At 34.5% G+C, this 144,179-nt stretch overlaps 2 protein-coding genes across 2 annotated transcripts; both read right to left on the minus strand.

The window, feature by feature from the left end:
* Window positions 1–3,592: 3,592 nt before the first annotated feature.
* LOC129227611 (protein Wnt-11b-2-like) lies at window positions 3,593–85,017 on the minus strand. The gene is made up of 5 exons (XM_054862199.1): window positions 84,914–85,017; window positions 31,047–31,285; window positions 24,313–24,590; window positions 13,208–13,500; window positions 3,593–4,494 (listed from the first exon to the last, which is right to left on the minus strand). Exons 1-5 carry the CDS (start codon window positions 84,982–84,984, stop codon window positions 4,320–4,322), a joined length of 1,056 nt encoding a protein of 351 aa, XP_054718174.1. The 5' UTR covers window positions 84,985–85,017; the 3' UTR covers window positions 3,593–4,319.
* Window positions 85,018–130,489: 45,472 nt separating this feature from the next.
* Window positions 130,490–143,445, minus strand: LOC129228431 (transmembrane protease serine 9-like). Its single transcript, XM_054863111.1, has 4 exons — window positions 143,442–143,445; window positions 139,108–139,223; window positions 132,336–132,660; window positions 130,490–130,827 (listed from the first exon to the last, which is right to left on the minus strand). Exons 1-4 carry the CDS (start codon window positions 143,443–143,445, stop codon window positions 130,490–130,492), a joined length of 783 nt encoding a protein of 260 aa, XP_054719086.1.
* Between the last annotated feature and the right edge of the window lie 734 nt (window positions 143,446–144,179).

Consider the following 144,179-nt stretch of genomic DNA (forward strand, 5'->3'; position numbering starts at 1 on the left):
CATTCTGAAGACGTCATGGCAATGTCACTGTGGACTGAGATTCGTAAGTTGCTGTAACCTGTTGATGATTTTGCAGTGACATTCCGGGACAATGAATTATTCGACAAAGACCCTTATATGCCTGTCACAGGACTTTCACTCAATGATTCCATTTTAGTGCTATTAGGGTAGTAGTTTATGGTGACCTGTAAAGGATATAATCACAAGTGACAAATCGTTAAAATTTTAATAATTTAGAAGAGCAATTTCCAGACTTTAACTGTTCAACAGTAAGAAAAATACCTTTGTGCTGAACAGTAAAGTAATGTAAAGTAACAACATCTAAAAGGCACAAATTTGCATATAACTGCAACTGTTCAACAGTAGTTCAAAATGCAGCATAACATTGTAAATGTTTTTGTGCGGAATGAGTTACCATACTTTTAACAGATTTGGGGGGGGGGGGCAGGGGCGGCAAATAGGGGGTGCGAGAGGGGGGCGGTTGCACCCCCAAATTTTTCACTAAGAATAATATAAAATGGTAAAATTCAATTTAGATAACTTAGAAAATCATTCGCCTGAATTTTCAGAACAGAAAAAACTGATGGAGGATAAGTGTTTGCCTTAACTAAAGAAGTAATCGCTTCATATGGGTTAAATATTTCAAAATTGAGTAATCTATGTTATGATGGAGCATCTTGTATGAGATACCCGTACAGTGTAGAGTCTGTGCAATTTTTACGCGTAAATTCCATGTCATTTTACATAAATTTTTATGCTCATATTATAACTTAATGTTCAGCTAGTAAGTGTTCATTGACGCCATGTACTAGAAACACATTTTAGCAACTCGGTGTATCATATGCTTTCATGGGAACTTTTTGTAAAGATATGTTATTTTTGAAAAACATCTCACATCAAAAAATACTTTCACGTCAACAAATGTATCTTGAGGCTCTTTACTTGACAATCTCCGAGTGACACAAGATGGTCTTCAAGAGTTATAAAAGCCCCCTGGAAGAATTACTGGAAAGCGACCTTTTCATTGATAAAAAATTTGATGTCATTTTAATATGTATGCCTTTGTCTGAATTTTTTGTTTACTTTATTTATACTGTGGAGCGCTTTTTTGATAAATGCTACACTCCACCATAAAAATTTTAATTCACTAATCTTAATTCTTGGATTGACAATTAAAACTCTTAGTAATTTTCGCATTAATGCATACTTGAACCAGGTGTGGAACTTTGTGACAGAACTTTTCGTAACAGTTTTTAATGTATGCCAATGTGGAAGAGGTGACAAAACCCAGATGAAGTTTTAGTCAAAATATTAAATCAATATTTTGAATAAACTGATCAATTCAGTTTCTCAAGAAATTGAGACAGGATTTAATGAGATATATTTATTATTGGTCTTAACTTCAATATTATGTAGGTCGGTTATAGAAAGCGAAAAAGAAAATATTACACTTATAAGTAATGGCATGAGGGAAGAGGAATTGTTTTGTGAATTGTGATTATACTTTTTAATGACACAAAATAAATACTAGCCTATTTAAAAAGCTTTCTTGGTTATTTTAAAGAGAGGAATCTAAAGGAAATGTGCTTTTTTGAAATAACTTTCTTGCTTCCATTGTTTTTTGACTGTTTCAATCAGGTCAGTCATTTGAAAGATGACTTCTGTGATTAAATTGAAAAACCGATGTAAATAAAGCACAAATTTACACGAAAATACAGCATATAGCTAAGCTATTTCAAGGCTACAAAAATGGAGCCTCTTCATCGGTGTAAAAAAACTACGCACACAACCAGAAAGTTGTAGGAGAACTGAACGTCAACCAATTTTGACTTGCGTCAATCTTTCCGTAGTTTTAATTAATTATGGACACAACAACTGATTTAAGAGTAAATCAGTTAAAAGTATAGTGTGGCCAGGCCCGGATCTGCGTATCCGCAGTGCAGGGGGGGAGGGGTACTTAAAGGGCTCAATGACTTAAGAAATTGGTAGAAAAAGCTATCACTAAGGCTTTTTAATGCTGCAAATATGCACTGTTAGCCTCTGGGAGAGGCCCTACAGATTTTGTTGTAGGGAGGGCTCAAAGTTTATAGATCCGAGCATGAGTGTGGCTCTGATAAGTTGAGCCATGACCTTGACAATGTTTACCTCTTTCTGGGTCAATAAGGATTAGTGGAGGATAAGAGGCCCTCAATTGAGTTTAATTACTTTCAAAGCAGTTTTTAAAAAGTATTCCAAATTGATTTTGCTCCAGTGTAGCTTGACCACAGAGAGATGTTGGATGAACTGGAAGGGGAAAAGGACTAAATCATTTTGTAATATGTAGGATCAAGGAGAATGGGTGAGTAGTAAAAACTTTACTGCTTGTGTGCCATCTCTCTGTGGTCAAGCTATAACATGTTCTCTCTTCACAGAACTTCCTAAACAGAAGTAAATACTGTCAAGATTGCTCAACCTACTAGAGTTGTATAGTGCAGCTCTGGTTAGTTGAGCTGTGATCTTGACTATGTTTATCTGTTTTAGGGGAATTTAGTAAAAAATAGCTGTGTTGGCTGAGATTTTAGTTGGAATATTTTTGAAAAACTACTAAGAAAGTTTCTCATCTCAACATAGGGCCAATTACCCCTCCCTATGTACCAAAACAGAGGCCAACATTGTCAGAGTCGGAGCTTAACTTCTCAGAGCCTCACAATACTATATTATAGCTTAAAACCTTGTTTTACATCAATACTGTTTTTTCCAGATATGCCACTTTTGTCACCGCTGATGTGTAATAGCTTCTTAGACTTTACAATTAAAAGTTCTTTAGTATGCATTAGCTGTGAAAATGAGCTAATTGTACTAAATTAATAGTTTCCACGAAACTTAAGTTACTGAATTGATTTGATATAATCATAAATCTTCCATGTCAGAGAAAACATGGTTAAGTCACAAATTCAAAGAGATCAATGTTGACTTTTTTTCACATGATTTATGAAGAAGACAAAATATGCAGACACAAAAATAATTACAAATTGTTTTTGTTTCAATTGCATATTTTTTTCTCTTGATGAACATTTGTGGGAAATTTTTTTGACTTATTTGAAGGTTGTAAAAATTTGAGCTTCCAACGTAACTTCTGTTGCCTGATCTAGAAGAAATATGAGAAATAAAAATGACTAAACAGCGTTATTTATACACCAAATTATGATAAAATAGTACAAAGTCACACCTGAAGTAAATTTTGAAAATATCTATATTGAACAAGATACGAAACATCATTCTCATAAACCAATGTAATTGATGATTTTATGTCAAATCAATTTTAATGAAGCCGAGTATTTGTGACTATAAACTAATCATATTTATACCAGTTCAAAATTCATGAAATACGTTTAGGATAGTTTTACAATTTCACGCTTAGCAGAATAATAAAAACATTTTACTTTCTATATCATTGAGCATAAGTAGTTTTCTCAATGCAATCCTAATTACAGAGCTGTGCAAGTGAAAAAGTTTCCGTAGAAAGCAGTATTTATTCATAATTCGTATGCTTGTTCTTTTACATTTACGTTTCAAATGTAACTAGATTAACTAGAAGCCACTCAGTCTCGACTGCACGCTATTGCTTGGATGGCTATTCTTCATGTAGAAGCATGATGTTCAAATAACGTAGACTTGAACAGAACTGGTGCTTCCAAGTTCGCAGTCTGATTAGATGCTGTGGAAGCATATTAGTATCCCAAAGTATACACCTGATGATAAAATCGTTTCTAGTTTTTCTACGTATTGTTTTGTATTTGGACAACCAAAATAGCTTTCACACATTGTCATAGTTATTGAAACTCGATTCTCTTGTATGATTATCCAATTGCACGAAATGGCACTGTCACTGAATCAACTGATGAAAATGTTCGCGCGTTTTATATGGATCGGGGATCGCATGATGAGAGCAAATGTTAAAGATATTACTTACATTTTCGAAAGAAGAAAAATGGTATTTGCTTTCCTAGATCTGAATTATTTCTGCGCTATAGCGCATCTAGGCTATAATTTACTCAAATGACAAAACGTCTACATTGTTTTAGATATATCGTCGATCTCTAATCAACGATGTTACGACAAGAATATGAACTTCAGAGATGCTGAACGTAGAATAATCCCAGTTTCCGTCTTGAATTCCAGAAGAAAGGAACATCGGGGAATTCAAGTGAGTTTTTTACTCTTTGTCCTCGTGAATAATTCGCTTAGGAAACATCACCAATCTTTGAGGTTTGGGCACATCTTTGTTAAATGGTTCCTGCTGTCCTGTCGCCATGCAGTTCTGATGACGACATTCCATCCTAGTTGCATTCATGTGCATTCACCCAGGTCCGACACGTCTTGCACTTAACATAACAGCACCAGTAATATTTGCACTGACATCGATCTAATTTTTCCATCGTAAATGTCCTGTACCCTCGGCCGCAACACATGGAGTCGCAGCTGTCGGTTCCTTGCGAAGTGACATTGCACAATCTGAAAGAATAAATAAATCAATAAATAAAGATAGTTATTTAGCGACTTTATCAACTTACATTCTGAAATAAAATATCCTGACTTTTCTAGGCTTTCCAGAAAGAATTCCATGAAATTTGATTTTTGAATTTGTGGCTTTCTTTATGAATTGAAAAATTATGATTTCGTTTGAAGCAATCTAAGAAACAAGTTTATTAACTTAGTTTCAATATTCATTATTTAATGCTTCTTTCCACTGATACGGTAACTCTTTGGGTAAGTAGTAGCTTCCCAAGCATGGGCGCATCCAGAGGGAGGCAAGGAAAGGCAACATCTCCCTTTCCAAAGTAGAATTTTTTTTTTAAAGGTAACAAATAAAACAGTTTAAATAAGCTTAGTGAAAAAGTTTAAATTTAGGAAGTTCTAAAGATTTCAGAGTTTCTTTTCTGCCTTACATTCCCCCCCCCCCCCCACCAGGCCTGTCATTTCAGAATTTTCAGGAGGGGAGGAGGTCAAAGAGCAATGCGTTTTGTAGGGAAAAAAACAAAATGTTTATGCTCTTGCGTGATTGCATTATTTCCAAAATAGGGGGGAGGGGAGTTCCTTCATCTCGTAAATGACGCATCTGCCGCCCCCCCCCTTTCCATTTTGAGGTTGATAGCTTTCGTTCACAAGCGAATACGTATGCTCATTCTGATTTCGTCACATTGGCTAAAGAACATAAAAACCTACTTATCGCATTAGTTTATGATGCAAAAAACAAATTTTACAAGGCTGTAGCCAGCGGGGGGTGGGGGATCAGAACCCCTCCCCCCTAAATTTGTCAAAGTTTCACATACTATAAAAAAAATCGCCAAAAATTTCGTTTTTTAGACTTCAACTCTGAAAAAAATCAAGTTGCCCCCGAACCCCCCCCCCTCCAATATTACCAAAGATCGTCCTAACTTTTGCTTTTAGAGCTTCAATTCCAAAAAGATTTCCGGGGGAGAGCGCCCGAAAATTACCGAAGAGTGGCACCCGAACCCCTCTTCCCACTAACATTACCGAAGATCTTCTAAAACTTGTGTTTTAAAAGCTAACTTCAGCAGAGGCTTAAGAACTTTGTAGAAGTAGGGGGAGCTGGGACACAGTATAAGAAGTGTCTGGAATCTAAGGTGCAGAAGATAGTGGCGCAACCAGATATTTTTTGTGTGTGGGGGGGGGAGGGGGCACTCAAATTTTCCCCCCAATAAAAAATTAGCTTCGAAGCTTCCATCTCTTATTTAATATTGTATATATACAATTGTTTATAGAGAGAATGAGGTGATTAAACTTCTGGTTTTAAAAGGGGGTCAGTTAGTACTCGAAGATGAGCACGTAGAAATAGAGGAATTTCGGGAATTTTCAAAATTCTTGTTCTAAAAACGAATTTTTAGGTGATCTTTGGTAATGTTAAGGGGAGAAAAGTTTTGAATACCCTCCCTGAAAATTTTTCGAAATTAATGTCTTTAAAACGCGATTATATACCATATTTGTTGCCTTTAGTGAAAATATGACTCGACGGATTGTCCTCGATCGATTTTTCGAATCGATTTACATCTCCGTCCCAATATTTCGAATTCGAAGTCCTAAAAACGTAAGTGTAGACAATCTTCAATGATGTCAGGGTAAAAGGCTGTACTAGGTAGGGCTCTTGGAAATGTTTCAAAATTGAAGTCCGTCTTGGGAGCGTTTTTCAATGATGTAATCAGAAAAGGTTCAGACGTTTCTTCTTAATTTTTTCGAAATTTTAGTCGCGTCAAAACGCGATTGTTAGTGGTCCAGCAATTTTTTGAAATTGAAGTCCCGAAAACGGAACATTACATAATCCCCCATGTTGTTGAAGATTGAAGGGCAAGGCATTCAGGGACTCTTTTCCGGATATTTTCAGGGAATTGAGCCTTGAAAACAAAATTTGAGGCACTCTGTAATAATTTTGGAGGAAAGGAGAGAAGACTGAAATTTAGAAGACTTTCTTATTTTCTGAGAACTAGAAAAAGGGGAATAGATGAAACAGGAGGCCGGAGAAACAGAACGTTGGAAATGTGTTAAAATGAATTGTTCATTATATGTTATATTGTTCAGATAAAAAGTCTTCGGTAGAAACTATAAAATATTGTTGGCTTTTTTTTCTCCAATAACAGATGAAAGGTAACGATTTTGGCGTGAAAATATATCTGTGAGTGATGAAAAAATTGTAATTTTGAAAAAGCAAAAAAAAAAAAAAAAAAAAAAAAAAAAAAAAAAAACAAGAATAACTGTAACTTCGTAAAGTATAATCTGAGGGGTCAGATAACTTAAAATGAGATAAGTTTCTGGAAAGTTGAAATGATTTGAACAAGTGTAACATTTTTTGAACAAGTGCGAACTACCTTAGTAACCTTTTTTCAGTGATGTCTGGAGCACCTTACATGTTATTCATATTTAAATGCCAAACTGGCTCATTATTATCTCTTTTAGTGATCATGGGACAAAAAAAAAAAAAAAAAAAAAAAAAAAAAACGGCATGCAAAACTAATAAGAATATGAAGAACTGCGATGCCGCTCTCGAAAGCCGAAACACGAGCTCAAGGTGGGGAGCAAACCCATATTGGTACTGGTATTGATTTTAGCAGGCCGCGGGATCGAGCCCACTTTTCCGCATTTCTGGAATCAAAAGATGTTTTAACAGTGAAAAAAGGGTGAAGGTGAATTCAATTGCACTGACCACTCCGTCTGCCCCCTGCTTTTGTTGCTTATTGGATGGAAATTCCGAGATTCCTAGAAAAGGCAGATCACATTTTTGAAATCAGGTTTGAGGAAATCAATGTACGGCAATAGCAGCAGTGCAAGAATTTTCCGAGGGAGCTGAGCCGGTCTGAAATATTCCAGGGGGAGCTCAAGCTCCCCCGGTTCCTACGCCTATGAACTTCAGGAAGTTTAAAGGGGGATGCCTACCTGCCCCCCCCCCCCCTTCTTGCCAACATCATTAAAGATTGTCTTAAATTCAGTTTTCAGGGCTTGAAATTTCGAAAAGTTTCTGAAGGAGAGCTTCCGAAAACGCATCTCCCATACATAATTGAAAGTCAACCAAATCAAGTCAATTGGGAAAGATTGCTGGTACGCTTAACGTTTTAGCAAAAATGGTCTACAATCGTGTTTTGAGGATTTCAATTTCAATAATTTCCGGGGATTAGCCCCGAATCTCTTTTCCCTAACATTTCTAAAAATCGTCTGAAACTGCATTTTTGCAACTATAATTTCGAAAAATTTCGGGGGAGTGCCCCCAAATCCCCCTTTTCATAGCATAACAGGTGATAATCGACAATTGTATTTTAAAAGATTCAATTTCGTAAAGGGATCAGGGGAATGCCCCCACTCCCTTACATTAACAAAAATTTTCTAAAATGCATTTTTAAAACTAGAATTTAAGAAAATTTCTGGGGTTAGGTCTTTGAATCTCTCCTTCCCATCACAAAAAATCTTCTAAAACTGCGTTTTTAGAGCTACAATAAAAAAAAAAATGATTGGTGAGCTCCGAAACCGTCCTTCTATTAACATAGTTAGAGAATATAGCAATTGCGGTTTTTTTTACAATTGCAATTTCGAAAAATGGGCAGGGGAAGGGGGGCTCAAACCTGTTCTTCCTCAACATTACCAAAGATCGTCAAAAATGCATTTTTAAAACCACAAATCCTTAAACATTCTGGGGGAGAAGCGTATTTAAGACACATGTGATGGGGGGAAAAAACGAAGCCTTCAATCTCATACACCTCCTTACTTTTTTGACCTCGGAATGCCCCTGTGCGGTAAAAACACCGCTGATCCCAAAGAAGGTTTTACCCCTTTGACAAGACCAAAGAGAGTCCAAAATTGCGTTTTTGAGCCCTTAATTTTGGAAAACTTTCGGGTCAGAGTCCCCGATCCCTTCCATCTTCTTAATGTATTATATGACCAAAAGTATTGGGACACTTTAAAAAATTCATTTTTGCAGATTTCTCGAGAAATAAAAGACCAATTATTGCTTAATTTTTTTCACATATAACGTCATTCTCCTTTTATGGGAATGACTCCATATAAAGGATATCTCTCCAGCATATCTCTCTTATAATCTTCCAGCTGTAAAATGTAAAAAGTCATCAGCAATCTAATGTTCCGAATTTTAATAATTCTTGGGTAGTTCGCAAATAATCCGTTTTTATCATGAATCACTCTGCAACGATAAGAGGAAAGTGTTGCTAGTTTGTGAACGACCCCTTATCATTCGTCGCTTATCTATGAATCATAGAAATTCGACTCAGTAGATCGCTGATAACTTTTTAAATTTTGAAGATATCGAGGGGGATTTTTTTTATGAGTTGTAGAATCTATCTGGGCTTTCGATTGAGAAATTTATAAATTGCTGTCTTTCGCACATGCGCAGTGAAAAATTGATTGCTTTTAACGTTCCTATTTCATTAAATTTTCAATGTTTTAATTTCAAGTTTTATTGTTATGTTTCTCTAATGTGCTGCCAAATATTCTGGAAGTTTAGTAAAGTTTGACGGAAAACTCTGCGTGATATGAGCCGAAAACATTCAAAATAATTTTGTATTTTTGAAATAAATGCTTATATCTCCGTGGGTATAAGAGATACTTTCACGAAAATATAAAAAAAAAAATTCTAAATAGTTTTTAAACTTATTTCTGAAATTTAAAGCTTATTCCCAGCTATTTGCAATGAAAAATGATCAAAAACCTTTTTTCGTTTCTTCAAATTGTTGCTGGTCCCCTAAATGAATAGTAGACTTCATTTTTATTGAAAAATGACAGCTGGAATATATCTTTTATGTGAAAAAAATTACACAGCAATTGATCTTTTATTTCTCGAGATATCAGTAAAAATGTGAATTTTTGAAAGTGTCCAAATGCTTTTAGTCATATAGTGTATCACTAAAGGTCCACTGGTAATAGTTACAGCAACATAAGATTATATTTAACTTAAAATTACATTTTCAGAATTTTGATTTCAAAAATTTACGGGAGGACAGCTACCGTTTACCCGCCCCTTATGCAGTCGTACCAAACACAATCGAAAATTATATTGCTTGGACTTCGATTGCAAACAATTTTCCCTATGGTACCTCTTTCCCTTGTCTAACGTTGCCGAAGAGAACTTTAGAATGTGTTTTAAGAAGGGAAAGCTTCTAAATTTCCATATCCTTCCCGTAAACTACCCCAAAGAATTTTTTTAATGGCCTTTTATAAAGTCTTACTGTCAAAAATTTGCGATCCCCCGAACCTCTTCTCCCCCAGCGTCCTCAATCGTAGACCTTATAACTGCAAAAAAATTCCGAGTTAGGGCAACCACCTTCTCTTCTAACATATCCGCTTGTATCCCAAAAATTCCTTTTTTAACACTTCAATAACAAAATTTACTGGGGTCACCCCCAATTGCGTTTTTAAGGCTTCAAAAATTTCTAGGAGAGCGTCCACAAACCAAACCATTTTCCTTGTGTTACTACCAAATAAAGCCTGAAATTGCGTTTCAAAAAAATTGTCATTTGAAATTGCGTCTAAAATGAGATACCGAACCCAGTGTCAGTTTGTCATATATTTCAAAATATTAAAAATACTCCTATATATAGTTCTGCTTCTCCTTTGCAATCATTCGAGCGTTCCTGATCCTAAGAGCTCATGAAAAGTGATTGGTGATACATATTACTATTTTATGTCCACCTTGATGGCCAATTAAAGGTCTTCATGTCTTTGGTATCTTTGGCATTTGCGACGTTTCCGACACCACACATCGTTTTCTGAACCAACAAAACTTGTACATTATTGAATTTCGATTAAATGATATTATAAAAATAAATTACAATTTTCTGAGAAAACATTTGCTCACATTTTGATGAAGTAACTTGAACTCTTGGTAATTCAGTAAAATTACTGTTCAAAAGAAACAAAATAAAACAAACAATAGTATCGCATGACGCCCCCCCCCCGTCTTCTTTCTATTTTTTTTCCTTTTTCTGTGTTGTCGCCCCCCCCCCCTAAATTTCCATATGTCCTCCAATATGCAATATACTTCAAAAATCATATCAATAGGTGACTTTTTGTCGAAAATGTAGGACCCCCCCCCCCCCTCCTCGAAACAAAATCCTGGCTACGGCCTTGAATTTTTTCTTGTTCACTTTCGCAATTTTCCAGGCTTTAGACAAATTTGATGATTTTATTTGACTTTTCGATAAAAATAAAATTCCCTGCCAATTCCAGGTTTACAGGTTTTTCCTGCCCCGTAGGAATTCTGATTCGCACAAGAAAGAGTTCTTGGAAATTATGGTTTTACGTTTCACGGTTAAGACAACACTTGTGTTATATTATTCCAGTGGCTAATGCAGAGGAGGAAGCATGGGGCTGCAGAACTTGATCCCCTTCCCCCAACGTTCTTAAAGAGTTCTTGAAAATTCGGTTTAAGGACTTCAATTTCGATAACTTTCCGAGAGCCAGCGACTTCATTTTTCATTTCTCCCTAGCATCATCTAAAATTTCGTTTTTGGAACTTCAATTTCGAAAACTTTCTGGGAAAGAGCTTCTGTAACCCAATTCTTCCCATAACATCATCAAAGATGGCCTACTATTGCATTTTTAGAACATAATTTTGAAAATGTTCCTGGGAAGGGTCTCGAAGGGTCATCTTGTCTCCTAACTTCATTAAAAGTAGCCTAAAATTGCTTTTTTATTACTTCATTTTCGAAAATTAGAGAAAGCCCCTCCCCCCTCATTAAACATCTTGTAAAACTTCATTTTTAGGACTTGAGTTTCGAAAATTTTCCAAGGAAGAGTCTCCGAGCTTGAAGTCTTTATAAAGTCCCCTCCTCCTATTTTGATTAGAGTTCGTCTAAAATGTATTTTTAGAGTCGCAAACAAGCCCTCTAGTTCATGAATATTTATCCGGTAGTTTGATGACACTTTTTGTTTTATTATCTTTCTGTAAAATATGCAATTCAACAGACCTTGCAATTTTGCTTATTATTTGTCGAAGTAATTTTTTCAAAATGTTTCCCCATTATAGCAAAAAAAAAAAAAAAAAAAAATCTTGGTGAGTTTTCCCTTCTTGTAATAACCTGAAAAAAGTAAACTGGCCCCTTATTGTTTTCGTTGCAACGTTTCATCTCTTCAAGGGTGCCTATATGCAAAATTCCTAAGGGTTAGGGGGGCTCAGATACTTTCTTATGGTTTAGCAGGATATTTTCCCCAATGAAAACTGATTTCAGTGAAAATTAGAGTTATTAAAATTTAACATTTTTAATAACTTATTCGTCAATGACTGGAAAAGAAACGTTTTTACGTTTTTGCAAAGAAAACAGTACTAAAAGCAAGGAAGTTCTAATTTCTAAGTTGGGCTTGAGCCCCCACTTGCCCCCCCCCCCCCGCCCCCCATATGAGCGCCCTTGCATCTCTTTAGTATCTTTGATAATAAAAAAAAGTTTGAAATCAAATGAAACCACTTTTAATTCTTTGTTAAATGCGTCATGTAAATGAGAACATAATTAATCCTGAAGAAGAATAGAGATGGCATCCTCGGAATGTCCTGCGAACAAGGATAATTGCATTTGGAGTCCATTGCCCACCAGAACTCTCCCTTCTCGATTGTTCTTCGAAAAGACCCGCCATTCTTTTGGAGAAAAATATCACTTAACACTACAAAGATATTTAAAAAGACCACAGAGGTTAAAGGGGTAACTTTTAATACGGATATTGTGACGTTCTTTTAATGATTTCTTCCTTGGAGGCATGTCTTATTTTTTATCTTTTGGAATGACTTGTCGTGAGAATATCTTTGCGCTATTGTTCGTAAGGTTGCTTTCTAAAGTTCCTTCGGAAGGTAACTGATATTTGCAAATTTCTGATCAAGTCTCTCGTTGTTCCCTGAAAATGGATTTTATTGTTCAGTTCAAGAATTTTTGAATCCTGGAGCAAAGTAATAGTTTATACTTAAAATATTCTGATTTATTTAGAGTATTTCGTTATTTTAATTATGTCATACTTATTTTTTATGAGTGTCCTGAGATCGCTAGCACAACCAAAATTTGCCTTCTGAGGAGGGTTTAGGTGGGGGTACAACAATCCGAAGATGTATTTAAACTACCGTATCAGAATTAGCAGCATGTGCTAAAACCAAGGGCTACTTCCAACTCCTCCTTCCTCGCTGCGCTGCTGTCTGACGTTCTACAACGTTCGTGTACTGGAAGCGAAAATGGACCATTTCATTTTGTAATTGGTAGAATCAGCAAGAACGCGCAAGCAGAAAGTCGCTCGTTCTGGCTGATCCTTCTTATTACAAAATGAAGTGGTTTGTTTCTGCTTCGTTTTCACTCGCCATATCTGAGATTTATTTGTAGTGGCGGAGAATCGATGTACTAGTAGCTCTTTTTAACGCGATTTCGAATCATAAGAATATTTAATCTTTAGGTAAGACTAAAGTTTTACCATGGAATGATGGCAGATGACTTTGAAGCAGAAACATGATTTGATTCATTTGTAATAAATTGTTTGTTATTATTTGACCATAGATAGGATCACCGAGAACGTGCCTCTTACTACTCGGTGCTTTCTGGCTGATTCTACCTATTAAAAATGATATTCCTTCGCTTCAAGGTCATCCGTCGTTCTGCGTGGTCAGTCTTTACGCATAAACGCCAGTTTCACAAATGGACAACAAAAGGCGTGTCCAATAAGAAAACATTGCTCTCACCTGCCATGTGTTCCAGCAGAACCGACTCTGTCGTCCCGCAGACAGTAATCTGGGGATTTGGCAACGAAGATGAGATCATTTTTCTGGTACATGGAAAGTTTGCCATTGGCGGGCATCAGTTTCTTTCTTGATCCGATGTGCGTCTGGACAACCTCTGTTGCAATCGAGTACTTCCTCTTTAGACGTTCGCCGATGTCGCGCAATCTAGGCAAGGCTCGCCAGCAAGTCTTGATATTGCAGGATCCAGAAACGCCATGACACTTGCAGTCTGTCTGCAGGCTGCTCCGAACTGCCTGTAATATGAGTAAAATTTGATCGAAGAACTTTAACTCTTTGTTTGACAGATAAAACGTTTCAGAATCAAGAATCTCTTCCTGGAGAAAAACAAAAAAATCCTCCATCAATACATTTAGGACAGTTGAAATTTGATGTAGTTGACCAAATTCTGTACCAGTGACGATAACACAAGAACAGTTTCAAGGTGGTAGAACTTAAACTATCAAAAGACTGAGGAGAACTTGAAAACTTCTCCTATCGGTATTATTAATCCTATGACATACAACAACATCTGAAGAGATTGTTAAAGAGTCTGTAGTTAGCACACTGAATGTGACTAGGAAGCGTCAAATCTAGTCTACGATAGTACTTGAAAGAAATGACGTCTCCCAAATATTATTGTATGTCAAGGGACTAAAAATATTGTAACAGAAAGTGATTTTATTTTTATGTTAAGTGATTAAAACAAGCCAAAAGCGTCTTTCTCGGTACAGTGTAGAATTGTTTAAAGAGTTAAAAGCACTTAAATCAAGTCTCCCATTGTGTAGAAACTTTACAATTAGTTCTATTTGCAATTGATCAAGGGGTTAAGCAAGTAAAACTCTTCGCTTTATGCAGAGAAGAGACTTTACAGTTGGTTCCATTTTTGATTGTTCAAGCGATTCAAACAAGTAAAACGCGCTCTCTCTCTCTCTCTGTAGAAAATAATTATACCATTGGTAAATCGAGTGAAAAGGTTATGTCTGTATAGAAGAGAACCAATATCAAATGGTTTCATTTACAGCTGTTCAAGGGATTAAAAATTAAGTAAAACGGGTCTTTCTTTGTAGAAAAGTTTGACAATTCGTTTCGTTTGTGTCTTTTTAAGGCATTAAATCAAGCAAACGGTTTTCTTTCTCTGTAAACTTGAGTTCCATTCGCAGCTATGCGAGAGATTAAAGTAAGTAAAGCAGTTCTCTCTATATAGAAGAGAAACTTTAGAATCGGTTCCATAAGAGTTTCAAGAAAGTAAAACGGTTCTCCCTTTCTCGAAGAGAAACTTCAGAATTTGTTTCATCCGTAGATGACGACGTGGTGTATCAGTATGATCTCTAAGAATAATTTCTCCAGCAAGTAGTCACGTCACGTGTCGTCGAGAGGAAAAAAGGGAAAAATGCTACATACATTTTATTCTACTATATTTCATTTGAATTCTATGCATTTGGCATATTTCGTACACAAATTAGAAAGCCTCCTCAGACTGTAAGTTCAGGATCAATTACCACAAAGTTTCTTTCAGTCACATGTACCAAGAATGAGGCATGAGGGGTTCAATGCCTTTTTTTTCAGTGTTACGAAATCATCTGAAAAATAGATCATTCTACCTGTTTTTTTTAAGGAGAGTAAAAAAAAAATCAGCAGAACATTAGAGCATTTACCTCAGCTGATTGAAAACAGTTTGCTTTACTTGAGTGCTTAAACTACGCATTTTATTGAAGAGTTACGTTCTTCAAAAAATCAGTAATCCAACGTCAGAAAGCACAAATATTGCAAAATATTGCAGACACGTGTTTCGGTGTTACAAGGAACACCTTTTTCAATGCTGGCTGGCAAGTTTGGCGGTAAAATTTTTGAACATACATTTTTTGTCAAAGCAATGTATATTTCATTATTTCATTTTAGGATTGCTCGAAAATCTTAAATATTGAGTAATTTGGGGTGGGAAATATAGGGTTTAATTAAATTTTACTAACAATTCTGAAACGAAAATTTCTACATCTTTGGCTTTAAATATCCACCCCTTTTTTTCATTTTAAATCAAACGCCTCCCAGAATTTCAATGTCTTTTTTAATTCAATTGTCTCTTGTATTAATATCTGTAAGCTCCCCCTCCCCTCCTTTTTTTCCATTCAGAATTCTAAAGTATGGTTAAAATAAGCACTTACCTTAAACTAAGATATGGGTCTCCAAACATTTTTACTCAAAGGTCACACAAGAAAATCCGCACATTTTCAAAATCTAAATTTCTAAAAGGGGGAAAGAAAGAACTTTACCCTGTTTTGGTGTCCCTTAAATTGAACCTGCAGGCTGCAGGACCGTGGGTTAATCAGACCCTGGCTATGATTAGAATCTGCACAAATTTTACAATGCTTCCAGATTGGTTTTACCCCAGCCATTAATGCTTCCAGGATCTAGGATAGGTTTACCCCAGCCATTAATACTTCCCTTCCAGGATCTAGGTTAGGTTTACCCCAACCATAGTTAGCGTATACACTCTCCCTTCCAAACACCCACGATATATATATATATATATATATATATATATTTACGAATCACTTGGTGAGTTTTCTTCAAAAAGACCTGAAAGAAAATATATTATCAAATAAAAAATGTCCTATTTTCAATACGTAAACATCCTGTTAACCAGATAAAATCTGTTCGCAGGCCGTAGGTAGGAGTGGAGACCCCTGAGCTAGAGCGTACACAGTCATCAAAATCACGGCTGTTACACAGAATTCAATTGCACAAAACTGGCGCAACTTCACGTTTTTCTAGCAGCCCGGTAAAGCCTTTTTTCTACTCCTTATCACAGCAGGAAACGTTCTCGCCATAACCGATCATAACCATTTTTTGCAGCCCCTGGCGAAGAAGGTGTCTGAGGGTGGGAAGCCGCGACGAGACCCCCTATTCTCTCTCTCACGTGCCATTGCCACCCATGGAGGCCCGAGTCCATAAATCAGCCCGCGGCTCGCAGGCCAGGGCAGATTAAATTATTGAGATTCACTAATTATAGAGCAAGTTCCTCCGGGAGTCTAATGAAGCTGACCCTACCGCCTGGACCACACGCGCTATCGCTCGAAAATTACAGAGGACGGCCGCTTCTAGTGAAGGTTGTGTCGCGATTGAGTTGTGCTTTCTCGCGCTGTGCAATCCCCCCCCCCCCCCCCTTCTGGTTCTTCTCTCTTTTGCCGCTTTCTTCAATCAGAGAACCACCTGCGAGAGGCATTCTTGACGTCGATCATCTTCGACGCTCTTTTGTGGTTGGGCAGCGTTTAATACGGCAGTCCCAATTAGTGAAAGACGTTTCCTTCCATCAGATTACGGATTAAAAATTTCGGATGATGACTTCATTTAGAAGTGTCTTGTCTTCCTTTGATTTCTGGATGCCTTGGAGATAATGGTTTTTTCTTCTATCAAAGGAATTGATTGTCGAGATCTGTTATTACTCTTACCTCTGAGGCATTGAGGTTTTTCTTTAAACCACGAACATTAACCTTCTGGGCGGCTGAACAAGCGGAATGGCTCGTTTACGAAAAATGTCATTTACGGTGTTAAACAAAAGTAATTTGATCTAATGTTTTTTTAAGTCGAATATGTCCGTTAACTTTTTTAAGTTTCGTCTTAAAGCGTGTGGAAATAGTATCTTGTCTAAATATCTTCATTAAGCTGTTTTTCTTTGAACCAATTTTAAACATTTTTGTCTACTAAGTGCCGTCTACGGTGGAAAGTGTCACTATCTGTCAATGATTTTTTTAAAAATATTTTTATAGCAAACATTGCCCATTAAAGTAATCTTTCAAATTCTCTTGTCTTAATAAAAAAAGAAACTTTTTTCAAGCGAAACAAAGATAATAAATATTGTATATAATAGCATGCAGTTTTTACTGTAAGTGTTAATCTGAATTAACAAAATACTTTTTTTTTTAAATTAATAGATGAAAAACTATGCTGTTATCTGCCATTTCTTTAAGAATTTTTATTCTCACATTTAGAAGTATGAAAAACTGGTGCAATTTGGTTTATTTCTTAAGTTATAAAAGTAGGAGCATATAAATAACGTTTCAATTTGGCTGCTTGTTCTTTACACGAATGAAAAATTGGTGTCGTTTGAGTGTTTCACTGTCTAATGTCTAATATTGAGTTTGGTTGTGTCGATTAAGTCAACAAATAATTTTACCTATTTCTCTCATAAACTTGTCTCGTTTATAGAAAAAAAGACGACATCACTTCTCTGATGTCGCTGCTTCAAACCATCTAATTTTACCAAAATAGGACAACATCTTGTATTATCGTTTTTCTCGTGTTTAAACAAAAAGCAAGAAATTAATATCCTGTGTAATCTTGTTCTTTGAATCGACTTCATTTCGTCTAATTTTGTCTTTTTAAATAATTTATAATCAGCTGCGAGATTTCATTCTCTTCTTTTATTGTCTTCATTGGTTGTTCTGATTAGATTGGAAAAAAGTAAAGTAAAAAGTAGACCGTATTGCATTTCCGTTAGTTCATATATCATTCTCATTTGGTGGTCTCAGAAACATTTCGTCAAATCTTCTTGCTCTCATTTTAGATTAAACATTTTAATCCATAGTTCTCGAGATAAAAATCTTAGGAATCACTGCTTTGTTCAATTTAGCAATCATGCTTTGTGCTTTTTTAACAGTTCAGAGCAAAATATGACTCTAGGTTAGGAGAAGGGACAAGGGCGGATTCAGGGGAGGGTCAAAGGGTCAGCTGAACCCTGTGAGAAGAATTTCATTATGATTATTATTAAACTTCAATTCTTTACATCCGAAAAAATAGTACATGGAATCAATGTCAACATTTTTTTTTTTTTGCTCGGTTCTGTAAGGTAGTTCTTTTTAGTGCGTCACAGTTCAAAGAATTGACTGGATTTGTTTACTGAGGTATTGCTATTTTGATTTCTTTGTTCATTTTCAAAAGCACAAATTTCTCTAATGAGCTTAACTTTTTTCCCAGTTCTCCCCCCCCCTCAAATCACATGTTGTGCGTGTCATGTGTGCATTTTCCTACTATTTATAGATGTAATCTCATATAACCAAAGCTTACGGTAACAAGACCAGCATATCTGCCGAAAGAAATGTGATTTTTGAAGAAAATTTGAGGGAATATGATCCATGGTTCAGGCCAGGCTGCGGCATTGAACATTTAGGGGGAGGGGAGGGGAGGTAATTTGAATGGGTTTTGACTGGGGGGGGGGGGAGGAGTACTCCGTAGCATATGAGGCGGTACGCTCTCCTGCATGGAATGATGGGCAACCCTGCTTAACTGCTACTTTTTTACGTAGGAATAATAACGATATCCATTGAAACTTGACCCCCCTTACAAAAATTTCTGGATCCGCCCCTGAGAAGGGAAATATTCCCTTTTTTCCATGAACAGAAGAAAACTGAAAAACACTTTTTCCAGGAAGTGCTTTTTGTTGTCAGAAATTTAAAGCAAAACTTCTGTTTTCACTTTTAACCGCTATGGAATATGGAACAATTAACGATTGTCGGTTAGTGTTGTCGCAACTGATTGTCTATGGATTATATAGAGGTGGGCAATGTCGTTCCTTTCAATGATCCGTTCATCAGAGGATCGTTCATTTTTTTGATCCGTTCATTCAACTCGTTCATTTAAAAAAGTTGTAGTTCGCAGGTCATCTCTCTACATGACATACTCACGTACATTCGAAATATTTCATTCGATCAGTAATATTCTTTGAAGGAAAAATAACTAAAATCATTTAAAAGTAAGAAAATATACCTATGAAAAATAAATCAACAATTTTTTTTTCAGGTTTTGATGTATAAAGCAGTTATATTAGTTCATTTTGTAAGATATTTCTCAGTTGCCGAACGGTAAGATATGTTTTTCATTCAAAAAATCGCAGTTTCTATTTTAGCATGTAACAAAATTAAATTATTACATTTTACTATGTATAAAAAATGCTCGCACAGATTAGAATTAAATAACGATAGAAACTCTTACTTTCTCTGCATCAGATAAAATTTGTTCCAATGTTCCAAGGTGATTAAAACGCGAATCATAATTGATTTAAACTAATTTCTGTCTAAAATATAGGTGAGCCTTCAACTGAAAATTCATTGTTGATAACAATCATTGTTGAACCTTGCTTTTATTTTTCAAGCTTTTCAATCTTATTTTGCTAGTTCAATTTCAACATTACATGTCTCTTCCAAAAGTAGTTCTACATGACAGCGATGAAAAGCCAATTCTAGGAAACCACTCTCGCAGGAAGCTTGACATAAGCCAATGGCGCAGTTTGGGTGGGACGGAAAAGTTATTATTACTATAATTCCTTTTTTCAGACTAATGTAAAGCCGCCCCTAATTGTTGCTCGCAGGAGATCTCTTCATTTTCCATCTCGCAGGGGAGGGGGGGGGGGGGGTCCGGCCATTCCCAGAATCTGCACTTGACGATGTTTTCTGTGCGAGAGAAGAAAGAGAACAGGTTTATGTCAGAAAAGTATTTTTAATTTTATCGTTTGCGCAAACCATGCATCATTTTTCCCTTTTGTGTCAGTTGAAGAAAAAAAGTGTTCTCACAATTAGCTTTTTTTTACTATCGCTTTATGTCCTGCAGAAAAACTTGAAAAACATCTCTTCTACCAAGCATGCTTGTCAATGTGCCAATTACGTTTAATTTTCCAGGAAATGAGAAAATGTTTGCCGTTTATTTAAAAATTGTTTTTTGAATTTTAATTTTTTAGAAGCCTGGAGGTTGATCATTATCTGAAAAAACAATTAGCCTTCTCTTCATTTTCAAATAATTGATAAATATAATACGTGTACAGAAAATAGATTTAAAAACTAATCTTCCGTACTGCTCAGTAGGCTGGAGCGAAAAAACTTTTTTTTTTTTTGGAATTCCATATCATCCAGGGTGAGAAGTTGTCCACTAGGACTAAACAATAAAATGTAAAATTTTAAATTGGTCAGATAAAATTTTCAGGCTCCGCACGGCAGACAACATTTGAGAAGTAATCCCAAAATAGCCTTTTTTTTCTTCACGAATACAATAATTTTTAATACCTTTTCAAATTGGCCAGGGTAAAAAACGGTACACAATGAAGTAAAATACTATGATGTAAAACTATATAACAGTCCGATAAAATCTTCATGCTCCGTCGAAGTTCGCATATTGAGCACAAAAGTTGGTGTTTTTTCATTCAGAATAAAAAAATTATCTCTACCTTTGAAATTGACTACAGTGCTGGTAAAAAAAAAAAAGAAAAAATTGCATCACCGTCGCATTTTCACAACAATCTGATTATGTGAGAAGTTTTGGTCGACCGATTAACGATGAATGTATGTGAAATTCTGCAAAACTTATGCAATAAACATATATGCAGGAATCCGATAATTGTTTACGTAGATCGGGGTTGTTTCCCGGCCAAGGCAAACTGCTGACCCCATGCTCCTTTTTCCATTTCTGAACCTACGTGTGAGTTTAGAGAAAAAAAAAATTACTTAACCCCATGTCAATTTAAGTCTAATGGCAGGATAAAGGTTTTTAAATTGTTACTTACCAGTTTTGCCCTATGGCACGGAGCAGAATCATCCTGGAAAATAATGTTTCGAACTGAAGTAAAGTAATCTCGGATAGTAGGAAGCAATTTCTCCTCCAAAATGCCAATATACACCTTATCGTTTACCGTTCCTGTACAAAGTGAAGCCCACCAACTCCTTGATCAGAAATACATCCCCAAATCATCTGGGATACGGGATGCTTGACTGTGTGTTGAATGCAGTCGGGATAATATTCCTCTTTTTTGCGGCGCGGGTGACGCATTTTTTTTTTTTTGCCATCACTGTACGGTACGGGTAGAAAAGTTATCTCACACGATTTAAACAATTCATACTACACAGAACGCAATGGATGACGTGACTCGCTATTTACCAATCTCACTTTCATTAGAATGAGATATGCTAAACCACAGCAAAAGTGAAATAAGTAGACAATCTTAATAGTAAATACTCAATAAACAAAATAGAATAAAGAAGGAAATAAAGCACGGAAGACTTGAAAACAAAAATGGAAATCTTAGATGAAACAAAACGCTCCTATTACTGCCTGTATTTGTATAAGTATAAATTACCATCCACCACTCTTTCTTTTTATTGGAATAATTTCTCGACAAATAAATTGCTTAAACTATAAACTATTTAGCATATAAACAAATTAATTCACATCAAGCATAAAGAAACAGCGAAAGGTATGTGGAACTCTTTGCTAAAAGTGTATGATGAACAAAAGCATTTGAATATAAAGATTTTTTTGCAAGGAAAATTGTGTTTTGAAACATGAAGTATCTATTAACGTGAAAGTATCTATTAACGTGTAGAATATGTAAAAGGCAAGTTGTTTGCCTCAATAAACAAACAAGCAAACAAAAAAAAGACATATTTTTTATCACGAAGGCATTAATTTTTGTAACTTTTTAAATCGTCCACGAGCATAAATGTAGTCGAAAAATACGTTCTTTAAACTAAAGCAAAAATAATAAAATATACCTAATATTATATTCAGATATGCTATTTTTCTCATAATAGCGAAAAGAAAGAATTTTTGTTACGGAGAAATGAATTGATATAAACTTACAATTTTCAGTGTTTTAAAGAGATATCGAAGGTTCTGCAGAAGTGAAATTTAAAGGAAGTTCTGTTTATTCATAATCTAATAAATTTTAACCAATAGTCACTTTTTAAATGAAATAAAGGAACTTTTTTTTAAATATAAAAACAGCTGTTTAGGAAAAATAGTGTGTCTTAAAGCAAAAATTTTACTTCAGTGAAATTATGAACACATAAATAAAATGTGGGACAATTTCAAAGTATTATGTTTATAGTTTTACAGAAAAAGGAACATGAGTTTTTAAAATTAACGTTTTGAGCAAAGCAGGTTTGAAAGAAAAATGGGGGCATTTCCTTCAATCAAAAGTTCTACTTTTAGTCACTGAAATTGTTAGAATAAGCAAAAAAACTTTTAGCCGGAAAATATTTTTGTTTCCCAACATTTAATTTTTCAAAATTTTAGAATTTTAAAACAAAATGTTTCATTTTGTGACGTCACAAGAGAAGACAGCTATCTTGAATCGGAGCGCGTGGTTATCTTTTCTGGTAATTTACCGCCTTTTGGTGATTTTTCACTGCAAGCAATTATAGCGGAATGTGAATTTTTAATTAGATAAAATATTTATTTGGCAAAGTTTGGAAATGTCCTGAAACTTTTTTCTGGTAACCATAGCGACGTGTTCACTAGTGACGTCAGCAACGAAAATTAAAACAGCGACTAAACGTTTAAGAGATAAAATAAGGCAAAATAAAGAAGAAAAAAAGTAAGTTACCTCATATTTTCGACCATGCCCTTTCAGAAAAAAATGTTTTAAAGCTGATGTGTGCATCACATGACTTCCTTTTACACCAATTTCATGTTATTTTCCCATTATTGGCTATTTTAATGTGATTCAATGGAAAACTCTCTAAATACAGTCGAACCTCCATATATCGAACTTCCACATATCGAAATTTTTTATGTATCGAAATCCCAGCAAATTTCTATGTGCACATAGAAAAATTGTTTCTATATATCGAAAAAAATCTCTATACATCGAAATTTTTTTCGAGACATTCGTAGATTTTTTTTCCACTTCAGACTGTTTGTCTCATGAAAAATGAAGGTTAGGGGAGAATATTATGTTCATTAAATGTTGCTACGAAACTCAGAAGGAATCTGGGGCTGAAGTGTCACACCCCTAGATAGGTCGTTGTTTCTTTCTGGAGTTCTTAAATTCCCTCAAGTTTATTTCAAATCTAAGTTGTAATAACACTGTAAAATCAGTTTCAAGTTATCTCTTTTATCTGTTGATTGTCATTCCTAGTCTTTTTAGCTTCAGTAAAAATCATTCAAGTTTTCAAGTTGAGTAGATTGATTTTTTACTTTTCTCTCGATTACATTGTCAAAACGAAACTCCCCTAATGTTGCGGATCAAGTTAATTGCCGAAGAATGAAGATGTATGACGGCGCAAAAATGTAATTTCTGTTAATTTTTAATTATAAACTTTCATTTAATCCGATGCTCGTATTAATTAGAAATTGGGTTTCATACACGAAAATTAGCTTTAATTTTAGTATTTTAGTAGATTTGTACGATAAAATACGATTGTTTCTATACATAAAAATTCCTATACATCAAATTTTTTTCCAGCAATTTGCTACTTCGATATATGGAGGTCCGACTGTATCACCAACAGTGGCCAAATTGAAACCAGATTTAAAAAAAAAAAAAAAAAAACAAATTTGTCGCCAAGATGGTGACAAAGCTTGGCGACTGAAAGACTGGCGATATATCGCCAAGCTCCCGCCAGATTATAACACCACTTGAGTTTGCATCGAAATTAACAATGATTTCCCCCCAAAATGGTGCATAAGACCCCTTTAGAAACACCCGAATGCAACCAAAAGAAGAGGTGCACAACTAGACCTCTCTAGGAGTCTACGCACCAAATTTCAACTTTCTAGGACGTACCATTCTTGAGTTATGCGACATACATACGCACATACGTACATACGGACGTCACGAGAAAACTCGCTGTAAGTAACTCGTGGATTGTCAAAATGGATATTTCGGGTGTCTCTACGTTCTTAGGCACTTATCCACGTGTGGTCGAGTCGAAAAAAAAAACTCAACATTCATTCGGGGGTGAGGAAAATGGAGATTAGGGCCGATTTTGTAGAGAAAATTTTTTCGCGATTACAATACTTCCTTTTTTGTAAAAGTAAGTAAAAATTGGAAACAACCTAATTGTACGAACACTTTTAATGCATTTCTGCCCCATTAGTAGTTAAATGCAGTTACTTTTAATCTACATAGAAATATAAATTAGGCGTCATTTGAAAACTCCTCCTAGAAAGAAATCTACGTTTTTCATATTCATGGTTTTTTATGGCTAAAGGCGAATAAAGTTAAAAAAAAAAAATTCCTTCCAAAATAAAATTCAGTCCAGAAATGGTTATAAGAAAAAAAAAAAATCATTGTCACTCACCCTTCTTCCAGCCTGGTTGTTGTGTCTGTTGACGGTGGCTTCTACCCTTTTTCTGACGGATTTTTGCCGCCAGGGAGCGTCCGCAAAATTTCTTGCGAACTTGAGACCGTGGCGGACATTGTGCCCGCAACCACCCCACTTGAAATCTCCGTGTGGGGGCTCGTGAGGCGCGCCACCACAACCACACGAGTCCAGTGAGCCATCACTACACGCACGTGCTATAGTGTGCGCTGCTGAGGCTGATGCTAGGGCGTACACGTATGCTTGTTCACGAGTACCTAAAAAAAATAGGAAAATGCATTTATCGACAAATATTTAACTAAAAAAAAAAAAAAACGGAACAAACGATGTCGAAATGTCCTTCGTATAACACGGTTAATTCGTACCGTGCTATATCAAAACTGTGTTATACAGGATTTTTTCATTTAAATTATTTTTTTATTCAATTTTATGCATTTATATGCATAAAAGAGGGCAATACGTGCGTGTGTATTGAACCCATGTTGTAGGGGAGACTGGGGAAGTTTGACCCCCCCCCCTATCATTTTCATATTTAAACACATTTTTAATTGATGGGCACCGAAGGGCAGCATGATATTAAGTCCAATCAAAAGCGTTTTCTATTTTTTTAGCCGAGTACAATTAAGAAGAAATCACGTGTGATAGCTTTTTCAACTCAAAAAAGAAAATTTTCGTTGCAAGTTCATCTCCTCTATGCGATTTGCCATTCACTTTTTCAGAAGTAAGTTGCATTATTTATATACTCTTATTAATGTGCTAAAAGTCTGTGTACTTTTAAAATTCACAATTTATTTTAATAGGTTTTTATTATATTTTATAAAATGGCTATTAATGGAGGTTTGACCCGAGTCAAACTTCCCCATTTTATTTCATTTGATGGTGTAACATTTTTAAAACGATGAATTTTATTTTATTTGTTTTAAGCAAGATTGTGTTTAGTCCAAATGAAATAAATGTTTCTCTTATCTTGTAATTAAAGTCACTTTACATAGTACAGATAATAATCATTTGAAACACTTCCTGTTTGTGAATAATTCTGATCAAACTAAACACAACTAAAATTTGCTCTCTTTTCTATTTTGTTTAATGTACTTATTAAGACATTCAACCCATACAGGCCCTTATTAATCCAATTCACAACTCGTAATAACTAAACAGCTGCGCCTATTTGCAAAAAAAGGCTTAGAAAAGTCAAAGGAAGTAGAAAACGGATCACATCTAGAATTTTTAAAACACCCCTGTCAAAACTGAGACAGAACAAATGCATAGTATGAAAAAGAGTAAGAAAATGTCTAAAAATATTTTTAAAAAGCAAACAGTAAAACGAAGATTACACTTGTGCTCAGACAGTGAGTAGAAACGTAAAATGATCTCAAGTCACTAAAAAAATTTATGGATTTTCTTTTGATATAATTGTTGCTTGTACCATATAATAGTAGTAAATAAGACATATGAACATTTCAGTATAGCTTTTAAAACTTTTAACCTCTGTTGGTCAAACCTCCCTTATGGTGGGTCAAACCTCCCTCAAGTGGGGAGGTTTGACCCAGTTTGGACACTCTTGAAAAATCGCTAAAATAATAATAATAATAATAATAATAATTTAAATAAAAAACAACAATGTAAAAAGTTGCTCAGATATATTTCCTCTCGAAAAATGTCAACTAAGAATTTTTCTTATGGAAACTTAAAAAAAAAAAGAACTTTGTAAAAAGTGGGTCAAACCTCCCTAGTTTCCCCTATCGAAGCAGCGTTATACGAAGCTTTGAAGTAATGTAAACAAGGCATTGTTTACCATGTTACATCGAAGTCAAGTCTTAAGGTGTAAACTTGGATAAAAGCTGAAATTTCCTTCCAATAAAACATAAAACATAGCACGCTAAATTTTTTTTAAAAAATGAGACAAAAAAGACAAAAACTCAGTATTAACTTCATTTACAAAGAACATAAAAGAAACAGAATTATTCTATTGCTACAGTTATTTCATTTATCGTTTGCCAAATTTAGTTTAATGTTATTTTTTATGTTTACCACCAGTAATAACCACCAAACCTCAAATATACTATTTTGGTTGATAATTACTAGCGAAGAAAACATTGTAGTATAAATCTAAATGATGTAATTTGAAAAATATTTATCGGTAATTTGTTGTTTTCATATCCCAAGTAAATCAAAATTCTACCACCGACGACGATTGGAAAAATTTACTTTAGCTTTTCTTCAAATAATCATTGATTGATTGAAAGACATGGATAATTGTCTTCAAATGACTCAATAATCGATCATCTTCAGTTGTTTTGCACTTGAACTGTAATGTCTCACTGAATCAATGTTTTCGAATTTTATCACAGCCATGAGGAGAAAACGTTTTCCCTGCGGAAACAGTTACCATGAGGTTAAATGTATTTTATAGTCATGGTTTAAGATGCATGGAGTTATCTAAACAGTATGGTATCATAACTTTCTTAAAGATTGTGTTTTGAGTTTAAGCAAGGTAGGGCTTAGACATTTTTCTAGTGTAAACGAGCAAATATTTTGCACCCTTTCTGATTATATAAAATATTACAGCGGATATAGATTTTATTCATACGTTGGTTTAAATATCAACAACATTCGCATTCCTATACTCATTACCTTATTTTTAAAAACCATTAAAGACAATAATTATAATTAGAAGAAAATGGGCCCAAAACAGGACCAAAGCGTCTTCAAAAAAATATAGACCAAATTTACCTTACTAGAGATTGAACATAATAAAACGGATAAAATATTAGATTTTTTTTTTGCTGTAAGTACAATTTAGTTTTTAATGAATGATAAATTAAAAAAAAAAAGAAAGGAATATGGAGGAAAGTGTAAGATTATTTACTTAAATACTTAAGATAACTTGCATTTTTTATGCTGAATAAATTAAAAACTATTTTGCAAAGGACAGTATTTAAAGGAAGAACAATATATTTCATAATATGACTAGTATTGAAATTGACATCCAAGTTTAAATTTTAGACAAAAATTTGTATCTTCAGATAAAAGTGATAGATAAAATGCTTCTCTAATAAAATATTTTCGATTTGGTTATTAAAAATATTATTCTTTAAGTGAATAAATAAATGTTTTAATTAATGAATAAATAAATAAAGTACTAAATGGAGGAATAAATAGGAAAATATTTATTAGCTATTAAATTAATTAGTGAATGAATAAGAAAATTAGTGAATAAATAAATGAATGTTAATGATAATATTAACTGCTGAATAAAAGAATAAAGTAAATTATTTCACTTTGTCCCGCATGACCTTCATTAATTGCATTAAACATTTAGAATCAAAGCTTGTCTTTTTATTAACTAAATAAATACTGCACTGAACATCAGTAGATCTCAATCAATATTTTCAACATTACTAACGACAACTTTCCCATTTTGTAACAACAAAAAATATTTTTGATACGCTACAAAATATTACAAAGTAAGTAACAAATTTAAAAAAGAAATTCCGCCCAGAACTAAACTAGCCTACTTTCCCGTATACCAGTATCGACTTTCTTGCATCTAATCAATATTCTCTAATTAGCTAAGACTGAAAATTATGTAAAACATACCTTTTTAACATTTTAAGACAATTTCTAGAAAAAACATATGCCTCGCTCATCTGAAGAAATAGATACGTAAAAAATAATGAAACGAACAAATGAAGTAGTAACACCTTTTAAATAAAGCAGCTAATTTTTTTTTTTTTTTTTTCAATAAAAAATGTTTGATCGTTTTCAAAAATAATGAAAAGCAACAAGCCTACTCAAAAAAAATTATTTAGCTTTATTTTTCGGGTAAAACTGTAGCGCCTTGGTTTTTATTTTCCCCCCGTTGCAAAAAATAATAAAAAAGAAAAATAAATAATTATTAAAAAAATAATTTTCATCATAAAAAAAACCTGCCTGCGCAGCTCTCTATGTTAAAACATAAAGAACTCTGAAATTCGCTTTATTTTATTTGCCCTTACCAAAAACAGAATACAAACGTGAAAAGTTTAAATAGAAAATAATAAAAAATCATATCAACAATAATTATTCCACAATAAAAACCAGGGCTGCGGAGTCGGAGTCGGAGTCCATCTGATTTTGGGGGAAAAAAGTCAGAGTTGAGATTAGAAGGTTTTAAATTCAAAAATAGAGCTCGGAGTCAGTGATTTGCCCTCAAAGTCCGCAACCTCTTCCGATGCTTTCATAGTCGGAGTCGAACTTATTTTGGGATAAAGGAGTCGGTGTCGTGAGTTGAAGACTTAAAAATTCCAAGAGTCGGGCTCAACCATTTTCCCTTTGACTTTACTTTCTGCCAAAGCTGCGAGTCAAAGTCGGAGTCAGGAAATCGGAGTTCGACTAATTTTGGGGTACAGGAAGTGGTGTTGACGGCCCTAAAATTCTAGGAGTCGGAGTTGGGAGTTTGTTCATTATTTTCCTACCTATTCCACAGTCATGGTAAAAACATTTGCTCTTTGAATTCATTTCATTTTGATTTAGTCACTTTTATCTCTCACTCGGGTCAATGTTAAGCTATGGAATATTGTATTTTAATTTTTATTAGTAGCTTTTTGTTTATTTCTTGAAACCAAAAATTGAGAATATATTCAGAATCAACATAATTTTCTGTTTTTTTTTTTTTTTGGTAACCAAAAAATAATTTTTCACACTTTCGTTAGTGTTAAAACTTTTTGAACTGTTCAAAAAAATCCTTAAAACATAAATAAAAAAAATCTGCTCTCTACATGTTCCTCATCAAGAGTTTTTTCCAGCGTAGTTTGTTTGAAGAAAATCCGTTTTTGACGAGATCTATATTTGCCTTAAATTTCCCCGTAGAAGCTAATGTTAAGATTTTTTGAACTAGTCAAAATTGGACCAAAATTTGTTCGAATCAAAAAGTGAAATATGGGAATGAGGTGTAAAAAAAAGTTTGCTCGAATTGGGATATTCACTCAAAAGTTATTAGAGGGTGGGGGGGGGGGGGGGGGGTACAGACAGATGGACAGACTGACCAACAGACAGACAGACAGACCAACCGACAGACACACATTTTCCCCATCTCAAAGCCCTACTTTCTCTAACTTTTAGCTTTTCGATATTCATTTCATTATTTTATTTATTCTGGCCTTTTTTCTTTTGCGGTATTTTAAAGATGCATTAAGCCTTTCAGGCTTTTTTCTTCTTTCTTTTACTTTTACATGAAAGTAGGCTAAAACTGGCATGTAAGAGGCAACTATTTTTTGGCTGGAACCAATCGCATGCTTAACAACATAGTCGAAATAATACTTTCAGATAGATGGTGCTTCAAACAGAGTAAAATATTTAACCATTTCCCTTTGGTCCTAATCCCCCTCTTACGTTTTAATGATCAAGCGACATATTATTAACTGCTATAGCCAAGAAAATGAGCAAACATGTTCTGTTGTTTTACTACTGAATAAAAAATGTATGGTTTCTTCAGCTCTCTTAAGCTATAATTCTGTCGTAGAACTCCATAAGTTAATCGAACGACTAACGATCAGACGTGCGTGGGACTCCTGACTGTAAAATACGTTTAACCACATGGGAACTGTTTCCGCAGAGAAAACAATTTCTCCTCGTGGCTGCGAAAAACTTCGAAAGCTCTGATTCAGTAAGACATTAAAGTTACAGTGGTAAATAATTGAAGATTACATATCATTCACCAAAATTTTAAGATAATTATTGTCCAATAATCATGCGACAAGTTTTGAATAGCTATACCAGGAAAATGAGCACATATTTAATGCTATATAATGAAAACTAGATTATATCTTCTCGCGTTCTGCACCCAAGAAACACCATTTAAAAAAGTGATGAGGTTATTTCAAGTCTATTAATCCAGCCATAAAACCCTTGTCCTAGGATTTTGATAAAACTTGGTGTCCTTAAGTCTATATTGGAAAGTAATCATGTGCATTTTTTCTTTCCTGTTTGGTTGGGTTTGTATTTTACAGCCCCTCAAATATTTTGATATTTTGAAAAAAAGTATCATTTTTTGTCATTCACTAAGCCTGATCTGTTTGCAGTTGTACATCTTAAATAAATTATGTCTGACTCAGAAATACTTCAACCTTTCCGAAATTTCACATAATTGCTGACCGAGGCTTTAATAAAAAAAGTTTGAAACCTATATAATTCAATATTATTTGAATAGAAAATAAATAAAACATGACAATTTTTAAAGGTGGCAAGAAATAGCTTTTTACTTTTAGATCAAAAAAAAAAAAAAAAAAAAAAACGAAACTTTTATATTGAATTTCGATTGGTGTTTGAACCATCCTCAACCACATCTTCCTACAGCTTTGTTTGAGACATATGTATCCCAATTGTAGTTAATAGTGGGACACACTGCTTCACTCGTAGTAAGAGACTTCATTAATGAATTTTTAACCCCATCTATGGTTGAGGCAAATCCAACCTGGAAACATCGTAATGCTGTGATTAAGATCTGCGTGCCCTTCAGAATGCTGTCAGGTTAGGTTTCCCTCAATTATAGGTAAAAGAGAATAAAGCACAGTTTGGTTTCACGATTGAGACATATATGTTCTGTTAGTACGCAGAAAGTTGTCAAAGAAATTATTATAATTTCTGTTAGCACTCAAAATCTGCCGAAGAACTTTTGAATAACTTAATATAGCAACGAATTCTAGATTACTTCTGAAGGAAGATTTTGTTACCTTTGACAAGATCTGGAGTGAGGTTGGGCGCGGATTTGATGCTGGAACAGTTCCACCTCCTATCTGTGAAGGCAGCGAGGCACACATTAGTGGTGTCCCTCGATGCTGCAACCAGGTGGGGCATCACTTCCAGGTGCTTTAGACACAGGGATACTTGCCGACCTTTCAAAAGATGCTGTTTCTTAGCTAGCAGGCACTGCGACGTCTTGTTCCAGCCCTGTCGCCACTTCGAAAGGGCTCTGCAATGAAAGGGAATAAAAGACAAAAATAAGCTATTCTGCTCAATATCTCCTTTTTTTAAACGTGTTTAGAAATAATATTTAATATTTTCTCTGAAATTTTGATCATACTCCTGGAAAATTATTTTACTACAGAGTGGTTCCGTTGCAAGATAAATTATTACCATTGGTGATTGTATAACCATTTGCTTTTTACAGAGTGACAACTGTGGACCAGAAATGTAAAACGACCCAAGTCCAAAAAAGAAAATTTTTCCAGGAGAGCCGAAAATGGAAAACACTCAAATCTGGTAATCATTCCGTTTTTCATTTTACTCTTCCGTGTATGTAGTCAAAAACATCTTACATATTAACCTAATTTCCTTCCTTTTAGCTTCTCTTAATATCCCTGTTATTTTATCGTAAAAAAATAACTACTTTACTTATTTATTTTTTACCAATTTCTTAAATGCTTGAAAATGTCTCATTAATATTATTATAGAGCAATAATGGCACTTAGGGAGCTTTTCACTTCACTTGGCATGACGCATGCAACCAGAGCGATCTTACTACAAACGTTATCATTCTCTACATTGTTCATTCTGTTCTGTAGAACATTTTTCAGCAAAAAAGATTTTTCGATTTTTTTTGGGTACTTAGTCCGTTTTCTATTTTTAGTTTTCAATCAATGAGCTAGTTGAAAAAAAAAAATGTTTTAACAACTTTTCATCTATAAACGACATTGTAATGAAACTTGGCGATTGAAGTTAGTCAACCTGGGATTTTTTAAAAAACGAACATGGGTACTATTAAATACACCGCCAGCTCGGTCAATTCCAGCCGAGGACTGCAGTTTCGTGCTTATTAGCACTCATCAGCCCGGCATAGGACTAACCGAGCTGGAGGTGAAAAACCTCTTAAGTAAGCCAAGAGTGCCAAACAAACTGGTAGCTAACATAGAATTAGCACTGACCAGACGAGTGACCGAAACAATGGTTCGGTTCAACCCGAATATTGCTGCAAGGCAGGTATATTCAGCCTGCCTTATCCCTGGCTATAGGGCGGTAACTTACTGAATGGGTACTATTGTTCACTTTTCGATGAAAATGCTAAAAAAAAAAAAAAAAAAAAGTATTTTGAGCGTATATAGATTTAGCAAGATTAGATATTCGGACCATCACAGCTTAATAAATTAAATATAACTTATTCTATCTGTAAGATTCTTTGAAACAAGATAATCTGAGGATTTTTTATTTCTGCGAAATGGATCAAACATTAATTCAATATAGCACGAAATATTTTTCAGAACTATTTTAGATATTATATTACCTAGTACTATCGCAAAACAAGAATTAACTTAATAAAGACATAATTTAGGGCCATTCCACGGAAAACGGTCATTTTGTCCCGCACGTGACGCCTCATATATTTTATTAAATATAATACTTCAAAATATTAATGAACAATTTTTTTCTGCTTAACAAATAACAAACTCATGTATGATTTGTTATGTAAAAAATTTCGTCATTACCCTTTAAAATTATTACCTTTTAATGAAATATCTGAACTGTCACGTACGGGACAAAAGGTTGATTTTTTTCTTCGTGGAATGACCCTTTACATTATTAGTCTCATCACATTACCTTTGTTTGATTAACGTTTTTACTTTGAATCAAGGTCTAATGATATGAACGAAAGTAGCATGTAAACAATTGTTACGGTACAAATGAAGTTAGCAGTGGGCTTAAGATCATTTTGTGCCAAATATTTCTCTACAGTGAGCGGGAAAGCTAATCCAAAGGTTATTTGGTAGTATTATTTATTTTTGACTGCATTTTTACCAAGGAGAGACAACGGATGAACTAGATGCAGATCCCTTCATTTTGCAATAGGTAGAATCAGTGAGAACGCGCCAACAATAGAAACACTTTACTGCTTGTGCGTTATCGCTGATCCTCCTTACTGCAAAACGCAATGTTCTGTTTCCGCTTCCAGTTCAACAGCCATCTCTTCGTGGCACAACTATACTTTATTCATAACTTCCAAATTCAAGTAGAAATATCACTGCTATATCATATCGTTCACGACGATTAAGCGAAGTTTCTAGAGGAAGTTCTATTCCTGTTTTTAGTATAAAATAAAATTGTGTGCTACAGACGTTTGCTCAAATCGTCATGCACAAAACATCATATTTCAGCATCTGTAGTGTATTTTACATCACTTTATTAAAGATCTTGACTATTATTATGTTAAGTTGCGACTATCCTCTAGAAATTTTGAAGACAATGCCAAAGTTTAAAGTGTCCTCTCATTATGTCTACGAGAATCATATTATTTTGTATAACCAAAAAACTCACAAAATTTAAGATCTGAATTTGGTCTCAAAGTTGAAAATATGTTAATCCATTGCAATAATTCTTTGCTAACGGCTGAAATATTCAAATAAAAATAATAGTAATAAAGTGCATAACTTGCTTTTAGTTTGTTTTTGTTTATAGTTTGAAAATTAACAACTTACATTTCGAGTTCATGTACTTGGTAACACAGAACTCGTTTATGAACTGACGTTCATAAAGTACAAAAGATAAATAAGTTAAAAAATAAACAAATGAAACACAAATCTTATAGTTGCTACGCTGCTAGTAACCTTTACCTATACATAGTAACCTTTATTGTTGTTGTTATGTTCAGCACAACAACAACAACAACAAAGATTACTATGTATTTTAAAAAGTAATAAAAAAAAATCCCGTGGCGTTTTACGTTATAAATACAGTAAGGTTTTTTACAGTTAAGATGAAGATAAAAAACCTGGGAATTAATGCTGACAGCAGACTTTCTTCTTTGGCTATTATTTGGCTGAAGTAGGCAATGACGAGTCGCTCAAAGAGAATTCTAATGACTTTTATAGCTCAGTGTGATTTTCTATTCCTTCCGCGCAAAATACCTACTAAACTTTCGGTAACTGTCTTTTAGGTGAAACTCGTTATCTTGAGAGGACTATCAATAGACTACTGAAGCTAAGTAAGTGGTTCACTGGTGTTAAAAATGTTTATGGTGATATTTGTTCTTACTTAACAGCTTAAAAAGTTTTCCATTGAAGCATAAATTTACGATTTTGCTTCCAAATATTATTACATGACAGTGGCGCAGTGAGAAATTTTTCTTGAAGGGAGGATGGGGGTTGTCATACGAAATTTTTCGAAATTGAAGGTCGAAAAGCGCATTTTTAGCAGGACTGTGGAGTCAGAGTCGGACTGATTTTGAGGGTAAAAGAGTTGGAGTCGGAGTCGTTAGAAAACATGCCGACTCCGACTTCTTTTTTTCTTTATTTTTTACTGATTCTCCATACATTTTTGGAAAAACTGACTATTAATTAGTTCGATTACATGTATAATGGGCTACTACTAATGAGAAACTAACTACCATTGGCAACCAACTGGCTTGAGTGTTTATCGAACGTTCTGTAGTCGCACCCTAGTTTGCTTGTTTTTTTTTTAACTTTCTTTAACAAAAAAGCAATTGCCAGCAAACGGTTTTGTTGCATAACATCTTCAAGTAATCACTTCCAGATGTTTCACGTCTTTCCTTCGATCTCTGTGTTATAAAATAGTAAATTGCAGTTAATCTTAAAATCTTCATATTAAGGTTAAATCTAAAACAGCTAATAAAATTAAAATCAAAAATTGAGCGAAGCAAAAATATAGGTATAGTAAAAGCTATTCGTACAAAGCTGCATATTACCGCATTTTGTGTAAAATTTGCTCCAGACGTACATGTACCCGGCCTCTCCTTGTAATATAGTGCCCTATTTCCGTTGACATTTTATTGATGAAATGATGATTGATGAAATTTTATTGATAAAATATAATTTAAGATTTATTGAGAATTTTATTCAAAATTAAAGCATTTATATTGTTTTCAAACTCTGAAATTAACTTGGGGTGTCGTCCACTAGATGGGTATCACCAAGGAGGGACCGTCACCTCTCAAGAAAGATTTTTGATTTTTTTTCTCTCAAGTTACAGTTTTTAAAAATTGGGAACACTCGATTTAATCAACATCTACAGTTGGCTCTCTGTTTAACGACTTTCAAGGGACCACAAAAATCGTCTTTAAGTAGAAATCGTCCTTAAATAGAATACTTTTAACACTATAGTGGACCATCTGAGACCGTGAAAAGCCGTCGTTGAATAGAGAAAGTCGTTAAACAGAGAGCCAACTGTATATGTTAAACATTAAAGAAGAGCGAATAAATCCTTTTAAATTTTTAGAAAAATGGGATTTTTGATTAATCTCACTTTTAAAATCGTAACTATTGAAAAATTTGATTTTCAAATTGAATTTCAAACGTATGCATCTAGGTTTACAATAAAAAACAAAGTACGAAATTTTCAAAAATAGAAATTAATATTTAAATCTCTGTTTTGAAGTTTTCCCCTTCCAATGAAAAGGTGGGGGAAGGGGAATTGGAAAAAAATAAAGAAATAAAAAGCCGGAGTCAGAGTTGGGAGTCGGACGTTACAAAATCCAGGAGTCGGAGTTGGAGTCGGCCATTTTCTTCCGACTCCGCAGCATTGATTTTTTTTGGCCCTTGCATGGCGTGTGTTCTTATAATTGTTTTATTTCATATATGTGGGGGGGGGGGGTAGAACCCCTTTCCCCCGTTTGGCTACGCCACTTTGTAACAAATCCAATAGTGATTTTTCAATAACATTTTGCATTATAACTTTGGGAGTTTGACACAAAATAAAAGTTTTTGGTGCTCACATTTTTTTTTCAAATGCCAGTGAGTCTTTAGGTAGTTAGACCATTAGAATAACTGTATGTTAATTTCGGTGAAACGAAAGCCTAATTTTAGAGCTTATACAAAATTTTAAGGGGGGGGGGGGATCTTTATCGATGTCATACAATATCTGATGATTTCACGAAAAAACCAGACACTCCCCCCCCCCCTTTTTTTGAAGTACAAATTTAGTAACAAAAGAAATAGTCTTTAGAATTGAGGCATGCTAATATTTAATGAATATTTTTGTGCTCTGTATTTTTTAGAATGGAAAGGGGCGAAAACTGAGCAAAGCTTTTCAGAATCTCCCCTTTATCGATCCGAGATTAAAGAGACCGCGACCTTTGAATAGGGTCGTCCTGAATACTTTAATAATATGGGATCAGCAATTTCTATTCAAGAGCTATTGACGGGACTGACACGCTTTCAGCAGATGGAACATATATTGCATATGGAAGGGTAATCCTTTTTTTTAACGGAGCCAATCCCCTCTCTTTCTTTTTTTGTAATTTAATAATATTTCTTTTTTTTTTTTTTAATGAAAAGTATAGTTGTAGTGCATCGTGGTCTGCTGCCCCTAGACACAGAAGAGGCCTGTTCTGTTTCACATGATACTATAAGCAGTTCCGATTGGAGCAGTAAAGTCAATATTTATAGCAATTAAAATCGAAAATATTAAATAGGGCGAAAACGTTTTATATGGATTCAAATGAACTTTTATAAAATGAAAATTTAAACTAATCTAGAAGGTCTTTATCGGTAAATATTTTTTGTTTGCGAATAAAGCCACAAGCCCCGATACATAACTCTATGAGCCAGAATGTGAATCCCAGCAATTGACATAAAAGAGGCTCACCTTGATTTTTGAGACCTTTCATGCATGCGTTTGTCTTTAAATGAGTTATTATTGTGTGCTATTAAATGTACTTATAAAAGGAAGCTCAAGCCTCAGTGGTTAAGGGGTCAGAGCGTTGACTTCACACACTAAAGCGATGAGTTCGACCCCCCTCTCCTCTCTGTGGATGTTCTTTTCCTTCTTTGTATTGTAAATTCTTTCATAAATATGTGATGTGTGTCAATAAACTGATGAAAACCAAACGTAAGGAAGGCGAGAAGCATAGTTCGTACAGTCTGCACCACAACCTGAGCGGCAGCTTCAAATGTAATGTAATGCAAATAAGAAGCTTCTAATATATTATTGGTCTTATTACTATCCGTAAACTGCCAAGAAATGTAATTCCTCATACATAAAATAGCCGATGATCAAGTAACGCGCCTGTCTTCAACAATGAAACTCGCGCCACGCAAGATAATTTGATAATGTGTGGTTGGTAATGTTTAACATGCAGGGAAAGGTTTTATTGTGACAAGGCTGAACTCGATCCGGTACCTTAACTGTTTTTACTGGTAAGACTGTGTCATTTTCAGGGGAATGAAGAAACAAAAACAGGACCTCCGTGGCTCTGTGGTAGAAGCTTTGTCTTCTAAGTCGGAAGGTCGTGGGTTCGATTCCCGCCGGTGCCCTGGGTGTAATTTCCCTGTTGTAAATCTTTCCTGTGTGTGTCCAGAGGCTTGGCAACGCAGTCCTCTATGTGTCTGAAACTGTTTTAGTTTCTAAATAAACAATTAAAAAAAAAAAACGAAAAAAACGGTCAACAATGAACGCTATCTACTGGAGTTTAGGGTTAATCCACTGGAGTTAGGGTTGCAATTTCAAGTATCAAAATATTACCAAACAGGCAATGGCTTCGTTAAAATGTAGAAGAAGAGAAGCAATTTTTCCCCGTAATACCTTGACGGGCGACTTTCTAGTATTAATTCGTTTTCGCACTGATTTAAATCCATCGTTTACGCAATAATAATAATGATTAAAATGTAAAAAAGATAATAATACTGAATAAAAACATATTTTGCAACAAATGAATCAATCAAAATGAAAATGAATAAATAATAATAAATAAATAAAATATAAGAATTTAAAAAAAAAACAAAAGAGCTTAAAATACTGAATGAAACTTTTGAAATAATCACTTCTCAAATAATTATTCTAGACCTCATCCGGATTCATTAGCTAAGTAAGTAGCAACTTGCAATTCCACGTTTCTATGATCGAGTTAAGTGCATTAATTACATCGTAAATTCCTGTACATGAATGCATCCAGATCTTGTTTTATTCTAGGACACTATAATACGTGCCTAAGAGAGAAGAAATAGGAACTGTACCGCGCAAAACTATTTGAACGTGCTCCTTTGAACAAAAAGCAAACTGTGATGACATTTGGGGGGAGGGACGGGGGTGGCAATTTGGATAGATAAGTATTAGAAAATTTGTGGAGGCTGGAGAACGGTATAGTAAGGCCTTAACTGAATTAGTACTACTTCCGTTATGGCACTTCTATATTAAAAAAAAAAAAAAAAAAAGCGAAACGGAAAAAAAAATAGTGCACAACGGTCATTAAACTAGTTTAGAGTCGCATTCCATTTAAAAAGAATGTTTGTTTTAGAAACTTCAACCCTAATGACGGTCATAGAACGCCCCTGTACACTGTTAAAAATTTTCCGGAAAATTTACGGTAATTGTTACTGGCATCCATGTTGCCAGTAACTATTACCGTAAAAATCAAATGTTACTGTAAAATTTTACGGTTTCCTTGAAAGGCCGCAGCAACCAATTGGCGCTGGGATCGCTTATTTCTCCGGTAAAAATTACCGTAAAAATCAGCGATGCGTTAGCCCGCCATTTTACAGTAACAATTACCAGAAAATCTTCCTGAATTTTTAATAGTTCGTCGAAGAACTTTTGATTGCTCTTTTAAATACCCCTATTTGAAATGGGAAACGCGATGCATCAGCGCAATGTGTTTGTTCACTGTCGCTTGGTTTAGATCGGAGTCCTCCTACGGCCTACGGGCCAAATTCAGTCCTCGAGCATATTTTTCTCTGCCCGCGGAAAGCTTGCAAACTGAAAACATTTTTTAAAAAAATTGATAACCTATTTCTTTTTAAGCATTTTAAAAGAAAACTAAGCCAAAAAAATCTCAAAAATCACTACTAAGCATGATCATAGCCAGGGATTGGGGGGCAGGAAAAGGCAACTGTCTTTTGCTAGAAGAGAGTTTTAACTTTCAATTTCTTCCTTAAAGTCGCCAAAGATCATTGGCGTCGTCAGCTGATATTTATTGGGGGGGGGGGGGACTATTCTGATTCTGTCATTTTCAAGTTGCATTAAGGAAAATTCGTGTGTATATATATATATATATATATATATATATATATATATATATATATATATATATATATATATATATACATATATACGAATATCCGTGCTATTTTTTTGTGATCAATTTTGTCCAAGATGTTTTCGTGAACGTAGCATAAAGCAACATGATTCAACTGCTTTTGTGTCATAGTCGACCTTAGATACAATTTCAGCTTTCTCAGCGCACTGAAGCTTCTTTCAGCTTTACACGACGAAGGGCGGCACACCAAGAGTAGCCGCACCAAATTTTCAACATATTGAAACAGTGCACAATTGAATTAACCGTTCTTAATGAATGAAATCATCAAAAACGAAATCCAGCTTTATTGAATCAGCCGCTTTATGGAATCAAAGCTTTTTAGAAAAAATGTGACTCATATAAGCCGCGACAACTGTATAATTAAATTTTTAGATTACATAGTGATAAACCCTGCAGCTCTAAGTTCTTGGCACAAGTTGGAATCGAAAAAGTTTAATTTGATGTTTTTTAATTAAAAAATTAAAGTATATAATTCACCGTTATGACATTCACGAACCTACGAAAAACACAACTTACAAAAAAAAAAAAAAAAGACACAAATAATTAAGCTCTCATAATATCATATTTTAATAATGCTAACTTTTAAAATATTTTCTTAATTTTTTCAGGTTTTTTGTAACAAATGCACCAAAATTTTGCTTTTTTGTTTAATCCTCCATACACTTAATGCATATGAAACCAAAAAACAGCAAAAACCATGCCCATGTAAATACATTAATTTCTGATTTCTCAAAGTCAACAGGGAAAGTGCCCCTCCTGATCCTCTTTAAGTGACAGGCCTGCCTTGAGAAGCACACCTCACAGATTGAAAAGTACTGGCCTACACAGAGAACAAACAGCATTTGGTGTATAATTGAATTCTGATCAACGGACTATGGGAAAGAGATAGAGAAATGAACTGCTTTTTTCTGACACGTGACAAAAAGTTTTAAAATGGTTATTTCAATAAAATTTGTTCAGTAAAGCAGGATTATTAATGGATAATTTTCTGTTAAGCTTTAATAACTAAAAGGAGTATTATTTATTCCATTAAAATTGATAAAAGTTGAAACATTTAAAAAAAAAAAAAGAGAAAGTTGAACGCATTAGCTCCGACAGGACTCATTATGTCAAATTGTCGATAAGAGGTCACTGTGCACTTTCATAAACTTTCTTTTCCCCGAAAATTTTGTCTGACGAGTCTTCAAATTTCGAGTAGTTTTTTGCGAAATATTGCATTAAAAAGATATTCTCATTAGATGTAGTGATGTGGGTAATTAGGAATTTCATTCGGAAAATCGAGAAGTAACCCCATCTGAATAGTATAAAATCGGGGAGCCTCTGCATGTATTACACTAAACAGAATGGTACTTACCTATCACGGTCTTTTGATTTTTTGAAGATGATTCCGTGGATGTTGATGATGATTCAGTTGCTAAAAATTGCTCAGGTTCATTTGATGTAGAAGGTTTGCTACATTTTCCCGTTTCAAGCCACCTCTCTATAGCCGTAATCGAATATGTAAAAAAAAGTATTTTTTACCAAAATAGGAGCGCTTTCAGGTCACCTACTCTCAAGGAGACCAAAAGACCACATGAAATTATCTTTATTTTGTCGGAACGTCCTTTTATTTCTGTCTTTTTTTTTTTTTTCTGGTCATCTTGCGCTTCTTTTTTCGTTATTCTATCGGAAGTGACATCACAGTATCCATCGTTATGCTGGCTTACGATTTGCTTTTGAAATTGCACGTTAATTTTTAGACTCTTCCTCTTTTTTTTCTGTAATGTAACGCTTTTTTGAACAAATTTGAGATTCCGCAAACACATTTGAGAAACCGCGCTTTGCTAAGGTACTTTGACGCCACGTGTTGAATAATGACAACGTGACACGTCCTTTCCCTTTCTACCCCAAACTTAACTTTTGACCAGCTAAGTGATCTTCTAAATTTTTGTGCATCCTTTGGCCAGGGTGTTGTTGCCAGCTGCAAAAAACCGCCAAAGAGGTCTGGTGTCTCATTTTGTTTGGGTAACATCGGGGGTCGCTATAAATTGAATCGAATCGGCGAAACAAACACTGCAAAACTTGAAACAGAAACTTGGAAGCGCCGAGAAACGAGATAAGAAAGAAAGGGGCAGAAACTCAGATCCCCGTCTGACCTTTGTTGACTTATTAGCACGAGAGTCGTAAAAAAGGGGGGGGGGGGGTCCATATACGCTGGAGACTCGACTATGGATGGTTGACATTGCACTCGGGAGAAGGTGTCCCCTTTCTATAGTGTGCGCAGTGAGAAGAGCAATGGTTTGTCATTGTAGTTCACTTCCCGACTTTCCGTTCACTATACGCATTACCTATTTTGTTTTTTTTTTAGTTTATTTTTTTTCGATGTTCATTTCGTTTTATTTGATATGAATTAAACATGGTAAATTATGTATTGTGCAACTGTTTAAAGTCTTCAAAGCAAAAATAATTTCCCCAAAATAATGAATTTCATCTTGACAATTATCGAGGGGGTCCGATTTTCAAATATTGAGGGGGTCCGATCCTCAAATATTTGGGGGGGGGGCTCCGGACCCCTTGAACCCCCCCTCCCCCCGGCCGCGACGCCCATGCCAAAGATATTTTAAAATTCCTTTTGGAGACTTCCATTTTAAAAAAAAAATCTGGAGAATAGTCGTTATGTTCTTGATTTGGTCAAAAATATCCTTCAATGCTGTTTTGGTGATTTTAATTTCAAGCGGTTTCCGGAGAGCGATTCTGAGAGGCCCTTTCCAAACGTCTCAACATGTATAGCTTAAAATTGCGTTTTTTAAACTTCAATATCAAAAAAATTCTTGAACAGGTCCTGAATTCTAACCATTCCTTTAATATCATCAAAGAGATCCTGAAGTGTGTTTCTGTGATTTCATTTTCAAGAAGTTTTGAAGAGAGGATCTGAACCTTCCTTATTTCCTTAGCATCACAAATCACCAAAGATAATATAAAATTACGTTTTCAAAACTAATTTGAAAGGAGGAAAAACCTTTGACTTTACCAAAGAATACATAAAATTGACTTCATTTTTGAAAAATAATTTAGGGGAGATAATTGCAACCCCTCTTTCCCTTAATTTGACTACAATTGCATGAAAATGCGAATTTCGACATGAATTTAAAAAAATTCTCTTGAGGTAGACGCTGAAACTTGTCCTTTGACCATTTCCGGGGGATATGGTTCGATTTCCTCATCTCTGTCTTTCATCTTATTCAAAGAAAGCATAAAACGTTTTATGTTTTATAACTTCAGGTATGTAACCATTCTTCAAAGCAAATACATTTTATAACTTTACTCATTTTTTTTTTCATAAAATGAATTTTAGTGTAGGAAATGGAACCAAGATGGGTGAGGGTGGCAGCATCAAGTTGCCTGGCCTCGAAATCTGGCAGTGGGCGAAGGGGATGCTAAAAACACCTAGTTGTACCATGGGCATGGCTTGCCGGTTCATAACGAGAATCCTTGCTACACTCATGCCACTAAACTGTTATTACCCCCCCCCCCCCCGAAAAAAAAAACCGTGGGTGATGGAGGTGAGAGGAGAGGAGCTAGCTTTAACTAAATCATCTGATTTGAAATATTGTTGGATTGTTGGTTGGCTTACCTTGCCGATAAAAATTTGCAATGTGGCCCTTAAGCAAAAAAGGTTGGAGACCCCTGGTTTATATGTATAGATAGTATGAAACAGCTGTAAATCACATGTATCGCGTCATTATAATTTTGTATCCATTCAAATTGATTTTTGGTTGAGGTGGAGCATAAGTTCCTATTTGGGGGCATTCAGAGAAAACGATGACATTCTAGAAGAAAAGAGAAAGGATGTTGCCAATATCGTTGCCTGAAACTTCGTTATAGGTGGAATGAGTTTCCAGTTTTGAAAATAGTTTTTCAAATTGATTTGCATTTATATCAGCATGGAACAACATAAATAATTGAGGCAGTGAAAAACAAAGGGATTTAAATGCCAAAATTAAAAATTTGGTGACAACCAGTATAAATTGTAGAGGTAAGCCTCGACTATGTTTTGGGACAAGAGTTAGTACAGTTAAACCCATTTATTAGAATATCGGTTAAAAGAATATCCCGCTTAATGTATTATATTTTTAATGTACCAAACCGTTGTTGTCGATTATTTTAATCCCGTTTAATGGAATGTCCCGCTTATTAGACTATTTTTTCGTGGAAAATTGGCTATTCCATCAAGCTGATTTGACAGTACTAGTATCCCTGGTAGGGGCCGCCATACAGTATGATTTAGAAAAACTCTTCATTGAAAGCTTACCTAGGACCGGAACTTTAAACGCGTTTTACTCAAAACTTGAAAATGTCCATTTACATCCCTTTGCTTCTCACTGCCTCAATTGAAGAACATAACAGAATCAAGAAAAAAAATAAAGTATTTACGTATCTATTTTTTCTGTATTATTTTGCGATAAATTCCTCCCGAGATTTCATTGAAAACAAGAAAAACGTTTTGGTACGATATTGTTCAGCACCAGGAACCAATGCCAAGTATGCAGCTAAATGTGAAAACAGCTCGCGGGATTGAATCCATCGGAAATCGGGTCCTCCACCAAAACGGGCCCCTCGCACGTTTAACAATTACGTCGCCTGTTGGCCTGATGGACCTCGCACACGATATTGAATCATTAACCCGCTTTAATAGACGGGGGGCTCAATTAGCGGGACCTATTTGCGCTATGGGTCGCCCCAAGGGTGGGGCACCGCAGGGCCCGGGACTTCCTGCTTCGTAATCTGGGTGGGAGTAAGGAAGGATTTGGTAATAAATGATGGCGGTGGTGGAGGTGAGAATCTCGGCTTTGTGGTGCTTTCGTGAAATCTCCCACTTTACGTGGGCAATTTCTATAAATCAAACGACTTGGTTAGCTGCCATAAGCGAGTGCTGCAATTTGGTGATCTATCGAATTCCCAAGACAACAGAGAAAGCTGGTCGGTTCTTGTAGTTTCGAGACGATGGCATTGGGCAATTTATTTTTAATGGTTGCGTGGTTTTTTTTCCTTGGATGATTTCTTTGATCTGCAAACACATAAAGGTGAATATATGCCCGGCGTGGCATTTTGTGCTATAACGTTAACGATCATGATGTCTTCAGTAGTTTCAGTATTTATCGATCCTATGAAGCTGAAGTCATGGCCGCCTATAGGGGGGGGGGACTCAAGCCGCCCCCGTTAGAAATTAGAACTTTTTGCTTTTAGTACTTTTTTCTTCACAAAAATGTAAAAACATTTCTTTACCAGCCATTGACGAATAAGTTACTAAAAATGCCTCATTTTAATTACTCTAATCTGTACTGAAATCAGTTTCCATTGGGGAAACGATTCTGCTAAACCATGGGGAAAATATCTTAAAATTTTGCATACGGACGCCTATGGTTGAAGATACTAATAAGCATTAAAAACCAGTGACGGAGGAACGTGACCCGCGGGAGATCATGCAAAGAAGAGGTTTCCACATTCATTGCCCAAACAATTATGGCTTTCTGTTTGTAAAACTTGTGTCGCGATAAATGACTCATCATAAATTCCTGAAGTTTATTCTACAAACGACCAGCACCTAGATAAATCTACGATTAAATAGATGTGCGGATAGAATTTAATGCATATTGAAAGTTAGCAATTGGTAAAAGTCACCTTGCTTTGGAACCGGAAATACCTCGAAAATAAAGGTTGCCTCGAAAATAAAAGTTGTGTCAAGTGACGCATGCTCAACAATCAGGATTAAATAAAAGAAAACAGAAATCAAAATTTCCCGCCAACATGTTGAAAAGAGCAATTTTATGACTCAAAATTTAAAGTTAGACCTCTTTTGGATTTTTTTAATCTCCGAAAATTCAGTCATGCGGTTATTAATGGGCTTAAACATAATTTTTCTGAGCATCAAAGGACGCTGTGCCAAATTCAGCAAAGATCCGACTATGACTGTGGCATAGGTGGCTCGTACGGAAGAGGAAAATGGGCAACAGCTTCCTCACTTCCAGCAGTAGAGGGGCTTTGCGCCTCCTCTCTTTTAAGCTCCACTCAAAATTAACACTCGTTCGAAAAATGATAAAAATAATCAATTAAGGTGCTTAAAATAAGACGAACTGACTTAATAATTGAGAGGTTTAAATTTTTCTCATGTTATTATTTCACAAAAATTAAAATGGAGCTTTGAATTTGAAGGTAGGAGTCTAATGTGGTCATTTGTCCCGATTTTTCAGGCCGTGCCCCGTAGGGAAGGCCATTTAATCAATAATGACGTTAAAATTCAATTACCCATTATTTTAAAAGCAGCTTTTGGGGCAAGACCCTCCTAACCTGCCCCCCCCCCCTTCCCACACTATATTTGACCCCACCCCCACTTTTTTGTTGCACCTGCCGCCAGTTATCTATGATTTGTATAATGGCCCCCCTCACTCCTCTGTGAGTTTTTGAGCATCAAATTACCTCTGTGCCGAATTTGGCAAAGATCCAAAGTAAACTGTAGATTTGCTCACACACACACACACACACAGCCATTTTTAGCCTACTTTCCTGTAAAATTCAAAGAGATAAAAAAGAAGCATGAAGAAAGGTTTAATGCACTCCCCCCCCCCAAAAAAAAAAAAATGTTAATTAAACATTGAAAAACTTAAGTTTGGAAAGTAGAGTTTTGAGATGGAGTAAATGTATGTCTGTCTGTCACCCCCAATAACTTTTGAGTGAATAGTCCGAGTAGAGCAAACTTTTTTTCCGTTTGAAAGAACTTATCCCTCACTCTTATATTTTATTTTTTGATTTGAACAATTTTTCGTTCAATTTTGAACAGTTCACAATAACTTATTAGAGCCTACGAGAACATTTAAGGCGAATATAGATCTCGCACCTTAAACGACGGATTTGCTTCGAACTTTGCTGGAGCATAGTTTTTGATGAAGATTTTTTTTTCGTTACCTATTTTTATGGTATTTTTTGAACAATTCAAAACATTTTAACATTAACGCCAACGAAAGAGTTTCAGGGTTTTATCTAAGAAAGCAACAACAATAAAAAGCTATTTTCTAATGCCAAAAAATTCTGAGAATTTTCTCAGTTTTTGGTTTCATGAAATAGGAAAAAGGTTATTAATGAAAATCAAAATATCATTTCTCGTGAACTTTACATTAACTCATGTCAAATAATAAAGGAACGAAATGAAATGAATTCAAAGCCCAAATGCTTTTACTGGGGCTGTAAAGTTGGATGGAATATGACCAACTCCCAACTCCGACTCCTAGAATTTTAGGGCCTTCGACTTCGACTCCTGTGCCGCAAAATAAGTAAGTCTCCAAATTTGATGTTGCAGCTATGGCAGAAATGCAGACTAGGGGGTTAGGGGGGGGGGGGAGGGGATCAATTCCAACTCCGACTCCAGGGATTTCAAAGCCTTCGACTCTCTACTCCGACTCTCATACCCCATAGAGTCCAACTCCGACTCCACAGCCCTAGTTTTTACTGTGAAAAAAACTATTGTTGAGATGATTTGCTTTTATTTCCATTCTAAAGTTTTAATTTATTTTTCAATTTTTGGCATCAGGAAATAAGCCCTCTTTTTTTAACAAAAATAAACAGATGTGTAGACGACTTTACTTTTGAGGAAAATTATTTATTTAAATGAAACTTTTATTACTATTTTTTCCTGAAGTATATTTGAAGCCCAGTGGCTCAGTGATAGCGCTCCCACGCTACGGGCCAGGGTTCTACTCCCGGGTTGGGCACGGTTGACTCAACCGTTCATTCCTTCAGTGTGTCGATAAAATGAGTGCCAAACGTACTTGGGAACCAAACACTGGGGGTTCCGCGTTCGGTCGATCACCTAACCAGAACATCTGCCTTGCACCCCACCCCACAGCCGCCTGGTAAAGTAAACTGAGTTGGGCACAGTAGGCCTTGGCCCTCATGGACTGTCGTGCCACAGGGTTTGGTTTTTGAAGTATAATTATTTATTTTTTAATTTTTGGCAACGAGGAAAAATAAAATACAAAGTGCTTTATGTTTACCCTACGATTTTTTTTTTGTTGATAAATGTACTTATTTTGATGTGCTTTCTCTTTATTATTTTTTTTTTCTATTTGAAAGCGATTAAAGAACTTCTTTGGAAGAAATATATTAGCTGCATTGTTTAAAAGTTGCCAGAAGAAAAATTCTCACAATTCTATAGATGTATTTAGAATTTGATCGGATTGACAATTGAGTTGGAAAAATAAATATTGGGTGATCTACCTGGAAGGGTAGCGCAATCAAGCTCATCTTACTTTTAAAGTTTCAGTTCATTTACAGCTGTTACACTAATTTTTCTTGGTGGTTCTTGGTCATTTTATCTCAGTCTCAAAATATATTCCTTGTTAAAAAGGAACAGAGCATTCATTACTTGCAAGAAAGTTTTTGACTTAAAAAGAAATTAATTAATTAAAAGGGTCATTTTGTTAAATGGATTTAAGTATGTTTCACTAGAAAGGATTAAAATCAAATTAATGTATAGAGCATATGAAATAAATTAAAGGCTTGCAGACTGTTCAGTTACGTTGCAGTAGTACAGAAAATCAAATGCAAGTGAAGGAGTTTCTTTCTTTGCTAAGTTAAAGTTACGATTACATATGCGATATGAATTATTTATGCGGTTTAAAACTTGCAATAAGATGAAGCTCAAGTTCAATTAGAAAAATGAAAACATGAAAGTGGTGGTAACCCCCAAGCCTCTAAAGCAACCTGCTAAACAACCTAATTATCCGCTCAATTGCTTTTTAATTTCTTCCTCATGTAGTAGTAAGCCTGGAAGCTAAGAAGCAAAATAGTAAAAAAAAAAGAAAAAAGAAAAACTTCTCCCGAGCGTGCTCGCTTATGTCCACTAACTTTCTTTGGGCAATTTGAATAATTGAAAGTTCTTACCACCGTGACAGTTACAGTGAAATCGCGTAAGTCGAGCAATCAAATCTACTTATTTCAATCATCTTCTTGGGAGGTAAATTTAAGAAGTATTTTTGTTTAAATATATTAGGAAATTTTTTTTTGTTGTAACCTGATATACAGACACAAACACATCAAGCTTTTTACTGTCAGTAAGAGAATCTAACAGTTGGAAAAGTTCCACAAATTAAGTTCGAGCAGTTAATTCAAAGAAAAAGTTTCGTTCTAAAACGGAGACAAAGTATGCTAATATATCTACCGTTAAAGAAAGGTAAAATGATTCAAAATTCAACTTTTTATTGGAAAAATTGATGATCCTCCCCTAATCACCATCTTTCATTCCTATGTTGCTTTAACTGCTTGAAACTCTTTGAGTGCCATTTCGGTTTAATTTTGAGTTTATTAGGATGAATTCAATTTAAATTAGTCCACCAACATTTGAAAGATTTCTTCTTGTTCATTGGATCAAATCAGGCACATTCGCTTTCTTTTTAAAAGCAATGTTGTTCATAGCCTGACTCTGATAAGTTGACTTCCGATTAGCTATCTGCCAATTTAAAATTTCCTTTCTATCACCCCAAACAGACTCATCCAATTGTTGAACATGAGACGTCCACCGTTGAGCTTAAAGGAAAAGGAAAACTTGACCACGGAGAATGGCGGGTGAACTGGAAGCGAAAACGAACCACTTAAATTGGTAATAGGTAGAGTCAGCGAGAATGAGAAGAAGTAAAGTCGCGCGTTTTCATTAATCCTACCAAACACACAATGAAGTGGTCCTTTCCGCTTGAAGTTCACCTGCCATCTCTCCGTGGTCAAGCTTTAGTTCTCTGTATTGAGATCTCATTCATAAAATCAAGACGTCAATATCACAAACATTTCATTCAGCTAAAGACGCTAGAAACCCAGGAGTGTAGTAACGAGGAGAGAGGGGATGGAGAGGCTGCCAATCCTCCATAGCCTTTGAGTTTAGTACTAATACTAATCCTAACATTGTGTAGTTTGCATAAGGTAACGTTTTTTATGACGCCCCCGCTACCGAAGATAAAATTTGGCTGTGCCAGTGTTAACCAGAGCTAGACCCCCTCTTTTTGTTGAAAGGTGCATGAGATTTCATGCAACCATGGTCAAGTTTACATTGGTGCCACAAAGAGAAGTATTAATATTAGAGAAAAAAAAAAAGAGCATGTGAGAGACCTGAATCATTATCAAAAGTTCCACCATTGCTGAGCATTCTGTGCATATTGGTCACCAGCCTCATTTTAAAGAGACGCAAGTAATGGGGTCATTTCCAAAATTCTAAAAGTATTTTTTTCTGAAAGAGCATGCTTAAAAACATAGGATCTGACCATTTTTTAAATAATTTGTTTAAGTTTAATATCGTTAAAAAATTGCTTAAATCGGTGCGCTTTCATTGTTTACGCTTCTGTCTGTCGTGTGACATCACAAATGATGAAATGCCATTCAGTGTTGCCATTCACAGCTTAAAATATTTAATTCGCACCTTTAGTCACGTGTATTGGCAACGATATGGTTGATAGCAAGCGTAGAGCGTAACTTTAATTCGCTTCTTGATTGTCATAACGTGGAAACGCAGTGAAAAATGGGCCAAAGGACATCATTTGTGAGGTCATAAAGACCACGCCTTGTTTTCAAAATCGGACATTTAAAAAAATTAATTAAAAAACAACTGTTGGAAAAATGAAAGTATTTTCTGGGTCCATGTTATTCTTTTTACTCATTCTATAAATTTCAGTGATTAAAAGTAGTACTTTTGACTGAAGGGAACAACCCCATTTCTTCAAATCTTCATTAGTTTGCCCGTCTTCACCGGGAAGCAGTTGAAACGCTTGAATAACATCAACAGAAAATTGTAAAGGTTAACCAACTGTGGGTTTCAGTGCTTCAAAATGCACCCTATCTCGGAAATCCCTTTTTTTTTTCCAAAAAAAAAAAAAAAGTCTAATTACTCGGAAGTCTTCTTAAGACCAAAGAGTAATAATAGCTGTAAACAACAATTTTCATACGTTTACTGAATCAATTTCGGTACGTTAATAATTACAAAGAGTATTCAATAACTTAAAATGAAATAAATACGCATAAAACATCGCCATCTATAGCAAACTAATGCTATTAACATTCTCGCAATGCTTAGTATATTAATAAACGAAGTTTCAATTTAAGTCAAAAAAGAGACGAAAATAATCAATAGCTTGAACTTTTTAGTATTATTTCTCTTAATGCAATTTTCCCCTCAAGTGTCATCATCCTTTAACGATTGGATTTCTATTAGTAGGGGAATGTGGGGCAGAGCGAAATAGCGGGGCAAAGTGAAATGGTGAAATATTTACTCTGCTTTTAGCGCCATCTATCTGGTAATATTTTAACTGCATAGCAGCACATGTAACCTACTCCAGTAAGAAACAACCACCAAAGATTAAAGCATATGATAATACAGGCAATTTTCAAAAATGGATACTCATATTGTATATTTTGTTGCAAGTTAAAAATTATTTTTGTTATTATAAATTGACAAAGGTCTTATTATTAACATTTTAAATATCAATTGAGACTTCCTAATACTCTGTGAAATATTTATTTCGTTAATATTAAGCTAATTTGTATTTTAAATATTTTTTACAATCAGTCAAATACATGCGGGGCAAAGTGGATGGGACAAAGTGAAATGTAATTTATTTTGTTTACTCGCTCAACCATTTCCTAAATCACTCACGTATTCATTTATTAATTCATTCATTTACAGTCCGCCATTCACTTATTTATTCATTAATTTACTCTTTTGCTTGTTCATTTATTTTTCTTCATACATTAATTAATTACCTAACTAATTTGATTTTTAGTTTATTGTTTCAGTATCTTTTCATTTATTCATTAAACCTTTCATTTACTCATTCATTTGATCAAAAATATTTTCTATAATTGAATAGAATATATTTTATTTTTCACTTTGCCCCATGGCAAAAAAAAGTATTGTACATTTTCCACTTTTTTTAAAGGCGGAAATTTAATGCTAAAAATAAAAAATACTGTTACAATGCAAGTTTTATTATAAAATAGAATGTTCTTTCTTTATGTACTGTAGTTTTCAAAATAAATTTTCAATTTGAACAGTTTGGAAAAGCTCTGTCATTCACTTCAACTTTTTCACTTCACCCCACATTCCCCTACTTTTGAAAATTAACTGGAAGACTAAGTTTCTTTGGGTATTTAAGGATAAGGTAGGGGAACCGTGTACGTAGGATAGACCGACCAGTGAATAAACAGCTCGTTTATTTATTTATTTATTTTTGAAAATTAGGGTTTTAAAACATGTTTCTTACTTAGATGAACTGGCAGTAGTATTTTAATTATGCATTTTCAAAAAGAAAACGACTTGATATTTTGTTCGTCCTACAAAATATCAAGTCGTTTTTGACTTGACTAACAAAAGTCAAAAACGACTTTTTGTTTTTGACAAAATAGTTTTTGTTACTATTTAGACACTTTGAGGGTGTTCATTCACTGGGTCGGAGCACTTTTTTTTTCAACCCCTCAAAAAACTCGACGCTGAGTCATGAACGTTTTCTCAATATTTTAAAAGTAAATTAAAAGCAAGGAAGTTCTCATTTCTAAGGGGGGAGGGGCTTCAGTCCCCCTTGCCCCCTATATGGGCGCCCTTGCTCTTCAATGTTCAGTCACTGGTTGGTCAACCTTATAAATATATTTTCACGAGGACGACTTTATGCACGAATCAAGTTTTTAGAGTCCTTTTATATTTTCTTATAACTTCCTCGTACATTCTTATTTTTACAACTTCTACATAAAAAATGCTAATAGACGTGTTTACTAGCACACAGCGTAAGCCAATAGCTTTAAAAATGCTTTAGAAGTTCTGTAGTATTTAGAGACCCTTAAATAATGGTCAAGTTTTATCTTCAATTTTGTTTCTACAAGGTTTCATTATGTGTATTCAATGCTTTGGGATTTAGGGAAAATGTTTTCTCATTTCAGCTTTTTTGAATCGAAAAACTAACTGTCACTAGTACCTAGTTCAAGTATTTGAAATGTTCCTGAATTATTTTTTAATTAAACGCATTTACAGTTTGTGAAATGTACCTTTTTACATATATACGTTCTGACTTCATTTAAATCTAAATACCTGGACGACCGAGCCTCGCTCGGCTTTAAAAGAATTATTTTTTGTCAAATTGTGTTTTTTTAAGGTTCAATACTTTTCCAAATATACTTGAAAAGCTTCACGTTAACGAAATATTATGTACTCGACCTTCTTATAACACTAAAGTTCCAAACAAAGAAGATTCTGAATGTAATTAAATCAACATTTTGCTTTAAACTATCTGTTACGTTTGTTTCCACTATACAATTTTCTTGTCAGTAATTAAAATATTTTGACCTTAGTTTTCCTATGGTAAAATCGGTTTTTAACCGAATACTTCCTTTCATACTATGATGCGTTTCACGATTTTATCCCAATCGAGATTTTCTTTTTGAATAAGTACTTTTAGTTTTTACGCCAAAAAATGCTACATACAGCATGATATCCATCAAAACTGATGATCCACAAACCATTCTAACAACTGATAACAATTGTCTTAACAAAACATAAACAATCTCAAGACATACACTTCTTCGAAATAAAATTTAGATGCGTGATTTAAAAAACATGTTAAACTATTGAAGTGTAAAAAGAAAATAAATAAATAAAATAAAATAAAATAGGATGGCCAAGCAATAGTTTCACTTAAAAAAGAAAAAAAGCCTTACATCGATTTACATAATGCTTTTGAATTTGTTTTCAGCCAAGTGTGTTTGAAATTAGCCAAAGTGGCCAATATCAGCCAAGCTTGGCAACTTTAAGCAAGTATAAAATTTTAATGCGAGAAGAGATAGATTTTCATTGTGTTATGGTTGCAAATCGTCTGCCTGATGCGTCAATTCACAGTTTACTTCAAGGCTTAACTTAATTAGACTTTATATTAAAAAACTGTTTTTTGTAAAAAATCGCATTTTTGCAGAAAAAACACTGATGTAGATGAACTTAGAATGCAAAACTACAATTAAATCCAAAATTTCATCCAAATCGTTAGAGCCGTTTCCGAGATAAGAAATATATATATTAGGGTGTCCCAAGATATAATGGCGAAAAAAAAAAATTGTGAAATCGAATACGCATACCCTCCAAATTTTTTCCATTTCACTTCAGAAACATGAGAAAAAAGTTTCATTGCAATAAAATAACGGGAACCCGTGCCGACTTGAGGTCAAAGTTGGACCTGAAATCCAGTACGGCGACTACAATGGAAAGATTGCTAACTGTATTATTCCTTACTACACGCGACATCACTTTATTTAAAGCAGATATTTACAACAATATTAGACTACAAGAAACATTACTGCACATATTTTTAATTCAATGTTTGCTTTTTGCAGTTAGGATACAGCTTCCGCTGCTCTTGAACGCAACGTAACATAGATTGTTTTTGTTCCTCATTAGCTGTTAGCAAACCATGAAAGTCCTGCATCATTTTTACCGCTCTTTCAGCTGCATCGTTTACTGCTCTAAGGCACTGAGACAGTCTTTTTCACATCAAGGAATGAAATATTATTGACCATACCATAAAAGCTGGATGAATTTTTGTAGAGCAGCTTTTGAGATAATTGGGTCCACATTTTCGTACACTTTTATCAAAAAGCACAAATCTTTGTTGGGTGCTCTCTGCTTGGACTGCCAAAATGCATTGAAGCCATGGTTTCACGTATATTGTCACTATAAACAAGCAGATATCAAACACTGCATCATTTCCCTTCGTATCTAGTTTTAGTTGTTAACTAAATAGTAATAGTTTTAAGAAGTAAATCGCTCAAGCCATCCATCGAGCTTTGTGCATGGCTCCCAGTGGTCTTATTTTAAATTCATTTTCTGTATCTCCACCTAAAAGTATGATAGGCAGTTCTATCAACTCTTGATAGTCATCCCTGACCGTAATATTAGTAAGTTCAGCACGGTAAAAGTCAAGTAAATTTTCCAAGTTAGGGTACAGTTCGGAACATCTCCGCAGCCCCTCCATAGCACTGTATTTTAGTGGGATAGATCAGTTCATATATATGATGGCGGCAAGCAAAGGAAAGCATTTCTCTATCAAAATTTTGCTCAAGAATAGCGCAAAAACCACTTAAAGGAGCTGTAGTATCACAACAGAGAGTTTTAACTTTGTCTTCGAGATTCCAATCTAAAACTGCCTTTCAAATAGCCTTTGTTTGTTCTTTTCCTGTGGAATTATCCAGTTTAGACTCAGCAATGAATTGTTCGTCCCATCCATATAAAATAACTATAGATAAGCGATCTTCGTTTGATTTTTAAGCACTCAAAGCAAGCAACAGTTTCATATCCCAAGGTAAATTCACTAGATATGGTACCTCGTTCTGAAAACCAATTTTTATTCTTTCCTCGTGCTCCTTCCGCTTTTCGGTTCAAATTCTTTGAATTGAAGATTTACCTATGGGAAATTCATCAATTTTGTACCCAAGTGCATCAATAGTAGCTTCAAGAAGAAACACATGATCTCGGATACTTGGACACTTGTCCAATGCAGCGACTGACTTTGGAGTAATAAAATCGCTCCTCATTATATATTTACTTGTTCCAGATTCTGATAATACTTGTTCCAGGTTGTGGAATACTTGTTCCAGGTTCTGATATACTTGTTCCAGGTTCTGATAAACTTGTTCCAGGTACTGATTTATATGTTTCAGAGAAATTTTCTGAATTAATATTTTCACTAAAGCTCGAAGAGGAATCTTCTTGTACAGGTTCATACAATTCCGAGGATGTTGAAGCGGAATGGTATTTAATGCGCCTGTTTTCTTCTTTGACAGCTCAAAGTCGAGCCTTTTCCTCTTTGTCGGCCAGTTTTTTATCCACTCCACCTAAAGTGACCACGTCGGCCGGGCTCTCTTTGGAGTTGCAAGAAAATCCCATCTTCCTCTATTTGATTAACCGAAGTGCATCAGCATGTGCAATATTGAATAAATTGTTTAAATTACAATCAAATTCTTGTTGGCGCTGCCTGAATACTTCTTGCAGTTTCTTTACATTTTTTTGTAAGTCTCTCCAAATTTGATTCAGGTTTTTAAGTTTATTCACACAATTTGGCAACGATTTGGTGGGAATGCTTGCCTTTTTCCCAAAAGATGATGCATTCCTGAATAGCGAGATTAGCACTTTCACTGATGGTTAAATTTACTTCTCGAATGTTATTAAAAAAAAAAAAAAAAGCAGACAGAACTTGTCCGTTTGAGGGAAGTTTCAAGCCCGTAGTTTGCTGTTTTACGACTCCTATTAAAAATATCTCTTTTTTCAAACTTTGCAATTCCACTGCCATGTTTCGTTCCCTATGGAAGGACTATACTGCGCTCGCTGACTGGAATGTATTCATACTGACATATTTGACGGTTTGCAAATTGCCGCGGATAAGCCCCCCCCCCCCCCCCACTATTTTCTGGGCACTATTTACAGCTGTTTTGAGCTTCGCAAAGTATCGCGTCGCCAGTGTTCGCTTGCTTATGAATACACGTGCTATTTACACGTTTAGGCCTTTATGCGCAAGTCGGCACGGGTTACCGTGCTTTAAATTGCATGAAACTTTTTTTACAACGGTTTTGATATAAAAGGAAAAAAATTAGAGGGTATGCGTTTAAAAAAAACGACTTTCATTTTTTTGGGACACCCTAATATATATACCCACAAGAATTGCTCGTTTAAAGATATAAGATATGATAATCATGGCTGTATTTAAGTAATGGGTATTTTGAGTTCAAACCCCCTACGATTTTTTTTCAAAAATTACTTTTTATCATATATATATAGGCATATATATTTTTTTGCTGAAACAATTATTATTAACGTTTGATTTACTATGGTTTTTATTTATTATTATTATTCTTTTCAATTTAATTTGAAAAATGAAATTGTTATTGAAATTTTTCTTTTTAAACTCAGTGTTGTATCTGCATTATTTATTTTTACTGCTGTTATGCGAACACCAGTTCTTACGTCATCTTTTATAGTAAAACTTCGATAAGTCGAACTTCGATGAGCCGAAAATTTTATAAACCGAAGTGAATCCTTGCTTCCGTATAACTGAATAAAAAATTAGTGTTATTTATTTTCGATTAGCCGAATTTCGTTAAGTCGAAGTATCCGATACGTAGAATTTCATTTCACGAACGTTGTTAAATTTTCCTTGTTAACGTAACTCCATAAGTCGAAGTCATTTTCCCCTCCAATAGTATGAACAAAAAGAAAGGCTAAATTTACAAATTGAGTAGAGGTTTTTTTAGAAAGGAAATTTAACATTCAATCAAACACAGATGTCATAGATTTTGTTGCAGTTGATGACATAATTTAAGTCAAAGAGTACTGAACTGGTGAAGATATTTTTTCATGCGCAAGTTAAAATGGAGAAAACGTTTCTGATGTTGAAGAGAAGTAAGAACTTGGGACAATATATAATAAAATTACCTTCCATTCAAAATATTAGAAGAGCAGCAGAATGCGCAATTTCATGGAATCCCGTCCGAATGTTCCCAGCTCCTCGTTTGCCGATTTTTTAAAAATAAAATGTCTTTTTTTTATTTAATAAGTCAAAACTTATACTTAAGCATTAAAATTTAATTTGTTTTCCAACCTTTACAAACTCTTGAACTCATATAGTAATTATATCACATGTTAACTATGTCAAGTAGATATATTATCTCTTTGATACATTATTCTATCAATTTTTGTTCATATTATAAATTTAATGAGTTTCAATGGTAGGATTTTATTTTATTCTATAGTTTTGTTTTCGTTTTCGATGAGCCAAATTTTTGATAACACGAATTATTTTTGCTTTTCATGCTACTTCGACTTATCGAAATTTCACAGTGTTTGCTTTAAATTACCTGTTGTAACTAAGACCCGACTAACTAAAAGTGAGGTCCTAGGCCCACAATAATTTGGAGGCCTCCTGAAGATTCTATAGCGGAATGCAATGGTTGATTTAAGGTTTGGGGCCCATCGAAATGCATTTTTGGGGGCCTCATTGTCTATCACAGAAACTTATGTAAATCATTTATCATGTGCATTTATGAATCCTCTTCGGCGGACCCCCTCATAATTGTGCCATGATAAATTCACACCTTTCAGAATGAATAAAAATTCTCCTTTAAGGAAGTTTTTTTCCAATTAACAAGTCATTATTTTTTTTATTATTAATTTAAAAATACATGTATTTTTCGAAAAAATAATACAGCCAAGGACGTAGCCAAAGGGTGGGTCCATGGGGTCTGGATCCCCCCCCCCCCTTCCCAAAAGACCACTGTCTGCTTTTTGTCAGTTGTTGTTCCTCACGTCAACAAAAATATTTCAAAAGAGAAAAATTTTATGAAAACCGGTATTTTTCCCTTAAATATTCCCATTAATCGGTAATTTTCCCGCATCCGAGTCAATTCAGAACACGAGAACCTCGTGAAACTGCAATTCCCTCTTGCCGCCTTTCTTTTGCTGTGTCGCGTACGCCATCCGAAAATGACAAATTTTCGTTTCTGCTTTCAACTCAGCTGGGTTGTGACCTTGAAATTCGGCCCCTTTCCCTTGATCCACCAGATTGCCATCGGCAAAGTAATTGAAAACAAACATTTATTGTCACTTTCGCCGTATCCCCCAGTGTCATTGGCGTGGTTTTCTTTCTTTTTTATTTTGACTCTTTTCCCGTTTGGACTTGGATTTCCTAGACACATGCACGAAGGACAGCCAGAGTGGGGTGCATCTGTGGTGAATCAGTAATTGAAATTCCTATTATTTTCTGTTTTAACACACAGTATTTTTCGACTACACACTTATAGGAAACATATCTAGAACAAATTTGTAATCAGAAGAAAATTAAGTTTACACAAACTAGGTAAGTTGTAGTTCCTTTTTAAAGGTTTCTTAACAATACGAGCAGTTTTATGTGCTAATGTGTTTTCTCATTTAAAAATTAAATTCAGACAGAAACGAAAAAGAAATTCTGCACATTTCGTGCATTTGAGGATGAGAAAAATGAACATTAATTATAAATTAATTTATTTTTGCTGCTTATATTTTTGGGATGATTCATTTCAGATTCATTTTATATTTTGATTAATAATCTTATTTAAACTTTTAGTTTATTTTTAACAATAATAGATTACTTGTGTCCCCAGAAGCTTACAACTTTTAAACTGTAATCCTGAAAAAAAGTTCGTTTTTTTTTTGAACATTTGTGTTTTATTTTTAGCTCAAGATAACAAACATTGAGAAACTTCTCTCTCCTTTCTAAGAAACAAACTAGATTTTTTACGGATGTTTTTCCACCCAATATTTAAACATGACCATTAAACATATTAAATGCCCAAAAAGAATTTGTGTTTGAAGGTAAAGTAAGTGAATAAATAAAATTTGAAGTTGACGCAACGAAATTACTTTTCGCTGTATCAAAATTTTATAAAGCGAAGAATGAAATTGAAAATTACTCGAATATTTTACTCTGATCAGTTTATGAAATTGCAAGTTCGGTCATATTAACACATGTAATTTAAATGTAATTATTTGAAATTCGTACTTTTAAATCTTACTGAATTGTGAGTCTAGGTCTCAAGAGAAGAGCCGTTAATCCTTTTTAACTGAAGAAAAAAAATCTTTCTTCGATGTTGTTCCGTTTTTCAAGTAAAGCATATTTATATTTGCTTCATAGGAATAAATTTTCTGATTGTTATTTACCGCCTTTGTACTTAGGAATTATTTAGTAAGCATCTATGCATCCATCATTAGCAAATTGCAAAGATAGCATTAAACGTAACAAAAACGGACATATGAATTTAACTATAAATTATCAGGTGAGCATTTCTGCTATTTACTGCATTACAAGCAAATAATTTTAAAAAAAGGTGAATGCGAGGTAAATTTTCTTGTGTTTTTCCACTTCTATATTAGTTTTTTTTTTTTAACTTTTAATTTCTTCAAATTAAAATTACTTGCTATTTCTTACACTAGAATATATTTTACTAACATCACATTAAAGAACGAAAAAAAAGCCAATACCTACGTTATAAAATATGATATGCTTTCGCGAATACAGGATGATTACAAAATTGCTCTTATAATGGAAGTTATACCAATTTGAAAATGAAAGAATCAGAAGTGCTATTATTGTTACATTAATTTTAGAAGATTGATTTAAATCATTACTGGATATTTAACCACAATTATTCTAAGAGTTTTTACAAAAGATTGTCTTTAGACTTTGGAACTGAGGAGCAAAAAATTTGCAAACTGAGGCTATGAGAAACCTTTAAGTTTTGTTTCCAAAAATTGGCTAACTTTATGCATACATATTGTTGAAAATGTATCTAATTTGATGCTGCTGTATTATCGCAAACGGGACGAAGACTACCTTAATGATCAAAATTTGACGTTTGACTCCAAATTATGAAATTTTCGAGTCTAACACTTGCTTACTGCTAATAAAGACAGTAAAGTAACCAGGTTATAATCAAATAGTGTCACGATAATTCGTAACAGAGCATATTGCCATTTTCCCTGTAGTTGTTTACAACTATTTTTTTAATTTGAAAAAGACTGATTTGTACAAAAGTTGTTTGTATTAGAAGAATAAACAGTACTCGTGTTTGGTGGTGAGATAGGTGGGTGCAATATGCCTCCTCTTGATCTTTTAAATGAAGCATCAAATTGAAAACATCAAAGGAAAATTGCCAATAATGTTCAAATCAGTAATGATCTTATAAAAAACATTTATAAAAAGCAATCATTTACATTTTTTCCAAAATGTTGTTAAAATAAAAATACATAGATGCTTAATTTCATTCATTATACATTCCATTACTCGTCAGGTAAAAGATCTCTCAGGTATTCGTTTGGTTTGACAAAATTAAACCCCTAGTGCAGTTTCGCATCGCAAAGAGCTCGAATGTCTCCATCTGGTGGAAACTCGGCGTCAAAATTTCCTATGCCAGTCACATCCGCTCCTTAATGGTAGCATATGAAAGACTAGATGCCATATCGGTGGTTCGCACTATGTCCGAAAAGGCTAAAGCCTGTAACGAAGCCCCATTAGAAAGAAAAAAAAAATACCATAACGGATCCTAAGATAGCTTATTATACCAATTCGTTGCAAAAAAATGATAACGATTAAAAAAAAAACGTCAATACGCCTTTTTTTTTTTCAAATGATTGCAGCAAAGGAAGTCTCCGTCCCTAAAAAGAGTTAATAGTTTGTTCAAGCTTTTAAATGATGGTTAGAAATGATAATAAGAAAAGGGATAAAATTAGCAATTTCATTTAATTTCGTATTATCAAGAGAATGTTATAAACGTAAATAAATAAAGAACTAGTTCCAGTTTTTAAAATGAAACCTTGCTAATATTTTCGTCGAGAGGGTGGTTGAATTTTGCCAGAAATTTTGTTCAAATCGAACAGAGTGTCGGAATTACGTTATATAGCATTCATACAGTTATACATTGGACTCGATAGATATAGATTTCTTTATTTTTTCAAATAAAATGACTTGTACATATTTTGTTGAAATATAAAACCAAACTTTAATATTTTATTAAATTATCATCTGCATTTTCAAAGTAATCCCTAGAACAGTGTTTGTTTTCCGATTTTCTTTTATTGTGAACTTTTTATTAATAGGAATTATATCACTCATTTTCAAAGCATCAGAACAGAGGAAGCTTATGTGATGGAATTTTTCTATCCATTTTTGGAAACTTAGTATGGCATAACTTTGAGTTTAATGTTAATTTTATAAACTGACAATAATTTCTTTGCCACTTAATATAAAATTTTTGTTAACTAATTTTAACTAATTGCTCTATCAATTTCAATCATTTATTTAATTTTAGTTAATTATCATATTATCATAATTAGTTTTAATTGGATTTATTTTTTTAACGTAAATATGAGCTACTAAGTCTGCTTTAGCATGCCTCCTCTTTTGAAGTTCGTGCAACCTTGGACCGCCCCCCCTTAACAAAGTTCTAGCTACGTGCCTGATACGGCTATGCACAATTCAAAGAAATTTGGAAACCCTTTGGAAGATAGGGCCCCAGGGCCCAGGCCTAGTTGGCCTGTGTGGTAATCGGGGCCTGATAGTAATAAAGATCAACATATTATATCGTCGCTTCAGAGCAACAGTAAGACATCTTATCTGAGGAATAAAAGTAAGGTATCCTATTGTTGCTTTGAGGCGACGATATGAATGAAATCAAATTTAAGCGATCTTATAGCTTTCACGAGAAATGTATTTGGTAAAAGCTTCTCCGAAACAAAATTCTGGCTACGGCTCTGAAGATAATGACCTTGAGCGAAATGGGGCATATTTTACTAAAACCCCCAAACAAGAGCCCCAACGAAGAAAAGAGTTTTATATTTTTTCCACGGATGTTAAGTGAAAACATATGTGTATTTCGAACAGAAAGATACCCAAATTTCGACATTTCGAACGATACAGAAGATGAAGTGGCCAAGTAATTTATAGCTATTTTAGAACAACAAAAGATTCCATCGGTGGAAATTCTGGAAAATCCTTACCCATCTTAGGATAGTCAATGTACTGATAAGCATAACCATTCAAAAATAATCAGGGAAATATGCTTCTGTGTTCGAAAATCAGACCACAGGCTCCAACTCACCCCTCGATTTACTTGTTCCCACGTTCGATAGAGCCCCTTCAGTGAACCGCAAGGTGTAAATGAATAGACAGTTTTCTCGCGTGTGCCGCCGCAGAGCACGTGACCTATGGTTAGTGAGCGGGTCGAGGGGGGGGGGGTGAGGAACAAAAGACCACCAAAGGTGAAGAACAGGGTGGGGAATGGGCAAAGAAGGGATGTCATTATGAACTGGCTTTTGAGAGAGGAGAAGAGATAATTCCAAGTGAGCACTTTGGCTAATAGACTGCTTCATACCTATATTTCTTTCACATTTTTTTGTGTTTAAACATTTAGGTTTTCGAGGGAAATATGTTTCAATTTAAGGAAGAAAATATCAGTTGATTGTTTTCAGGTAACTATTTTTATGGTTGAGTTCCATTCCCAGTCAGGGACTGATTTGGGGAGGTACACCCGATGACTCTTTTTCTAAAAGGGGCCGTAAGAATCGGGCAATTTGAAATCAAGTTGTCCAGACATTTAGAATTTCCTTAATGTATTCAGTATTTTATGATTTTCCCATCAATTCGGTCTTTTGAGATTACGCGTTCAATTTGTTCGAAAAGTTTGTTCTTTAAAAAAAATAAACTAATTAATGTCTTGTATTAGAATCAATGGGGGGGGGGGGAATCAACAGAAAAATTTCCTTCATTATAAACTGCAAAGTAGAGTAGTAATAAGCAACTTCTAAGCATTTTGTTTTCAAGTAAAATGTGTCAGTATATCTTCGGCCAGTGAGGTTAATAAGCCATTCGTGATCACTCAAAAAAAAAAAAAAAAAAAATGCTGTACTACTACAAAATTTCTACGAAACTAAGCTTCCATAAAGGTTTTTAGTAAGATGAAGCTGTGTCGTTAACACGTTACATAAGAAGAAAGCTGTATCGTTCCCCAGAGGTGCCCACCCCTCTAAAAGCAAAGGCTCCCAAAAATAGTCCCCAAAAATATCGCAAAGACCCCCGAAAACAAGAGCCCCCCACCAAAAAAAGTGAAAAATACCTATCAACCCCTCCCCGCCCCTTAAAAATTTCAATGGCGTAGTCTTCGCAATGATCCCCCCCCCCCTAGGTGGGTTCCCCTGTCGTTACCAGAAACCTTTGTGGAAGTCCTGTTTCCTAGAGATTTTTCAGAAAACGGACAGTTTTTTTAGTGTACCTGGGACCTGGGATGGCAGTTCAAAAAAATATTTTCAGCGTCTTTATTAAAAAAGCAGTAGATAGAAACTAATATTTAAATTTGAAAAATGTACGAAGTTCTGCGCGGCAAATGTGGAAATTTTATGGACTTTTGACCATGAATAAAAATTGTTTAACAAAATGGCGCTGCATGCCTGAGTATCATGAAAAAAAAAAAGAAAAAAAAAGTTTATCTGAAGCTGAAGTTTATTCTCTGTGAAAACAAAATGCAAGAACATGAATTTAATCTTTTAAAAGTTGACTGCGGTTCCAAAGCTGAGAGACACGCAAGTGAGAGTCGGGAGGGGGGGGGGGATTCTTGAAGATATACCGCAGAAACAACAAAAAGAATCTATTAAACAAATCGAGTTCTTACACTCTCACAACAAAGCAAGAAAACCTGCTAGCGGTCTGCAAGAAAAAAAGAACACCGCTACGGTTTTTAAAACGGTAATTGCAGGGGTATGAGCGGACGGACGACGGTATTACTGACACCCGATTCTTGAAGGTGTATGGGGGGGGGGGAGTAGGGGGCCGAGAAACATCTTCGCCGAGCGGCCCACCCTGGTCGCATCCTTTCGAACGCAGGTAAAGATGAAATGTTCTTGCAGCCCTGAAAAAATTTCTGCTGAAAGGTTTCGGGATGAAAGTGGTTATTTGGAGAGATTAAAATGAGAAGAGGACATGATCGAATTGTTCTGAGAGGGAAAGATTCGAATGTTGAGAGGGAGAGTGAATAGAAATCTGGGGAGGGGAAGGGGTGAAAAATTTTCTGGGTTGGTGGAACGAGAAAATCCCCGATAAAGAACGTACAACAGCTCATGGCAACAGTGAAATGTAAGCAATGAGGTGGGATAAGTGTGGTTGAGCTCTTAATGCAAGAATGCTTTTAAGTGGCCATAATAGTGGTAGCGAATACAATACCAGTTTATGATATCCGTTTGAATTGGTTCCAAAATTATCCCTGGAGATTTGGAGCTTGAGAGTTAAAAATCTGAAGAACGTGACGGATTTGCAAGTTATGAAGAACTTTCTCTTTCCGTTTTCGTGTTGAATTCATGCATGTTATCGAAAAGAGATTCAAATATTGATGATTGATATTGCTTACCATACACTTTTTTCTCAGGATGGATGATTGTTGTTACCGATCCTCATAAATAGCCAATGATCGAGTGACCCGCGAGTTTCAACAATGGAACTCGCTCCACGGCATGATAATTTGATAATATGTTTTGGTAGTGTTTAACATACAGGGAAAGGCTTTATTGTGACAAGGCTGAACTTGATCCGGCAACTTAACAGTTTTACTGGTTAGCATGGGTTCAACTCGAAGATTGAAGGCAAGTCATGTTATTTTCAGTAAGTTACCGCCTTATAGCCAAGGCTAAGGCAGTAATACATGAAATACAAACAAACTGGTAGCTAATACAGAATTGTTTGGTTGGCACTCTTGGCTTCCTTATGAGGTTTTCCACCTCCAGCTCAGTCACAACCTATGCCGGGGTGATGAGTGCTATTAAGCACGAAACTGCAGTCCTCGGCTGGAAAGACTGAGTTGGCGATGCATTTTATGTATTTTTGCCTTAGCCCTCACTATAGGGCGCTAACTTACTGAAAACACCATTATAGTACGTTAAAAGTAAAATATGTACCTATAGGCTTTCAATAAATTTCACAGATGTAATTGTTTTGTTTTTTACTTCCTTTTACAAAAAAGGAAGTATTGTATTCGCGAAAAAATTTTCACTCAAAAATCGCCCTTAATTTCCATTTTGCTCACCCCCAAATGAATGTTGAGTTTTTTTTTCGATTCGACCACATGCGGAAAAGTGCCTAAGAATGTATAGACACGCGAAATATCCATTTTGACCATCACCGAGGTAATTACAACGACTTTTCTCGTGACGTCTGTATGTATGTGCGTATGTGTGTTTGTGCGTATGTGCGTATGTATCTCGCATAACTCAAAAATGGTATGTCCTAGAAAGTTGAAATTTGGTACATAGACTCGTAGTGGGGTCTAGTTGTGCACCTCCCCTTTTGGTTGCTTTCGGATGTTCCTAAGGGGGTCTTTTGCACCTTTTTGGGGGGAAATCATTGTTAATTTCGATGTAAACTCAAGTGGCGTTATAATTTGTCGGACACTTGGCGATATATCGCCAGTCTTTTGGTCGCCAAGTTTTGTCGCCAACTTGGTGATAAATTTGGCGACTTTTTTATTTAACCTGGTTTTAATTTGGCCACTGTTGGTGATATTTAGAAAGTAAACTATTGAATCACATTAAAATTACCAATAATGAGAAAATGACATTAAATTGGAGTAAAAGGAAGTCATGTGATTCACACATCAGCTCGTTGTTTAAAAATTTTCTGTCATACAGAATTAAAAGACCGTAAATCTCTCGTAAATAGATGCGATTACAAAAAAATATTTCATACTAAAAATTTACATACTTTATCAAGTAAAACCCCTTTAGCCCTTTTTTAGATGTGCTTGATTTAAATTTAATTAAAGGGGAGGGGGGGCACTTACCCCTTATTATAAGTGGGGTAAGTGGGACACCCATCTCATTTTTAGATAATATAATCGTTAAGAATATTGAAGCATTATTTTAGAAAGTAATGATGAACTTTTGTTTATTCATAATGTCCAAGATAAAATATGACAATAATTTTTTTTTGTATCAAAACTTTTGTATAAGGTTTCAAAAACGAACTGTTCTCAAAAGGGGTCCTACTTATCCCAACCAACCCTATTTAAAAGTTAAAAGTGAGTGAGTGCTATACGGGGAAACCAAACGAGAAGGAGACAGACAGTTTTTCGTATCAGTTTCATAAAAACAAAGTAAAATTTTATTAGAATTAATATCACACATTTTTTTAACAGTGTATTAAACAAAAATGTAATTCCACCTTTTTAAATTCGCGTTATATCAAAATCGTGTAGTATTTAATACAATTTTTGAACCGTGTAATGTCAAAACCGTGTTATAAAAGACGTAAATTCCGCACCGCGTAATATCGAAACCGTGTTGTACAAGTATCGTGTTATACGAGGGACGCCTGTATATTACAATTATTTCCCCAAATTTTCCGAATCGTCAGTCAAAATTCGTCGACTGAGGAAATTCTTTGAGAGGTCACAGTGACCTCTCATTGGAGCTCCCCTATACATATTTGAATGTCTTCAGAAATCTTTTGAAGTCAAAGAGTGGGAGAGAAAAAGAGAGAGAGAGAGAGAGAGAGAGAGTAATAGAGAAAGCACGGGAAAAAGCATACTTAAACTTTGTTGTATGAGGAAAAGTCAATTTCCGTCTAGCACGTGAATGTTTGCTGGCAAAAAGGGGAATAAAAAAATAAGCCGCATGAACCGCAGAATGCGTCATTTGTGAAGAAAACGCAACTTCTGACGCACTTGTGACTTTGAAACGTTGAATTACTGTTTCATGCAAGTGTTTTGGTATGACCTGCCAAGATTTCGAGATTTTTAAATTTAATTTTAGTATGGTAATTTTCATTTTAGAGAATTTGCCGACGACTCTGTGGTAATCCAAATAACGTTTGATCGTACATAGTGTGGTAGATTATAGTCCAGAAAAAATAGCCTTAAAAGGGTGTTTCTGAAAAAAACATTTTACCCAAGGTTTTTCTTCATTACATAAAGCTTCGTTACGTCCTCCTATATGATATCTCAAAAGTCCCCGAATTTCTGCTGCATGCTTCTCCCTTAGAGCAGGTATTAAAATGGAGGGAGCAAGTCCAATCATTGGCTTAGCAAAAGCTGACCCAAAGACCCCAAGTCACGTTACTCAACAACGACGAATGGTTGGCAAGTTTTGAGTGAATGTTTTTTGATAATAATTTTGAATGTAATGTTTGATAATAAATAAATATTAAGTTTGAAATAATACAAAAATCACTTTTTATTTTGAAGTTCAAGAACCCTGCTAGGAAATGAAACCGAAATTGTTGCGATAAAAATCCAAAAACTACTATTTTTGAGCGTTCTTCGAAAACCTACCCGCTTTGGGCCATCCTCCCCTACTAGTATAAACAATATGGTTTTTATATCCATAGAGTAGGAATTAGTAATGGAGGGAGCAAGTCCAATCATTGACTTAGAAAAAGCCGAGGCAAAAGCGGCAAGTCATGTGACTCAACAATGACGAATGGTTGACACGTGTTGCATGAAATTAGCAAAAGAAACCTGATTTCTTCCAATGCTTGCTTTAAAATCTATCATGTGACTTGGGATCTTAGTTTCATGAATGAAAGTCTTCACTCCCTCCATTTTATCTCTTCTCAATGATGACAACTCTAGTGATCGTTAAAAGATTAAAATTTTCAAATTGAACTGTTCATGACCATTTTAAAAGGCCAAGGTTTAAAGTACTGTCGGGAAAAGATGAAATTAATTTCCGAACAACCCAAAGTTCACTAATTGCGCTTTAATGTAGTGATCAATGATAGGTTAGTAGTCAAATTAAAAATAATAGAACATCAGGAACACTCTCAACAGAACCTGTCAATGATTCGCGTAAAATGAGTACATGCAAATTAAAAGAGGGAAACATTTTATTGACGAATGGGCGAAGCAATTTTCAATAACTTAGCAGAATTTTTTAAATACTTTAAGATCATCAACAAATTGAAAAAAATATGCTGATTTTTTTATATATAAGTTTAAAAGATAACACGAGCTGATGTGTGCCTCACATGACTTCCTTTTACTCCAATTTAATGTCATTTTCTCATTATTGGTAATTTTAATGGGATTCAATAGTTTACTTTCTAAATATCACCAACAGTGGCCAAATTAAAACCAGGTTAAATAAAAAAGTCGCCAAATTTATCACCAAGTTGGCGACAAAACTTGGCGACCAAAAGACTGGCGATATATCGCCAAGTGTCCCCCAAATTGTAACACCACTTGAGTTTACATCGAAATTAACAATGATTTCCCCCCAAAAAGGGGCATAAGACTCCCTTATAAATACCCGAATGCAACCAAAAGGGTAGGTGCATAACTAGATCCCACTAGGAGTCTCCGTACCAAATTTCAACTTTCTCAGACATATCGTTCTTGAGTTATGCGACATACATACGCACATACCTACATACGTATATACAGACGTCACGAGAAAACTCGTTGTAACTAACTCTGGAATCGTTAAAATGGATATTTCGCGTGTTCATACGTTCTTAGGCACTTATCCACATGTGGTCGAGTCGAAAAAAAAACTCAACATTCATTCGGGGGTGAGAAAAATGGAAATTAAGGTCGATTTTTGAGTGAAAATCTTTTTCGCGAATACAATACTTCCTTTTTACTTTCTTCTATATCTAATATATAGAAGAAAGTATTGGATTCGTGCAAATTTTCGAATTTCGAATTTTGACGGATTCGAACGTTTTAAGGTGTGCTGAGTCCATTTCGACTATTTTTGGAAAATGTCTGTCTGTCTGTGCGTGTGTGTGTATGTGTGTGTGTGTGTGTCACGTCTGTGTGTGACCAGTTTTTTGTGGCCGCTCTACAGCAAAAACTACCGCATGAAATTGAACGAAATTTGGTACACATATGTGCCCCTATGTGAACTTGTGCCCATTGGTTTTTGGCGCGAATTCCACCAAGGGGGGTGGAGCAATGGGACGTTTTTTGAGTTACGCGTGCTTGCTATTCCTCAGGAAGTAACTGGCGGAATCAAACAAAATTTGGTCCATATGTTACCCCTAACAGGAGCAGGTGCTGATTCAATTTTGGTGTCAATAGCTCAAACGGGGGTTGAATTATAGAACGTTTTTTGTCGTCAATTGTGACTGCTGTATCTCAAGAAATAACTAACGGAATCAAACAAAAATTTTTTGATAAGTAGCCCTTAGTGGGTATAAGAGCTGATTTTATTTTGGTGTCAACAGCTAAAAAGGGGGTAGCGCAATCGCCCGTTCTTTTTTTCCATTGTGAGTGCCCTATCTCAAGAAGTAATGCTACGTTCTGGTTGAAATTTGGAATATATGTGAATCCATACGTAAACAGGCTTTGGTTCAATTTTGACTCCAATCGCTCCAAGAGGTGTTGATTTTTTTTTTTTTTTTTGCGAATAAAAATAGTTTTATTAATGCAACAATAAGAAAGATAAATCGTAATAGATTGTCGTCTGCGTATTTCTTGTGATTTTAATTGTATGGAAATGATCGGAAATATTATCTCAATTATTTAAAATTTTTAACTGTTGCCATCTTATGTTTGTTAATAAATAAAATATTTGTAATTAATTCAAGTAAGGCTTTTAAAGTAACTTTCAATTTTCGCTCTTTGTTTTGTTTTTACAATAATTCAGACATTGGTATGGTCGTCAAGTTTTTGCATGTGTAATTTTGTTTTTGTTAGGAATATTGCTTCCTCGTCAAGCATGGGGAGGGATCAGAAAAAGGAAAAATATAGAAGTAAGTTTCGTAATGGCCACAACATACTAGTTTACTTTCTTCTATATCTAATATATAGAAGAAAGTATTGGATTCGTGCAAATTTTCGAATTTCGAATTTTGACAGATTCGAACGTTTTGAGGTGTGCTGAGTCCATTTCGACTATTTTTGGAAAATGTCTGTCTGTCTGTCTGTGTGTGTATGTGTGTGTATGTGTATGTGTGTGTGTGTATGTGTGTGTGTGTATGTGTGTGTGTCACGTCTGTGTGTGACCCGTTTTTTGTGGCCGCTCTACAGCAAAAACTACCGCATGAAATTGGACGAAATTTGGTACACATATGTGCCCCTATGTGAACTTGTGCCCATTGGTTTTTGGCGCGAATTCCTCCAAGGGGGTGGAGCAATGGGACGTTTTTTGAGTTGCGCGTGCTTGCTATTCCTCAGGAAGTAACTGGCGGAATCGAACAAAATTTGGTCCACATGTTGCCCCTAACTGGAGCAGGTGCTGATTCAATTTTGGTGTCAATAGCTCAAACGGGGGTTGAGTTATAGAACGTTTTTTGTCGTCAATTGTGACTGCTGTATCTCAAGAAATAACGAACGGAATCAAACAAAATTTTTTTGACAAGTAGCCCTTAGTGGGTATAAAAGCTGATTTTATTTTGGTGTCAACAGCTATAAAGGGGAAAGCGCAATCGCTCGTTCTTTTTTTCCATTGTGAGTGCCCTATCTCAAGAAGTAATGCTACGTTCTGGCTGAAATTTGGAATATATGTGAATCCATACGTAAACAGGCTTTGGTTCAATTTTGACTCCAATAGCTCCAAGAGGTGTTGATTTTTTTTATTTTTATTTTTATTTTTTTTTTTTGCGAATAAAAATAGCTTTATTATTGCAACAATAAGAAAGATAAATCGTAATAGATTGTCATCTGCGTATTTCTCGTGATTTTAATTGTATGGAAATGATCGGAAATATTATCTCAATGATTTAAAATTTTTAACTTTTGCCATCTTATGTTTGTTAATAAATAAAATATTTGTAATTATTTCAAGCAAGGCTTTTAAAATAACTTTCAATTTTCGCTCTTTGCTTTGCTTTTACAATGATTCAGACATTGGGATGGTCGTCAAGTTTTTGCATGTGTAATTTTGTTTTTGTTAGGAATATTGCTTCCTCGTCAAGCATGGGGAGGGATCAGAAAAAGGAAAAATATAGAAGAAAGTTTCGTGATAGCCACAACATACTAGTTGTAAAAGGAATTAAAAATAGACAAAACCATTTATTCACTGCTAATTTGAATAGCAGCGAAAATATTTGCAAACCTGTTGACCGACAAATTACGACAAGTATGAAGCTTGGCCCTTTCAAAATCTTATGTTATTCTTTTGCCAAAAATGAGTCGTCAATGTGATAATTCTTAAAAAACAGAGTTGTGTATTAAATCATTGTTTTAAGTACAGTTGAACTCGTTTATAACGAACACGAAGGACCCGCAATACTTGCTCGTTACAGCCGAGTGCTTGTGAAAAACGAGTTCGGAAACAAAACATAAAAATTCTCACGTAATTTCTTTGATTTTTTTTAAATATGTGTACGTACCAAAGAAATTGTTTGATTTGCTTTGAACTATCTCATTGTCTTTTTTTTGTGTTTTTGTTTTCGAAAACGGGCTGTCCACAAATGATGTCACGAGTTGAAGGGGGTTCGTGAAATCGTTACAGTTTGTGATTAAGGGGAGAAAGAGAGTAACAGAAAGTTCGACATCACTCCCTTTTTTTATAAGAATATGTTTAAGAAAAATAGCGTGACGTGTGACGAACGGGAGGGGGGGAGATGAAATGTTATACTTTGTGACAAAGAGGGACGGGATCACAACGTTGCAAAAAAAGTGTGACATCATTTATGGGCACAGCCCCATCATACTTATTTCCCAAAAAAGATTGTAATTTTAGCCCACAGCTTCAAAAAGAGTTCGAAGGTTTTCTGACCACTCAAAAGCCATTAAGAATATTAAGAATTGCTCAACTTAAAATTCTTCATATTTGTCAATATCTTCATCGTTTTCTGAATTTTTCTTTTTATCTGTATTAGTTTGAAGTTAAGTTGATTTTTATTACTGGCGTCAAGAAATATATCGTGTTTACTAATCCCCCCCCCCCCACACACACACAATTTTTTTTTTTTTTTTTTAAACGGCAGTCATCACTTGTTCTCAAGATATATGACTCCTCACTAACTTTCGGTTGACCTCAGAAAGTTAAAAAAATTATTTCAGGAAAGGAGATAAGTTGAGTCGTAAGTCCACAGAAATTTTATGAATCAGAAAATTTTACTCGTTTTAATCCGAGTGTGCTAGTTAAAAGCCAGTTATGCTCATACTTATCATCGTGCCAACCAAATACTTCTGATTTTTCCGTTAAATCCGGGTGCTCGTTAAACCAGGGCTCGTCGTAAGCGAGTTCGACTGTATTGTGGTTCCTTCTTGCTCTTAGTAAGCGAGCTTAACTATATTGCAGTTCCTTCGTGCTCTTTATAAGCTACTTCAACTGAATAAGGATGGTTGTGAATTCTCGTCCACTCGCAAATCTATGGAAGGCAAATATTTCAACAAAATTTTCCAAAGTTCCGTGGTAACATTGATGTTTAGTTTCCTAGTGGATTTTAATGAAATATTTCGTAATAAAAGAAGAGAAGATAGTAAAAAATTTTACAACGCAGGAATAAAAGACCTAACATTTCCCCCGATATATTTTACCGTCTCTTAACATAAACCTCCAAATATGTTCGAAACGTGTAAGGAAATAAAACATTTAAAACAAAACTTCAGAAGATATCTTCGTCAACATCTCCTCCTTTTTAAAACAAAGGTGGTAGACCCCGAAAGTAAAACCACAAAAGGGGGTTGGTAGAGCGGGGGAACACCCCACCTGCAAAACATAAAATATTGGCAAAGTGGGAAATATCGTACGCCTCTTTTCCTTTCTTTTTTTACGATTCTTACAAAAAGAATCTTGCCCGGTCATTTGTTTAGAGCACATCAAAGAAAGCCGACTGCTGCCTTTTGGGTTAATGTTGACTGACGATGAAACTTGCCAGCTAGCACATCAGAGTTGAGTTGTTGCGAGCCTACTCCGAGTTATTTAATTTTCGATTTGCGAGAGTTAATTAAGTTTGTGGTCACATTTAGACAAAGAAAAAAATGTTTAAATGACTATTATTCTAAACGAATGTTAAAGGCCTTTTGTCGCATTCTTTTTAATTAGGTTTTATTCGCATTTTTTCCCTCCTGTCTCTCTCTTCTTGATAATTTCTTTTATTTCGTTTGGTTAAAAAATCTTTTGTCATTTATTTTTCAAACTTTGTGAAAGAATTACATTAACGAAGCAATCTTACGGTTCAAGAAAATACTTGTACCACTATACTAGCATATATATTTGAAAAAAAAAAAAATCCCTTGTATATTCAATTAACAAACTATTTATTTGTATTTCAATTCATTTTGCTACGTTGGAAGGAACACTTAGCAAACATGTCAGAGCCATACTCTCACCAAATGACAAATTTTGTAGCCAATTTCTCTCGTTTTGGCCATTAAGGATTTATGTGTCCGCTATATGTTGCGACAGTTACAGCTTCTTAAATATTTGGAGTTAAAAATGGCATTGAAATATTATAAGGGTGACCAGGAGTAATTCCTGATCAAAAAGTGGAAGCATCCACTTTGTGGAAAAGCTGTTCAAGGCAGAATTTTAACTTTGGTCAAAGGTTGATTACTTATGAGACAAGTCTTTGCAATTTTCTTTTGCTTGAAGATTGAAATAGAACTTAAAATATCTAAAAATTTCACACATCAGGAATTACTCCTTGATCGGGGTATTTCTGGATCACGTCTGGAGTAATTACTGACTAGGTTTTTTTTTTTTTTTTGAGATTTATTTTTTAAATAGAAATAATAACAGTAACTGAAAATAATGCATTGGTTGAAATAGATAAACTCACAAGTCTTATTATTAGTTACGTAGTCGACAAGACGATGTTTTTGTTTTGAAAAAAAAAAAAAAAAACTCAACACTGAAAAATCTCTAAATAACTTTTAAAACTGTTCATTAATCTTTTGTATTTTTTTCTCATCTGTCTCAGCATTGCTAGTGGTTTTACAGTGTTTGTAGTTAATAACTTAACTATTTAATGTCACATTAAAAAACGAAAATTACGTATTCATTATCATTTTCTGATCACATTTACAACAAGAAATAAACTTGCTAGGTACTTACTACAGTGATCAATAAACGCCCCATATAATTTGATAATTGGCAACATTTAATGACAACATTTAATGTTACTCACTGTAATTACTTTTTATATTTACAATACATGTGGAAACACTACTGTAAATAACACTCTTTTTAACCGAGGAAAAAAAGGGAGGAGGTTTTCAAGTCAACCCGCATATATTTTTTATGTATGAGCACGAATAACTTTTTACACAACAGTCTGATTTTGGTAATTCTTTTTTTTTTTTTTTTTATTGGACAAAAAAAAAAAAAAAAAAAAAAATCCTATCCTAAGGTGGGAAAAGGGGGGCGATTTGTTGCTCACTCACAGATTTTTTTTATATATGACCACACATAACGTTTTACAGAATAGTCCAATTTTGAATATTCTTTTTTTATTGGAAAGGGTGTAGTCAAAAGTTGTTCCCGTATAAATTTGAGGGGGAAAATCCTACCCTAAGGGTGGGAAATGGGACGTGATTAGTTGTTCACTCAAAGATTTTTTAATGCTGAGTTGGGTATTACAAAAAAAAAAAAAAAAAACTCACGATGAATGAGTCTCAGACCTGTGTGTCTCTCGTGTGTACTGCCATGGGCAGGTAAACGGCAGTATCTCCAGAAATGAGTTTTCGAAATATTTGATGAAATGTTTGTTTGATTTAGTACTAACAAGAGGAAAATGTTGGAATTAGATATATTTTTCATCGGAAACCAAATAAGTTAGTTTGTACAACAAAGCTAACGTACAATAGATGACAAATTGCACAAAATCGCAAAAAAAAAAAAAAAAAGGCCTACCCATGCATATGTAATTAATTTGAATTTTGACATTTTGAATTCAAATTATGCTTTTCGCAATCACGAGTTGCGACAGGACTCTAATCATTGGGGGCTATTGTTTCTAGAAACGGTTCCTGTCCTCCAAAGCCTGCCCCTCCTTCTGGACGGTTGTATGTGTGTAAGTGGATTTGTGTGAGAGTGTGTGGAGTGTGTGTAAGAGGAGTGCGTAGGTGTGTATGTAGGACATGGACGCCACCACCAAGGAGGAGGGGATTCCGGTGGACAGTGCTGCTAGTGGAGGCTCAGGACCAGAGGAGCTGCTCCTGCATGGGCCGGTGGACGGCGGTGCTGCAGAGACCCCTGGTCCATTCTGAAAAGGGAACCGAACCTCAAAGACGGTCAAATGAAAACAATGAGCAATCGTGATTGCTCAAAAAAAAAAAAAAAAAAAAATGCAGTTACTGCCTTTTACCTGCCAAAGGCAGTGTATACCTCTGAATCTCTGGTATTTGTGATTAGGATTAGTTTTTAGTGCCAGTCGTTTAAAAATTTTTATATTCAGGATTTGTATGAAAAATAGGGTGAAGTTTAGTGATGGTGACATACTATTTTTGAAATAAACATATTTACACTGAAAAGAAGCAAATAACAATTTCTAAATAAAAAAAAATAGAACCGACTTCAAAAACTGCGCTGGAAATTGCTCTAAAAAGTAAAAAATAATTTCACTCTTTGAACAACATCTATAGTACTTTTTGAACATAATTTTTGAAGTCGGGGCAAAAATGATAGGGAAAATGATGTGTCACCATTTCTCATTTACATTTTCATGAAAATCAGTCAAATTTTGAACGAAACAATTATATCGATACACAAATATGTGGTTAAAAAATGTTGTATGCGAATTCTATTGAAGAACCTAGGTTCATTAAAATTTGTAATTGAATTATGTTTAAGTATGATTTTAACGACTGGTTTTGCGCCGACTTCAAAAATTATGTTCAAAAAGTACTATAGATGTTGTTCAAAGAGTGAAATAATTTTTTACTTTTTAGAGCAATTTCCAGCTGCAGTTTTTGAAGTCGGTCTATTTGTTTATTTAAAAATTTTTATTATATAAAGTAAAAAAATAACCCAGGTAGTTGAATTTTAAGAGAGGGAGGAGGATCTTCGCAAGGGTGCTCATATAGGGGGGGGGGGGGTCCCCTTTGAAACTAAAACTTCCTTGCTTTTAGTACTTTTTTCTTTGCAAAAATATAAAAACGTTCGCCAACCATTAATGAATAAGTAATTAAAAATGTCAAATTTTAATGACTAATCTGTCCTGAAGTCTGCTTCCATGGGGAAAATATCCTGCTAAACAATGATTAAAATGTCTGAGCCCCCTCCCGCCCCCCTTACTATTTTGCATATGGGCGCCCATGGCATCTACGTGTACATAATGCATGTTCGGGAACCCATCTCTGAGATAGCAGTTTTAGTATGCAATTTAAAAAATAATTATTTTTACAAACTAAACAGTAAATAAAAATTAGTAAATGTAGTCATCGTAAAGTGTAGTGTTCTAGAATTCCATGCCATGTTTCATGTATCATTAAATAAATAATAATAATAAAAAGAAACGAAGCGGAGTGTAGTTAACCCAAAGTTAACCGATGCGACTGTAATACAGCGTTTCCCAACTTTTTAAAAACTACAGTGAAATCCCGTTACAACGAACTTCAAGGGACCGCAAATTTTGTTTGTTGTAACGAGAATTTCGTTGTAATGGAGTTCAAATAATGTAGTGGCTGTTATATGGGGACTGAAAATGCAGTTCTTTAAAACAGAAATTTCGTTGTATTGGTATTCGTTGTAAAGGAATTTCACTGTATTTATCCATGGCTTACATTTTTTTAAGTATTTCCACCCCTGTGCAAATTTATTCTAAAAAAGTTGATTAGGTATTGTATACACACATTTCAAAAAATAAATACCTTTAATTAATTTTAATGATTCACACAAGGATAGCACTTTTTGTTTGGTCTGTTATTAAACACAGAAGTAGTCAATAAGATGATCGATATTGCTCAGTTCTAACAGTGTTTTTTAATATCTGGTGCAGTTTCGGACCAATGCACGTTGTAAGTCCTGCTGCAATTTTAATACTTAAAATGCTCTAATACACAAACTTTTTTTTACTAAGACAATTTTGTTTAGTGACTGAACGATGACATAGTCCGTCTACTGATCTTTACCCTTCAAAAATCTCATTTTAATCCTTTAGGGGTAATCCCCCCTCCCCCAGGTTGGGTACCTCTGCTGTAACATGTTCACCATTCAGGGCCGTCCGAAGCTCTGACGGCGCCCGGGGCGAAAGTTTCCTGACGTCCCCCCCCCCCCCCACACAGAAAAATCAAGTTAGCTATAACATCAGTGCATAATATATACTTGAATTTCTTACATATAAATGAACAGAATAATCGGAGGGCTATGCATAAATACAAATTAAAAGATAAGCAATGAACATGTTCCTAATATTTGTGAAACATTAATGCCCCAAAAACTTTTCGAAAAATGGAAATGTTAAAAATCCAAATATTTATCTAGTAAAATGTTATCGCACTTGATGAAAAACTTACAATTAAAACTGAATTGGATATTCATATTGATCAAAATAAGAACAGAAATAAATAAGTTGCTGATTATGAATAGAAAATGTATTTATCGAAGTAAATTACATCAAAGTTAGATTTCGATCTGGACTCATCCAATGATTATTTTCAAGAGTTTTTTGTGGTTTTACTTGTTCCAACTTAATACCAACTTTCATATGTGTTATAAACAAAGATGTTATTCTTTTGCATCAAATATTTGTAAGTTTTAGGGAGAAGCCCACAAATACTCAACAACATCGAAAATTGCTCAGAATTGCGTTTTGGAGCTCTGATTTCGAAAAATCACTGGCCCTAATATTACAAAATATGGCCTTTCAAATTGCGTTTTAAGACTTAAGTTTAAGAAAATATTCGTGCAAGGGTCCCCATGCCGCCTTTCTTTAATATCACAAAAAAATGGGTTTTTTAAACAACACTTACAAAAAATTTAAGTGGAATTGCCCACGAAGGTAAAACATGGCTTAAAGTTTTTGAACCATAATTTTAAACAATTTTCCTGGGAAATGCTTCAGATTCTCCCGTCCATAAAATCTTCAAAGTTCGTCTAAAGTTGCGTTTTTGGAACTTCAATTTCGAAAACTTGCAGGGGGAGAAGGAATTGATTTCAATTTATTTAAAAAAATCATCGATCGGAAACAGTTTCTGAGCTCCCTCCCTAACGTCAATAAACATGGCCTATAATCGCATTTTTAAGGCTAAAATTGCGTTTTCAAAACTAGAAGCTTCAAACTTTTGACTGGACACTTTTTGACCTTTTTTTTTCTATCAGATCAAAAAAAAAAAAAAATCTGTTTTTTGTTTTTTCAATGTGCCCCCTTAAAATTTTTTCTGGTTACGTCACTGCACGCAGGGGACGAATTCAAGCAAATTTGGTGAGAACTAGACAAAGGAGAAGTGCCTTTTGTTTGATTCTAAACAGTTATATTCTCAGAAATTGTATCTGCTTGAATGATACAAAGGAAACTAATGTTTTGGAGATAAAGAGAGGAATATTTTTGTGCCCTAGGAAAAAAATCATTGCAATGATTCTGTATTTTGTGTTTTTGACTGTGTATCTATGATGCATGAAATGGGGGGGGGGGGGGGCGCCTTGTTGCGCCCCTCATTTCGTGTGAATGTCGTCGTGTTCCGTTGAAAAGAGGGGCACTTTAAGGCGCCCCCTCATTTCGTGGAGCCCAGGGCGATTGCCCCGCTCGCCCCCCTCTTGGGACGGCCCTGTCACCATTTTCAAAATGAATGTTTAAAATTTCTGGGGTTTGTTTAACTACAATTTACAGTGAAATCCTCATTAATTGACAACAGCCAAATATAAAAAATCTTTGCTCTGGTTGTACTATAGCACGAAATGGTGGAAATTTGATTGACAGCTCATTTGGAATACCACTGACAAAGAGGCGCTCGAGTATCTCTACCGAAGAACGTTCGGAAAAGAAGCGATAATTTAGACGGCTCATATCGGCGAGAGATGACCCCGATAAGTACCGGGAGTCTTCCCGGCGAAATTTCAGATAGGATCGCCAGCGTGTAACGAATATTTGAAGCGGTTAGAATAAAAGCTTGCTCAAGCCATTTTTAAAAATTGTACAGGAAAGACAAAAAAAAGAAAAAAAAAACATTTTGCGCTCTGCCCATTGAAGTTTCTGAAAAGATCTTTTACCTCGTTTGAATTTCGGTGTACAACTTCTTTCTTTAAAAAAAAAAAAAAAAAAAAGAGTTTTGCGTAATTAGGTATACAGATAAAAACAACGTACGTTGAGTTGGTTTTGAAGTGCAGTAGAACTTGGTTATCCGGCCCCGGTTTATCCGGATCAAATTTGTAAAATTTAAAAAAGTTAAATTCACTTGAACAATAATTGAAGGGTTTGCAGCAACAAAGAGTTAACTCCATTTTTTGGTCGTTTGGTTCAACAAGGAGTTATCCCCGGTTGATAGTTCTCAAGTTCGTTTGGTTCAACAAGGAGTTATCTCCAGTTGATAGTTCTCAAGTTGTTCATTAGAATGAGTTAGCTGCTTCATTCGCTTGAGGCAACATGGAGTTAACTCCAGGAGCTATCCAAACAATCAAAAAATGAAGTTAACTCTTTGTTAATGCATACTCTTCAATTCTAAATTACGATAGCAAGAACGGAAATATAAAACGGCCAAATATTTGTTCTTTATTTTGATTAAATGTACAACTCCTTCTGCAGCTAGGTTATGCAATTAATTATAGTCATCTGATAAACAACATGGCGTATTTGGTGTGTAAGTATGACACCGCATTTTTGTTACAAAGCGTCGTTTTTTGCTGTAATACAGGGGTGCTACCTAGGGGAGGGAGGGGGTGCTCATGGCTCAGAGTGCGCCATTGAAATTTTTGCAAGGGGGGGGGGGGTTGAGGGACATTTTTCATATTTTGGGGGGAATCTTACTTTTTTTTTGGGGGGGGGGCTTTGCGATATTTGAAGGAGGGGAGCGTCCAAGTTTTTAGGGAGGTGGGCACCCCTGTGTAATAATAGATAAGCCTATTTATTTACGGATGTGTTTTACTTATTACCCTTATTACCCGGTTATCCGAATGTCCGGATTGCCTTTTGTCACAGTTAGTCCTGATAGACAAGGTTGTGCTGCACATTACAATTCAATAATGGAGCTGCCCTATAAGACGCTGACTCATAATCCCAGCAATGTTAGTGCTATGTTTCTCCGTCTCATTTTCTTTGCTGAAATTCTGGAAGCGATTCGAATTAATCAGCGGATAGCTGGAGCTCTTCTGTAAAACATTGCTGCTGTCAATGTCAACATATTAGAGGAAATGGTGGTAGTTATGAACTAGTTATTATCTTGGCGATACTTGATAACGAGTTTATCGGTACCTGACTCAATCTGTAGATGGAGAGCAGAGTACTAGTGTGCAGGACGAGAGGTTAGTTCTATAGTTAGTACTGGTGTGTGTTCATACTGAAAAGGTGTATTTTTTCCCCCTTAGTGTGTGCTCAAAAATTTGAAGAGACAAGTGCAAACATTTATATTTTTGTTCTAATATCAAACAAATGGTAAAGTGTCCACAATATCATTCATTTCAATATGATTTGAATTTTCATTCACTCGTGCTAATATCTTCTTTTTCTATGTGTGTGTGTGCGTGTGTAGGGGGGGGGGGGCTACTCAAAAGCAGGTTTTGGAGGGTTCGCTATCAAAAAAAGGGGGCGGGGATCAAAGTGCAATTACCGAGCACAAATAGGGGATATGGAGTAAATTTTTCGAAACATGAGTTTTGAAAATGCTGATTGGTCTATATATGGCCTTGGGGGGAGGGGGGGATGGTCAATGGTCATGACCTCGCTTCTTCTGAATCTGCGCTTGGACATATCAAATCTAAGGTGCTGATGCTTGAAATATGGAACTTCGTGAGTGCATAACCTGTTTGTTTTGCAATGCTAAATTTTCAGAAGATAGAAGTGGGGACTGGGTAGAGTGCCTAATTTGTTTTTGTTTGGCTTACACTGAAGGTGTTAGGATTTATTACTTTAAAACTTCGCATGTTTCATTTTGCAACATTTTTTCTTGCACAAAATAATTTTTTTACCTTTGAATATAGCTAAAAGGAGAGAGAATCTAATTAATAAATGAATAGAAACACAATTTCCGGCACCTCAAATCAAAGGCGTCACTTTTACTTTTTTTTATAAAATAATATTTTGCTCATTTGGTGATTGAAGTGGAGTAAACATGAAATGGATAACGTGTAACTACTCTATAAATCTAGTAATTACAGTGCAAAACAACGCAATTTTTTGAAATTTGTAGCACTAGTTAGCCAAAAACAAAACAATGCTATTGAATTGTCAGTCAACTCTCGGTTACTCGAAGTTCCAATGGTAAAACCTTTGAGTTAATGGCAGTTCGAGTTGGTTCCCACAGCGATGTAAAGAGTTTATGACAAAATGGACTCAATGGAATCTTCGAAATAAAAGAGTCGAGTTGTCGACAGGCAGAAATTTTAATTTTTCTCTAAAGGTTGCTACATCATTGCAAAATTTTACTAGTAAACAAAAACTGATTTGCTTACAAAAAATATAATGCTTTTTATATTAAAAAAGTAATAATAAAAAATATTTAACTCCTTTACAATTTTAATCTCCCAAATATTTTTTGTTGCTGTTGTAATGATGCATGTATGGAATACGCCGTCTGTTGTTGGTAAAACGTGTCAAAACAAACACGTCAATGTTTAAAGTTTTCCTTTCCAACTAAAAAATATCAATTTTGTAATTTTGTTTCACTCAAATAGGAACAGCGAAAGCAATCCGAATAAGGTTCAAATCCATTGGCGCAGCGGGGGGCGAGGGGGGGGGACTCCCTCCATGGCATTGGTTTTAACATATATGCACAAGTAGTTTAAACATATGAAAGGACTCTGTTTTGATCAAGAAACCCTCCAGAAGGTGTTTCTGATGAAAAAAAACACCCCCATAAGGTATTTTTGATCAAAAACCCGCTCCAGAAATAAACACGTTTAGCTTTACTTTGCAACCACAAACTATCAATTTCGTTCCGCTGGAATAGTAACGGCAAAAACAATGCAAATAAAATACAAATCTGCAATAAAGTGCATCAAAATAAACAAGTGAATAATTTTAGTTTTCCTTTAGAAGTACAAACTATCAATTTTGTTTCACTGAAATAGGAAAAGCAAAAACAATAGCCCGAATAAAGTACAAATCTGTAGTAAATATTTCGGGCATAAAGCATGCGATTTTTACATCCTTGAAAATTGTGTTTAAAATTTATCCTGCAAATAAATGTTTCAATGTGTTGTTGACAAAATGTGCAATTAAGAAATCAGGGCTAATATATTACTTGTGATTACATAAAAGAAGTTGTACAGAACGTTTATTGCAACTAAAAGAGGGGAAAATCAGATATTCTATTAGTTAAATTTCAGTTTAAATTATTTTGCCATTTTTTCGAAAAAAAAAAAAAAAACAAACTAAAAATTTGTTTTCCCACTCTAACAAAATTACACGAAACATATATCATTTTACAAATATTATTTACTTAAAAAAGGGATAAAATGTTTGACTAATAATATTCAAATGATAGAATAAGTTCAATGAAAAAATTTGTAAGTGAGACTACTGTGTTCGAAGTTTTGATAGATTTTGTGCTAAAGATTCACCAAGAAATTCGTAGCTCTTCATAATTATTGGTTAGTAAATAAAAATATCAGTGACACTTTAATTTAAAAATTTTCATCATGGCTATTATAATATGTATTTTACGGTTAGCAGCTTCGACAATGCTTAAGTTCTAAAGCTCTATCATAATTTTTGCACCAAGCACTTAGACACACCCTAACATCTGCCTGTACAGATGGAAAAAGCGTGATGCAAATTTTCATTCAAAAATCGAGGATTGGGAGGAAAAATATTTTGCTATTGAACAGTAATATAAATCTTACTTCTTATTATTTTTTTTTTCAAATGATATACGTTATTAACGCATATCTCAATTACTGACTAGGCAAAAGTTTTCTATAGTAAAAAGATTTGCTTTTCCTTGCGTGTGTGTGCGAGAGAGAGATAAAGAGAGAGAGATTTGAAAATGTCATTAAATTCGTGTGGTTTTGGGTGAAATGTTATTTCTATGGTAAGTGACAGTTGCAGTTACTGCTACGAAATGGACTGTAATTTTCTGACGCATGCCTGCTATTCTTTTGCTGTGTCTGAGTTTAGTGTTTACACTCAAAGTTTTTTTCTAGTTTTAGTGAATATAAGAAATTTTAGTTATCAAGGAGTATAAAGGGAATGTTTGAGCATAAAAATTTATAGTTAATTAACTTTAAGTTATTCAAGCAGAACAACCCTGAAAAACATTTTTTTACTAAAAGTAAGAAAAAACGAAAAGGGGTTAAACAATGTAAAGAAAGGAAAAAACAAAGTTTTTCACATCTTATTTAAACATATTTTTGTGGAAATTATCAGAAGATTTTTTAGAGAGGATTTATGAGGCAGTGAGAAGCAAAGTGAAGAGAGTGCAAAAATTAAAAATTTCGAGATAATTTGTGCAAATGTTAGGAGAACCTCTCCTCTGCATTGGTGCAAGGGATAGTACTAATAACTCTGGTAGGTTCAGCTGTACAGCATAATTTATTTTTAAAAAAAAATCAAGGAAAGCCTAGGATCTGAATTTCAATTGCATTTTTCTCGAAACATAAAAAAGTTCACTTACATCCCTTTGCTTCTCACAGCCACATACGTGGAAAAACTTTAATTAAAAAATATGCATTATTCTTTTTTGAAGATGAATTTGTGGTCAAAAAAGGCATTGCTCAAGTATGAAAAAACGCGCATATTAATTTGAATGGAGCTCAAGGGAGCTGAGTTCCTACACTTCTTTTCAATTTCATTTGAATTTCAACATTTTAAACGAATTGCAGGCTATTCGCGTAGGAAAATAAGTTCTGCGGACTATAGGGCTACACCACTTCTTCTATTGGAAATTAAGGGATGGCTCTTATTGAACTGTATCAGTTTATTCCAAGCTAAAATATTTCATTGAGTAAGTTAATTCAGAAATTAGACAAATCGGTGTGAAATCTTATGTCTCAGATTTTCTCTCTCAATGCTTAGTTGTTAAAACAAAATAATGAATCACATTTATTCGCGCAGCAAAGCATATGAATTATACTTTTAGTTTTAGTTTGCTAGTTACCTAAGTTACCTAATTAGTAACTCGAGACCCATAAAATATATATTAGCTGGTGAATCATTTTCTTCGGAAAGAAGACAAAACGGTTAAAAAGATTTCATGTTGAAATTTTTTTTAAATATTTTAACAACGATACATTAAACTATGTAATCTCTCCGTGAGTTCAAGTAGAATTTAAAAAATAAAAAGTTCATTCCAAAGACTTTGGGCATGTTTCATGTTGGGTATGAGCACGAAAAAAAAAATTTTAATTTTATCCATTTCATATTGGCTGTTAAGCATTTCGTATCAAAGCATTCCATGATTAAAAAAAAAAGGCTGATAGTAAAAAAAATAAATAAGTAAATAAATAAATGAAAAATAAAAAAAATAAAAAATTAAAGGGAAAAAAAAACAAAAGAGAGAGGGAGAGGCAGACAAAAACTTTAGTTTCAGAAATAAGCACAAAAAATTTACAATATGCAAAATTATAAAGTTTAAAACAGTATAAAATTATAAGAGAAAAAATTCAAAAAGTTTCAAGAACTTTTTTTTTTGGGGGGGGGGGGGGGGGGGAGGTTGCGAATGTTGTTTTACGAAGGTTTTTTTTTTTTTTTTTTTTTTTTCCAATTTTCTCAACTTAATTCTGAAATTCTAGAACACAACAATACAAAAATAAGTAGTATAAACAAAACAAACAAGCAAGTAAAAGTAAAACTTACATATAAAACTGTTAATGTTACTAAAATTTGCTCATAAAATTTCTGGCACTTGAATATTGTTCAAGAGTTTTCAAAATTCGCGTTTTAATTTATTTTTAAATCGGCATTTCAACTCCACCCCCCCCCCCCAAAAAAAAAGGTTAAAAAAGAGAAAGTTATGAGTACTCACATCCAATGGAGCGCGACAGCGGGAGCCAATGCCAATGTAGCTAAGACAAAAGTGTAAAGTAAATAACCCATAGTTCTATCGTGTCCAGATGAATGTCCAGAAGGTCCTGCATCACTGCACTTTCTACGGCGGGCCCGCTTGAAACTCCCATTTTTTGCACCCCGCTGGGATAGCCGAACTTGGCGACATATCGCATTCTTGGCGATCATTGCTTAGGAAAATAAAGGGTTGATAATGTGCTTTTATCTATTATTTATTTCGTTATTGAGAGACATCCATGATTTCTGCAGAACATTGACGGCCGGTGCACGAAAAAAGTGAGAAGGCGGATGTGAGATGCGGAGGGAGGGGGAGGGGGAGGGGGGATAGTAGAGCGTTGGCGCCCCCAAAGTTCACTTTTTGAAAAAATTGGGCAAAAATTTTGTATTTTATAGTCATTTTTGATTAAATGACCGCCTCTAAAAAAATAGTTACATGGCCACTGAAATCGGTATACAAGCCCGACGAGAGGTCATACCAGTCTAGTCGAAATCTAGGGACCCGGTCCTGATGGCGGTCTAGTTTGGAATCGGAGTTTTTAATTTTTATGGGGGAGGAGGGCCGATAGATCGAACTGGCAAGGGGCCTGCCTGCCTTGGCTTTCGGCGGCCCTGAGGACAAATGGCCGCAGTAGATTCCCTCATTCCAGTTCGAAGTTCCATTTTTATTTGTATGAAATAACATGAAAAAAAAAAAAAAACATTTATTAAGTCAATTCATCGTTCTTCAAACACGTGGATCTATCAGTACAATGATTTTTCGATCGATCGAAAATTTTGAGCTTAGAAAAGTGACTGGGGCAATATCTCTTTACTTACAAAAGTGAGGGTGCAGTCGTCGTCCCCCTAGAGTACAAACCGCCAATGATGCGGAAAATATACGTTTTTCATGTGTTTTCCTTAATGGTTCTGCAATCTTTCCTGAGCCGCAGTCAGCCCGAATTTCCAGGGTAGGCCAAAAATCTTTTGAGACAGCAAAATAATTAAATTAAAAGGAAAAAGGGAAAAAAAAGGAGGGAGGACAATCTTTACTAATAATAAAACTAAAAATCTCTCTGTCTGTCTGGATATCTGGATCTCTGTCCGGATATCTGTGACACGCATAGCATAGCGTCTAGACCGTTCCGCCGATTTTCATGAAATTTGGCACAAAGTTAGTTTGTAGCATGGGGGTGTGCACCTCGAAGCGATTTATCGAAAATTCGATTTTGTTCTTTTCCTATTCCAATTTTAAGAACATTTTCCCGAGCAAAATTATCATAAGGTGGACGAGTAAATTACCAAGTTATCATAACGTGGAACCGTAACATGGGCCAGCCAGTTGGCGAGAAATTCACCATACATTATTTGTAATATACAGGCGAACCAAAAGACCTTTCAATTTTCTACTACGGGCAAAACCGTACGGGTACCACTAGTATATAATAAAGGTTGCTAGTATCAAAAAAAAAAAAAATGTCCTCATTGCAGTGCTAATAGTTTCTATTGCTATAAAACTTTATAAATATACCAGGAGATCCGTTCCCTTGCTCTCTTCGGCTCGCCAACCCTACTTGGTCCCCTCTAATTTTTCGAAACTGAAATTCCAAGAGCGCTAATGTGGATCAACTTCGATTATGAGAAGGAAAGAGGGGTTCTGGGTTATCCCCTGGATGTCTTTCGAAACTATAATTCGAAAAAAAAAAAGTGTTAGACGACCTTTGGTGATGCTATGAAAAGGAAAGATTCGGAGCCCCCCACCCCCTTCGAAACTTCTTCGAAATTGAAATCTTAAAAGTGTGAAAGCCATCTTTGCTAACGTTAGGGGATTTCGAAATTGAAGCTTCAAAATGTAATTTTAGTCGACACTAGATGATGTCCAGGAGAGCCGTTTTCATGGGATCTACTCGGTAATATTTTGGAATTGAAACCAAAAAAATACAGTTAAAGGCGATTTTTAATAATATTGGGAGAAAAGGGATCAATGACGCTCCACCGAAAAATTTTGGAAGCTGTAACTTTAAAAAATAAGTTTTGGACGATCTTTAATAGTTTGAAGCATTGGCGGATTTAGACTTTTGTGTCCCGAGTGCTAACTTCCCCCAACCAAAAAAATCACTCCAAAATTTGAAGGAAAAGAATAATATCGTACAGAGTTCCAGCGGAAAATCCTCGAAATTGAAAACTTAAAACTACTTTAGCCAATCTTTGACGGAGTTAAAAGAAGAACATCAGGGAGGAAGGGTTTTCAGTGCCTTTCCTAGGGAATGTTTCGAAATTATCGTCAAAAATCGCATTTTTAGACAGTTTTTGGTACTATTAGTGGAAAGGTTATGCTGTTCTTTCCCGTTCTTTTTCAAGACTGAAGTTAATTTTAGGTAATCTTTAATGACTTAAGAAGATCTAGGGCTCTTCCGGGAAGTTTCGACATCATTTTATTAAAAACGTAATTATTGGTCACATTTGCTGAGGGAAGGTGAGGCGTTTCTTTGAAAATCCTTTTAAATTGAAATCCTAGAGTCACTGTTTTAGATTATCTTTGGAGACTCCAGGGCATCTGGTGGCTTTCCCAGAAAGTTTTTCGATATTGAATTTTTAAAATGTAATTTTAGGCAGCACTATATAATCCTAGAGGAAAAGGCATGGATTTCACTCCCGATGTGTTTTACACAGTGAAAACTGAAGTCAAGTTTAGTCCATCTTTGGAAGAAATAGGTTTGAGGAACTCTCCCACAGAAGTTTCTGAAAACGAAATCCTAAACTATCTTTGGCGATTAAAGAGAATGGGGGAGAATCAGGCCCTCTCTCCCAGACTTTTTCGGGATTGAAGTTTGAAAAACATTTACAAAATTGAAGGATTAATAATTCACTTTTAGGTTATGTTTGATGACGTCAGGGAAGTGAGTGGGTTTGAGGGCTCTCTCCTGAAAATTATATGCAACTGATAACAAAATAGAAAGCACATTGAGCAAATACTAGAAGAGCATGAGAGAAGAGGAAAAATCTCGTAGAATGCTAACGCTGAGCAAAAAAAAAATGTTTTTGATTGTTATGAGCATTATTCTTTAAAAAACGAATATAACTATACATATATAGAAAGAAGGCTTCAAACTGCGCATCTTTTCTTTTCTTTGTGGGGGCTTTCAATAATAAGCTTTCAAGGGGGCTTAGCCCCCGTAAGCCCTTTTTTAACTCCGCCCAAGGTTTGAAGAGAGGATCGGGATCGGGAGCTTTCTCCCAACAGTTTTCCGAAATCGAAACTCCTTAAACGAAATCATTGATAGTCAATGATATTACAGGGAGAAGAAGTTTGGGGGGCTTCCCACCAAAATTTTTTAAAAATTGATGCCCTAAAAATAAACTCTTACACGATCCATGGTGATAATAAGGGGAGGGACTTTTTGGGGGACCTAGAAATTGGAAGTCCTGAAAATGAAATTTCATTAATGATGGGAGTTAAGGTGGCTGCCCTTTGCTGGGAGTTTTTCAAAATTGGAAGTCCTATAAAAATACGCTAGCGTAGGCTTCCTTGATGACGTTAGGAGAAAGGATGGGGTTCGGGAACTCTCCTCCGGAATTCTTTAAAAATCAAAGTTTAAAAGATGTACTTCTAACTATGCAACCTTTGGGTACGAAGCATTTAAATGAAGCATAGTCAAAATGAGATCAATATATTAATTTTCAAAATAATTATAAAATTATTATTGAGTAGCATAAAATACCGTCTTTTTCGATCGATTAACTTCTACGAAACTCTCGTAAACAATTTTTTTGATTGAAATAATAATAAATTAATAAATAAATAAATAAAATGCGAAACGTTTTATCGTTTTGGGGGAAAAAAAAACAGCCTTTGAAGCGAACTAACACACTAGGAACTCTAGTTCTATTAAAAAAAAAAAGCTTTGAACAATTCCAGCGGACGCAAAAAAATCCGCTTTTTGGATTGATATCAATATTTTAAATGTACGAGTGAAAGCTAAGGTTTAAAATTCCGGGACTTAGGTGCACATGTATGCGTGAAAATGTCACACCGGTGCTAATGGATGGAGCAAACAAACACAAATAATACACCGGAAGTAAGAACATTTCCTTGTGCATCCGCCTTGGGTGAATATTTTCTGACGCATATTGCACTGGGGTGAAAAAGGTAAACACCACCGCACAATCTCAATTATTCGGACTAACTGGGATCGAAGGCAATACGGAGAATCGAAAATCTGGATAATATGAGTTAATGAGCAAAACAAATTCTTAAATATGCATACTAACCGTGTATTTGATAAACAAGAAGTTCCATCCAATACAAAACGAGCCTACTTTCTCGTACACCAATATATCGACTTTCAGTATCTAATCAATATTCTTTAAATTAGCTAAGGCTGCAAATTAGGACAAACATGCATTTTTGCCATTCTAAGCTGATTTCTTGAAACAAAATATGCCTCGCTCATCCGACGAAATAGATACGTAAAAAATAAATAAAAGAACAAATAAAAAATAAAAAATAATTAGAAATTGTGATCTCATAAAAATAAATACATAATAATAATAATAATAATAATAATAATAATAATAATAATAATAATAATAATAAATCTTTCTCTTTCTTCCGGGTAAAAATAAGCCGCCTCGGATTTTATTTTTCCCGCATTGCCAAAAAAAAAAAAATCGACAAATATACTTAAAAAATAATAAAATGTCCACTTAAAGAAATAATTTTCAGCATCACTGAAAAAAAAAAAAAAAAAAAAAAAAAAAAAAAAAAAAAAAGTAAAATAAAATTACCAAATAAAAAATCGTCTGCACAGCTGTTCTTCATGCTAAATCATAATCTAAATTTGCTTTCAAAATAACTAACTAAAAAAAAAATCTGCTTTTATGCTTGTTCCTCATCAAGGGCTATTTTCAACAAAGTTTGTTTGAAGCAAATCCGCCTTTTAGTTCGGGATTTATATTGACTTTTAATTTCCCCGTAGACGCTAATATTAAGGTTTTTGAACTGTTAAAAACTGAATGAAACATTGTTCAAATCAAAAAGATATTTTCTATACATGTTTTTCATCAAGAACTTTTTCCAGCATAGTTTGTTTGAAGCAAATCCGCGGGGATTTATATTTGCTTTAAATTTCTAGGTATTTATGTTTTGTTTAATTTGCTAAGTAAGAACCATGCCCCTTTCCCCCCACACACTTTATTACTGGACTTTCTTGTCACCTCACGCCGCGGGACCCCTTTCAGTTTTCTCAAGCTTAGGAATATATAAACATTAGTTAAACTTTCGTATCACCCCGGGTATGAAAATAGGAAAGTAAAATTTTGAAATATTTTTCAATATTAATTAGTTTAAGTTAAAATAAAGGTTTTCGAGTTATATGATTCATCAACACCATTATTTTTCATCGTGTTCTTTTTGTAAATATATCAAAAAGCATTTCAAACGGTCCATTCATTGTTTTGCAACCTTTACTTATCACTGGATACTTAAGTCAATAAATGTTTAGTTAGTTCCCTCTTTATAAGAAAGAAAAGTTGATTGAAAAATTGCGTAGGAATATAGGAAATATAAGTGTTGCATCGTAAATTGCAAGCTGAGTGCGACTAACTGTTATTCTGCTGGTGATTAATTTGAATTTAACACAGCAACATCACAAATAAAATGTCGCCAGAAAGTTTTCTTGAACACTCTTTCTAATCGCTGACAATAAAATCAATTACATTTCCCCTCTCTCTGTTCTCGCATTAAATATTGTTGCTCCAGTTTTATTAACATTTCTTCGATTAAAAATTAAAATACGTAATAATAATAAATTGAATGCTGACATAATGAATTCAAATTATTATTTTTCGCAATTTAGTCATTTCCGAATTTTTAAAAGTATTTTTTTTTTCTGAAAGAGCATGCTTAAAAACATAGGATCTGACCATTTTTTTTTAAATTGACTACGTTTAATATTTTTAAAAATATTTTAATCGGTGCGCTTTTATTGCTTACGCTTCTGCCGATGACATCACAAATGATGAAATGCCATTCACAGAGCACAATATTTAATTCGCTTCTTTACTCACATGTGTTGGCAACGATATGGTTGATAGCAAGCGTAGAGCGCAATATTTAATTCGCTTCTAGATCGTCATAACGTGGAAACGCGGTAGACAGATGCGCCAAGTACATCATTTGTGACATCACCTAGACCACGCCTTATTTCCAAAATCGGACATTTAAAAAAAATAATTTAAAACTAAGCGTTGGAAAAATGAAAGATTTTCTCGCTCCATGTTTTTATTATTGTTATTATTTTTTTGCTTCTTCTATCAATTTTAGTGACTAAAAGTAATACTTTTGACTGAAGGAAACAAGCTCATTACGAGGTGCGACAGGACCCCACTCGTTGGGTTTCTTGCTTCTACAGATGACTCCTGTTAATCGGAATCAACTTTATTTATACCGAACCTTCTCGGCTTTACACAATCCTCTTAAGACAAAAATAGCACCTAGCACACAACAAACTTCTGCGAGCATGTTCCTGCTCCTGGGTGGTGGCGCGCGCGTTTGCGTAGGGCATGGACGCCACCACCCTGGAGGAGGTACCGCTTGCCGAGGCTGGTGGACAGTGGTGCTCTTGCGGTCAATTGAGAGTAGAAATGAAAACGGTCGGAAAAAACCGGAAAATTTCCGAAGGAGTTTATTTCCATTCTGGAAAAATGAAAAAAAAAAAGAATTTTCCAACTTTTCAGGAACTTTTAATTGATATTTTCAGTAAAAAGTGCTTAAAAATTTCTCAGACTTTAATTCTGATGCAATTTCCTCCCCCCCCCCTTGTACGTTAAAATACTGTCTAATTTTAATGCAAGTTAATATAATTTGATTATAGATCAAAAAACGTTTACTAATACTTTTTGCAAAAAAGCTTAAACCAATATCCTTAGTGAAGAATTTATTTTCCTTCTTCATAAAACAAACAAGCATTACTTTAATCACAAAACTATGTTTCTACTGACTGTGCGAACAAAATGTACAGGGTGCGGCAAAAAAAAAAAAAAAAAAAAAAAAAAAAAAACTGGGTAAGCAATTTTACATGAAACTTTATTAAAAATAAATAAATTAACAAAACATAAAAATAATAAAATGAGAAGACCTTTAGCAATCAATAAATTAATTGGTTTCAAACTGGCAGCCTTTTGCAGTAATACAGAGGTGCAACTGCATATTGAAATTTTCATCCAAGGGCAACAAAAAAGTTTTACCATTAATCAATCCTATTCCCTATAAAGCATTTGGTTTAGAGAGTCCAAACTTTTGTGTAGTTTAGGGTTGACCTTTGACTCTAAAACAGGCCATACAGTGTAATAAATGAGATTGAGGTCTAGGGAGTAGAGCGTCCACTCAAAACATGGTATCATGTCAAAAACAATGCGCCTAAATCTGCGCACACAATGCGCCTCGTTTTTTTGGCCATATGAATTGGTGTGGAGTTTAAGGAAAATGTCTAGTCTACATTGCTGAAGTGCTCTTAGGCCCACAGAAGTACAACAACTTCTAAAATGTCCTTCTGGTTCACTTTTTGATTCACTTTACGGCCCTAATCCACAAAGAACTAGAATTTTTTTTTGTCGCTTGTGCTGATTCCATCACAGATCAAGCCTGACTTTGGATTTTGGCGATATTTAACATTTTCTAAGGTGCTTGGCGTGTCTACAAACCAAATGATATTGTTCTGAAGGATATGAGCTGGATGAATGGTAAATCAGTGAAAGGTATCTCTTCCAGAGTAGACTTGCGGCCCGTCTCAAAGGTTTCAGGCATCTTTGGAGTTCATACGAATGCCTGAACTTTTTGGAACTCGTAAAATTTCTATTTGAGCTGTTTTTTGCCCTTAGTCGCATTTATCGTAATTCCCACCTTACAGATGACTTCTCTCGTGGAAACCCAAGGATTTCATTGAACTCCGCTTTGGATGACCTGACGATTAACTGAAACTCTCATTGTTTGATTTTGTACACTTTCCGGACATCGACAATCAGTTCCAAGCTACTTGAAACGGCATACCGTTTCAAATACTGTTTGCCGAGGCCAACAGGCAAACGAACTGTCGTTCTACTTGGTTAAACAACTTAAAACAGCAGGTAATTTGCTTAAAATTGTAAGAAAACCGAAAAACAATACATAAACTAGAAAATATATTGTAAATTATTTTCTAATAAAGTGAGAAACAAATATAAATAAGGCACTCATTACAATTAAATTACCTTTCTTCCATTCGATGATACAATTTTTGTCCAATATATATATATTTTTTGCTGCACCTTGTATACTGCCGTGCTAAGCAAAAAAGTGGAATCTGCAGTTGGGCTCAAGCTGAGATATTGTGTTTTAAAGTTTGGCTCTTCTATATATTTGATTCAGATGTCTTCTTTTTTTCTTTTGTTTTTTCTTTTTAGAATTTTTCAAAAAAAAAAAAAAAAAAAATCTTGATCAAATGACCCTAAAACATTTTATTTATTAAGTAAAATACGAAACAGAGAACAACTTGGTTATAATAACTCAGTTTTGTTCAAAAGTGCTGGCATGATTACTTTTACTATTATGCTTAGCACGGCTGTATGAATAAACTGAAACTCCAGTTTAAGTTTTTTTCAGTTTAAGAAAAATCAATTTAGTTTTGATTTTAACTTTTGATTTGACTGAATTGGAAAAAATCAGAACTCAATAGCTTTCATTTTCAGATAGTAAAGTTACATTGTATTATTTTTCTTTCAAAAAAACATCAATCATGCTTGAAAGTCGAAAATTTCAATTAATATTTCAAGTTTCAAAGGTAATCTAAAATAGAAAATGTAATTGTTATGATTAGTTACACACATTACCCAATATTATTGGTTGAATGACGACTTGACTTATTTCTGGTGTTTGACCATGAAAGCTCTCAGTTATAAAACAATTTTTTTTTCTGATTGATCTTACCTTTATGTGTAATTCTGTCAAGCAGAAAAAGAAGATGTGTGGATAGCATATATTTTTTAATACTTAACCCTTTATATGTTCCAAGAAACACAGAGCTATTAAGAAACCCTAATTTTATTCATACAAGAATCAAATTTTCCATTTTTTCCCCAAAAAACCGGCAAAAAACCAATTTTTTTCCACCACTTGAAAATTTCCGGAAATTTTACAACTCTAATTGAGAGTAATAAGCATTTCGTATTTGCTTAGGGAAAAAAAATTAAGAAAACTTTTTTTAAAAATTCAATTGACTATTAAAAAAAAAGTTCCTTCAGTTTAAGAGAGATATTGCAATATGCCTTCCAATCTTCTTTTTTTGATGAATGTAATATTAACTATAGATTGCTTCACACACTCAGGAGCATGCGCAGAAATTTTGGAGCCCGTCACAAATGATTTTTCCGGGCCCCTTCCATATTATTTACCCTTATATTTCACCCCTAGTTTCAACAATATCGGGCCCCCTTCAGGCTCGGGTCAACAGGTGTCTCTGCTTCCCCTCCCCCCAGTGCACGCCCCTGCACGTACTAAAATACTATTTTCACAACTAAGAATTTTTTAAAGTGTTTAATTTTTAACGTCAGAACCACATTTTAAACATAATTTTTATCCTAAATCTTCAATCAGGCATCGATGCCGAAAGTCACATGTTACCACAATGATGAAATCAACTTCTGACTGAATGTTTGCTTTCACCACCGAGCTCCGAGTTGGCGTCTTGGCGATCCGGCTTGGCGAGTGTCCAGCTCGGGCGGTAACGATAAAAGAGGCGTCGGCAGTCCTCAAAAGACATCCCAATATTCACACCTCTCTAACTTTTCGCACGCCGCGCCGTCTGCTCTACCTGGCGGCAGTTCCGGTAACCGCGTCTCTTCTTCATTGGGTACACTCCGTCTTACTCTTGCCGCACGCTCTATTTCTTTTTCTTTTCTTTTGTTTTCAGCGGAAGTTGCAGCATTTCGTTTTTGCGGTGGTCTTCGGTTTAATTATTTTTTTTTTCACTTTCATTTATTCATATGATTTTTCTTCTTTTTTTACTTTTTATGTGTTTATTTGACAATCATAACAGCAATATATCGTGCAGCGAAAGAGTTAGAATAAATTAATCCCCTTGAATGTCTAAAGCCTTCGATTAAAATCATTTTTTATGCATCGGTAAATTTTGAACTTTTTATGCAATAGAAACACAAAAGAAAACACTTCGATTTCTTAAATTTGCTTTTGCAGCACGTTGTAAAATCTTCAGTGTCGTCCTTTACAACAGGACTAGGTTCATGAAAATAATGTGGTGGATTATAACTGGAGATGAAAATGATAATTCATTCTAAAATCTCCAGTCCTAAAATGAAGAAATTTATTTGATGCTGTGGTCAGGGTTGCGGAGTTGGAGTCGAACTTCTGTGGATAAAGGAATCAGAGTTGAAGACTTGAAAGTTCCAAGAGGTGGAGTCAAAGTCGGAATTGGACTGATTTTGGCGTAAAGGTGTCGAAGTCGAAGGCTCTAAAATTCCCCGACTCAGTCATTTCCTTACGATTCCGCAGCCTTCGTCATAACAAGAAAATAATTTAAATATCGATCAATATGCATAAAGATAATAGAATGTGTTTGTGTTAAAAATACTAATTTTTCTAAACAGGGGTTGCATATTGGCACCTTACCATTTGCAGACCTAGTGCACTCCTAGGGCTGACACATATGTCACATCATTACCAGCGGCTGCCATTGCCACTGGAGAATATTGACTTCTAGTTTCCCACCAGATAGAGACACTTGGGCTCTTGCGATGCGAAATTACACTAGGAGCTCAAGCTATAAAGATACTGGGGTCCTCTTTAATGTGCTGTGCATAATCATGCAATACTGACGTTGATGATTTCCCCTACTTTAAAATTTCACGACGGCAGAGGCGTAGCGTCGAGGGGGGGACACGAGGGGCCGATGATCCCCCCCCCCCCAATTTGTTGGACACTTAACCTTTGTCCCCAAGAACTATTAACAAAAAAAGCACAAAAATCAAGAAGAGTATCTATTTTTGCTAATTTTTATAGCCTTAAAAATGCATTTAGACGATCTTTGCTAATGTTGGGGTGGAAAATTTTCCCGGCCATTTTCTAGACTGAAACTTGAAAAACACAATTGGTATATTTTTCTCTAGTTACACTAAAAAGTAGGGGCTTTGGGGGCTCTCCCGCGAAAAATTTTCAAATTTGTAGTTCAGAAACAGTTTTTGATTACCTTAAAAAATGTTTAGGATAGAAAAGATCCGGGGGCCCAATCCCAGGAATTTTTCGAAAATAAACAATCTAAAATATGCAATTGTGGACCATGTTTGATATCGTCATAAGAACCGACGATTTTGCGAAATTGGAAATCCAAAAACAATTTTATTCGACTTTCAATAATGCTAGGAGGAGTTTTCGGAAGCTTTACCCCTGTAATTAATCGAAATTCAAGCCCTTAAACAAAATTTAAGGCTATTCAAAATGATGTTGGCAGAAGAGGGAGGGGAGGACGCTCGCTCATAAAATATTCGAAGTTAATTGTTAAAACGCAGTTTTAGACCATCTTTGGTAATGTTAGTGTGAGGAGAGGTTCGAGGCGTGTCTTCGCCAAAAGAAATAAACGAACAAATAAAGAAGTAGCATCTTTTAAACAAAGCAACTAAGATATTATTTTCCCTTAAAATAAATCTTTATTCGCTTTCAAAAATAACTAAGATAATCTTATGCAATTAAAAACTGAGCGTATGTATCTATGTGAATGCCAGTGAATTGACCATCGAACCAGGCATCGATGGATTCGTAATTTTCCCGACCTTACGTTTGGCTATTTAACATAATCCTCCGATAATAATAAGCGGAGATATCAATTAAAAACTATTAATTATGATACTTAGATTTTGACATAAAATCCCTATTTTTCGAAGACTTTCCTCCATTCAAATTATTATTCAGTGCTTCCTCTTGACTTTTCGTAACAATGCTTTTATTAAAATTTGTAGCGTGGAGAAAATCATTGAGAAGAAAGATCTGTTGCCATTTTTTTTCTCGAATATGAACAAATAAAATTCTAGGTTTTGCTTTGAGGCTTTTCCTGTTATCGCGGGACATAAAATGTTTCATTTTTGGTTATTTTCCCGCGATCTGCCGCAAAATTTTACCGTTTTTTTTTTTGGTTCAAGCCTGATTGTTGAACACGCATCACTTGACAAAACATTATATCAAAAAGAAAAAAAAATCGTTTGTTTTCCCCTGTTGCCAAAAAAAAAAAAAAAAAAAACAGAAAAGAATAAATGTACTTTCAAAAATAAATAAAAAACATAAAAATGTCAACTTAAAGAAATAATGTTCATTAACCAAAAGAAAAAAAAATCTTGTGCCCTTATTTTTATGTTAAAACATAAAGGACTCCGAATTTCTCCGCCAAAAACTAAATACATAAATTAAAACTTAAGAGTGAAAATAAAAAGAAATCACATCAACATTTATTATTTCACAGGAAAACCATGACGTCGAAGTCGCAGTCAATCTCATTTTTGGATATAAGAGCGAAGGCTTTTAATTCAAAAACTCCAGATCGGTCACATTCCCTCTATGTCCGCAACTCTGTCAAGGTCTGTGGAGTCGGTATCGGATTTGTTTTGGGATAAAGGAGTCTGTGTCAAAGACTTTAAAATTTCAAGATTCGGATTCAGTTATTTTCCCTTTGTGTCTAAAGTTTTGCCAGAGCTACGGAATCAGAGCCGGAGTCGTAGTCTGACTAATTTTTCAAGAGTCGGAGAGTCGAGTGCCCTAAAATTCTAGGAGTTTGAGTCGGGAGCTGATGATCAAGAGCTATTTCTAACAAAACCGCTTTTAAGTGCGAGATCTATATTGATTTTTAGTTTCCCTGTTGGCACCAGGGTTGCCATTTCGTCCTCTTTTTTGTAAAAAGTCCGGGACGCCGGAAGAAATTGGACAAAATGAACGAAATGAAAATCAACTGATTTTCCACATGTTTGATACATACATTTATTATTATGATGTAATAATTTAGTAATAATTCTAGTACATGCTGTGAATTAATCATTTAATTAAAATGATAAAATGATTGCTTGCTTTAGAATTTAATAAATCCAAAAAGAGAAGAAATATTCATAACACATTGATGTAGCTAATTTTAGATTATAATTTACTTAAAAGTAAAAAAAAAATGAAATAAATAAGGAATCGATTAAGCTATTGTGATTACATTATTATGTATTACAATAACTGAAATTGAAGACCTGAATGGAACAGTCACATTAAATGCTTAGCTACATACATACAAAGCGAAGATATTTTCTTGAAAATTATCGATGAACATGAGGACAAAATAGATATAGTATACATAAAGAACATAATTAATAATAATGGGCTAAAAAGGAAGTGAAGCATCTAATTACTCTTTTGAAACTCATCAGTATTTCATTGGATGTACTACAAAGAAATTTATCAACTACTGCAGACGTAACTAATGGATTTTTGACACTTTTGAAAGCTGATGAACTTAAAACGCATAACAAGTTTCTACAGAAAAGATTTGATGACTGCATCACCCCATCTCACATTGCATTAGAAACACATGGACGAAAGACTTACTAGTGACTTAGAAGAAATAGCAAGAAATTGGCTGAATGACGTTGCTAAAAAATCTTTTGCTGATGTTTGTTACATTTTCTATTAAATCATCTCTGTTTCTAGCGACCCAATGTATACTCGCTCGTATTTTTCTGAGGCAATCATAAACATAATCAATAACCAGCAGAATGTGGGGAATCACTGAAGAGATCAGTGATTTAGAAAATATTTCCCATTTTGCATGCCAACTTTTTCATTACATAGCCTCATCAGCATGTACTCATGATACAAAACAAACTTAGAAGCAGGCTTGGACTACAGTGCTGGTAAAAAAAAATGCATCACCGTCGCATTTTCACAATAGTGGGATTATCTGAGAAGTTTTGTTCGACCGGTTAACGATGAACGTATGTGAAATTCTGCAAAACTTATGAACAGCAGGAATCTGATAATTGTTTACGTAGATCTTGGCGGTTTCCGGGCCAAGGCAAAGCCAGTTGACCTTACCAGTTTTGGCCCATGGCACGGAGCAGAATCATCCTGGAAAATGACGTTTGGAACTGAAGTAAAGTGATCCCGAATTGTAGGAAACAATTTCTCCTCCAAAACGCCAATATACACCTGAGCGTTTACTGTTCTTTGCACAAAGTGAAGCCCACCAACTCCTTGATCAGAAATACATCTCCAAATCATCTGGGATACGGGATGCTTGACTGTGTGTTGAATGCAGTCGGGATGATATTAGTCTCCTTTGCGGCGCGGGTGATGCAATTTTTTTTTACCACCACTGAACAAACTGCATCAAAATTGGTAATGGCTTTTGAAAGCTTAACTTCTAAAAATAAACAGCGTACTGATGAAGCATTTGGCGATTATTTTATTTTTCCAATCTATGCGCACTGAATATCATTAAAATGTCACAATATGCCTTTTAAAAATTGAAAAAAAAAAAATTATTTTTTCTTATTCTACGTTAATGCAATACTTTTAACTAAAAACACTTTTCCTGTTATTTTTTTCCGAGTGTTTATTAATGTTCCCCTCATAGTAAAATATTTATGCACACTGCATGTTTTTATAGATAGGTTAATGCGTACAAATTAGGAAGAAATACTACTTTAGAATTGTGGTGAGCATTTGGAACAGCTTACTTACTGGAAGAGGCTATAATGAGCAAGGGGGCAGATAGCTTTAAAAGGGAGATTAATCTTCATACGGGACTAATAAATTGCCTAGGAACAGCCTAGCTAGGCTCAATGCCTATGCTTAACAAGAACATCTTTCATTTCATAGTAGCATAGTTTTCATTATTAATATCATTTAAGTTTCTTTTTTCACATGATTTTTAACATTTTGAAACATACAATCCGTGGTCAGAGAGTAACACAAACTGTCATCTTTAATTAGTTGACCGACTTTTACTTCTTACGTTCTTATCTTATCTGTTTTTGTTTGATGGTTGATTTTGGACGTTTTTGAGGTTATTTTTATGGTATTGTAATCAAATTGATTTTTTTTTTTTTTGGGAAGTTAATTTCCTCAAAAGCCCAATAATTGTATCAAAAACCTGCAAGGTGAAACTTTGAGAAGATTAAATTAAGACTAGTTAGGCATTAATAAAACCGATTTTCATTTCCCCCGCATTGCTAAAAGGGCCGCCGAGAGCCAAAGCAGCCACCCCTTTGTCAGTTTAGTCGCCGGGCCTCCTTCCAACCCTAAAATCTGCCAAAACTTACTACGCTGATTCCGAGCCGGCCCCCCTCAATCGACGGGCCCCAAATTTCCGACTTGACCTCTCTTTCGACCCTGAATGCTAAAGATCACGGCTATTGAGATTCGAAAAAGAACTGGCTATCCCAAAATTTTAAACTGTTTCTATATATTACTTGTAGATGGCAGCACTAGTAAATTTTTGTGACCGCCCTCTGTAATTTTTGTACTGTCATAGGATCAAATGAACGAATTAAAAAAAAAAAATGTTTTAAACTTTAATGACTATGTGCACAGGGCCGTTGCAAGCCAAGGCGGGCTCTTTTTAGTCAGTTTAGTCGCCGGACCCCTTTCCCCCATAAAACTTAACTCCGATTTCGAGTCGGGCCCCGGGCCCCTAGTTTCTGACTATGCTGACATGGCCTCTCGTCTCTCGTCCGCCTTGTGGGCACATAAAAGAAGCACATGCGAGGAAGGGGGAGAAAAGGGGTGGGGGGGGGGGCTGGGGCTGTACCATTGTGTTTTTAAAATTTTCATCTACATTTTCATGCAGGCCCGTTTCCAGGATTTCAAAAAAGGGAAGGGTTCAAACTTTTTTCTTTAAAACTTAGATTGTCAAAGAAAACTAACTAAGCATGTTTACTAGTTCATTTTAGTTCGATAACTAGACCTTCTTTTGTGTTAAACATTTTGTGTTTTTTTTAAATGAAATCTTCTTTTTTACGGTTCGGCAATTTGCAAAAGTGGAAAAACTGCACACATAGCTCTCCTATGCCACCAAATGCTGGAGTTACTTTCCTTTCTTTTTCACCAAATAATATTAAACAGGAGTTTAATAAAAATATAAATTTTATATCAAACAATTGCTGTTTCGCATAGAAACATTCTTCTGATAGGTGAAACGACAAATTAATCCAACACCAAAGGCGTATCCAAGGGAAGGGATTTGAGGATGTTTCCTTTCCCGAAACCGAATAAGTTTTCCTTATTTGACCATAAAAAACCTAATAGTAAAGCAAAATAAACATTTCTCCTGTCCCTCTGTTTTTTTTTTTCTTTTTCTGTTTGGCTACATCATATTTTTTTTTCTTTTGGCTACATCATTGTCTAATGCTCTCTAAGTTTTCCCTGCATGCTCAGCATTGCCGGACTCATTAGCCATTACTCCATCGTTAATGTTTTCAAGCATTTAGCAATGAATATACCTACACAATATTCAGAAAATGTTAATTGTTAAAGATGGGGAAATATTAAAGAGAGTGAACAATGTATTAGAGTATTAACTCTAAAAAATATTAAAATTTAAAATACATTTTGAAAAATTATTTAATGATTTATTATTTTTTTTCAATGGGAGTGGTTTAACCCCTAAAACCCTCCCCTTGGACACGGCTCTGTTTTCATGTATAAATTCTGAGAACACTCGATGAGACATGAGGATAGGTCGACTTAGTCGTATCTCTTTATTAATTAATGATTAAATTATGTGTTAAGTACTGCACTGCTAACAAAATATCACTTCAGGAATGAAGTTTTGGAAGTACAATTAGCGAGAAAATACTAAGAGAAGGCCAACTACAAAAAAGAAAAAAAAAAGAAGTCAATGGATGAGTTTTTATGAAAACGTAAACATGGGAGGGTAGTAGCGAAGTAGCTCAAAAACAATAGAAAGGTACCAACAAAACACAAGAAATGCAACGCTTTAATTTTTATTTCTTTATAAATACAATATATCCAGCCTTTTTTTTTCTCCACCAACGTCATTGATTAGTCTCATAGAGCGCTGCCGCACATCTCCTTCTTGTATTTTCAGCATTATTTAAAACGCTTTACGAGTCTGTAGTCCATGCAGGGCCTGATTACTGCACAGGCTGACTAGATCTGGGCCTGGGATCCGATATTCCTAAGGGGTCCCTAAATTATTTTTTGAAAAATATGCATAGTATTAAAGAATCATACACTTTCAAGAAAATAATCAAAGATTAATGATTTATTAATTACAAAAAACTCTATTGGTACTGTATTAGTATTTCTCTTTCTCTTATTTAGTTGGTTTTATATGAGTAAGAAAGCTTTATTTCTTGAGAGTTTCAAGCAAAGTTAAGTAGTTACTAGGTTTTTTTCCCCTCATAAATAAACTGACTAATAAAGCTAAAAAGACACTGAAAAAGGAATAATTTGGTTAATGGCCTATTTTTTCTTTTGAATACATCTCGGGGGGGGGGGGGGGCACAATATGCACTTCCATATTTAATTGTGCTATTAAAGTATTAAGGTGTAAAATAGATGATTAAAAAGCAGTGGCGATGCTAGGCGTGTGCAAACAATGCAACTTCACTGGACCTCGAGGCCGTATATATAAGGGTCCCGCGAGGGCTAGCACTAACACTGCGAAAAATTTAAACATTATTTTGCGTAGACGTTAAGTGGTAGAATAGAGAGGGTGGGCCTCCAAATTATTGTGGGCCTTATGCCTCACTTGTTCATTTGCTATCATAAATTTTCGGTATCTGTCTACAATTTTTATAATTTCTTGTAATACTGAATATCTTCTCGTAATAATAAAAAAAACACCTGCATTTCACTAAAAATCATAGTACAGTAGAGTCTGTAAAACCCGACCTGATGTGGATCGAAAAGTGGTCGAGTTTGAAAATTCCTGCTAATCGAGGATACGGGCGCAACCAGTGGCGCACACAGGAATTTTTCAAAGGAGGGGTCTAGAACCGAAGGTCCAGTTTTCTCATATCATACTCCTACAAGCATCTAAACATATTATTTTGATTTTGTCGAATGTTAGGAACAAAAAAACATTTAAAACAAAATATGTTGAATTATTGCTTGACATTAGTTAATAAAATAAATTTACGGATAACAAATACTTAATTAAAATACCAGAAAGCACAAAAATGAATGTATTTACTTTTCTCATAATTAATAATTAAAACAGCAAAGCAAAATCATCATTCTAGAACAATTAATGTTCACATTCAGTTCGATTTTGTAGGGGAAGAAAGGGAGAAAATATATTTTAATTTTGCCATTTATTAAATCTGAAGATATTGTAAACTTTGTTGGGGGGGGGGGGATTTAACTTAACCACATACATAAGATTATAGTCAATTCAAAAAAAATAAGGCCATGGGAGGGGTCCGAACCCCCTGGACCCTCCCCTTGTGTGCGCCACTGGTGCACAACAGGTTTTTTTGTGCGTTTTTTTTTTTTTTGCCAAGGAGCGAGTTTCTTGGACTCGCTCCGATTATCGAGTGCCCAGGTTAAATTTATTTCTATTTCCTAAATGAAATGATTTTATGAATAAATGAACTGATTCTAAATGAATTGATCCTAAATGAAATGACATTAACTGAAAAATAAAACACATCCATTGTAATATAAAATTTTAGTAACATTATAAACAACGTTTATTATAATCAGATGGATGGGTTGCTTACAGGGCCGCCGCTACCAGCAATGGGGCCCGGTACCAATTTTCATTCCGGGCCCCCCCCCCATGACCCCCGCACCCCCATTCCTTTTTTTAACTGTCGCGCTTCATTTCCTTTCACTCACACACTTATTAACTTCAAAATGAGTAGTTTAAAATTGCATTCATATGTGATGTTCAATTGTTTAGTTGCCGATAGTTTTTTTTTTTTTTAATTTTAATGTTAATTTAAAATTTAATCATCTTTTATAAAATATGTTTTCAAATACAGTAACTTCATGCGGTAAAAATTGGATAATTTGTCATGTTTGAGATAAGTGAAGTTACATGATTGTGAATTATGAATGTTCAGTAAGGCGAAGCCGGATGAACGAAGGGAAAAAAAAATCCGAATTACGAAATAAAAAGCTCTAGACGTAAAAATTAAAGCCGAACAATGGTACCGTAATGATATTATAAGTCGAAATATCATTGAAATAAATGCTGAATTTATTACCACACATACATATTACATTTGACTTAGATAATCCACAGTCAGGAGAAAGTATTGAGTTTCTAGAGTAAATATAAATTAATAATCGAAAATAACATATACATATAATCTCTCCGAACATGAGATTTTAAATTTATATTTAAATTAACTTACATACGTTTCCATAACTTTAACTTCTAACGAATATAGATATACCTGTCTGGATTACAGAATGGACATTTAGTGGTTTTTTTTTTTTTTTGTCAGTAACATTCACTAACATATTCTCACCCTACGTACTTTTTTTGTCGCAAACTCGTGTATGACTGAATTAAAATCCACTTGTGCTGCCAACTGGTGCTCAATGCCAAGAATAGCTAGCGAATTTAGTCTGTCTTGTCCAATTGCTGATCTAGTCCATGTTTTAATTCGATTTCCTAATTTACTAAATGCCCTTTCAGCTTGGGCGACAGTCAAGGGGAGAGTGCAGAATATGCGAAGGGCAATACATATGTTAGGAAATATTGTTTGAAGCTTTCTGTTGTAAATCTCATTCAAAAGCACTAGGGGAGAAAGTTCAGTTACTTCATTAAACACTGACGAATGAATGTTTCTAATGTGAATAATCTCATTTCCAAGTTGACTATTTAAGTCGATTGCATACTTTGATGACAAGCATGCAGACAGCTTTTGCACTTCTTCATCATCTAAGGACATATATTTCAGTATTGGTTTAAATAGAGAACAAATTTCTTTCATTTCTTCAAAACGAGTATTTATATCAATTATAATAAAGTCCAAAACTGTAAAAATTACTTCTGTTCGAAATTTATATTCACCGGGTAAGAGTTCAGTACTTTGATGCATTGCTTCTTCTTCAACTTCTGCTCCTTCGTCAAAAAATACTTTTCTCTTTTTTGTTCGTTTTTTTGAATTTGAAAATTCGATCTCCAAGTCCATGGCTTCAGAAACCAATTTTGTTTCTTGAAAAATTGCAGGCCAACCATCCCTTAACTTTTGGAGATCTTTATGGATATCATTTAGAAGGTTCAGTTCCACATCCAGGGAAATTCCACGTGTTTGGATAATCACGTTTCGTTCGTCAATACATGACAGCACTTTTAACCAGAAAGCTGACATAAGCATGCTCTCAAAAGAGCTAAAGTATTTTCTTAATGCTCGAGCTTCACTGAAGGCCTTCTCGGTTAATTGTAGTTCATCACACAAACGATCGAGAGCTTTCAATAATCCTGGACGGTGCAAGGAGATGGGTCGAACAGCGTCAATGCGAGAACTCCAGCGCGTTTCTGATAATGCCATGAGAGAAATTGGTATCTCTTCTAAAAGAATGGACCATCTGGAAGGACTGGCTGCAAAGAGTACAAATAATGCTTGCACAGAACCAAAGAATGTCATTATTTGAGGACACATCTTTGCAGCATTTACTCCAGTTAAATTTAACGAGTGGGCCCCACAAGGTGAAAATAGAGCAAGTGGGTTTTCGTTTAGAATTCGGCTCTTGACTCCTTTCACAGCGCCCTTCATATTCGACCCATTGTCGAATACTTGTCCCCTGCAATCCTCTAATGGAATCGCATGCTTTTTAAGGCAATTCAACAATTCCTGAGCAATATCAAATCCCGTTTTTTTTTGAGAAATTCAGAAATTCAATAAATCTCTCCTGAATTTCAAACAAATTCTTATCTGATGAGAAAGAAAGATACCTTAATATCAATACATTCTGTTCTTGATGACTTACATCTGGTGTTGCATCAGCTATGATAGCATAATAAATTGCCTTTTCACGTTCTGCAAGAATTAATTTCAAAACCTGATCACCACATAAGGAAATAAATTCATTTTGGCTCTGCCATGACAGATAATGCGTATGTTTTTTGCTTTCCCCACGTTCCTGTTCAAGTTTAATTTTGTTCAGATGATCTCTAGTTATTTCATCATAATGGCTTATCAATTCTAAACATCCTAAAAAGTTTCCGTTGCTCACATGCCCTATGTGGGAATTATCTCCTCTGAAGGGGAGACCTCGAGAAGCGAGATGAAGTGTAACATCAATTATTCTTTTAAGAATTGCTTTCCATCTTTCTGTCTCGCACATTATCAGAGTTTGGATGTTGCTGTCAATACCCTTCCCAGCCAGAGACTGCTCCAAAGATTTCCACGAAACATAGCAATTCTTATGTCCTGCACTTTCTTCATGTGAGGGAAATCGAGAATAACATTTTTTCCAAGGCACTTGAGCTGGTGAAAAACCACTTTTCTTCGCAAGACTGCTATTGCCTTTACTAGAAATGGAGTTTTTAAATAAAAAGCAGGGGAAACAGTAAAGTGCTTGATTCATAGAACTCCATACAAGCCAGTCTCGCTGCAATTCTTCTCTTTGGTTTGAGCTTTTGCTGTATAGAAGCTTCTTTTGAAACTGTTGCTTATTTAGGTCTCGTGGAAACTTAACTGCAGACAGTTTATTAAAATTTGGAGCTCCAATTTTTATTATTTCTGAGCGAAGAGTATCATTTATAAAGTCCGGCCATTCTGCAGGATCACTCAGTTGCTATTGCTAGTTGAATCCAGTTGACTTATATTTTCACTTCTATTTTCATCAAATTTGGAGCCTAGAGAATCTTCTTGAGTTATTTCAATCGCTGATGTAATTGGTTCATTTGATTCCAGTTCAGTTGTTTCAGAAAATACTGGTTGCACTTCAGGATCGTTCAGATTTGCATTATTAGTTAAATCCAGCTGATTTACATTTTCTCCTCTACTTTCATTAATTTCGGAGCCCAGAGAATTTTCTTCAGTTATTTCAAACGCTGAAGTAGTTGGTTGATTTGATTCCAGTTCAGTTGTTCCAGAAAATAACGGTTGAACAGAAAAACAAGCAGAGGATTGAAAAAAATTAGTAATCTCTTGCCTGCCAATAGCACTTTTTTTTTCTTTTTCAGCTCGGAGCCTTTTCTTTTCAGCCCCTGATTTGTGTTTGTAGGACATTTTGACCAAGACCTGCAGTAAAACTTTCTCTAACACGTAAATTAAAACACGCGTCAAGCGAGATCGTAGATTACCGTGAAAACAAAATCAAAGCACATTCGAAATACTACGTCTTTCACGAATCGCAAGAAAATGAGATTTCGAACCGACTCTCCTTGCGGATTGCATTGTAACCGACAGCGCATTGCTAAACGCTGGCTTGCATTGTCGGGCTCACCTGAAGTGCGCACCAGAGAGGGAGGAAGCTGTTCCCCTGACCAAGATCAGCGAAGCAGAAAATTCGCTTACCCCCGTCGGAGCTTATCTCTGCAAGGATTATCTTGTAACCTCTTCCCTGTTTGGCGAGAATTTCTTGACTCAATGGCTTTGACAGAGGCAGAGTCGCCAATGCAATTGCGGAATCGTCGCTTTTTGTCGTCAATTTTTGACACTCGTTTAACTTTGCTACTTTAAATTATAAATGAACATATATTGGGTAAATGACTAGTCATGGGCTTACTTATTATTATTTCTTTAAAATTTGGATACAAATGTTGCAGTTTTAGTTCAGGGATAAAACTAAGTCTTAACACTTTTGTAGCTGTGATATTTTCACTAACTATCAGTTATGATTTATATAAATATAATATTTGAAAAAAAAAAATTGATAACCCAGTTATGGTCTAACTCGCTGAGTTACGGTCATACTAAAACCTAAAAATGGTCATGCTTGCTGAATACAATTGTTTTCAAGGAATACACAAAAAGAATATTCAATTAGGTCCGGATCTATAAATTTCGCCCCCCCCCCTGCAAAAACTCTGTAGGGCCCCTCTACATAGGCCAGCAGTGTATATTTGTAACGTTAATAAGTCTGAGTGCTAGTGTTTTTCATTTTTTTTTCCAATTTCCTGGGCCGTTGAGTCCTGCCGCACCTCAGGTACGCAGATCCGGGCCTGTATTCAACAATAGAAATTTACGATGTAATAAAATTTAAAGTATCTGGACTTAATAGTTCGAGCAATATCAAAACACAAAGATTGGAAAACTGACAATTTATGAATGTTGAAAGGTTCGTTTGAACAAAAAATAAAGTAGAGTTATTCTACCGCTGCATGTTTTATTTATCGTTTGCCAAATTTAGCTTATGTTTGTCGTATGAATACCAAACAAAAATTTTGAGTTGGAATGCCAAAAAATTAATTATGGCCATAAATGTACCCATAACTAAAATACTTACTTTTAATTGTCTAGTTATAGCCTAGATAAATTACTAATGCATATTTTTGTTCTTTTTAGTGTTAATGCATATGAATGCACAAAAACGGTACATTAAAAAATTAATTGCATATTACTGCGCTTCTCATTTACTTTTAGATTGTTTTTTCAACTTTAAGAGAAATAAAAATGGACATTCAAACATCTTAATCTACACAAAGGAAAAATCAGGTGACCAATGAAAAAATGATTTTAGCAGAGCGCAATACTTAAATTCGCATCTTTATCACATGTACTGGCAATGATATTGTTGATAGCAAGCGTAGAGCACAATATTTAATTCGCTTCTTCATTATCATAACGCGGAAACGCTGTAGACAGGTGCGCCAAAGTACATCATTTGTGACGTCATAAAGACTACGGTCTTACTTTCTAAATCGGACATTTAAAAAAAAATGATTAAAAATTTAGCGTTGAGAAAATGAAAGTTTTTTCTCGCTCCATGTTATTATTTTTTTGCTTATTCTATCAACTTCAGTGACTAAAACTAATACTTTTGACTGAAGGAAGCAGCCCCAATGTATTTCCATCTTTTCGTTTATTTATTTATTTTTTTTTCGTTGCTTCATGACTTTATTGTTGTTTATCAATTTAAATTCAATCAATTCAAAAGAGGAATAAAAATAAAAGGAAAAGAACGTTCACATTTTAAAGCCGTTTAGTCGAAGTTAGTGAAATATTTCGTGCCAACACTTCGATAACTTCAAAATAACTAAAAATAAGAGTATGTATACTTCGAAAGTTATTGTGAGTCTATGTTAGTTAATTATTAAATCTCTCCTATTGTAAGTATTTACGAAAATTAATTTTTAAATAGCTGGAAACATCGTATAACGTATAAGTATTAATCATAGAAAATACAATGAACTACTGAGAGCTTAAAACATTTATTACATGAAAAATTATTTTTTGGCTATTCTATAAGAAACGCTTTTCAAAAATGTCCAACGTATTGTTTTCAAGTTCTGAAATTTGTTTTTTAACAAAATCTTGCCTTTGTTTAGTATTGCTGTCTGTATTTTCTTCCAAACCGCTGCGAATGCTGTTTAGTCTTGTGTACGTATCTATTTGAGCAAGTTTCAAGTTTTTTATAAAATCACAAAAATGTGTGGGGGTGAGGTTATTCATCATTCGAATGAAAAAAAAAATCTTTAAAGAGCGATTAGGATAAAAGGCACAGAGCACTACGATAAAATCTAAGTACGAAGAAAATCTGACCGTGGTTTGCTATTTATATTTTAGTGATTGACCTTCAAATGTTCTAAACGTCAGAAAAGTCACCTATAACTTCCCATTTTCAGTTGTTACAGATTGATCTTATCTCCTAAAGTGTCATTCAAAAATCTGCTTAAGACTCCTGAAAGAGTTTCTTTTGTAGATGGGGAGCCTTATCAATACCACCTTGGGGGAGGTATTATAGATTTATACAATAGTACTATTTAGGGATTAAGCTGGAGTGCTTTTAAAATTGTAAAGACAGGTGAAATTTCCTGAAGCTATTTCTAAAAACATTTCTAGAAAGCAACTTTAGTGCACAATGCATTCCCCTACTGTTAAGATCTTTTAAGGAATTTTATGTACAACTATTGGCAGAATTAGGTGTATCAACTATATACAATTGTTTCTGGTACTAAGGTTTAAAATTTAGGTTACTCTATTTTTTTTAGTGTGTAGTAATTTAGTTTACTCTACACGGCATAGTAGAAAACTAAGGTTTTACGTAATGCTATTTATAACTGATTTGTTCTCAAACACTGCAATACGCGCAAAACATTTAATATGTTATATTTCCTGGTTGGCTAAATTAATAGTGTATATTTAAAGTATGAATAGTCGTCTTCTAAACTAAGAAATTTTAATACTGTGTCACTGATGATTATACTGTTCATACGTCACTACACATGTTCCGAATTTTGTGGAAAGAAAGAGCATTAAATTTAGATTTTAAATCAATAATTAGTGCATTTTTTCAAATTTTTTAGATGTGTCATTTCTGCTCCCAGGTCGCATAATATGATCTTGAAATACAATTTGTTATTAGTTAAAGAAAATACGTCAGGGAAAAATTGTTAAGTTTTATACTGTACATCAGATTAATAGCGGTGAAATGAATAGTTACAGTTAAAGTAATGAAAGTTGTTTTTCCCTCATGAAAATAAAGAATGAGTTCAGTATACAAGCAAATCGGTTTATTAAATTTTAATCAAAACTAATAGGCTAGCCTGTAAAAATAACTATAGTGCGTTAAGAACATCAAATGTTGAAAATCTCTTAAGATTGAAAAATAGTTCATTGTCCAGTCACTTGATATCGATCTATTAGCAGGTCCATAAATCGTGACTAGCTCTGTCAAAAGTTGATCGTTTAGCGTTTCTCCGTTAAACTTTGCGACGGTTTTATCAACAATGATTTTGGAGCTACAAGCAATTTCTAAAAAAAAAATCATACTGCCGAGTTTTTTTAAACTATCGGAACTGTGACAAAGCTTCGATTCTGTAATATTTTCAAGTTCCTAAATTTTTCCTAAAATGTGAAGTTTTATAAACAAATTCAAACTAGTATGTTGTGGCCATTACGAAACTTTCTTCTATACTTTTCTTTTTCTTTCTTTTTTTTTTTTTCCTGATCCCTCCCCATGCTTGACGAGGAAGCAATATTCTCAACAAAAACAAAATTACACATGCAAAAACTTGACGACCATCCCAATGTCTGAATTTTTGCAAAAGCAAAGCAAAGAGCGAAAATTGAAAGTTATTTTAAAAGCCTTGCTTGCATTAATTACAAATATTTTATTTGTTAACAAACATAAGATGGCAACAGTTAAACATTTTAAATCATTGAGATAATATTTCCGATCATTTCCATACAATTAAAATCACGAGAAATACGCAGACGACAATCTATTACGATTTATCTTTCTTATTGTTGCATTAATAAAACTATTTTTATTCGCAAAAAAAAAAAATAAATAAATAAATAAATAAAAATAAAAAATCAACACCTCTTGGAGCGATTGGCGTCAAAATTGAACCAAAACCTCTTTACATATGGATTCACATATATTCCAAATTTCAACCAGAACGTAGCATTACTTCTTGAGATAGGGCACTCACAATGGAAAAAAAGAACGGGTGATTGCGCTACCCCCTTTTTAACTGTTGACACCAAAATAAAATCAGCTCTTATACCCTCTAAGGGCTACTTGCCGATAATTTTTTCTTTCATTCCGTTCATTATTTCTTGAGATACAGCAGTCACAATTGACGACAAAAAACGTTCTATAGCTCAACCCCCGTTTGAGTTATTAACACCAAAATTGAATCAGCACCTGTTCCTGTTAATGGCAACATATGGACCAAATTTTGTTTGATTCCGCCAGTTACTTCCTGGGGAATAGCAAGCACGCGTAACTCAAAAACGTCCCATTGCTCCACTCCCCCTTGGAGGAATTCGTGTCAAAAACCAATGGGCACAAGTTCGCATAGGGGCACATATGTGTACCAAATTTCGTTCGATTTCATGCGGTAGTTTTTGCTGTAGAGCGGCCACAAAAAACTGGTCACACACAGATGTGACACACACACATACACACATACACACACACACACATACACACAGACAGACAGACATTTTCCAAAAATAGTCGAAATGGACTTAGCACACATCAAAACGTTCGAATCCGTCAAAATTCGAAATTCGAAAATTTGCACGAATCCAATACTTTCTTCTATATATTAGATATAGAAGAAAGTAAAAAAGGAAGAAACTGGAAAAAAAAATTAAAATAATGATAATAACGATAAAAATTAATTAGCTTTTGCAGAAGCGATAATTATTTTTATTTTTGCTTTTCTTTTTTTTTCAAAAATAAGACGACATCCAGTGTGCATGTATTGCCGTAAAACCGCACCATATTGCAACGGTCAAAATAAAATCCACTTATGTTTCATTTCTTTTCGCCAACAAAACTTTTACTGATAAAGCTGCAGGAATGTCAACCCCGGCGAAATTGAGATGGTCCTAAATTCGGGGGGAGGAAAGAGCGCAGTTCATGCTTGGCGATAACTTTTCTGTTTTGCCAAACCTGTTTTAGGGTTGCTTGGTGCGCACTTCGAGTTTGCCCGCATTGTCTTGTGGTTCTTGGAAGCAGTGGTTTCCCAGGCCGCTATCCGCCTACCCGTCGCGATGTCACGACCATTGGTCGCATCAACATGTGCCGAGTGGACAAACAGCGTGCAGCTAGCCAAGGTAGATTCCTAGGCAACGCTGATCGCGCGGAAAAATTGACTTAACGAGTTTTTGTAGCGGGAGAAGAAAAGTTTGCGTTGCAAAATTCCAGTGGTCAGGTTGATTTCAGCTTAGCGCTTCATGAACAAAAGCTTAATTTTTTTTCGAGAAATTATTAACATTATTATTGGAAAAACTGTTTCATTACTTTACGGGCCCCCCCCAGAGCTCCGGGCCCCGGTACTATAGGTCCGGTGTCCCCCCCCAAACGGCGGCCCTGGTTGCTTATGGCGAGACAATAAATCCTTTTAAATTAGTTCCTTGGTTGTTAATTTAATCTGAAATTCCCCATCCAATATTCTCCTCTTATTAATTGACTTCACAAATTCTGTTTATAAATTCTTCAAAAGCAACTCCAAATAGACATGAATTTGTAAAAAGCATGATGTATTTAGGACTTTCTCTGCTAAAACTGGATCTCCTTCTCCCCAAATTCTTCTGTCTGATTTACCCTTATTGCACTTAACTACGGTTCATTCATGGTCTACGCCAGGGGTTTTCAAACTTTTTCGACTCACAGCACTCTTTGTAGAATTGGAATTTTCTCACAGCACACTACACTGTAAAAAATCTCGGAAAGCTCTCTGAATATACAAAAAAGCTTTCCGTAATAAACAGATTCGTACGCCCTCAGCAGTTTTCTGCTCTTATCAAATACCTTTCCCGTTTAACAAGAAAGTAAGAGTCGACGCCTGCGCAGCTCACACGGCAATTTTATAGTCCAGCAACAAATCCAAACTGAAACTCGTGAAAGCACGCAATGAAAACAAAGAATCTTATTGCGCAAGAAAAAAAATCGGTAATTTTTTTTTTGTCTCAGAGAAAAATTCTTTGGAATAAACAAAATCCTCCTGTCAAATGCATTTTTCTGATCTAAAGCAATAAGTTGTTCTTCTCTCTAGAAAAGTGAGAGGAAGTGATGACTCATGTGCGAAGTAACACTCATCAAGGCCATTAGTAAAAGTTTTGTTCCTCGCATGAATTCACTGAAGATAATTTTAAAGTCTTATATTTTCTTGCTAGTGTATCGTCATGAGATTGAATTTGAAGCTATGTCACTTATTTTTAAGTACGAAGTGCAACTTCTCGACGCATGCTCGCGGAAGGAATACAAACTGAAATTAAAAACCAAATAACTGCCGAGAGGACGCCATGTAAATTCGTTGCGTCGCATAACTTGTGTAGGTAATTTACTCTTTTCTTGGATATTTTTCTTCTTTCTACCAAATGGGTAATTTTTGTAGACAGAATTTTATTCTGTCATAAAAATCACCTTTTTGGTGACCAAAGCCTGCAAAAGACCACCACCGACGAATAGGTAAGTCGCTTTGCAACTCCATTACTTTAAAGTGATTTAGTTCATATAAATCTCGTTAAAAAAAAACTATTTTCCTCAGTATCATTTTTTCGTTGTGAACTATTGCAATTTGAAAATATTTTACATTACATAGAACACATATTTAAAGTGCAAGTGTGTCTAGTTTTATTCTGTAAAATTTATGAATTGAAGGTTATAAATAACTTTAAATAAGTGTTATTGTGTACTTTGTTTTTATGTGTCAATCTCAGTTAATATTTGGCTGAACATTTATGTATCAAGCATTATGAATTAAATGTTATAATATGCAAATTATCAGGTTTGATAGTTCGTCTTTAAGGTTGCATGTTTTCATTCTCTTGTAAACAGTGTAGCTAGATTGTATGAAGTAAAAAAAAACTATCTCTTGTAATTAGGAACATAGTGCTTCAGTATTATCTAAATGACGATATCTCTTTAAATATTTGCATTCGCGTAACGCTTTAAATTAGTTAAATGTGTATTAATTTCTTTAACAAATAGATTCATATATGTATTTAAAAGTGTCTTCATTTTTTTTCGTTTTACGAGCCTCAATTTTACCAAAAAAAAAAAAAAAAAAAAAAAAAAGACTTAATAAAATAAATAATTTTGTATTTTTACACCATATTAAAGTATTTGACTTATAATTTATATGATACTTTGATTTATAATGTATATGATACTTTGATTTATAATTTATATTATACATGAAATATTATTTATCTCAGCAGAGCTTCATTAGTACGCTTTATTTTAGTTGTAGTGTACCTGCCCTCAAGGGAAAGAAGCTGCAAATATAACAAACAAGAATTATTTCTCAATAATATATTTTTGTATATACATGAAATACACACGCAATGAATAGCAATGAGAAAAAGAAAATTAAAAGTAGCAATTATTAGAATAAAGTTGAAAGGTTGAATTCGGAGCTCATCAGCCGTGGAAGATTCGATAAATATGGTCAAAAGACCAAAAGATATTAAACTACTTACTAAATAGAGAGTGTTTAAGCTCTAACGGCCGTATTCTCAATATCGTCACAGAACGGAGATGAAACTCGGCTCCCCAAAACCGAGAAGTAAGGGAATACTAGTTTCGAACGCGGTGCGTATTCTTCAAGTCATTTCAAGCACGATTTAGGGGAGCCGAGTTTTAACTGAAGGAGAAATGAAACGGCTGTTACCATTGGGTAGAGTGACTCACGTGACATTTTCTACATGACTGCATTCCACGTGGTAGTAAATTCGCGCGCAGAAGAATGATTGACATATAATAAGAATTGGGAGTAGCAAAATGGATCTAGTTCATGCAACTTTTTTTTATTAGACTCAATTTGAAATTTAAAGACATCAATGCATTTTTTTAATGTTTCTGTATAGAAACTTAAAAAGTTTTTTATCTTGTTATTAATTAAATGTTTTTTTTCATCTTGTTATTAATCAAGATGAAATAAAAACTAATTCAATAATATAGTCACATTCTTGGCATGGGTTTCATCTGGACCGGGCTGTAATTTACGAAATCCCCCCCTCCCCCTCTTTCCAAAAGATGTTTTATGTAAATATTAAGTTCGTGCTATTTTTTAGAAACAACAACTTATTTTTATTTTGGCGTTATAACTATTAAAAAAACGAGTTTAATAATTACGATTAAATTTTATGTAAAATTTGCCCTAGAAGCATATGTAACGAGCTCCGTCCAAGCGCAATATTGTGCTTTGTTTTCGTTGACATTTAATGAATTAAATATGATTTAAGAAAAAAAGGGAAAACTTCAGAGAATTAATTAAAATTTATTTATTTTACTAACTTTGAAATCCACTTTGGATGCAATTCCGGGGCAGACTGTTGTTCCCCCCAATCTAGATACGCTACTGATTAATATATTAATTTCTTTCTAATATTGAAAATCTGTCAGTCATAAATGTTTCTTTTTCTTGTGTGTGAAGTAAACATTTTTGAATAATATAGAAGCTTAATATTTTCTACTATGTTGTAAATGCATTTGAAAGAAAGAAAGAAAAGAATTAAAAACATAGAAAAGAAAAATAATCTATAATATTATTAAAAACTTGTTACAATGTATTAGCTTTAGAACCCGATCCCTTCCCCCCTCCATCTGTTCCATTTCATGAAACATTTGTTAACATTTATTGTCTTTAAAATCCATAAACTTATTAATATAAACGACACAGGGCAAATTCAAAAACTAAATTTTGCCCTGCATTCGTTTTCCATGTGAAGAACTTATTTTTCCCAACAATATAGTCCTTTCTAAAAGTTGAAAAAATAATTTTATATTTTTATCATCCAAAAATTCAAGGGCACCCATATGGGGAGGGGGGCAAGTGGGGACTCAAGCCCCCCCCCCACCTCTTTAGAAATTACAACTTCCTTGCTTTAGTATTTTTTTCTTTGCTAAAATGTAAAAACATTTCTTTTCCAGCCATTATTGAATAAGTAAAAATGTCAAATTTTATTCGCTCTAAAATCTGTACTGAAATCGGTTTCCGCGGGAAAATATCCTGCTAAAACATATGGAAAATACCTGAGTCCCCCCCCCCCTCTTAAAATTTTGCATATGGACGCCCATGTAAAAATTCCTTGTTATCATTCACACCTTAATTTTTACAATCACTTGTTTTTCAAAGCTCTTTCTCATCCCCTGTCTTGTAATTACATGCGTGTTTGTATGCAAAAATAAAGTCACATTCTAATTGCTTCTATATTTACATTCCCTAGCATAAAATCAAATGTTATTTCATCCATTGAGAATATTTTTCCACATTAATGTGTTCATGAAGCTAGTAATAGTAATTTCTTCTGCAGTTAAAAATCTCCTGAACCGTTTTATTTATAATTATTTGAAACAAAGAGAATTTTAAATTGGTTTAGGTGTTATTGTGTTGCGCATTGAAATTTTGTGGGACATTCAACTTCATTCTGTCATTTTCTGTCTTGGAATGATTTATGTAATTCAGAGTCTCTCAATTGGACAAGATAACTTGTTAGAGTAAAAAAGTTGCAACAGGTACTACTGTTTAAGAAAAGTAATTGATTTTTCCAGGGGTGCCCCCGCCCTCCCTAAGAGCAAGGGCACACCCCTCCCAAACAAATTGGATGACCCCTCTAAAAAAAGAAGAAATTATTCCTTGAACAGCCCCCCCCCCCTCCTCCTCCCACAGCCGAGGTGAGCACTCCTGATTATTTTGCTTCAGACCATTTTTTCATTTTCCCCAAACTCATAAAAATAATGGCAAGTGCTATTCTGCCACATTTTTCACAAATTTAAAACAAAACTTTAGCAATTATAAAAGCTCCGTTGTGACGTTATATGACTGTAATTCAGGGAAGAATTTGTTTAAAAAACTATTAGCGGTTTAAAAATTGTTTGACCTGCATTTTAAAATTGGAGCAATGCTGCATTAAAAAAAATAATAAGTTTTCGTGTTCCAGAAATTATTTGATAAAGGATAGTTTGTAAGGGACGAAAGTGTTCTAAGATATTCTCTCAGAAGTGGCATCTAATACCTCCCCCCCCCCAAATAGTTATTTTTTCATGCAGTATTCTTTTGTAACGTTTTTGTTGTTAATTGAGGCGAAAGTTTAAAATACGAAGAAACGGTGCGGCAGAAATAAATCAGATTTCAAAAAAAAAAAAAAAAAAAAAAAAAATGCTTACCAATCGCAACTTTTCCGCGCTACAGTGGCGTGGAAATAAAAAAAAAAATGATTTTTTTCGCACCATTCTGTTGATCATTGCATTAATGTTTTCGGCCGTACTTTTTGATAACACCTATAACGAATGTTAATTCTGATTAAATTTTGTAATTAATCTTTGTTTCTCTGACATCAAGTTAGCGAATGTTTATCAATAGTTTCTAGCATTTGCAAATCACTCAAAATAATCCAAACAGCCGTCGTCCATTTTGTTTGCTCACAAAGGAATGATGGGAAGGAAATCTAGTTTTAAACCGTCGAAGTAGCGGTTACAAGCCGAGCTCTGGAAGTGGGCGTTCCGTGACCGAGTTTAACGCCAAACCGGGATGGAGAATAGAGTAGTTTTTCAACTTCGAGGTTTAAGCCTCGGTCCGAGTTTTAACCGGAGTGGAGAATACCGGTGTAATATATGCATTACATTGGGCCAAACGCACCATATGCTAAACTAACGGCCGTATTCTCAATACCGTCACAGAACGGAGATGAAACTCGGCTCCCCAAAACCGAGAAGTAAGGGAAAACTAGTTTCGAACGCGGTGCGTATTCTTCAAGTCATTTCAAGCACGATTTAGGGGAGCCGAGTTTTAACTGAAGGAGAAATGAAACGGCTGTTACCATTGGGTAGAGTGACTCACGTGACATTTTCTACATGACTGCATTCCACGTGGTAGTAAATTCGCGCGCAGAAGAATGATTGACATATAATAAGAATTGGGAGTAGCAAAATGGATCTAGTTCATGCAATTTTTTTTTTATTAGACTCAATTTGAAATTTAAAGACATCAATGCATTTTTTTAATGTTTCTGTATAGAAACTTAAAAAGTTTTTTATCTTGTTATTAATTAAATGTTTTTTTTTTCATCTTGTTATTAATCAAGATGAAATAAAAACTAATTCAATAATATAGTCACATTCTTGGCAAGGGTTTCATCTGGGCCGGGCTGTAATTTACGAAATCCCCCCCCCCCCCCTCTTTCCAAAAGATGTTTTATGTAAATATTAAGTTCGTGCTATTTTTTAGAAACAACAACTTATTTTTATTTTGGCGTTGTAACTATTAAAAAAACGAGTTTAATAATTAAGAAAAAATTTTATGTAAAATTTGCCCTAGACGCATATGTAACGAGCTCCGTCCAAGCGCAATATTGTGCTTTGTTTTCGTTGACATTTAATGAATTAAATATGATTTAAGAAAAAAAGGGAAAACTTCAGAGAATTAATTAAAATTTATTTATTTTACTAACTTTGAAATCCACTTTGGATGCAATTCCGGGGCAGACTGTTGTTCCCCCCAATCTAGATACGCTACTGATTAATATATTAATCTCTTTCTAATATTGAAAATCTGTAAGTCATAAATGTTTTTTTTTTCTTGTTTGAAGTAAACATTTTTGAATAATATAGAAGCTTTATATTTTCTACTATGTTGTAAATGCATTTGAAAGAAAGAAAGAAAAGAATTAAAAAAATAGAAAAGAAAAATAATCTATAATATTATTAAAAACTTGTTACAATGTATTAGCTTTAGAAACCGATCCCCTCCCCCCTCCATCTGTTCCATTTCATGAAACATTTGTTAACATTTATTGTCTTTAAAATCCATAAACTTATTAATGTAAACGACACAGGGCAAATTCATAAACTGAATTTTGCCCTGCATTCGTTTTCCATGTGAAGAACTTATTTTTCCCAACAGTTAAAAGTTGAAAAAATAATTTTATATTTTTATCATCCAAAAATTCAAGGGCACCCATATGGCGAGGGGGGCAAGTGGGAACTCAAGCCCCCCCCCCACCTCTTTAGAAATTACAACTTCCTTGCTTTAGTATTTTTTTCTTTGCTAAAATGTAAAAACATTTCTTTTCCAGCCATTATTGAATAAGTAAAAATGTCAAATTTTATTCGTTCTAAAATCTGTACTGAAATCGGTTTCCGCGGGAAAATATCCTGCTAAAACATATGGAAAATACCTGATTCCCCCCCCCCTCCTCTTAAAATTTTGCATATGGACGCCCATGTAAAAATTCCTTGTTATCATTCACACCTTAATTTTTACAATCACTTGTTTTTCAAAGCTCTTTCTCATCCCCTGTCTTGTAATTACATGCGTGTTTGTATGCAAAAATAAAGTCACATTCTAATTGCTTCTATATTTACATTCCCTAGCATGAAATCAAATGTTATTTCATCCATTGAAAATATTTTTCCACATTAATGTGTTCATGAAGCTAGTAATAGTAATTTCTTCTGCAGTTAAAAATCTCCTGAACCGTTTTATTTATAATTATTTGAAACAAAGAGAATTTTAAATTCGTTTAGGTATTATTGTGTTACGCATTGAAATTTTGTGGAACATTCAACTTCATTCTGTCATTTTCTGTCTTGGAATGATTTATGTAATTCAGAGTCTCTCAATTGGACAAGATACCTTGTTAGAGTAAAAAAGTTGCAACAGGTACTACTGTTTAAGAAAAGTAATTGATTTTTCCAGGGGTGCCCCCGCCCTCCCTAAGAGCAAGGGCACACCCCTCCCTCCCGAACACTTCAAAGGCCCCCCAAATTGGATGACCCCTCTAAAAAAAGAAGAAATTATTCCTTGAACAGCCCCCCCCCCCGAAAAATTTCATGGCATATTCTGCGCCATGACGCCCCCCCCCCCTCCTCCCACAGCCGAGGTGAGCACTCCTGATTATTTTGCTTCAGACCATTTTTTCATTTTCCCCAAACTCATAAAAATAATGGCAAGTGCTATTCTGCCACATTTTTCACAAATTTAAAACAAAACTTTAGCAATTATAAAAGCTCCGTTGTGACGTTATATGACTAATTCAGGGAAGAATTTGTTTAAAAAACTATTAGCGGTTTAAAAATTGTTTGACCTGCATTTTAAAATTGTAGCAATGCTGCATTAAAAAAAATAATAAGTTTTCGTGTTCCAGAAATTATTTGATAAAGGATAGTTTGTAAGGGACGAAAGTGTTCTAAGATATTCTCTCAGAAGTGGCATCTAATCCCTCCCCCCCCCCCAAATAGTTATTTTTTCATGCAGTATTCTTTTGTAACGTTTTTGTTGTTAATTGAGGCGAAAGTTTAAAATACGAAGAAACGGTGCGGCAGAAATAAATCAGATTTCAAAAAAAAAAAAAAAAATGCTTACCAACCGCAACTTTTCCGCGCTACAGTGGCGTGGAAATTTTTTAAAAAAATGATTTTTTTCGCACCATTCTGTTGATCATTGCATTAATGTTTTCGGTCGTACTTTTTGATAACACCTATAACGAATGTTAATTCTGATTAAATTTTGTAATTAATCTTTGTTTCTCTGACGTCAAGTTAGCGAATGTTTATCAATAGTTTCTAGCATTTGCAAGTCACTCAAAATAATCCAAACAGCCGTCGTCCATTTTGTTTGCTCACAAAGGAATGATGGGAAGGAAATCTAGTTTTAAACCGTCGAAGTAGCGGTTACAAGCCGAGCTCTGGAAGTGGGCGTTCCGTGACCGAGTTTAACGCCAAACCGGGATGGAGAATAGAGTAGTTTTTCAACTTCGAGGTTTAAGCCTCGGTCCGAGTTTTAACCGGAGTGGAGAATACCGGTGTATATGCAATAAACAAGAGCTTAAACCTAAAATTAAAAGTAGGGTTTTTTTACCTCGGCTAAATAATTAAGAAACAAGTCCCTATAATTTGTCTTCCTTCTTAGGACAGTACCTACTGCATGCATACTAGTTTAATGTAGTACAGTCAGGAGGAATGAGTCAGTGGCAAAAATGGAACAGCTGCATTTCATGTCATTGTTTTAAAAAGTGATCATTTTTTAAAAAACTATGTTATTAATATACAATGTACATATGGGGAGAAGACGAGGGGCGTTCACCACGCAGACTATGCCTTTGACATTTTTAGAGGGTTGCTTTTTTAAGGGGGGAGGGCGCTTTATAGCATTTTATGGGTGCACCATCACTCTTATGGTGGGGGGGGGGGATTCTCGTATATATGAAATGGAATAATCATGTAATAGAGTTCAATGTTTTAATAAATAAAATATATATTGCATTTTGCGCACACTGTAAAAATAAAATCAGTAACCTATTTTGAATAAGTATTTATATTTGTGATGAGCCGGAAAAGGGCAAGAACAGAAGAATCAACCCGAATGGTTCAAGCAGGGGGACTTGGTGACATATTTAAATTCATCAATTTCTCTGTTGGTACTTTTCGGTACACTTTGTTCGTCAGAGAAATTGACTTGAGGTGAACGAATTCCGGAACGCGAAGGGTAGGTAAGTCCTTTAAAATTTTATCCGAAGATAAAAGCTATCAAGTTTGATACAAGATATGTTTTTAAGTTCTGTATTAAAAATACAATATGTTGATAGTTTTGTCTTGAAAATATTGAGAGAAAAACTGAAGTTTCAGATTGTTTAACAAACAATCCCCACTTTTCAGAAGGTACCACCCCCCTCCAATTCCCCGATGATTTTGTGATTAGGAATGAAACTACTAGATTATTTCATAATTTTTCAAAAATTTATTACTGTGCATATGTTATGCGGTTAACCATGCTATTTGTCATTAGAAATTCAAAAAAAAAAAAAAAAAAAAAAAAATCCACGAATGATTCTAAAATTGCTTGTATTATTGCTCTTAGATATGAAAGAAATGAAACTGATATGGTATGCAATACTATAATAAAGAATTATATTTTAGAAAAAATCACGGGAAAAGAATTCCGAAATTCTCGGAAACGTTTTTGAAAATTGTTTGGAGAATTCCGAAATACTCGGAAACGTTTTCGAAACTTTCATGAAATACAGCTGCACAGAATACTCAGAAACATTTCTGGAAATTACGGAAAGAGGATTCCGAAATACTCAGAAACGTTTCTGAAAATTACAGAAAGAGGATTCCGAAATACTCAGAAACGTTTTTGAAACTTTCATGAACCACAGCTGCACGATATACTCAGAAACGTTTCCGGAGTTTTTTTTTACAGTGTAGTCCTCTTTTCCTTGAGGTAAGTGCGTAAGTGCCAAATAAGGTTACACTTGGGTTCAAAACTTAATATCAGTCCAACTTCTTCATATTCATCAGATGACCCATAAAAATTTGGAAAAAAAATTAAACCAAGTGAAAATTTAAACTTCAATTGTGTTTCCCAGCAGTTTTAACAAAAAAAAGCCTTATTAAAAACATGGGCCCTAATAAGGGCAAAGATCTCTGGGAAAAGATTACTTCACACAGAGTTAAAGCCAAAAACGGCCCAAAGTAGTATCAAACGAAATAGAAATGAATGCGTCATGTTAAAATATTAAACCATATTTAAAAATCTCGGATGGCCTCATTGGTCTAAGTGACTGTATGTGGCACTGAACTATCATATACATACTGATAACATGAACACCTCGCAGCACCCCTCGCCTCTTCCTACGGCACCCAGTTTGAGAACCCCTGGTCTACACGATATCAAGTGTTAGCACGCCCGTGGTAAGCGACCTGTGCCACCGCCTAGGGCAGCGGATTTTAGGGACGGTAAATTTCGTGATGGCGAAATGTAAGGAGGCAAAAAAAGAAAATCCCAAATTTGTTCCTTAGTTTTTTTCTACAGCTCAAATTGCAGTAATACGTAAGAGTAAGTTCAATGAGTAAAAAATTATATATATATATATATATATATATATATATATATATATATATATATATATATATATATATATATATATATATATATATATATATATATATATATATATATATATATATATATATATATATATATATATATATATATATATATATATATATATATATATATATATATATATATATATATATATATATATATATATATATATAGGGGGGTGGCAGACTAGTGCCGGCCCTGAGTGTTAGTTACCCGTGAGGCAATGACCTAACCCGTTGCACCTGGTAGCTATATAAAAACTTTGAGCAGGAATTAGTAAATGAAGGGAACAAGTGCAGCAATAAGTCTAACAAAAGCTGCTGCAAAAATCCCCAGTCACGTGATTTAATAACGACAAATGATTGAGACGTTTTGCGTGAAGCTAGTGAAAGAAATCTGATTTCTTCCACAATGCTTTGCTTTAAAATATATCACGTGACTCCGGATCTTTGCTTCACGAACGAAAGTCATCACTTCCTCTATTTTATCTCTTCTTAATGTATAAAACTCTCTCGTCCCTCTGGGGATTCATGTACCACATTTTGGGAACACTCGCGCAGAGTTATGACGCATCACTACAGTACTTGAGTATCAATCGTGTTCTAACCGATTTGTGATCTATTTCCAATTCTACAAATGCTGAATATTTTTTGCAAATATTAAATTCTTCTCAAACAGTGAAATGAGTTTTTCCAGCTTTAGTAAGCCGAAAAATTTTGATGAAAGAAAAATTAAAACCTTTTTTTTTCCTGATGAGCTGTGTGATCGATAATAAGACACCTAATTTGATCGTTCTGCCTTGTGTATCATTATGATTTTAAATCAAAATAGTTTGAAACTAAGTTTTTTTAATAAACCCATAGGTTTGTTAACTGTGGTAAAATTGGAATTTTGTAAAGTATCAGTGATTAAAAACGTTGCATTTTTAGAAATTTCATTTTCCCCCCTAACGAAATAAGAACAAATCAATTTCTTGTATTTTGAAAATTTTATGATAGAAAAGAATCTTTATTGATTATAAATATGTACAAACAATATGAATTCATTGAATTGGGAACAACTTTTGAGAGAAATAATTGCAAAACAATACTGGAATTTCGTGCGGTTAAAAGCTAGTTGAAAGGCACAGTTTGGCATTATTAACCAATTTTTCTTGTCGATGCAACTTGATTTGGTAAACACAGTTCGTGGTGGTAGCGTTTTGCAAAATAACAATGCTGTTTGTGCAGGTATGCCAAGAGAGATTCATGTAGGAACGAAGCATTCCGGCGGAACAGAGGCTTTCTGTGTAAATTAAAGCAGTTGATCTGATAGGTGTCCTTCGAATCAGTATAGTTAGTTTACTATGATATGCATCGTGTCTGTTGGTATAAGAACACTGTTAAAAAAATTCGGAAACGTTTCTGAGTATATCGTGCAGCTGCGGTTCATGAAATTTTCAAAAACGTTTCTGAGTATTTCGGAATTCTCTTTCTGTAATGTCCGGAAACGTGTCTGAGTATTTCGAAATCCTCTTTCTGTAACGTCCAGAAACGTGTCTGAGTATTTCGGAATCCTCTTTCTATAATTTCCAGAAATGTTTCTGAGTATTTTGGAATCCTCTTTCTGTAATTTTCAGAAACGTTTCTGAGTATTTCGGAATCCTCTTTCCGTAATTTCCAGAAATGTTTCTGAGTATTCTGTGCAGCTGTGGTTCATGAAAGTTTCGAAAACGTTTCCGAGTATTTCGGAATTTTCCAAACAATTTTCAAAAACGTTTCTGAGAATTTCGGAATCCTTTTTCCGTGATTTTTTCTAAAAAATAATTCTTTTTTAATAGTATTGCATGCCATATCAGTTTCAATTCTTTCATATCTAAGAGCAATGAAACAAGCAATTTTAGAATCATTCGTGGATTTTTTTTTTCTGAATTTCTAATGACAAATAGCATGGTTAACAGCATAACATATGCACAGTTATAAATTTTTGAAAATTTATGAAATAATATAGTAGTTTCATTCATAATCACAAAATCGTCGGGGGAGGGAAGGGGAGTACTTTCTCAGAAGTGGGATTGTTTGTTAAACAATATTAAACTTCAGTTTTTCTCTCAATATTTTCAAGACAAAATTATCAACATATTGTATTTTTAATGCAGAACTTAAAAACATATCTTGTATCAAACTTGATAGCTTTTATTTTCGGATAAAATTTGACAGAACTTACCTACACTTTTCGTTCCGAAATTCGTTCACGTCAAGTCAATTTCTTTGACGAACAAAGTGTACCGAAAAGTACCAACAGAGAAATTGATGAATTTAAATATGACACCAAAGTCCCCCTGCTGGAACCATTCGGGTTTATTCCTCTGTTCTTGCCCTTTTCCAGTTTATCACAAATATAGATACTTAATCAAAATAGGTTACTGATTTAGAGTGTGCGCAAAATGCATTATATATTTTATTTATTAAAACATTGAACTCTATTACATGCTTATTCCATTTCATATATACGAGAGTTCCCTCCCCCCCCACACCATAAGAGTGATGGTGCACCCATAAAATGATATAAAGCGCCCCCCACCTTAAAAAAAAGCAACCTCTTGAAAATGTCAATGGTACAGTCTGCGTGGTGAACGCCCCTCGTCTTCTCTCCATATGTGCATTGCATATTAATAACATAGTATTTAAAAACTGATCTCTTTTAAAACGATGACATGAAATAATATTACTCTTTATTTCAGCATGTAAATGCAGCTGTTCCATTTTTGCCACTGACTCATTCCTCCTGACTGTCCTACATTAAACTAGTATATCCACGAAGGAAATGTTATTTTCGGAACTAATGTCAAGGAATTTTTTAATTGTTAACCACATTTAACAAAATGAATAAGCAGATGAATTAATTTCATAACTATGTTCTTACTAATAGATAACATGGTCATTTTCTAATGGTATAAATATTTTTAAATGAATGAATAAATTATAATAAAAAAAGATAAATTATACCGGCACATTTTTTGTGAAGCATATTACAATACTAGAAAATATTTGCATTACCATATTTCTAATGAATTAAACAATTGATTTTTTTTCTTTTTGAACCAAAATGTATGTACATCCAAGTATTTCGAAATAACTTTTCTGTGATTGCTTCTCAAATATAAATCTTACTTCTTTTGCGTAATTAATCAGTTTCAGTTGGTTACAACAAATATTACACCGCGCACATAGGTATGTAGGATAACTTTAAATTAATTCGGTAAACCCAAAAACAGTTACAATTGGAGCCTCATCAAATGCAAATCAACAAAAATATAAATGTATATAACAACATGTTTTAAAATATTCATTAATACTTACAAGTGAACATGAGCGGAAGAAAATCCAAGTGCCTCCATTACACCTGAATAAGTAATCCAAAGGGTTTCGTTTCATTAAGTATAAACACGGGTGTTAAAACTATTCACGCTTGAACACACAATATATATCTAATTATGGTCGCATTGGAAATTGTAAAGAAGCAAATGGTTATTAACTAACTTAATAGCTGCGTACATCGTCTAAAAAATCAAGGGCAGTCCAAAATGCAAAGGCGTAAAATTAGTTTCGACACATTTTACTACTCTCTAGACATGAAATACCAAGCAATCCAATGCTACACAGTTGCTGACTGCAGCAACCATAGATAAGAAAAAAAGAAGTTCTCGTTATTTCCGACTCATTGGCGCCTGTGTTGGAAGGATGAAATAGGTTTTGAAGCGTTGCGTCATCACTTCCGCTTCTAGATATCTTGAAATAACAAAAAGCTTTCTGAATATTGAGGAGTTCGCTATTGGATGAAGGATTCCTACTATTTCGGAAACGTTTCCGATATATCTAGAAACGTTTCCGAAATTTGTTACAGTGAACTAGACAACCACAATTACTAAGTATTTTTGTAGAAACGCCGATGAGTAAAAATCAGGGCTGTGGAGTCGGAGTCGAAGAGTCGGAGTCGGACTGATTTTGGAATAAAGGAGTCGGAGTCGTTGGAAAACATGCCGACTCCGACTCCGGGCTTCTTTTTTTCTTTCCTTTTCACTGACTCTCCTTGCATTTTTTAAAAATTGATTGCCAATTGGTTCGATTACATGTATAAAAAGATACTAATGAGAAAATAACTGCCATTATGGCAATCAGCTAGCTTGAATGCTTACCGAACTTTCTGTAGCCGTCCCCTAGTTTGCTTGCTTTTTAACTTAACTAATAGCAACTGTCAGCAAACGGTTTTGTTGAATAACATTTTCAAGTAATCACTTTCAAATAAAACTAGAAATATAGTGTTTTGTTCTATCTCAGCAGGGCTGTGGAGTCGGAGTCGAAGAGTCGGAGTGATTTTGGAATAAAGGAGTCGGAGTCGGAGTCGTTGGAAAACATGCCGACTCCGACTCCGACTCCGGGCTTCTTTTTTTTCTTTCCTTTTCACTGACTCTCCTTACATTTTTTAAAAATTGATTACCAATTGGTTCGATTACATGTATAAAAAGATACTAATGAGAAAATAACTGCCATTATGGCAATCAGCTAGCTTGAATGCTTACCGAACTTTCTGTAGCCGTCCCCTAGTTTGCTTGCTTTTTAACTTAGTTAATAGCAACTGTCAGCAAACGGTTTTGTTGAATAACATTTTCAAGTAATCACTTTCAAATAAAAATAGAAATATAGTGTTTTGTTCTATCTCAGTTTAAAATAGTAAAAGAAACGTAACAAATTAGTAAGTCGACGCCTGTAGCTAAGGTTGAAACGTTTAAGTGTGATCGGCAAATTCAAAGAAGTTCTGACTCGAAAGCACGAATCCAAAAGATTCGATGAAATAATCTAATGTTTTTTTCTTTATTAAGCCTATTTCTGTAAGCCTGGTTCTCACTAAAAAGTATGTAACAAAATAAGTGTAAAAAATTTCTTGATTACAACACTCAAGAATTGCAGTTAATCTTAAAATCTTCATATTTAGGTTAATTTTAAAGCAGCCAATAAAATTTAAATTAAAAATTTAGCGAAGAAGAAATATAGGTATAGTAAAAGCTATTCGTACAAATTTGTATACCGCCGCGTTTTGTGTAAAATTAGCTCCTGACGCATATGTGCCATATTTCCGTTGAAATTTTATTGATGAAATATAATTTAAAATATATTCGTGAAAATTTTCAGAATTAAAGTATTTATATTTTTTATAAACTCTGAAATTAACTTTGGGTGTCATCTACTAGATGGATGTCACCAGGGGCAAACCACTCCCTCTCAAGAGCTTGGATTTAGAAAAAAAGTTTTTTTTCTCTCAAGTTACAGCTTTCAAAAATTGAAAGCACACGATTTGATCAATATATATTTGTTAAACATTAAAGGGGGGCAAATTACAGATAATCATTTTCAAAATTTTTAAAAGGGATTTTTAAGTCATCTCACTTTTTAACTCGTAACTATTGGAAAGTTTGATTTTTAAATTGAATTTCTAACGTTGTATGACGTCTTGGGTTTACAATAAAAAACAAAATGCTAAATTTTCATAAAAAGGAATTAATATTTCAATCTCTGCTAAGAGGTTTTCCCCCTTCCCTTGAATGGAGAGAGGGAGTTTAAAAAATACAATTAAAAAAAAATTAAAAAAAATTCGGAGTCGGAGTCGGAGTTGGAGTCGGGCGTTTCAAAATCCAGGAGTCGGAGTCGGGGTCGGAGTCGGCCATTTTCCTTCCGACTCCGCAGCCCTGGTAAAAATTCTTTGCAAAAGGAGAAACCTTCCAGTCGTTAACGGTATTTTCCCCTTTTAAAAGGCCCCAGTTTAAGAAATGTTACAGTCGTTCAGGGTAACATTGAGTCACAATTTTCCTATTTTAAACTGCTCCACTGGAAGAAACGTTACAGTCATTCTCTCAGGGTAACTTTTAGCCACAATTTTCCTATTTTAAACTGCTCCACTGGAGAAAACGTTACAGTCATTCAGGGTAACTTTTAGCCACAATTTTCCTATCTTAAACTGCTCCACCGGAAGAAATTTTTCAGTTATTCAGGGTAACTTTGAGTCACACTTTTCCTATTTTAAACTGCCACAACTGGAAGAAACGCTACCGTCATTCAGGGTAACTTTGAGCTACAGTTTTCCTATTTTAAACTGCTCCACTGGAAGAACCGTTACAGTCATTCAGGGTAACTTTGAACCACAATTTTTCAATTTTAAACAGCACCACTCATATTTAAATAGTTTTATCCTATTTGTTGGGATAATACGGAATAAACGTTCCTAACTATTGTACAGTGAGGAGCTAATTATAGTAAAATCCATTTAGAATGAATTATTAACTTGATTCAAAATTATCCTACCATCTAATGTCAATTTGGACTTAGAGTCACCTAAGAAATAGAAAGCCAAATAAATCATTTTAATAAAAATAGTACAACTTCAACACAACAAAATAAAATTTCGAAGTGGATAAAAACTCCTCTTTTGTACTTCACATCTGCACTAGCTTTTTATTATTTAATAAAATTGCATGGAATATTGCAATACAGAAATAGCACTTTCAAAAAGTTTAATCATATCTTCCAAACAGTAACTTTTGCAATATTAAACTATGCAATGAGTTGTGTATAATACTACCAACTTTTTTTTTGTAAAATAGAGGGTATAAAACTTATTTCATAGCCAGCCTTGCCAGGTGAGTGCAGCAATTGGTCTTTAGGTTTTTTTTTAAAAAAGTCAAATACACTGGAAAATTGAAGTGGCGCAAGTTAACCGGATTGGCTCAAAGTTACTCTGAAGGGCTGCACTTTTGTGGATCCCATTTAAGGTATGCTTTGGACAACGTTGATTCAGTTTAAGTTCTTAATGGGACACATCGTTAATCCAGTTCAAGTTCTTTATTTGAGTCATCGTTAATCCAGTTTAAGTTTCTAATTTGAAACGTCGTTGATCCAGTTTAAGCTCCTAATGTGAAGCATCGTTTATCCAGTTTAAGCTTCAAATGTAAAACATCGTTAATTCCGTTTAAGTCCCTAATGCGAAACATCGTTTCTATTCTGTCACAACAGTTGAATTTGCATGATGTGTCGTATCCATTCTATGCACTTGGCGACGCTGGTGTAAACTCCAAATTTTCCTTCTTGACCGCAGCCGTCGCCAAAACTCGTAACTCCATAGATGGTCCACGCTCCGTCATCTCGTTTGTGTAGAAGGGGTCCACCAGAGTCCCCTGCGCAGGAATCCACTCGGCCGACATCGAACCCAGCGCAAATCATATTCTCGCTGATGAAGAGATCGTCGTAGGAAAGTCTGCACTCATCCAGGGGGATGACAGGGACTTCTGCCTGGTGCAAGGTGTCTGTACCAAAACTTGCTTCGTTGCGTCGCTTCCCCCAACCTGTAGCATAGAAAAAACCTCTTGGATTAAATCAATCGAGAATTGAATATGTATTGGGCAGCGTTGGAAAGATGATACAAAGTTTTACCTTTTGAAAAATGCTATTCAGAAATGTAATTGATTAGAGTTGATCTAAAAATATTATGTATAAGTGTTTTGACTAAAAACGACTTTCACGTTCATTTACTAAAAACAGTGAAATCAACTGGAATTAAAATTCTCTAATTATGGGACATTATTATTTTTTTGTTTTAAAGTCCCTTTTTTTTTTCTCTCTAAGTGATACTTAAAACTCGTTTAGTTGATACAAGTTTGGCACCTTGGTGATCATCTATGTTCTATGCCAGGGATGTCCAACCTTTTTGGCTCAAAGGCCACATTATAAATTTTTGGAGGCAAGGCGGACCAGCAATCCATCATTATTTCTTTTCAGATGGTTTAGTTATTTTTGGTCAAATGAGGGGAAAAGAACAGGTAAGATGGTTCACACACATCTTCCAGAAATATGATTTTCTTTGGAATCTTCCAGAAATTTTTTGAAATTGAAGTCCTCTAAATGCGATTTTAAACTATCTTTGATGATTTTTGGGAGGAAAGTAAAAGTTTAGACTCTCCTCTATGGAGAGGTAGTTGCCCCTTCCTGCATCTCTCCAGCTATGATCTTCCTTAGTAAGGGTTTTTGAGATTTTCTTGGCTCAGTTTTCTTCTAAAATGCTTAAAACGAAATAGATTATGAAATAAAAAATACATTTTCAGTTTGTAAACTCCCTGCGGGCGGTAAAAATCTGCTTACTGACCGGATTTGGCCCGCGGGCCGTAGCTTGAAGAGCCCCAATCTATTCTAGGGGGGAAATGAAGGTGTTAAGTAACGAATTGCAGCAAATTTTAAAACTGTTAGGTAAATAAGTCCATGCAATGCAAGTTTAAAACTAATGTAAAAATGTAAATAGTTGTATACACTTGAAATTTCATTGTTTATAGCATAAACCTTTTTTTTGTGCTTAGTTTTATGTTTCTTAATTTTCTGTATGATTCATGAAATAAGAGAGAAAAAAAAGTTTTATTTATATAGTTCTACATTATGTAACTATTGATCCCACTGCTACAGAATTTCCCTAGTTTCAAAGACAAAAGTTAAAATTCAATCTAAATCCTTAAAATAACTTTGGAGATATCGATACTGAAATGATTTGAAATATTTTAGTATCCATCTTTGTAAACGATTTTTTAAATATGTTGGTTACGTCGACCATAATATGGCAGTGCTACTGATGACTGCGAGGCCCAAATTGAGAGCAATGCCGGATCTTGGATCGATCGAGACGGACTTTTTGCCTCGGGCTAGCAACTACGAGAGGTGGTAAATTCTCCCATTCCTGTGTTTTTCCGTTAAAACTGATAAAGACTTGAAGGAAAACAGGTAAGGGACATTTCAAGTTTCTGCTCCAGCTCGGAAAAATAGAAGACTCGCCACAAGTTGGAATGTATGCATTATCTCATTAGCTTACCTAAAATGGTAGCTCTGGCATAAGGAGGCAGTTCGTCGCCATCTTCCGGCAAGCAGGCAGGTCTAACATGCCTGTCTATCGTCAAAGGGGACCTTAACCTCAGAAGTGCGAGGTCGAACTCCACTGTGGACGAGTCATATCCAGGATGGACGAAGGAATGGACCACCTTTTGCTCTTGCTCAGTACCTTCCTGCTCTGATAGATCGTGTTCTCCCGCCCTGATCCAGAGTCGACGCCGGACGCAGTGGGCAGCGGTCAGCGCCCACTGGGGACTCAAGAGAACGCCACCACAAAAAGGCTCACGAAAGCGATTCAGAATGACCACCTGTTGAAGAAAGGATTGCAATAACAAAGGATTTATTTGAATTTAGTAGCAAACAGGTGCAGATTTAGAAAAGTTGCTTAGTGCATATGTTAATTTATGAATAAAAATTCAGGGGTGCCCATCCCCCCCAAGTTCAATGGCGCAACCCCCCCCCCCAAGATTTTCTCAACCCTTTTTCACTTTTTAAATTTTTAGCTCTCTCTTTTATTTTATTTATTTAAAAAAGAATTTTTTTTAACTTATTTATTTATTTTAAGTTACTACTATTATTATTATTATTATTATTATTTTTTATTAGAAAAGTTCTGTGCTACGTCAATATCACACATACACACAAACTAAAATAAAATAAAAGAAGGGAAAAGAAAGGAAATATTTCACTACATTTTATGATTTTTTTCCGTTTAACTGTTCTATCTTCTATACATTTCTCTTCATTTTGGTAAGTTTTCAGCATGCATTGCAAACTAAGGGGAGAAACCAGTTTAGACGGGTCCAAGAATCCATTTGTTTTGATGTCATAAAATGTAAGTAGAACTATTCATAAATACGTTGTCCAAATTTCAATTCAAAATTCCGTTTAGTTCCAATGCCATGAGCACTTAAAAAACTGAAGATTGGAAAATGTTCGCAGTAATTTTTTTAATCACGTTTTTCTCGGAACGATTTTTTTCAACTGGTGTGCATTCTAGCGCAAAATGTTATTGGCTAATTGGTCTAAAATTTTTTTTAAAAATTCTTTATTCAATTACGCTGTATATGAACCTAACTCTGGGATGATATTTTTTTAAAAATATTTTTGTAATGCGAAAAGGGTGAAAAAAACTGGTAGAAAAACGTGAATTTTGTGATCAAACACTTCAAAAACATGAAATGTTTTATTTTTTAAATCAGAATTAGGTTTATATTCTGAGGAAATATGTTGTTAATGATCGAAAAAAATTAATGATTACAGATAAAAATTGAGATTTCAGGAATGCACACCAGCAACAAGCTCTAATGGCGCCCATCCATGGACATCAGCTTCTTCTTCTTACTCTTCTATTTCGTGCAGAAATGACTTAAAAAAATTACAAAGTGTACTTCAAAGTATGAATAAAATATCCTTCAAGTTTGAACAAATTCTGATTATTCCTTTCGTGTTGAAAAAATTCACGAAAAACACTAAATTTTCTGCCTTCCAAACCCCTTAAATTTCGTTTCGTTTTAAAAGTAGTGTAAAGATGGCAGCACCAGCATTGATCGTTCTTTTGCGTCCTCTGATCACTGTCAGTTTTGGAACAAAATTAATACAAATGTGACAACCAGCAGTAGGCTCTTGGCCCAGCTGGGCTGGTCCTAGTCAACTTATTAGTCCTCAATGAAAATCAATGGCCCTCTTCAAGGGCGTATATAAGGAAGGGGCTGAGGGGGCCCGGGCCCCTTCCAAAATCTGAACTTATTTTGCTAAAGGTAGTTAGTTATTTTTGGTTTTAATTGCTCACAAAGAATTTCCAAACTTTTAGCTACAAAGAAAAAAAAATAAAGAATAAATAATTATGGTAGTGATAGTAAAAATTATAAAAAGTTAGATCAGAGATTTCCGAACTGGGTGCCAGAGAAGGAGGTGAGGGTTGCCGCGAAGGGACCACAGTAACAATAATATATACATAAAACCAGACTATAGGATGCTGTGAGAACATTCTAATTCTTTAAAGGGTGCAGCGCGAATTATTACAGTTTGGAACCTTGCGTTAGCTGGGCTGGTACTAGACAATGATGTTCAGAAGGGGGTCTGGGGATCTGTACCCCTTACTCAAGAAAAGAATGTGTCTTGGGAAAGCGAGGTTATTTCAACAAAAAGAAAAGCAAATTATGTTGCGAAAAAAATCCAATTCTTTCAAAAAAAAAAAAAAAAATCTTCAAATTTAATTTTTTTTTTTAACAGATGCAGCTTATTGCTTAGCAAATTAAGTTCCCCTCTCCTCCCCCCCCTCTTTTTTCTCTTTTTTCTGTCTGAAAAGAAGAAGGTTTTCAAAATGTTTCTCTCCTTAAGTCGCGTCCCCTGCAAGATATTTAAAATAATTTTAGTTGTTCGGTTGGAGTAATGATAGAAATTAAACCCTAAAGACGCATTTATTTAGGCGTTTTTCAGACCTCAATTTCAAAACATTTCCGGAGGAGGGTCCGCGAACCAACACCCCTTCACTAAGGTTACTACAAAAAGTAGTCTGAAATTGTGCCTTTACGATTTCAATTTTGAAAAGTTTCGGAGGAAGATCCCTGAAACCGCTCCTTTCGTCTAAACGTCTTCAAAGATGACCTGAAATTGCGTGTTATCTTTCAGAGGAGGATTCCTGAATTCTTGCTTTCCAAAGATGCCTAATGTTAGGTAAAAAGTTTTAATTTCTTTTAAAAAGAACCTTAAAAAATTAAAAGTTACTGACTATTTATCAGGTTATTTCGTCCAACACCCCTCATATTTCTTCCACCTCCCCCTACTCGCCCTATTTTTATTTATTTTTTATTTTTCCTAGTCGGTCTAAAAATAGGAAAGTCTTCAAAATGCTACACTTTGCAAGCCCCATCCACTCACTAAAACCATTAAAGAGCTTCTCAAACCTCGTTTTCAGGGTTTCAGTGTCAAAAGTTTTTCAGGGGACAATACCAAGTGTCTTGCCTTCTGAAAGCATGGAAAGTCGTTTAAGATTGCTTTATTGGAGCTTCAACTTCGAAAAATGGCCAAACTTCGTTTTTTAAGACTTAAATTTCAAAATAGTTTTTTGGGGAGAGCCACAGAACCGCCCTGTCCGTAACATCAATGACATTATTCCTAAACTGCGTTTTTAGAACTTCAATTTCGAAAAGTTGAGCGGAGGGGTGATGGATTTTGCTCTATTTAAAAAAAAATCAATGGAAGGCAACTTCAAAAAGCCCCATTCCTTTCATTACACTAACGTCAAAAAATATATCCTATAATGGCATTTTAAAGATTTCAATTTCTAGAAATTTCTGCAGAAGGCCGTCCCCTCCCTCGAATTTTTTTCTCCCCTTAGCATTACCAAAAACCATCTAAAACTGCGTTCTTAGGACATTCAAAAACATTTCCTGGGAGAACCCCCTTACCTCCCTCCACCCCCTCCCACTATTTTTTGGTTGCGCCAATGGGTAACAACATGAAGTCCTTGCCTCACCTCGAAAAAAAGATCAGGGCGCTTTTGCTCCCCCCTTCAAAAAAAAAAAAAAAAAAAAAAAAAAAAAAAAAAAAAAAAAAAAATTGAAAATACAAAAAAGTGGGAGGGGGGAGCTAATCTTGGTTATATGGGCCCCCTCCAAAATAAAAACATATATACGACACTGGCCCTCTTAAAGGCTATTCGCCCCCTTGCTCATTACCACCTTTTCCGGTAAGCTGTTCCAAGTGCCCACAACCCTACTAAAATAGTAGTTTTCCTTATTTCCAGGTTGGCCTGAGATTTGAATAGCTTAAAACAATGACCCTTCGTCCTGCTTTCGGTGCAGAAATTTAATCCATTAACATCATTCATTTTGATAAATTTAAACAATTGAATCATGTTTCCTCTGATCCTCCTTTGCTCCAGGCTATACATATTAAGTCTATTAAGTCTGGTATCATAATCTAAATCCGAAAGTCCTCTTACTAGTCTAGAAACCCTTCTTTGAACCCTTTCTAATGCACAAATATCTTTCCACAGATAAGGTGACCAAAATTGCACAGCGTTCTCCAAATGGGGTCTTACTAAACTCCTATATAAAGGCAGAAGAACCTTCTTAGATTTGTTTGAAATAGATCTATTAACAAACCCGAGCATTCTGTTGGCTTTGTATACTTGCAATGCTGCACTGTTGACTAAACTTGAAGTCCTGATTTTTTAAGTACCCAGATCAATAACATTTTCTGCCTGACTAATGATTGAACCCTGTAACAGATAACTCGTACGGTTATTCCCATGACCTAAGTGTAGCACTTGACATTTCCCCACATTAACTGCCATACCCCACTTATCCGCCCACTTAGTAATATAATACTCTTGCAGTTGTTTTACCTGTTCTTCATTTTCTACAATCCCCATTATTTTTACTTCATCAGCAAAACGATTCATGCTTCCAGAAATATTCTCATTGATGTCGTTCATAAAAATAATAAACAAGGGAGGACCTAAAACTGAACCCTGGTGAACCCCGCTTAAAACATCACTCCATTTAAAATGATTTCCCCTCACAACTACTCTTTGTTTCCTTCCATTCAGTCAATTTCTAACCCAAAGTAAAGTTTTTCCTCCTATTCCTATAGCAGCTAATTTGCAGAGAAGAGCAACATGCGGTACCTTATCAAAAGCTTTTGAAAATCAATATAAACAACATCCACACACTTTTTGTTATCTAAAGCCAAGGTAACCTTGTCGTAGAAATGCAATAAATTAGTAGCACACGATTTACCTTTCCTGAACCCATACTGCAAATAGTCTCTAAGAAATTCATAATGTCAATTTCGATCAAAGTTTCGAAAATCTTACAAACCACTGAAGTCAGACTTACAGGTCTATAATTCCCAGCATTACCTTTAAACCCTTTCTTGAAGAGAGCGGCGTTATGTTAACCAGTTCCCATCCTCTGGCACTGTCCCTGAGTTGTAAGAAGCATTGAAAATATTTAAAATAACATCCACTAATTCCTCTGCACATCCAACTAAAATTTTTGGATAAATATTATCTGGTCCCGAAGCTTTAGTTGCTTTAATTTTTTTCAAATGAAATAGAACCTCCTCCCTGGAAAACACAAAATCCTCAAGCTGCGTTATAGCTTGTGTCTTGCTAATCTCAACTGTTGAGATACAGTTATTGCTGGTCACAATGGAAAAAAGTTATTTAGAACATTTACATTATCCCAATCGTTTTGGATTATATTTACATGCTCATCAACCAATGGTCCAATTTGATTATATCGAACTCTCCCAGAATTAGGGTAAGCGAAAAATCTTTTAGGATTCCCATCAGTGTTATCTGCTAACCTTTGCTCCAATTCTCTTTTCCGAATCCGTACCAAAAACTTAAAATTTCGTCTTGCCTTACAGTACTGGAGCCTATCTGCATTGTGACCAGTTTCCTTAAACTGACGAAAAGCCGCTTGTTTATAATTCAGAGCTTCTTTAATCTCCCTTTAGAACCACATGGGTTAAATTTTAGTACTAACACCATTTCTCCTAAATGAAACATAATCCCGTACCGTTTTTGCCAGTTTTTCCTTAAATTCCGTCCACTGCTGATCTACGTCACTATTTTCCAATCCTGACGAAAAAACCTCTTTCAAGCTCTGCCTCAGTGCAACAAAATCAGTGTTTCTGAAATTGGGCACAGGCATAAAATTTTTAAATTTGTACACTTCAAATTCAATCCAGAACCTAGTGCTGTATGACCACTATCTTCAATATGATCCCCTACACACAACCCCTGAACAGAACTCCCTACGTCACAGAAAACTAGATAGAAAATAGCCTCCTCTCTAGTCTCCTGCGTTAAGCATTATTACCTGAGCTTACCTTAGCTGAGGTAACACAAAATTATAGGTGATCAGTGAGGTTCCCATCAATTTTTCTGAGGGTATACTGCCAGTAATCTATTACGCACAATATATGTATGTGATCATACACATAATGTGTCATAATATGAAAAATTTTGAAGTTTGAGGGTATACGCTACACTTCTAAAAAATGTTTTGAGAGTATGCGGCGTATATGGAGTACACCCTACGGGAACATCACTGTAGGTAATTAATAACAACCAGTTTATTAAATTTTAGTTTAGGCGGGCATATTCCACAGAATATTGGTATTTAAAATCCAAAAAGTGGTCCCAAAATCTTTTTAAAACAATTCAAAAAAAAAAAAAAAAAAAAAAAACACGACTCGTTTAAGGGGGCAACATGGTATGGTACATGTTTCTTCTAGAGTTTTCTACGATAAAAGAGCCCTCTGGAAAAATTGCTAAACGAGATCGTTTAATACTTTTCATATTAAAACGCAGTAAATTCTGCTGTTCTGTTATTTCTAGTTTATTTATTAATAAATGTAGCGAATAAAAATATGACAAATTTTGATTAAAATGTAGCCCAGATAATCTTTTTACCAGATTTTTAGGGTTTTTTTTTTTTTTTTTTTTTTTAATGCATAGAAAATAACTATATTTTGAAAAAGAGACAGAGTGACTGAGGAAGGAGGAAAGCAATACTTTTTTTTTATCGTAAAGTTTTTCTCAACCAAAAAGAAGATAAATTGAATGAAACAACAATTTGCTAAACTTTTTGTTTCCTTTTGATATTGCACGAATAATATCGTAAAATTTATTTTTTCAATGCTTCACTAAACATGATAAAGTTGTTGATGAATCAGACTTTCCCAAAAAAAGTTTTGAAATTAGAAAAATAAATTTAAAAAAAAAATCTCATTACCTGCCATGGCCAGCTGTCTTTGGCCGCTCTTCTTCCGCCAATGATTCTCAAATCAGCTGATACTTCGGCCACGCCACATTCTTGGTAATCCAATGGGTGCTTCCTGTTCAAAGAATCTGCGGGACGAATCAAATAGTCGCTGATAAGTTATTTTTAACAAACAACTAAATTACATGTACTTCGTACGTGAACACGCAAATAACATGCTTTCATCACCCTCATCAATTGGGTTGTTTCCGAAATTTTAAAAGTTCTCTTTTCTGAAAGAGCATGCTCAAAAACAAAGGATTTAACATTTTTTTAAATAATTTCACAAAGTTCAATATATTTTAACAATTATTTTAATCGGTGCGCAGATTCAATTTCATCTTTTACGCTTTCGCGTATGACATCACAAGTGAGGAAACACCATTCACTGATGCCTTTAGAGCAGATCGCAATATTTAGTTCGCTTGTCTATTATCATGCACTGGCAACGCATTTGACAGCAAGCGTAGAGCGCAAATCTTAATTCGCTTCTTAATTATCATGTACTTTTTTCCGCACACACCCCATCTTTTTGCTGTAAGCTTTATATTTCACTGTCTGGGGTAATTATCATGTACTGGCAACGCGGTTGACAGCAAAGCATAAACATTCAGCACGCCAATGGAGTAGCACTCCAAAGTACATCACTTGTGACGTCTTAAAGACCATGTCTTATTTCCAAAATCGGACATTAAAAAACTTAGATCTATATACATAAATGGCTACTTCTGTAAGTATGTCCGGGGTAAACTTCAAAACTACTCGACCGATTTTAACTATTTTTTTTTACCACAGATAGTTACATTATCAGGAAGCATCATAGGCTATAATTTATTTCTGAAAAACTTAGTTTAAAAAAGTTATGATGCAAAACAGTAAATTTCACGTAATTTCCCCATTAAAAGATTGAATATAAAACCCATTATTACAAAAATTCGTTGCCTTAAAACAGCATTATTAATAGTAATCATAATAACAATTTTGAATCAAGACTTCTCTGGAGCAAGCAGGACATTTATTGCTTTCTGAGTATTTCTATACTCATCTATGCAATAGTCGATAACGGAACTGAATAAAGAGACAATTGATTTTGGCAACAGTTGGAAAAGAGAAAGTGTTCATTGTCTAAAATTACGCAGGCCTGCAAAATTTGGGTCATGAAGAAGTGATTATACGGTAATGAGTGACTTTTGTTCTATTGGGTGCGCTGATTTCAAATATGATATCCATTTTTCTCAACCACATAAGAGATTTTCACCAATTGGGCTTTAACATATAGGCAGAAAAGTCTATTTTTTCCTATTCTGAGAGAAAGAGTCTTTTCAAAATATGTGTAAGTTTATTACATACCAACGAGTTTATGCATCAAACATACAATTGTGAATTAGTTACTAAATATATGCATTAATTTCATAGAAATAAGAACATAGTAATAATTAATCATAACGATTCAATTATAACTTCAAGCAATCTTTTCAACTGGCGCTGTTTTTGCAGCCAAAGACTATGTAATAATGTTTCTCGGCTTTCATTTCCCCATATAACCAAAATATCGCAATTAAAAGAATCTTTAAAACTTTTGTTAAATGTGAAATAATCCGCTAACTAAATTAGACAAATCTATAATCAGCACAAAAACTTCCATTAGTTTGCCTTCGGGTCATTCCATGTCAAGTGATCCAAAATTTGGGAAATTTTTTCCCTCACCCTTTTGTATTTCTTTGAAATTTGGCTCATCGATTGTACCCTTCGAGGTAATCAAAAGTCCAAATTTTTAGATTTTTATATCTATTATTTTTTTATTTATGACACTTTGATTTTTCGAAAAACCCTCTTTTTTTCATGGATGTTTGAACATAAAATGGACGATAACTCAGCACCAAATATAGATAGAAAGATTTGGTAAAAAGCGTTTTAAAGTACATTAGTTGCTGTTTAATTGAATATGCAACATGACTAATTTCAGAAAATTTTAAATTTTTGAAAAATGAAATTTAAATTTGAAATTTAAATTTCTCAGAAAAGGTATAATGATTTTTTTTTTAAAAAAATTCTCAAAAAATTGTGTGTATTTTATCTTTATTTGTGCAAAGTTTCAAGTTGGGATCTCAATGGGATCATATTTTTATGAATTTTTAAATAAAATTGACTTATGAAATAATGACATTTTTCAGATTCTAACTAGTTAAATATGGGGTTTTCTTACTGGGGATGGTCTAGTAAGTAGTAATTGATCATGATTATGCTTGAAATCACCTGACATGAATTTGTAGATTGGTAAGCCCCCCCCCACCACTTTTATTTATTTATTTTTTCAAAATATTTCGAAAATTAAATAAATAAATAAATAAAACAAAATAAATAGTAAACTTATTAAAAGTTGTTAAATAATCTTCTTTAAAGCAAGAAAAAGCCCCCTCCCCCCAGCACAACCACTTTTTTTTTTTTTTTTTCAAAACTATTTTCAAAACGCAAAAAATAAATAAGTTAATGAAATAAAACAAAATGAATAGAAAGCATATAAAAAGCTGGTAAATGTTCTTCTTTAAAGCAAGACGAAGTACATCCCCCCCCCCACCCACACATACGATTAACACTATAATAGTATCACGCCTCACCTGACGCTTTTTTTTTCTGACCAAGTGTTTCTTTTTCAATCCGAACTTCACAAAATGTACTTGATTAATTCACTATCTGATAAGGAAAGTTATGATTCATTTCATCCCCTACCCCTGCGCCAACTTTCAATTTTGGAGGGAGGAAAAAAATAGTTTGTTCCAAGATCATAGCAAAATAGGAGTGTTTCCCCCCATTTTATTTCATTCTTTTCACACTAAACTAAAAATCAATCTAAATATCAGATCATATGTCTGTCCGCATAAAACTAAACGTCTTTCCACACATTTAGAGTGCAGCTGTTTTTTTCTTTGCTTTAGTGCTAGCTTTCTTTTAATTTCAGTTGTAAAAGAAAGCATATATGTATCTCCGCATAAAACTGTCTTTCTACAACATTTGGAGTGTGGCGGTCTTCTTTTCTTTAATGCTAGTTTTCTTTTTAGTTTCAGTTGTAAAGGAGAGCAATGCAGCGAGATCTATTTATGCATATATTAAAAGCAGTTATAGATCAAACAAATTTTGCTAGTTTGAGCATAACCTTCCATGTTGTTAAGCTTCATTCCAGATTGCTCTTCCCCCTCCCTTTCCCCCTCCCCTTATCGTCCCACTTTTCGAAAGGAAAAAAAAAAGCTGCAAATGAGTGATTCTATTTGTCTGTTAAAGTTTTTCTGACTTTTAGTTTTTATGACCCCCTCCCCCCCATTTATAAGCCTTAGTCACTGCTGGTGTTTAGCAGCGTGCATCCCAGTTTATTATGATTATAACTCTTACGTGCCAGCTTTTTTTTTTTAAATACAGTTTTGAAAAAAAAAAAAAAGATAAAAAGTGGTTGTGTGGCGGGGGGGGGGGGGGGGTACCAATCTACAAATTCATGTCAGCTCATTTCAAGCATAGTCATGATCAATTACTACTTACTAGACCATCCTTAGTAAGAGAACCCTATATTTAACTAGTTAGAATCTGAAAAATGTCATTATTTCATAAGTCAAATTTTATTTAAAAATGCATAAAAATATGATCCCATTGAGATCCCAACTTGAAACTTTGCACAAATAAAGATAAAATACACACAAATTTTTGAGAATTTTTTAAAAAAAATTCATTATACTTTTTCTGAGAAATTTAAATTTAAAATTTAAATTTCATTTTTTAAAAATTAAATTTTTTTTGAAAGTAGTCATGTTGCATATCCAATTAAACAGCAACTAATGTACTTTAAAATGCTTTTTACCAAATCATTCTATCTATATTTGGTGCTGAGTTATCGTCCATTTTATGTTCAAACATCCATGAAAAAAAGAGGGTTTTTCGAAAAATCAAAGTGTCATAAATAAAAAAATAATAGAGATAAAAATCTAAAAATTTGGACTTTTGATTACCTCGAAGGGTACAATCGATGAGCCAAATTTCAAAGAAATACAAAAAGGTGAGGGAAAAAACTTTGGATCACTTGATATGGAATGACCCCTTTGTGTACAATTTCAAACAATGGCCAAGTTTTACTATTTATTTCAGAAGAAAATGTTTAGCATCATTTTATGGTCACCAAAATACCTTAGCATTCTGTGACAATATTTCTTTGACGAACATTTGTAACAGACAGTTTTACAAAATAGGGAGTGGGAGCATTATCCAAGGTATCCCAAAACGATTACCACAAATTTGGTAACATTTTAAATCGCATCAAGAACCCATTATCATTGAAATTTCCCAAAATAACTATAGCAAGTATAGTGGGACTACGGACGGCTACATTTTTTCAAACCGTTTGTATTTCAATAGCTCTATAGAAACAAATTTAAACAATGTAAAAAAAAAAAAAAAAAAATGATAAATTTTTTTTAACAAGTGAAATTTTTTCATACTTTGGAAATTTATCATATTTTTACATGCTTAAATGTCGTGCATTCGTTTCTAACTGAATACTATTTTGTTCTTTATACTTATTGCTATATTACTTTTATGGGTAAGGAAGAATCTCTATTTTTAATCATGTCAACGCCTGTGTTTTGAGTTTTTTCAATTAAAACAGAAATCGAATGAAAGAAGCATTGTTTCTCACAATTATTACTGACCCAGGCAACGCCGGGAATTTTCTCTAGTAAATAAATAAATAAAAAAACTTTTGGGGGAGTAAAAAGTTTTTTTCTGGCTCCATGTTATATTTTTTGCTTATTCTATCAACTTCATTGACTAAAGGTAGTACTTTTTACTGAAGGAAACATCCCCATTGTCTATCCGTCAGTGGATGAAAGAATGTTCTAATTAGACTCTAACAAAAAAAAAAAAAAAAAGCGACGCAGCTAGAAGGAGTAGTTAATAGAACAAAACGCAATTTTAATTATGCTACCGATAACTGTATAAAACCTTTAATTTAGCAAATATAGAGAATACTCACCTGTTTCGTTTAAATCATTGTACAAAGATAA

This window comes from Uloborus diversus, chromosome 8, assembly GCF_026930045.1.
Source record: "Uloborus diversus isolate 005 chromosome 8, Udiv.v.3.1, whole genome shotgun sequence".
NCBI classification, from domain to species: domain Eukaryota; kingdom Metazoa; phylum Arthropoda; class Arachnida; order Araneae; family Uloboridae; genus Uloborus; species Uloborus diversus.

What these genes read in the sequence shown, in the direction of transcription:
- LOC129228431 (XM_054863111.1), bottom strand. An exon ending in AAGACAGCTGGCCATGGCAG is followed by an intron (nt 132,661 to 139,107) that starts GTAATGAGATTT and finishes TTTCTTCAACAG; the next exon opens with GTGGTCATTCTGAATCGCTT. An exon ending in TGCCAGAGCTACCATTTTAG is followed by an intron (nt 130,828 to 132,335) that starts GTAAGCTAATGA and finishes TCTATGCTACAG; the next exon opens with GTTGGGGGAAGCGACGCAAC.
- LOC129227611 (XM_054862199.1), bottom strand. Translation starts at nt 84,984, where the DNA reads ATGGGTTATTTACTTTACACTTTTGTCTTAGCTACATTGGCATTGGCT. An exon ending in GCTGTCGCGCTCCATTGGAT is followed by an intron (nt 31,286 to 84,913) that starts GTGAGTACTCAT and finishes CTTTCATTGCAG; the next exon opens with AGCCCTTTCGAAGTGGCGAC. An exon ending in ACAACCAGGCTGGAAGAAGG is followed by an intron (nt 13,501 to 24,312) that starts GTGAGTGACAAT and finishes CTCATATTACAG; the next exon opens with GCAGTTCGGAGCAGCCTGCA.